Source organism: Crinia signifera, chromosome 9, assembly GCF_055691185.1.
Source record: "Crinia signifera chromosome 9, ASM5569118v1, whole genome shotgun sequence".
Lineage (NCBI taxonomy): Eukaryota > Metazoa > Chordata > Amphibia > Anura > Myobatrachidae > Crinia > Crinia signifera.
In genome coordinates, this window is record NC_139225.1 from 48565246 (window position 1) to 48703971 (window position 138726).

At 44.7% G+C, this 138726-nt stretch overlaps 1 protein-coding gene across 1 annotated transcript; it reads right to left on the reverse strand.

Moving 5' to 3' along the window:
- Positions 1-534: 534 nt before the first annotated feature.
- Positions 535-114175, reverse strand: DRP2 (dystrophin related protein 2). Its single transcript, XM_083159037.1, has 24 exons — positions 114113-114175; positions 84451-84579; positions 79132-79223; positions 59355-59511; positions 56204-56327; positions 54134-54402; positions 48575-48721; positions 42893-42971; positions 36923-36983; positions 36411-36472; positions 35806-35880; positions 33715-33916; positions 32502-32587; positions 28913-29070; positions 27623-27789; positions 22586-22697; positions 22360-22496; positions 19059-19124; positions 16330-16395; positions 13193-13339; positions 9877-10126; positions 4575-4671; positions 4197-4283; positions 535-2567 (listed from the first exon to the last, which is right to left on the reverse strand). The coding sequence occupies exons 2-24, from the start codon at positions 84544-84546 to the stop codon at positions 2524-2526; spliced, it is 2781 nt and encodes a 926-aa protein (XP_083015163.1). The 5' UTR covers positions 84547-84579; positions 114113-114175; the 3' UTR covers positions 535-2523.
- Between the last annotated feature and the right edge of the window lie 24551 nt (positions 114176-138726).

Sequence of the window (138726 nt, forward strand, 5' to 3'; positions counted from 1 at the left end):
CCCTGTACTGACACAGGTGGAAGAAGCAGCGGCATTAATCCTACAGGTGTTAGTGGGAACCCTGGAGACAATACACTGCCAGTGGCCAGACACAGAAGGGTACGATTCCTGTCCACTACTCCTTAATATAAGGACATGCATAAGGATACGCATACCTCTCACTTTCACTCCATGCATAAGTACTGTCTATATTTTAAATTGAGAGGTGGGGGTACTCATCAATGAAAAGCCTAATCAAGGGGTACGGGAGAGAATAAAGGTTGGGAACCACTGGTCTAGAGTAAATGGCTTCCTCAAACTTATAAATAAAAACTTTCTATATAGTGATATTACCAAATAGCTATTGACATTTAATTTAGGTATTTTGTTATATGTCCAGACATTGTATCATACATTTGAAATGTCAGAGTTTTATAAAATTCTCTGTTATACCAACTCTCAAGTGCACAACAAGCCCCATAGTTCTATAAAACCACTTCTAAGAGTAGGAGCTGTAGTAGACAGATGGCCACAAAGCAAACAAACAAAAAAAAAAACATTTTTAAGTTGTATTTAGTATCCAAAATCTCATGTAGAACATTAACACACTCCGTTATACAGCACTTTTTTTAAACAGTGACATTATATAGCAATTACTTATGATTAAATTTTGGGTTCTGTTCTGGGTTAGATTTGGATATATGCAATACAGAAGACCTTTTCTGTTATTTTGGGGTAGAAATCAAGTTGCTAGAACATGCACACCTATCCTAGTAAGCATCATCCACCACCTTTTGTCATTCTTCCATATCTGAACATGTTGCAGCCTTCTTTATCACTTCCTAATACTGCCTTTTACTCCTTTCTTTGTTCCTTTAGGCTGCAATAGGACATACTGTATGCAACAATCTTACAATAACTCTTCTGGCTCCCCCTCATTCTATATAAATCTAGCTTTTATTGTGCGTATTAACAATTTAGGAAAACTGAAATGATCAGCTATTCACCAATGTAATAGATTTCTTTATTTTTAGCTATATTTTATAGATCTATAACAGACTTTTTTTTTATTTATCAATGAACTCCGTTGTCTTTTTTTTTTTTTACTTTGAAGTAAATTTTGCACCTGTTTGTTAAAGATTAATTCAGATGATCTCATTTACATTGACAGTAACAAGCACTTATTCCATCTGTTGTTTGTTAGACTAAATGGGATTTGTTTTATATAATAATGCTTTACAAAGAAAAGGTTTTGTACAGATGTTGGTCATAGATCATTGAAATTGATAGAGGACATAAGTCATATCTCCTTTCCTCCCATCACCATTTAGAATTGCATCTACTAAACTATAGTCTATTTCTATTGTTTATTGCTGGTCCTAACAAACCCTCAAGTAGTTACAGGTGATCTATGTTATTGTGTTGACTTTAGCAGAGCTGATATTGAGGTATAACTCATCCTAAACCAAAATAAAAACACTGCAAACACGGGGTAAAACATACTAATTATCTCATTAATCTTTGTAAAAAAATGAATCACATTTAAAACTGTTAAGAAGGCATGAGTCCAGAAAACATTATTTTGGAGAATTGCAAATTGTTAAGAACAAGAACCAATTGTTTTTTGATCACTAGGATTAGAAAAAAAAAAGAAAATCGGAAATCAATTCCAGAAACACTTGGGCTATACATAACATTATTTTGTTGCTAATGGTTTTATTAGACCTAGTGACCGTTTTAATACTTTGCTTTAAATAACAACATATTTGTGTTACTCTGCTTATAAATTACAGGTTGAGTATCCCGTATCCGAGTATCCATTATCCGAATTATTCCGAAAACCATACATTCCAGAAAGTGGAAAACTCACTGGGGACATTTGTAACAGCACTACTGGTGACATGATATGTAACTGGCACTATATATGTGCAAGACAATGATTGCTTGGCATTCAAATTCAATATCTGAGATAGTGCACACATTTTGTTTCATGTTTTGAAACCTTGTTTTTTGAACAAATAAAATATATTTGTGTGTATTTTATGTCGTAATAAAATATATTTGTGTATATTTTATGTGTTTATACAGCATACATGCAAGATACTTCAAAATACATAATTGAAATATTAAAATATTCCAAAATACGGAATAATCCTTTATCCAAAATTCTTCTGGTCCCGAGCATTTTGGATACGGGATACTCAACCTGTACTTGTAAGAATTAAGTTTTATGCTGCTTATTGGTAGATTATCTGCCCAGTAGCAAATCCAAAGCTTTTTAGCAAAAGGGAAATCTTTTAAAATAAGTGTTTTATAGAATGTTGTTGACACAGAATCATCACAGCAATGATCAGTGTAGAGTACACATTACAAATAAATCCTTCCTTGAAAAGGTATGAAACGAGGGCTGTCCGTTCTCAGTCATTGCAATATTTAGCATCCCCCTCCTGCTTTCATTGGCTGTAAATTGTAAGATGTTGCTTCTGCAAATTGCTCGCTCATTATCTTGCTGAATCTCAAGCTGTGTAGAAGGCATGACCGGTGTCATAAAGGCAGAGCCTGAGACTTCACTCGTGCAATTTCGCCATCTAGAATATAAAACAAATATATGTAAAAAAAAAGTCAACTCGCACAGACTAGCGATATCTGGTAGCAAACTGATCTGAACTACTAAAATATAAATAAATAAGTTTTACCTAAATAAGTTAATATTGCAGCTGCTATCTGGTATGCAGCAGATGTACCAATATATACAACTCACAGATACCAGGAATTCTATTAAAGCTCCTATCGGTGGCTTTGCAGATCCAAGCAACTGTGTACAAATATGTAGTGGTGGGTGTAGATCCTTTTGATAATCTATTCCTCGATTAACCATATGGCTGCAGAAATTGTGTTGGCTCCATGATTTTTGTAATATGGTAATGCAGTTGTAGGCATACCCCAAAAATAGTCACAACACGCCTGCAGTTTTACCTCCACTCCCCGTTACCTACCCCAAACATCCATGACTGTCAACTGCTTAGCAAATAAATCCTCACTGCGAGCAGCATAACCTCGGCACATGCACAGTGTGATCAATATGCATGCACAGTTGGCTGATCGCTCAACTGAGTAAATATCAGCATTGTGTACAATCTGAGGAGGGGGTAACTTTAGTATGCAATTGTAAGTGTTTTTGCTAATGGCGGTTAATTGTGAATTCCCATTTCTTCCCTTCGTCCAGAGTTAGGGACACTGGACTATGGGGGTACAAGATTGGCCAGCTGGAGCTTAAACTACTTTTGTAGCTTTAAAACTTAAGCTCCTCCCTTCTGTAACTCCAACTAGACAAGTACGATTTGAATGCTTGTTGGAGCTAGTCATATTTTGGGGGCTGTGTATTTCCACTGCATTTTTTTCTTTAATTTTGTACCTTTAAAAAAAAAAAAAAAAAAAAAAATAGTATACTAATAGCTTGGCTGTGCACCGCAGAGAACAAGTTCAGCATCTGAGGTGGGTGGCAGGGGGAGCTGATCGGCAAGTCACTTCTGAAGTGCACTAGCTGAGGTGGGTGGCAGGGGGAGCTGATCGGCAAGTCGCTTCTGAAGTGCACTACTCTCGTCAATTCTGAAACCGCCTGGACGCGGAAGCATGTCCGTTTCAGGCAGGCCAAACCAATGTTTTTTACTGGATGAGGGAAAGAGTACTGATCAGTGGAGCAATGAAGGTGCACGGAGCAGGGGCTGTAATACGGTCTGGTTCATGGGACTACAGCAAAAGCAACTAGTGTCAAGGGGAAGCAGAATTGCCTCCTCTCTGCTGCTCTGTTACTGGCCTACCCTGTAAGGCGAAGTACCCGGTGTTTTGTATGTTCAATGGCATTGTTTTTGTCTTCCGCTTTATGGGGATAGCCAATTGCAGGTAATTGGTTAGCTGGGTGTTATCCAATTAGCTATGAACACAGCACCTTGCTTCCTGTGGTCACACTATGGCAGCTTGGTCTTCGTGAGAAGCAAGGTCTGTGGGGCAGCGATCAAGCCACCCACAGTGTACTATGCTCTGACTGCATCGCTCACACACCCCTAGTTACATCCCTGTGTACAGAGAGAAAATAAGCAAGTTGCAGGTGGACTTGCTTTAAACTCTCTCAATCCATTAATGTTTCTATTTTGACTTTTTATCTAATTTACTGAAATGTTTTTTTATGCTGCAACATTATGTGAATTCTGACTTGCCTCTTGTATTTGGAAAGGCATTTCTTAACTTCTCCATAATATCGTCGAGGCACAAACCCACTTCTCTTGTCCGACTGTCAACATCATCTGTAGAGAATTGAAGTTAGAGGTTATTCTGTAGGCACACTAAGAGGAGTTGTAGAAAAAATAAACTGCCATAGTATATATTATTTCAAATAATAAACCTGAAAGACCATCCCCACAGTTCTTTGCATTGACAGTCTGTCTTCTATACGAGCAAATGGATCAACAGGGCTAATACTGTAATAAACAGAATCTAAATCTATAATTGAGTTATTCCCTTAAAAAAAGCAATTTTAAAGACCTATAAACTCCTTACTCCATGTAAATACTTGAGTTGTGAAGTAGGCATTGTACCTGCATCTTCGGTATCTGGGGTTCCATTGCTTTCCCCAGGGCACTTGCTCTCAGAATCGAGACTGGATGGAGAAGTCTTGCCTTCATCGGTGCTGGGCTGAAAACAATATGAATAACCATTACTCAAGAACAGTAAGAGCCTACCTGAACTACAAATATTTATTTATTAAAAATATATATTGTCTGCTTCCGGTTCCAGCTGCATGCAGGGAGCAGCGTGACCGCACAGCTCCGCCCTGTGAACCACTCACTGCCGCAAGCCCAGGGCACATACCCGCTCAAATTCTCCACCAGTGGCTGCCTCCCGCACTGGCCGCGCACATTTCTATCCCCCGGGGGGACCTCAGCAGCCGCAGCAGACCTGACAGGAGAAGCGCCCTGCACTCCAATATGGCGCCGGCTCCGCTCCCCAACCACTGGTGTCCAAGAAATCAGCAGCTGCCCGGGACACATCTCCACACACCCAGGTACCCAGGGATCTCACTGCCCCTATAACTTATGGGGATATTGTGTAAGCCATCACCTCCACCATGACCTCCCATTTAACTGTGTGGCGAGCGGACGCGGAATACATGTGACGTAATACGCGCGCGCTCGCCACGCTTCGGGCTCGATGGCTCACTGCGCTCACTACACTATATAAATTCAACTCCACGCCGACGTGGATATTGGGGGTATGAAAAGGACGGCAGACGTGTACCGCTGCGCACGCCATGCTTCGGGTTGGCATTGAGCGTTGGGTGGCGTTAACAATGGGGGGGCATTTGACATAGTCATTACCCATCAGGGTGGGTGTACAATCAAAAATCGGGTCTGGGGGGGCATTTAACATAGGAATCAGGCATCTTGGTGCCTGTACAATTAAAAATCGGGTCCAATCGCATGCGATGCGACCGATTTTTGGTTGTACAATGACATAAGATTAAAAAATCGGACGCCCAAATAATACACAAGTATCGGCATCTCTTATGCTATCTACCTACCATTATTAATAGGGTCACAGATGCCTGCATTGCTCAGTTTTCATTGTTATTATGTTTTCAAAATGAGTATACCACACTCCTTGGAGTGTTTTCTTTTCAGTTACCGGAATGTCAAATATATATTAGTTCACTATAGTATGTTGATCGTACTACTTGTATTTTCTTATGTTTCCTATGTCCTGTGCTGTTTTGTATACCCTCCCTTTTCTTACTTCTGTTTTCTCCCTTCCAGATCCAGAGTCTTAAAATATATTGCCACTTCTTATGTAAGGATGTCCGCTTCTCTCCACCCCGATACACATGACTGAATTGAAACTGGGATCATTCAACATCGGAGGCCCTCACTCACCGGCTAAACATCGCAAGGTATTATTATAACGGCGCAAACAGTCTTTGGATATTGTATGCCTCCAAGAAACTCACCTCCTTCCCCCTGAGATTCTCAAATTACAAATGCTAAATTGGAAAGTCATAGCATCGGCCCCATTCAATAGTAAAGCTAGAGGCATTGTTGTCCTAGCCTCTAAATCGACCCCTATAGAAATCTCCTCAACTCTCTCTCACCCAGAGGGCAGATATTTAATTGTACATTTTTCTATACATAACAGGCCATATATACTTTGTTCAATATACACCCCGAATACATACTCAAAGCTCTTCAAAGATTCTTAGCTTACTCATGCCTCATCTTATGTGGTGATATTAATCTTACCTCCCACCCCACTTTAGACAGGTCAGGTTCCTCGAAACAGGCCAGACACCTTCCCAGACTAGGTATTCCCTTTCTATTAGACTCTCTACAGCTAGTCGATACATGGCGAGCTCTTCACCCCCACCCTTAAAGAATACACCTGCCCATCTGTGGCACATAACACTCTTTCTCAAATTGATCTCCTATGCGTTTGTTTCCCTCTTTCCATTTGTTAAGGAAGCTAGCATTTCTCCTATTATAGATCATGCACTAATCACGGTAAAGCTGCAAGTTTCGAAAGAAACATTTACATGGCGTTTCCCAGCACACCTTTCGCACTCTTCTTCTTTCCAGACCTATCTAACTGATGTCTGGAATGATTATTACTCCCACAACAGTCACAAATTGGCTGAAAATCCTCCAATGTTCTGGATGGCAGACAAGGCAGTACTGAGAGGGGCAATACTAAAATTTGAATCTTTGCTACGGAAACGTCATTCCAGCTCGTATCTTTCCCATCAACAAGCTCTCACCGCATCATACTCCGCTTTTATGTCTAATCTGTCCACCTCCATGAAAAATACATATCTTCAAGATAAGGCAATCCTAGATGAAACTTTGCAGTCCATGACCGATAAATTACAGTTTACTTCTAACTAGAACTACCATAAATTTGGTAATAAGACTGGAAAACTCCTCACTAATATACTCAACTCCTCTAGACCCTCGATGTTAGTACACCCTCTTTTATTACCAGATGGCTCTCTTACCACGTCAAATTCTCAGATTTCCCAAATAATGGCAGACATCTATACCTCTTTATACTCCACTCCTCCAGCCCAACCTCTTCCTCCCCCACCTTTCCAATTGCTTCGTCCCCAAGCCTTCTCACTGACTTCTGGTCTTCCTTGCACTACCCTAGTGTCCCATCTCATCTACTCACTTCTCTTACATCTCCAATTACCCTAGACAAAGTCACCAAAACTATAAATTGATTAAAGTTAGCAAAAGCTCCTGGTCCTGATGGATTTTCCAATGACTTTCTCCGATAAAGTGGCTCCTATTCTGGTCTCCACTTTTAATCATATTCTCCAAAATACCGATCTTACCCCTCACTTCAACTCTGCTATGATTAAAGTTCTCCCTAAACCAGGCAGAGACCTTTCCAAACCATTTCTTTACTAAACTCTGACTACAAAATATTAACAAAGATTCTAGCGGATCGTGTTAGTACCATTCTCCCACATTCCACCAGGACCAGACAGGGTTTATAACCGGACAATACTCAGTCAAAAATATACGCAAAGTACTTGCAGCAACACAATCTCTGTATAACGCCACCAATCCTCTTTCCCCCAACCTGATACTATCCATAGACACCGAAAAGGCATTTGATTTAGTCCTATGGCCTCATTTATATGACTCAATGTCCAAATTTGGAATTCCCCCTCTTTTCATCTCATTCCTTTCCACATTATACACCTCCTCCTCTTCTCCAGATAGCCTGCTGCAATGGTTTTCTCTTCCCGCCCCCCCCCCCCCCCTTCCTTTCCTATCACTAGAGGTATGAGACAAGGCTGTCCACTTTCTCCTCTCCTCTTTGCCATTGCCCTTGAACCTTTGGCCATTGCTCTGAGAACATCCCCAACATTTACAGGCATTACTATTAATAATACTGAACTCAAATTAACTCTCTTTGCAGATGTCATGTTATTATTTATTTCGAATTCCCTCACCTCAATCCCAAATATGGAAATTATTGAATTATTTGGCCCCTTATCAGGATATAAAATTAATATCCGTAAATCTGAAATCCTCCCCATTACCCCTTTAACTCCTGATTTCACATGACATCCCATTCTAGTCCAGTTTAAACTACAAACATCACACATTAAATATCTAGGAGTCCTAATCACCCGCATATTTTATATAAAACCAATTTTGCCCCGTTATTATCTTTTATTAGCACCCAACTTGAAAGCTGGGACAAACTCCCAATATCTCTGCTAGGTAGAGCAGCGGTTCTAAAAAGCATAGTTTTCCCTAAAATCCTATATAATCTCCAACTACTCCCCTGTATATTAAGTCAGATATCATACAAATTAATAAATGCATGTCTAGATTCCTCTGGAGCGGTAAAATATCCCAAATGACCCTAGCAAAGTTGATGCTTGACAAAACTGAGGGTGGACTTAAAATCCCTAATATCCAGCGGTACAAAACCAGTCTAAAATAAATCTGAAGTGTGCAGCCCGCACACTTTAGATTTATTTTAGACTGGTTTTGTGATACTTCTTTCTATACCAACACCCAACTTGAGTCTGCCATTTTTGCTCCCTACTCACTTAGCGCCTTAACGGGCCGATTGATCGCAATCGCCCAAAATTGAACCAAATCGGCTCAGTGTATGGAGGCTTTCAGTGTTTTTACTTCAGGATGTTCAATTTATACAATTGCTCCAGTAATCTGGAGTTTCTATGAAATAGCATAAATAACCCACAAAGGTTATCCAGTCTCCAGATTATAATAAGATCTATGATTGTGCTGGTTAATTATATTTATAATAAGTCGATTTACACACATTTATCACACGGGATGCAGTGTAAATCCCGGCGTTCAAAATCCAGACGCCGGAATCCCGACACTTTCTCCCTCCGGGGGTGTCCACGACACCCCCGGAGGGAGAATAAATTAGTAAATCACACAGCCACCCCAAATATCATGGGTGCTGTTTGATCTCATTAGTGGCATGTCGTCTGTAGTGTGGGCAGGGACGTAACTAGATATTCATAGGCCCCATAGCAAAAGTTTGTAAAGGCCCCCTATTTAGCAAATGCCTGCCCCCCCCCGCCGTCATGCAAACATCCCTGCCACATTGCAAATAGATGTTTAGCATAACCATCCATTCCCAGGGGAGCATCTGGGGTGAAATCATCATGGTTGCTGAACGCTGAATGATTTTTCCCCTATTCGGAAATATACAGGTATGTCAGCTCCCGCCCCCAGCAGACAACTGCCCGCCTGTGCTCGCATGGGGATGCCCAGCGTTTTCCTGAGAGCACCCACTGTTTTTGTGGGCATGCCCAGGAAATGCGACAGCCACCTGCCTCCATCCCACCCCCCCATGCAAGTTTCCGAAGGCATCCTCACAGTGGCCCTGCACATGTGCATATGAGAGCAAATAAACGCATGCGCAAAGCGAAAAATCAGTCCCGGTGCGAATATGGTGTATTCGCACCGGCGACTGATCAAACCTGAATCAGGCCCTTTATTTCTCTATATTTGCTCATGTATAGTTATTGTAATGGTGCCCACACACAGTGCAATTATCTTGTGTGATGTAATCTTTTTATTTCAAATTGCCTCCCATGGGAAAATGAACATGGAGCAATTTGAACTAGACGCAATGCAATTTGGAATAAAAAGATTTAATCTAGTTCAAATTGTTTATTTCCAATGCAATGCGCGCTTCCACATAGTCAATATCATAAAATAGTGTGTACAGTACAAATCGCATAGCACAAATTTATATAGGCTCAAATCGCACCAAGCACACATCTCACCGTGTGTGGGCACCATAATACCCACTTTTTACAAAAATATAAAATGTCATACTGTCCTTTCATACCTGTAGCAGTAGCTCCCTGAGACGTTGTAGCTGGGACTCGAGCTGCTTATTGTGATCCTCCAATATCTGCATCCGAGTCTCTAGGCGGTTTTTGTGATGCCTGAGGATCCGTGCCTCACTTAACAATTCCTCACTCTGTATGTCACCACTGCCACTGCCCCCTGAATCTGGTGACACTTCTCCGAGCACAGCATTCTCTCCAGCCTCAGCATGCTGCCATTTCAGTCGTTTCAGCTCCCCCTGAAGAATTCTGCAAAATAAATACTGCATAAAGACCACCTACATTCCTTACTGGTAGTCTGTTCATGTACATACACACACAGACTATTTGCAAGCCAATTGACCTTCTAGTATATTTATGGATATAACCCCACCAAATCTAAGTACAGTACAGAATCTCTGCACGTTTCATCCGCCCACCTGCCGTGCAGCATAGTTTTGCCCATTTGTATGCTTTTTTGCTTTGCTAACAGAGCTGAATCAGGCAAAAAAGACTCTATAAAACAATGCATGTGAAACTAAATATCCTATTCACACCCATATTCATTTATCAGAGTTGCCTACCCCTCCCATGGAATGGCCAGGAGGGTCCCGGAAAGGGGGGCATTCTTCCCTCAGAGGAGTCTGTCGGAAATACTGGCATTACATGTCGGGGAGTGTGGCTAAAATTACACAATCGCTTTCACCACGCCCCTGCACCAACCCTTTTTGCTCACGGTAACGTCCCCGCCTCCCGGGGAGGGCAGCCAGAAAGTCAGCAAGTATGACCTGTATGGCTCTGTTAGCAACATATGTGCAGGGTTTATGCTCTAACAGAAAAGGAAAATCTAACAGATGTAAAGTGGGGTTTATTCTGTTTGATTTGCTCGGATGCGAATTCGCATCCTTGCGAGTCAACCTAACCCAGCTTTGTGAATTGTGGTACAGTACGCCTGCCCACCATTCGCAAAGCACATTCCTTCACACTTGCATAAACATCCATTTGCAGCATGCAGGGGAACACCCACATCATTTGATGGTCGGTGACCATCGACTGATTTGGAACGTGCACGCGTATATGTAAGGGTGCTCTGAGACGCCCTTACATATGCGTGCACATTCAAAAGGAAGTGGGCAGGCAGCTGACATCATGGCCTCATTAGCATGAGAACCCCCAGCTGCCCACCGCCCCTCTGGTGCTAAAACAGATGAACAGAATCTTATCAGAATACGGTACATTGTGTCTGATATCCCTGGACAGAGATCCCATATAAAATATAAAAATAAAAGTAATAAAAGGGAATTAAAGACTGAGAAGGGAAGTCAGCATTCTTCTATAAATTTACTGTCAAAGCACAATACACATAAACACATTTCGGGCCTTATACTAGTTCACTCTTACAGGCAAATTCTTCTCAGATGATCAAAACCATGTACACTGCAGGGGGGCAGATGTAACAGGTGCAGATAGAATTAGATTTGGCTGAGTTATTTTGTTTCAGTGCAGGGAAAATACTGACTGCTTTATTTCTACACTGCAATATAGATCTCACTTTGAAGTAAAACCCCACCCAAATCTAACTCTCTCTGCACATGTTATATCTGCCCCACCTGCCGTGCACATGGTTTTGTACATTTGAGAAGGAATTTGCCTCTAAGAGTGAACTGGAATAAGGCCCTTGGTCACATGTTTTAACCACCATGGGTGGTATTCAATGTGGCTGATTCGCCATGTTTTTATTGCGATTTTGTGCTGAAAGGCGAATTTTTGACTAAAACGGTGAATAACCCTATTCAATGACCAGATGGCGAATACATTTCAAGGTTTTTTTTGCCATGATTAACCGAGTAGCAATCGCTATCTTTTTGTGGTGAAGTGGAATGTGAACTTTTAAAATAAAATGTTTTGTTTTTTACATTTGGTGTCAAAAAATCAGGAATTTTATTCTGAGGAGGGGCATGCTATTTTTATTCATGTGCTGTAAGCACATGAATATATATTTAATTTTAAAAAATATATATTTTTTTTTTTTACACAGACCAGCCAGCAGGGGGCCGGAGTCGAGCCGCTCGTTAGATATTCATATATTCACTGCACTCGATCATTACATATGCATGATCAGGTGTAGTGAATATAACCAGTCCCTGCTGGCACCCCCGGGGGGGCAGCCTGTGCTACCTGGTACCCGGGGAGCCCCCCCCCCCCCCCCCCAAAACGTTCTGGGGCAGGCAGGGAGACTTCCATCTCCCTGCCTGCCGCCGTTCTCAGGCTCCCTGCGGCATCGCCGCATGAGTTAAAATTTCGCCAGTCAGGGGCAGCGAGCCCCTGACTCGTTGAATACTGGACTCGGCGAGGCTCCGGAACGCAGCGAGCAGTGGCGAATGTGCAGCGAATCCTAAACAGGATTCGCTGCACATCGCCAAAATGCTCATTGAATACTGCCCTATGTCTTCTCTTTTTTTTCTGCACATCTTTATATTTTAAGAAAGGTTGTTTTAACATATATAATAAAACTTATATTTTAGGCACACACTAACTTTGTTAAATTGGCATACTGTGTCCTCTCCATAGTGCACCCCATAAATCTCTACCTACATCCTTTATCTTTGTCCTTTTATAATATTAAAATAGAGAGGGGTAGCACCATGCCCTACACCATAAGGGTATAAAAAAAAAAATTGGGAGAACACACAGAGCCGATTTAAAAAGCAGCACTCAGTGCAGAATCAAAATAACCCTCCTCTAGAAACGGGTGTGGATCGTATTGTTGACACCACTTAGGTCGACAGTCATTAGGTTGACATAGGTTAAGTCGACATGGACACATTTCTAAGTCAACCACAGCCCCTCGCATCGCTTGCTACGCTCGCAATGCTTCGTGCACACTATTTTATTCTCCCACCACGCGCTAGTAAATGGTAGGGCATGAAATACCGCCTGTCGGCACATGTCGGCTCAAAAAAACAGTAAAAAAAAAAACATGTTGACCTGTCGACCTAATGCTGTGTCGACCTTGTCCCATGTCGACCAAGACACCTGTCGACCTTGCAACCTGTCGAACCAACGGTGTCGACCTAATGACTGTCGACCTAAGTGCTGTCGACAATATTACCGTAGAAACAGTATATTTGATTACATAGCATGCATAAACCCAATCTACAATATGATCAATATCATATAATATGGAATATAAAAGAACACTTTTTGCACATCTCAATGCAAAACGTCAAATTTATGTATAACGTTTTTAAAACATTTAAATGATAATAAATATATTGATAGCTTCATTTGAAGGGGTGCCATAGTAAACATGGTAATATAAACTTGATTTGGTACCTGTTCTCATGTTCCAGCTGGGCAAGGATCTTTTCCAACTCTCCCTGTTCTTCCTCTGGATTAAGGGGTCCTGCAGACTGTGAACTGCTACATGGATCACGGTCTGTAATAGGACTGGAATGGCGAAGCAGATACTGATCCTCATCCCTAGTAGAAGAACCGTAATAACACAGAAGGGTTTAGTCATAATATCACTATTAACCGCTGTATTTCAGGGAAGTTCAAAAATATAGGGGTGTGGCACCATGGGGGATGGACTTGGCCACAGAAGAGTACCAACTCATAGTGGGGCAGATGTATATGGTCAGTTATTCATATAACATTAGTACCCCCTTATACATGTTATGCCAGGTAGAGCCCCTTAAACACATTACACCAGGTAGAGTATCTAAAACACATTAGAGAGAGAGAGACAAAATGTGCCTGTGTGTCACCACACATGCAGGGGGTGGGGAAAAGCATAGAAGAACAGTGCTGCCAGCCAGCGACCACCGCCAGCCTCCAACTTGGAGTAGGAGCAGACCATGCACCCACATTAAAGCTGCGCTATGTGCAAGGCACTGTCTGCCCTACTTTAGTTATGTCTTGACTTACTCGGCGCTGCAAACAGGGGGGGAAACCATTAGATGGTGAGTGATTGTGAATGGTCTTGCACATGTGTAGGATTTTACATGTCAGAGGCAGTATTGGGCGGCGTTTACCTGATCGTGGGCTGCAAAGTTCGCAGCCCAGCATTCAGGTCTGGATCAGGCCCTGTGTCCAACTCACAATCAAACTCTATATATTCGGGGGCAGTACACATGGTGTAATGGTTGGCATTACTGCCTCACAGCATTGAGGTCATGGGTTCGATTTTCACCATGACCCTAACTGCAGTTTGTATATTCTCCCCGTACTTGCGTGGGTTTCCTCTAGGTCCTCCTGTTTCCCCCCACAATCCCCAAAAATATACTGGTTGGGTAATTGGCTTCTAACAAAAAAAATAAAAAATCCTAGAATGTCTGTGCATGAGTGTACATTTGGTAGAGAATATAGATATAAGCTCCACTGGGGCAGGGACTGATGTGAATGTTCAAATATTCTCTGTAAAGCGCTGCGGAATATGTGTGCGCTATATAAGAAACTGTCAATAAATATGTGGACCATACCCAGACTGGACTATCTTTGGCTTAAGTGTCCTTCTGGCCTTCAATCAGTTTTTTGTCAACATACATGCTCTTACCCTAGACCTAGTACTCTAATCTTATGTATTATTTTTATAAATATTATCATTGGTTTGAAAGGCAAATTGCTTAATAGTCAAAACAGAGAAAAGTTAATGGGATCTATACAATGTAGCATATGATAGAGAGCACATAAAGATTTGTAGACTGGGCAGGGTGACCAAGCCTGGCAGGGAATTCCTTGGATCCCGCACTCTCCATATAGATCAATGCAGTAAATGGCTGTCAATTCTCTGATTTGTGGATAGCTCTAGCCAGCCACCACTCAGCATGCTGACAACCACTGACCAGAGCACCCAGTCAGTAGTCTCTGGGGGAGTTTCTCTAAGAATCTCCGCCCCCCTTCGCCGCCCATCGCATACTTAATTATCGCATATGTTGTAACATATGCGATAATTAAGGCAAAGGACAGCTCTTGCGTTAAGAGCTGTCCTTTGCGGTGAGAGTCGCCAGGTCTCAGCAGGTCCCGGCGGCTCTCCCCTCCTTCCCACACCCGGCGCTGCTGCTGCGCCGGGCTCTCCTGCACCCGGAAGAGGATCAGTGCAGGGAGGAGGTCACAGGTCCGGGCTGTGCTGCCCGGACACAGGTGAGGGGAATGGGGGCGATGCGGGGCGGCGCGGGGCGGCGGAGGGTTGCGATAGAAGCCCATTGGCTTCTATGGGGCATCGCCAGATTTTTCTGGCGATGCCCCCGCCGCGGTAACCCGGCGGGGGAAGCTTACAGCATCCCAAAATGCGATAAAAACGCCGATAACGGGGTTTTTACCGCATTTTCAGTTTAGAGAATCCCGCCCTCTACCTGACTCTCTGTACTGTAGAAGCTCACCATAATGAATGCAGTTAAAATTCCATAATTAAAGTAAGCACAATACACCAGTATACTGCGACGTGATAATGCATCTTGTAGTTTATAAATAAGAAATATATCCACCATGCAGTAAATACATGTATAAGTCAATTCATATTATCGTAATGCAAATGTATACAATCCAATATGCATATACCAAAAAAGAGCAAATACAGATGGAGACCCTCTTGTCTTTGCCTGGCGCTCACCCGAACATCCCTGGAGAGGGACTCCATCAGACTGGGATGGGTGTGGTATAAATCACCAACAGTTGGGATTCTGACAGTCATTACTCAGACGTCGGAATCCCGACTGCACAGCGGGGTGAGCGCAATGAAGCCCCTTGCGGGCATGGTGGCGAGCTGAGCTTGCCACCTATTTTATTCTCCCTCTATGGGGGTCGTGGACCCCCACGAGGGAGAAGTCGGGATTCCGACGCCGGAGTATTGACTGTCGGAATCCCGACTGTCGGGGAGCCGTCCGACACCCACTGGGATGCGTGTGCATCGCACGCGTCTCAGTCTCTCGGTGGCTGGGCGGTGGATTCTGCCCGTCTCCGCTTCAGGGAGACGGGCAGGTTTAGGGGGGTATTGGGGTGGCGGTGGGGACCGTCCATGGTGGCGGGGAGCTCCGTCACAACGGCGCGCGTGGCAACGACTGACGATAGAATCGCCAGCCCCTGCAAAGATGAGATTCGCACCATCTGTACAGAGCAAGCCAACAAACTGGATAACCAGAAAGTCAGTAATTCAGAGCCTAATACATTACTTCTCATGGGTACTTGTAAAATATAGTAAGCTCTCACCCATTAAGAAATGCAAATGCTGTACCTTTCAATATGACCATTTTAACCAAAGAATGGCCATTTTCGCATTTATTTTTGGAAAGTCCCTGGCTTAAAGTATTGAAGCTAAAGTCTACCTTATGAAGTACGTCATTGAATGGTATAAAACGGTCAACTTTATACCGTATATTTTTAATAAATTGAATTTTCTTATTCTAATATTATATTCATAGTAATAGAAAGTGAAACCTATGAATGATGTTAGGAAGATGGAGAGAACTTACAGACTGTCATCAGGAGAAAGGCTGTCACTGAAGAAGGAACAGTTCTGACTTTCCATCTCGGCAAGTCTGCACAAAATGTCATGGGAGAAAAGAATGGGTTTCAGAATTTCGGCACATTTTATCAAGTATTAGCAATGTTCATTTATTTCCTTAATACATATTGTAAGAAAAAATAGAACAGAGACTGCTGCTATTCCTGCATGCAACTATATTGATGATACATTTAGATTTTATCTTTCTATATGCATACCTCCCGACTTTGAAGACAGGTGAAGAGGGACTCCTGCACATGTCCAAAATTGGGGGCGTGACCTGTAAATCGTATCATTCCCGCGGGGCCAAGCCCCCTTTTCCACCGCTGAGGGGGCCTGACCAGCAGCTTACATAGCCACCGAGAGTCTCTCTAGTATGGGAATTGATGCTGTGTCTAATCCCAACTGCCCCCCCCCCCCGCCGCAGGACAATGCCAGCGCCAGGCGGGATGCGGGAACGTTGGGACTGTCAGTTAGTTGGTGCTATATACTGTACAGTACCCAGGAATTATTATACTATAAATTCAAATCTATTATATTCCAGTGGTTTAAATGCAATATGAACAATTCATTCCTCCCAAAATGACCCATTCCAGTATAAACAAACTCTCTGTACCTGGACTTCCCCCTTAGAGGCTGATTCAGGATCCCTCATAGTGATCCGAATTTGGCCCAGTTACGCATACGCATTTCTGCACATGTGCGAACGCCAGTACCGAACTGCTTCAGTGAGTTACACACTCGCCGGGTCGTTCGTTGCGGGGGAACAACCTGGCCACATACGGCTTTATTGAGAATCTACGTAAATAATATTCAGCAATGATCAAATATCGGTCATATATTTTATCTAAATTTCTTTCTATTTCCATTAATGCCGGAGCTTAATTGAAGTATACAAAAAGCACAACATATATGTGGCCATACAGTATACAGAACTTTTGCATTTGGGTAAGGCTGATCATTAAATCCCTTTAAGTAACAATATGTACAATTATGTAGGTTCTGTTTTACAATACATGGTTATAATTAAGCTGCATATGAAGACATATCATTAGTATCCCTTTCTATATTTTATTTGCTGCAATACATTAACATAAAATCAGGTATTCTAACACAATGTTTTTTTTAAACTCTACAGCAAAATAAACTTATCTGTTAAAGAAGCCCAGAATGTTGAATAGATCAGTCAAGTCCCAAAGTAGTTCACCTAACTTGTTTTGTTGTGGAATAACACACAACTTCCTCTGATGAAGTAAATCATTGGTGCCGATTCTGTGGGTGCTCAAGGGCCCGAGCACCCACGGAAATTGATGAGTACCCACGGGTCCGAGTCCCACTGCTGGGCTGCCGTATTAACTCGCTAATTTGCGGCTGCAACACCCGCATCGCCGGACCCGCCACCTGGCAAATAGTATGCCAGGATGGCGGGAAGCATAGGTGCCGATTCTGTGGGTGATCAAGGGCCCGAGCACCCACGGGCCCGAGTCCCGCTGCTGGGCCGCCATATTAACTTGCTAATTTGCGGCTGCAGTACCCACATCGCCAGACCCGCCACCTGGGAAACAGTATGCCGGGAAGAGTGTATTCTGTCCGCGGTGTACCTGCACTGTGGGGGCATTTATGTATGTGGAACTCTGTTGCCGTAATTTGATTATTGGAGACAACTGTGTTCCATAATATAAATTGGCATTAATTTGTGGCCACACCCCTTCCCCATGAAGCCACTCTTCTATATTTTTGGCTTGAGCACCCACCGGCAAAAACATAAATCGCCGGCACCTATGGCGGGAAGAGTGTATTCCGTCCGCTGAGTAATATGCGGACGTGAGCCGGCCAGCATGTGCATGCTCTGGGCATGCTGTGCGGTTGAGTAGGGCATGCTGTGCAACTGAGTAGCTTTTATGTACCTGCACTATGGGGGCATTTATGTATTTGGCATTGTGGGGCATTTATGTACTTGGCCGTAATGTGTAAAAAGGGGGACTCTGCTGCTGTAATGTGTAAAAAGGGGAACTCTGCTGCCGTAATTTAAATATTTTGGAGACAATTGTGCTGTGTAATATAAATTGGTATTATTTTGAGGCCACGCCCCTTCCCTATATTTTTGGCTTGTGCACCCACCAGCAAAAACATAAATTACAACATTCTCAGAAAAGTGTTGAGTTTCAAAATACAAATATGATCTCTGTAGACACAATAATGCATATACAATAGTAGGCCCTGATTCTGATCGGCATGGTCCCCTGCGTGTCCACACGGGGGACCAATGTTTATGTTCTGCACATGCACATATTCTCATATGCGCATATTCAGGGCTTATGTGTGGGCGCCTTCGCCGACTTGCAGGCAGGCACCAGCCTGCTGGGGGTGGGTGGCTGACTTCAAAGGATGTCAGCCACCCGCCCAGTTCTCAGACCCGGATGCCACAAGTCCAAGTCAGCCCAGAATGACGGTCACCGACCACCAAATGATTTTGGCCCCGAACGCTACTCTGTGAATGGATGTTTATGCAAAACATCCAATCACAAAGCGGCTATGATATTCGCTGGGCAGAGGGGAGCGGGCATTCGCACACCCGGTGGGCAGTATTAGAAGGCGCGCTAAGCAGCAAAATACCACTCATTAGCATATGCAATAATGATAACAAAACACAACAAACACTCACAGAGATATTCATAATGTCATCCTAGTACAGACCTGCTAGCAAAGTGCTCTATCCTTGAATGTGTATCGGCATGTGGAAGTGTTGGAGAGGACAATGGCCTGAAATATGGGAACAATGTATTATTAAAAGAAAGCATAGTTAGCAAACACCTGGATATGACATTTTTGCTGTCCTTAGATATTAATACTGCACCTTTAAAAATAAGAAATACAGAGAATTCTTAGAAAATCTAGAAAAAAACATGGATATATTTGAGCTTAATATTTATGTCTGATTATCAATCAAAGTGTAAAAGAATTTGTTAAGTAATTAGTTAAGTAATATGTTAAATGATTATGGTGACTTACAACTTCTGCCTGGTATTGATCGTTAGGTCGACAAGTTTTAGGTAGACAGTCATTAGGTTGACCCCTATTGGTCAACAGGTAGTAGTTTCAGAGCAACCTGCACATCATAAAAACAGCTAAAATTACAGATTTTTTGTTGTTGTTGCTGTTCCTACATTATTATTAACTTTACTAACATTAATTTTCAGATTATACCGATGACCCCCCCCCCACCCCAGGCTGCTTCAATATTTTTCCCAGGCTGGATTAAGTTACCAATCCACGCCCCTGCATCTAGGAGTGGCACTGCAGTGGCAATGAAAAGAGGTGCAAGATGGAAGCCTTGGGCCATCCCTCCCACCCTTATGATGTATAAACAGGACATGCAGACTTTAACCAACCAATCATTTCAGCAACAGGGTCTCTTACACATCTTAAGCTGACATTATTGGTATGTTTGGCCCCCACAAAACAAGCTGCAAATGCTCCAAGAGCTGCGCACATAATGCAAAGAAGAGAGGTGCAAGATGGAATTGTTCTTCTGAGAAAAAAAGATGGCGGTGGTAGAGATTGCAGGTGCTAGGCAGGAGATAGATAATAACATAGTAGTTGAGGTTGAAAAAAGACTTGCGTCCATCAAGTTCAACCTTATACAGGCTATAGTAGGGCACACTATTTTATTCTCCCACCACGCCCTAGTGCATGGGTTCCCAACCCTGGTCCTCAAGTACCCCCAACAGTGCATGTTTTGCAGGTCTCCACACAGAATCACAAGTGCTATAATTAGCTCCACCTGTGGATCTTTTCAAATGTGCCTGAATAATGAGTGCACCTGCCGGGTGACCTGGAAAACGTGCACTGTTGGGGGTACTTGAGGACCAGGGTTGGGAACCACTGCCCTAGTAGATGGTAGTGCATGAAATACCACCTGTCGGCACATGTCAACTTAAAAAAACGGTCAAAGACCTTCTTCACTGCTTTTGGTCCTGCCCACATAACCAAGCTTTCTGGAATACCCTACACAACTTTGCCATCTCTTCATTGAAACTGGTCTTTCAGTGTAATGAGGCATGGGCGTTGTTTGGATACGTTGCAGACCAATCCTCTGTCCCCAAGCACGACAAAAAACTCTTGGTGATCCTGTCCGCTGTGGGCAGAAAAGCCATCCTGCAGTAGTGGATACACACCCTGGCCCCCTCCTTAGAGATGGCGACGTCTTCCTATTTACCATGGATTGGCTAGAGACGTCCCTCCACAAGGAATCCATGACCGCAACCCTATTCCAATGCTGGGATAAATATATCCAAATCCTACCACATAGGACTAAATCGGCATTACAATTATGCTTCCAGTCCACCTCATGGTATAACCTTCAACTCCTCCAAAATAAGACCCCTGTCACCATTTAGACGCCATATCTCCTGAGACCCCCTCTCCTTGTGCACTTTTACTCCATATTCTGTTCCCACTCTTCTCTCTCTTTCCCATATATCTCCTGCTGGATGGCTGGATCGGTCCATGGATGGGTGGATGGCCTGGTGCTAAAGGCGGGCTGTTATTTGTTATTTGTTATTTGTTTAGTTAGTTATTTGGATATCTCGAAGTTGATATCTATTAGGTACTATCGAATTAGTATTGTTACTATTATTGTGGCTTGCATTTTTATCTGAATGCTAAGGCTTTACTAATTATTATTGGCAAATCATTGCTCAACTTATTGTTTTACCACTACCGAAGTTGCCATGCCATGTTCCTTGTACCATTTTTTTTCTTTTACCTATATTATATGTTAACTATTTTTGGAAAATTTTGAAAGTTGTGAATTGATCCTCATAAAATACTGTTATATATCTAATTCTGATGTTTGTAACAATGTTGATACATGAGGCTCAATAAAACATATTTAAAAAAAAAAAAAGGTCAAAAACGTCATGTCGACCTTTTGACTGTCTACCTAGACAATGTTGACCTAATACGTATGTCGACCTAAAGCCATGTCGACCTAAACCCGTGTTATATACCCGTGTTATATATATATATATATATATATATATATATATATATATATATATATATATATATATATATATATATTTTTTTTTTAACAGCTCCTGCCTAATTAACATTCCTTGTTAAATACTTGATGTTTCACTTTGAAGCTGTTAATATTGAATAAGTATATGGTGTATCCTCTCTGCCCTGGCTACATTTCAATGTTTGTGTGTGTAAAGCTTCTTTGTAGTTTGCCTGGTGAAGAGGCCATAGAACAGGAAATGCTTTATAATTATGATTTACTTTCATTATCTCATTTTATCCACAGAGTCAGTTCTTTGGATTCGGTATGAAATCCCGACGGTCAAAATACCGACAGCTATTGACCGACGGTCAAAATCCCGACAAGGTCAAAATCCCTACAAGGTCAAAATCCCTACATGGTCAAAATACCGACACTTCGGTCAACAAGTTGCGAAGTCGACATAGGTTTTTTCACTGTTTTTTGACCCGAATGTCAACACAGTCGACAAGGACACAGTTGAAAGTCAACTGCAGCCGCTCGCAATGCTTCGGGCACTATATTATTCTCCCACCACTCCCTAGTGGATGGTAGGGCATGAAATACCATGTTGGGTCAAAAAACTGTGAAAAACCCATGTCGACCTCGCAACCTGTCGACCGAAAGTCATGTTGACTTTTTCACCTGTCTACATTCTATATGTTGGTATTTTTACCTTGTCGGGATTTTAAATGTCAGTATTTTGACCTTGTCGGGATTTTGACCGTCGGTCAATGATTGTCGGTATTTTGACTGTCGGCATTTTGACTGCATCCCAGTTCTTGATCATATGGGTTTCATACACTTTATCATCATTAATATAATAATAATAATATTTTACATTACTAATTATAGAAAAAAATATAAATTTAAAGTATACATTTTGATTAATACTTATATTATAATAGCTTGTTATATTCCTAGGAATGCTAATTAGGAAGATCAAAGTCTTACGTGTCAGTAACTTCTGCTTCAAGTACAGATTGCACAGGTAGATAGCCCCGCTGTGGATGTCGACTAAAATACTGACGGGTCCTAAATTTATTCTTCAGAGTGGTGGCAAAATCCCTCATTTTCTCTCCAGAGGTTGTCTGCATATGAAACACAAATTGTATTACAGTTGTAATCAAAAATATAACATGATCGCCATAAATAAATAAGAATAAAAATAATGATATACCGTTGTGTAATATTCCATGATTGGATAGTGGAGCTTGTTTCCTTTACCAGCTTGTCCAGTTAGGAAACAGGACTGGCAGATATCCACCCCAAATTGTTTTAGACTTCGATACCTGGAAGGAAAGATAAAACCACAGTATGGAGAGGAAAATGATAAAATTAAATTGGGGAACACTTTAGTCATTACCTATTACCTAATAAAGGCATGCAGGGCTGCCATCACAAATCATCAGGCGAATGAACCAGAATAACCCCCTACGCACATTGGTACCCTTAGTATTGTTCTAATCTGCACAATGCTCCTCCTGTCTAAAGGTCCATACACACTGGGAGACTTTGAGCTGAAAGCCGCTCAAAACAACAACTTTGAGCAGCTTTCAGCTCAAAGCCGCCCAGTGTGTATGGCCCGGTGATGAATGGCGAGCACTGCTGTGCGGTCCCACATCATCGCTGGGAAAGCCGCTTATCTGCTGGTATTACCAACAGATGAGTGACTTTGAGGACTGCTTTGCATAGCGCTGCACTATGCAAAGCCGTCCTCCCCCCACATAATCAACCAGTGTGTATGGACCTTTAGATCTTTCCTTTTCTGACAATATTGTGAGATCTCTCTTGAACAGGTTCCTGTACAGGGGAGGATTGATTGGGGAAGAAAGTGGTCCTGAAAAATATGTAAAAGTGGGCTCATATAGGGAGCACTAAATCAAATGTAGGCAAAACCAATCCCAAAACAGGCGGGACTAATACCTGTGTGTAAGCCATAGGTTTCAATATGCTTGGCAGCAGGGCCGGTGCTAGGGTGTTCGGCACCCCCCTGCAAACTAAATTTATGCCCTCCCACAAATTACAAAGAGACAGTGCATGCTACAAAATAAGGGTGTATAATGCCTGTAGTAGTATTGCCTCAAACACATAATATGCCCAGTAGCAGCATGGTCATAACTAAATATGTTTTTGCCCTGTGCCAGAAAAGGAAGTGGTGCCCACACACACAAAAACTTAGGGACAGTGCGCGCCGAAGGAGCGCGGCAAAAATGTACACTATAATGCCCGTTATGCATTATGCCACAAAATGTAATGCTTATTGCACATTGTTCCACTCGCTGCAATGCAAATTACACATTATACCACACGCCATAATGCCAATTACGCATAATACCACTCACCGCAATGCCTATTACATATTATTCCACATAAATGCCACTTAGCCACATGCTCATTGCCAGGAGTTATAATTCAGGAGAAGATTCAGCAGAACAGCAGGAGAGAACCTGTGTAGGGAGGGGAGAGGGTGGGGGGATGTTGTGGATGGGGGAGAGGTTTATGAGGAGTGAGATAGAAAGGGGAACCTGTGTGGTGAGGTGTGAGAAGTGAGCAGGGAAGGTAGCAGGTGCCACAAGGGAGGGGGGTGTGAGGAGAGAGTGAGTAGGGGAAGGCTGTGTGGGGAGGAAGGTGGGGGGACATGAATGAGAGGGGGGGTGGTGTGACCTGGAGAAGGGAACCTGTGTGGGGAGAGGGGTTGCCATGGATGGGGAGGGGGTGCCGCAGATAAGGGAGGAGGGTGTGAGGAGAAAGTGAGCAGGGGAAGGCAGCCTATGGGGGAGGGGACACGGATGGGAGAGGGGGGGGAGTCGTTGGTGCTGCCATCCTGGACCACCCCTTCCGTGGCACCCCCTCTCCCCACACAGGTTCCCTTCTCCTGCTCACATCCCCCCTCTCTCCTCAATGCCGCGGAACTCCCGCCCTCCCTCCTCCACAGGCCACCTGGAGGGGGGGGGGGCGGGGTGCCGCATAGGGAGAGAAGGGGGTACCGCAGATGGGCAAGGGGTGCTTCAGATGGGGGGCAGGGGCGCCGCGGATGGGAGAGGGGCGGCAGGGATGCCATGGATAAGGGAGGAAGTGCCGCAGATGGGGAGAAAATAAGTCCCTGTAAAATAAAAACTGCATACAGTAGAGAGCTTACCCTGCTCTGTAACTGCTGAGGCTCTGCTGCGCTGGACATTCTGTGATGCAATCACCCGAAGTAAGACGTACAGATGGAGCCCCTGCCATCCTTGGCCGGGGTTCGCCAGACCCTCCCCGCTGGCGAGCGCCGGCGGCAGGGGCTACACTGAACTGGGACGCGTGTGCGTCTCACACGCATGCGCTTCCCAGTCTCTCGGCGGGGACGCAGCGTGTCCCTGCCTGTCTCTGCTTCAGGGAGATGGGCAGGGTTAGGGGGGCGCTCGGGGCAGCGTGGGGTACCTGCGGCAATGGAGGGGGAGGCGGCGAGGACCGGAGGCAGGCTCCGTTGCCAGGGGGCGTGCAAGCGTCTTGTGCACTCGCACCCCCTGGCGGGGATGGCGGGGCTGGTGTTAGAAACGCCAGCCCTGCATCTGTAGTAATAAGGTGGAATTCTACCCTTTATACTGTATGCTTCAGAGGATGGAGGAGCAGCAAAAGGCCATTCAAGCCTATACATCCACCAATGGCATAGGCAAAGGAGGGGGAATGCACCTGACACAAGCACAGTGGAGGATGATTTCCACGTTGTGCAAGGTTCTCCAACCCTTCCAATTTTGCACATGTGAAATCAGTTGAGACACTGCCTGCTAGTCAGGTCATTTCAGGCTTTTTCAGAAGCAGCTGTAGAAAGTGAAGGTGAAGCTAAAACAGAGCAATTCTGCTATGTTGGACTTGTGGATGAAGCTATTTATTTGCTTTGTCAGAATTCAATTTGTTGAAATCAGATCACTACATTTCGGCCGCCGTACTTGATCCTAGGTTTAAAGCCTATCTTGTATCTTTGTTTCTGCCGATGTTCAAAGACCTGCTGGTAAGAAAATGGTCAATGGAAAAAAATAAATTTTCCTAGCAGACCCACTGGCGGTGATGCAGGGCAGTCAGGAGCAAGTTTTGACATCTGGTCCAGACTAAAGGAGCTGCCTACAAATTACTGACATGTCTACTGTCACTGCATATGATGCTGTCACCATTGAAAGAATGGTGGAAGAATATATCAGTGACAGCATCCAAGTAGGCATATACTGGCAGGAAAAAGAGGCAATTTGGAGGCCTTGTACCCAACTGGCTTTGTGTTACTTACCCTTCACTTGTACGCTGAAAAGATTTTTAGCGCGCGGCGTATGAGGTTTCTTACATAAAGCATCCGAATTAGACCTGTTTGCACAGGTCTGAATTTGGCCCCGCCTCCAATATTTTTGGTCTGCACATGCGCATTGTCGCCAATGTGCATGTGTAGGCCCCAGCGGCGAGCGCCTTCAGCTGAGTTTCTCTTTGCCGAGGCACTCACAGCTTTAGTGACAGGCAGGGGGCATTCCCTGGGGTCCGCCCAGCGTTTCATGGAGATGCCCGTGATAGGTGGATGATGTCACATGACATCAGCGCCTGGCCCCAATTCATCAGAAAGCGTTCAAATGAAAAGTAAGTCCTGGCTTACTTTTCACAATGAACAGAGGATAAATCATTTCATAGCGAGTAACCATAAAATGATTTTTCCTCTGTGCGGGCTGATGCGAGCGGATGGGTAAGCATAGTGCAGAGATTTGGGTGGTGCGGTGGATGTGCATTTAGCAGGGCGGTGTTTACCTGCTGGCTAGGCAGTTAATATATGCAGTCTGGTGAGCAGGTCTGAATTGGGCCCAAAATGTGGAAAAGATTATATTCATCAAAATGAATTACAAATTCCACCATGAGACCTTTACAAGCAATTGCCTCCACAAAATAAAGAGGCAATTGTGATGGTAAATTCCAGCAGGGACAAATTAATAGTCTTTAAAGAGTAGGGTGTACACACTATTGGGACGAGGAATCAGAGGACAACATCTTGCCTTTTTAGAGCCACTTTGTGCTAGGAGAGATTAACAGTTGTGGCAGACCCTGTCGCTCAAATGATTTGTAGGTACTTATGTAGTATCTGGGCTGCCGATTTCTAAATCGGGTCGGATCGGGAGATCGCATCGCATCGCATGCGACCATGCGATTCGATGCGATGCGATGCGATGCGATGACCCGATTTTTCCATAGGAATCAATGTTAAAATGGACTGAGTCCATTTTAACATGGAATTCAATGGGAAAAATGGGTCCTTTTCATACCCCTACTATCCAAGTGGGCATGGAGTTGGATATAAACCTGTGGCGAGCGTAGCGAGCCACCGAGCCCGAAGCGTGGCGAGCGAAGCGAGCCCCGCGAGGGGACGAATACCGTCCCCTCGCGGGGCTCGCTTCGCTCGCCACGCTTCGGGCTCGGTGGCTCGCTACGCTCGCCACAGGTTTATATCCAACTCCATGCCCACTTGGATAGTAGGGGTATGAAAAGGACCCATTTTTCCATAGGAATCATTTTAACATTGATTCCTATGGAAAAATCGGGTCATCGCATCCGATATCGCATCCGATATCGGATGCGATGCGATGCGATATCGCATCGCATCGCATCTGATTGTATGCCTTAACTTAAGGCATACAATCAAAAAATCGGCAGCCCAGATACTACATAAGTACCGATTTGTATGTTTATATAACATAAGGGTGGGTAGGAGGACCCAAGGACAATTACATCTTGCACCTCTTTTCTTTGTATTATGTGCATTTTGGAATTTTTTTTATCACAGTTTATAAAACTGCAATCCTGTCTGCCATGGCAGTGCCACTCCTATAAGTGCCACTCGTGTTGCTTAGCATAGTCATCCACCTAACTCTGTACAACATTTTGGCCTCAAAACAATATTGTGAGCTGTGAGGTCTTCAGAACAGAAGAGTGGAAATACATGTTATTGAGGTTAATAATACAGTAGGAACTACCCCCTCCTCCCTCCAAATTCTGTGATTTTATGATTTAAAAAAAATAATAATAATACAGATCCAAAACCCACAAGGGTGGTTTTAGCAAAACCAATCAAGATTCAAAACATGGAGATCTAGAGCCAAACTCTGAAGAAAATGGCTGGGTGCACACCCCTATTATAAATACAAAATAATTTGGGAAAAGATTTTTATACAATTAAATTAAACATACACAATAAACATATACACACCTAAATCCCTTTATTGGGAACTGCTTACAGATGGAACATTTTGTCTGATGTTTCACCGTCTCAGCCAACGTCACACGATGTAAAACTGGGAGCCAAACTAAAGACTGAGGCTCCAAACTTCCCCATTCAAGGAACTGGGAAAGCTCCAGTAATGCTGTTCCATTGCCCTATTAAAATATACAGAAATATTGCAGTCACTTGTCATCAAGATATTAAGTAAAATCATAACAGTAAAGGGAAAAATTGGGACAAGAGTCGCCCTTCATTTGTTCTTTCCAAATGTTGTTCTAAATAATTAAGCACTAAAGATGGTGAAACACACTTTCAAGAAATAAATAGTAAATTATGTTACTTGAACTGTAAGATTTATATTAGGAAATTTGAGTTTAAAAAATAAGGGAGCAAGAATTTTGTACAAACTAAAAATATTATTATCTAACATGGAGATGCTCTGTGTATATGTAATACATTTTTAGGTTCTGTCTGTTAATACAAGGTAAGATCAGGGAGGACCGAACCCTCCCTTGGAGCAGAAGGGCAACCTTCTGCTCCACGGCTCAAAGGTCATGAATCATTGTGCCCAGTTCTTAGAGCATTGCAGACATTGGGGTTACACTACCACTCCAAAGTGCCCTCGCCAATTCCGGTGTGATGTATCAAACCTTCTAAATTGGAAAAGCTTCTATTTATAGTTTTTCAAGCAATAATTTCTATAAAATAGCAGGTACAGTTTGATTGCTATGGAAAAGTCTAACATTTTTTCTCTTTAGCTGGTTTGATCTATTTCAACCTTGATGACTCAGGGCAAATGCATAGGACTGTATGCAGCTGTATGAAAATATACAAATGTAGCTGCCGCCTGGATTTGTATTGAGACAAACGGTGACTGCTTTGCAAAGCCCATCGACTGCGTGCAATGATGCAGCATCCACTGCAGAGCAATCATTTATTGTGTAGTCCTATGGTCATGCAGCATGGGTGCAGAAAGTGAAACGGTGGAAGCATTGCTGTTACTTACGGGATCACAGTCACAGCATCAAACAAATTATGACAAGGCCCCTCCAAAATAGTGCTGTGGCCTCACAAATTTCAAGTTATGCCACATCCTCATACTAATACAAAATGTTACATGGTTTAGACACAGCTGTAAAGCCTTATTACACAGACATCAAAGTTTAGTAAGTTGCACATTATTTTTATGATATACTGCAGTTTAATAAATAGTCACAGCCTGTAAATTAAATAGAAAGTGATCAAGTAGTACAAGCAATTACATATGTGTCCACTTACAAACCGAAAGCAGCTCCTAATACTGGGTTCAACATTGCTTCCCCCAAAAGCTGCGACCTCTCCAAGTTGGCGAGGAATCTGAATGGCTTCATGCAGAAGAAGACCAAGTTGCCGCTGATCACATGTTCCTTCAGGACCTGCTACCTGTGAGAATAAATCTGAGGGAGGAGGTACAGTGTTGTAAAGCTATGGTACAATTACAGGATGTAATTTATAACAGCACAGGCCAGGAGTTTGGAATCAGAGGTCTACAGCAGTCTTTACAAGCAGAGATGTCAACATGGCAGCAGAGTACAATAGTACATGGTTTCTTAAGAGGTATATATGTGTGTATATGTGCCCCCAGCCTGGTCTTTATTGGTAGATTACTGGAAACTAACTAAATAATCGGTAGTTAGGAGAAAAAGGAGGAGACACTTGGTGCCGCAGATTAAATAAATTTCTGTCTGTGTGTGTGTGTGTGTGTTGTTACATAGTAGGTAAGGTTGAAAAAAGATTGCGTCCATCTAGTTCAACCTATTTATGCTGAATATTATGTTATTATATTTTAAAGACAGATTATGTTACTTATTTATAGCCCTGCATATTTTTAGTGTTTGTCCAACCTTATTTTGAATGTATTTATTGAGGTGGCCGACACCACCTCTCTGGGAAGAGAGTTCCAGAGTTTGACTGCTCTAACACGTAAAGACATTTTTTCTGCTAGCTGAACCAGATCTTTTTTCTTATAATCTATACTCGTGCCCCCGCGTCCTAGTATCCATTCTAGTAGAAAAAAGGGTGTTTGGCAGTTCCTTGTATTGGCCCTTGATATATTTGTACATGTTGAGCATGTCCCCCCTTAGATGTCTCTTTTCTAATGTAAATAGTCCCAAATTGCTTAATCTCTCATCATAGCTTAAATTATCCATTCCCTTAATTAGCTTTGTTGCTCTTCTTTGTATTTTTTCTAATTCAATGATGTCCTTTTTATAGTGTGGGGCCCAGAATTGTACTCCATATTCGAGGTGAGGTCTAACCAATGCCATTCACAGGGGCATAATTACTTTTGAGTCCCTAGTTTCCATGCCCCTTTTAATACATGCTAGAATTTTGTTGGCCTTTTTTGCTGCTACATTACATTGGGCACTACACCCCAGTTTGCTGTCTAGTAGGACTCCTAGATCCTTTTCAAGTCCTGAAATACCCAGTTACTCCCCGCTAAGATTATAACTAGCACACTGGTTGTGTCTCCCAAGGTGCATCTCATCTTCCTCCCCACTAAGATTATAACTAGCACACTGGTTGTGTCTCCCAAGGTGAACCTCATCTTCCAATTATTAGCCCATTCCTCTAGATTTTCAAGATCCTTTTCGAGCAAGGTGACATCTTCCGATGATTTAATAACTTTGCTTAGTTTTATATCGTCCGCAAAGATGGATACATTGCTGAGCTACCCCATCCCAATATCGTTAATAAAAATGTTAAATAAAATTTGCCCTAAGACCGAACCCTGAGGTACTCCACTTACTCCCCCATTCCTGAATCGTGTCTGATACAGCACCGTTCACAACTACTCTTTGTTCCCTATTACACAGCCAGTTCCCTACCCATCTGCAGATATTTTCACCCAATCCCATGTCCTCCATTTTATTTATCAATCTCTTGTGTGGTACCGTATCAAAGGCTTTAGCAAAATCTAGGAAGATCACATCCACAGTGCTTCCGTTGTCAAGATTTTTGCTAACCTCCTCATAGAAACCTGAATACTGAAAGGTCAACAGGTGTCTAGGTCGACATGGCACAAAGGGGCAGATGTATGAAGGGTCGTTATGGGGGAGAAGGGGTATCAGCGCACGTTATGTGCACTGATACCGCTTCTCCCCCATGTATGAAGCGGCCGGGATGCGGTAATGGACAGGGGCGCTATGCGCCCCTGTCCATATCGGCGCTGCTATCAAAATGATAGCAGGCCGAATGTATGAACGGTCAGCATCGCTGACCGTTCCGCACGAAGCCGGGTTTGGCTTCGCCAGCATCAGGCTGGCGAAGCCCTATCTAAACAGCAGGGACAGCGCTGTCCCTGCTGTTAGGTCTGGGCTGCGCTGGGGATCTCGCGTGAACAGCGAGATCCCGCGCATGCCCAGTGCGGCCGGCCGGGGACAGGAGATAGCGCATCAGTATTAACTGATGCGCTATCTCCAGAAAGGGACATCGCCGAAGGGGGGAGTTAACGCTCCCCCGCTTCGGCAGACAAGATGTTAATACATCTTGTCGATGTCCCTTCCTGCTTCACCTCGCTATTGAGGCGAAGCAGGAAGTATCATAGCGGCGCGATAAGCGCTGCTATGATACATCTGCCCCAAAGTCGGCAGGTGTCTAGGTCGACATGGGACAAGGTCGACAGGTGTCTAGGTTGACACAGGCATTAGGTTGACATGTGTTAGGTTGACAGTCAAAATGTCGACATGGGATTTTTCACTGCTTTTTGAGCCGACATGTACCGACAGGTGGTATTTCATGCCCTACCCTCCACTATGGCGTGGTGGGAAAATAAAATAGTGGGCCCGAAGCATAGCGAGCGCAGGGAGCCATGCGAGTGGACACGGTGCGCTTAAAACTTTGTCCATGTCGAAACAGTGAAAAACCCCATGTCGACCTTTGACTGTTGACCACGACTGTGTCAACCTAGACACCTGTCGACCTTGTGCCATGTCAACCTAGACACCTTTCGACCTTCCAGTATGTCGACCCAACAATGTCGACCAACATTAGGTCGACTCAATGATCCCAACCCACGGGAGCACTAGAAGAACCTATTAATGACCCTGGACATCAATATACAGAACAAAAATTTATTTTTATACACTGGATAATGTATGAAATACTAATATCTAAGCTGTATCAAACTTTTAAATAATATAAATAAGTTGTCAGGATAAGATACCATAATGAATAAATACGCAAACAAAACCAATAATGCACTTTCTAAGCACACATTCTCCCACCTCATGGTAAGGCTCCTGTCCCTTCTTCCTGGCAGGTACTCTCTGGTCCAGTGCACTAATTGTGGACTTAGATCCACACGCGCACAGCAAACATGGAAGAAGCTGCTAGCACTGGGCATGTGCAGTAGCTCTGCTCTGTCCCTTGCACTGCATGATGTGGCGGCAGCTCTAGTAATCGTATTATATTCCATTGCTATTCTCATAATTCAAACCACTTGCCAAGAGGATGGGGGTTTCTGGGCAACCATGGAAGAGCTGTACCATAGGGTGAGAGTAGTATCATTGTGAAAGAGCTGTGTGAGGAGGGACAGCTATGCGAAAGAGATCTGTTTGAAGGGTGAAGATCTATGTGAGGGGTAGAGCTATGTATATGTTTATATATAGAGAGTGATATGGGGCCCTGAACCAGTGTCTTGCCTAGAATGATCACAGCAACATTATAAGCAGACACATATGTACCTTATTAGCCTCAGTATAGTTTCTCATTTCAATTAAAACTTTGCCTTTCATTTTTGTATTCTTGTTCTTTATCACTAAATATATACATACAGTATATAAGTATATAGCTACACTTCATCCACTGTGTTCAATATTATACTTACACTGTAGTTTTCCCTTCACATCACAATCACACAAACACACTATTCCAGCCTTAAAGGACAGAGCTTTTATTCTTCCATTGCGAGCACTGTGGAGAGCAAAAAGGACGGGAGGGGGGGTAATAAAGAAACACTTATTTGTGTGCAACATATTTGTTTACTGTAGTATCAAAGGAGAGATCCGAATAATTAGTAATTCTGACGTCGCCCAATGAACCGCAAAAGCGGAGGTGACACACCGGACATCCTGCATCCTGATTAGATATAATAGTAATAACCGCAAGATTGCACATATGTCACCTGGGCCGGCATCGCACCCGCCTGCTGGTTATTACTATTATATCTAATCCCGGATGTCCGGTTATAAATGTGTCACCTTAATTAATGTGCAGGCGCCGGGGGTCTGCAGGGCTCTTGTAATGCTGCTGTGCTGTGGCCAGGACCTGCAGATGTCTGCGCAGCGGTCCCAGCTCCCCTCCTGCCCTGGCTTCTGCAGTGCTGAAATGAAAATGGACCATCATAAAATGTCCGCCCTACACAGCAGAGAGTTCTCTAAAACGGTCTGCTGTATGGGGGCAGACATTTTGTGATGGTCTATTTTCATACCAGCAGAAGCCAGGGCAGGAGGGGAGCCGGAACTGCAGACAAAATCTGCTGGTCCCAGCCACAGCAGAGCAGCGGAGGGTAAGGCACAGGGCTTCTCCTCAGTCCGTGCAGGGCTTCGCGTTCAGCGTTTTTTTATTTTGCCAAGTCCCCTGGATGCCTACATGGAACGAAGACGCAATCTACATTGTGGCATCACTTAAACACTATGGCACTACCAGTATGTGGTTTCCATCAGGAAATAGTGCCTATGTAAAATCAACAGTCATTTTCTTTTACTGAGAAGATTTGTCATGTGCTCTTAAGATATATATATATATATATATATATATATATATATATATAAAATTAAGTACACAGATGGGGTGAGATATAAATAAATGACATTACAGAATCACATTCTTATATACATAGTTATCTAGTGTCATGTAACGTTCAGAAATATATATATAAAAATTTCAAAAATATCAATATTTATTCCCTTCACATTTACACTATCTATATAATTAATTCATCTATGTGGGCCTGTTGCATTATTTGTATAAATCTTGCATATTTTATACAAATACATCTTGTGGTGTTTTTACCATAGAGGCTGTCAGGAGATGCCTACCCATCAAAGACGTTTAGCAGCCAGTTGAGAGTTAAGTCCACACATAATGGAACATTGACCACGAGTCCACGCTCTTCTTCTAATCGCTCATATAGAGAACTCAGACAGCGAATGACATCAAGTACATCAAGGAAACGATCTGAAGACTGCAGGATATCACAGCTAAATATCTGAGACAGGAGGGGCAGTGTGACTAAGTCCACTGATGTAGGTTAACAGAAGGGCAATGGAAGAAACAGAAGGGCAAAGAAGGAGCATTGAGGCATGAGATGTGCAGAGTTAAAAACAATAAGGGAAGTAGTGGAACGTACAGGTAAGATAATAACAACAACAGCAAAGTGGATGAGAAAAATTGAGAAAGAAATATGAGGCATTGAGATATAAAAGGAAAAGGAGGAAAAGAAGGGTAGGATATATAAAACAGAGAAGAAAAGAGATTTGTAAACAAATTAGCAGCAGTATCCATTTTTATCTTGTACATTACTTTCCCAATGACAGCTAGTCCCTATAATTACACATAAATAACTACTCTGAATTACACATAAATAACTACCATTTTCAGCAAAAGTATTTCATTATGTAAATAGTTTACTACTAATTATGGTTTTAAAACTGATAGCAAAAACTATGAGATCATGGATTTCTATCAATGGGTGAAAAACATCTATGTTCACTGATAATATTTTAATATCTTTGATGGCAAATATAGCTATCCCATTAATGGCTCTTATTAATGTGAAATCTCATTCACATCCTCTATAAATTGAAAGCACATGCCAGCATGGATATCTCTCCTTTGTCCTCTTTATCTACGTATGGTGATTTCACACTTTAACTATGGGCCTTATTCTGATTCACTCTTTCTGGCAAATTCCTTCTGAGGGCAGTATTCAATGAGGCTGAATCGCCATGTTCTACGGCAAATTTGTGCTATTTTCGTGCTCTAAGGTGAATCTTTTTACTGAAAAACGTATTCGCCCTATTCAACATGCACTATTTGCTGACAGCGAACAGTGAATGACGGACAATTCACCGTCTGATAGTCGCCATAATTCGCTGTGGTTTTCAATGGGTTTTTAAATGTGATTCGCCATGAGTGTATTCAATGATCAGATGGCGAATTGCTTTCTAAGTGATTTTCGCCGTGTGTCACCGTGTAGCAATTGCCATCTTTTTATGGTGAACTGAACTGTGATCTTTTAAAATAAAGGTGTTTTTTTTTATTATTTGTGTAAAAAAAATCTGTATTTTTTCTCTGTGAAGGGACATGCTATTTTTTTCATGTACTTACTGCACATGAATATATATTTAATTTTTAATTATTATTTTTTTTACACATAACAGCCAGCAGGGGGCCGAGAGCCGCTCCTTAGATATTTATATGCATTCTACGCAGGGGTTAAAATTAGCTGTCAGGGGCAGCGAGCCCCTGCGGCATTGAATACGGCGATAGGGAGGGCTGGCAGAGAATGCTCCAGCCCTTCGGAACACAGTGACTGTGCAGCGAGTCCTAAACAGGATTCATAATGTTTCACACAATTTTAGGTCATAAAGAACAGACCTTTTTTTATTAAATTTCATAATTTGCTTGATCTGGTATAAATAATTTAATTTTACACTAAGGGGGATATTCAATCGCCGTCGAGCATCTCCCGTGGGGGAGATGCTCGACGGGCCATATTCAATGCTGTCTTCCCCGACAGCCACGCCCCCTTCTCGTCCCGCTGCAGGCGGGACATTGAATCCCCCCTGCATGTTCTCGGTCGAGCTGACCGAGAACGGGACTGGGTCACGGCAGGCGAGCAAGCTCGTCTGCCGTGACCAGAAGATTGAATACCCCCCTAATAATTGTAATTATAATTTGTAGCAGATAGTAATAAATATAATTTCCAAATGGGACTAATTTCTAAGGAAATTCCCAGGTTTTAAAGATTTGTTTATTGTAGTATTTGACATTGGTCTCTGATATTCAGCATAAAAAAACTGAATAAAAATTAGTTATCTAGTTCTCCCAAATTTAGGAATATAAAATTCCACATTTGTACGAATATACCACCCATTTCTCAACTCTTTGAAGAAGATACTACTCACATCTTAGAGCTTTTTGCACTCTGCGCAGTTTCATCGCCGTCCGGTATGCCGAAAATTTGATGTTGTTTAAATCTCCTGAAATAGAGCAAAAGTTAGTTAACACTCAGAATGACATTACAGTTTGAGCAGAAATTGGTTAATGAACATTTTCCTTGAAAATTCATAAATGAGTCTATCTTCCAATATGGGGCCTGGTTATATTGCTCATGAGAAGAACAACATACCCTCCAACATGACCCATTCCATTAGGTACAAAATGCTCTGTTTCTGGACTTCCTTACCAGTGGCAGTTGCAGATGTGAGGCTGCAGCACCATCCAATATTCAAAAAGGGGAGCCACACCTACTACCACTCCAAACATCACTGTCCTGGACTCACTGGCAGTTGATGTGACCCCCCTCTTTGAATTTTGGACTGTGCTGGAGTCCAGCCTTTGCAACTGCCACTGGCAGGGAAGTCCAGGAACAGAGCATTTTGTACCTAATGGAATGGGTCATGTTGGAGGGTATGGAACAATTGAACATATATGTGCAATGCTTTGTCCTCAGGGCTGCCTGGAACATTTTTGCCAGATAATAGTGGGTAAAGGAGAAGACTAATCTCACCAAGTGCCTGGTAAAGCTCTGTCATTTTTGGATGATCCCAGCATGTTGTTTGGGCCTGGTGACTACATGAAGGAAAGCAAACAGTATACATTAGAGACACACAGCCTTCAGAACTCAGGTTTTTAAACATAACCTTCCATGTTTATAAGACATCACTTGAAAAGTGAGTACAATGGGAATGTGCTTCAGTAACAGAAGAAGGTGGGAAGATATAGGAATGATGAATATACCTCAAACAGAAAATTAAAAAAAGGGGGCTTAATAGTAAGAGAAGAGCCAAACTATACATCCTATAGGTTGTAATCTTGTAAGCAGGGCCCTCCTACCTCTGTCGGTTTGTTACTAACCAGTTTATCTTTCACTATCTACAATGGTAAATCGCAACGGAATATGTTGCGCTATATAAGAAACTGTAAATAAATAAAGATTTTATCAGAAATAATGGGAACAAATGGAGATAGGAAGAAGTTGAACCAAGATGAAGAAAATAAATGAAACAATTTGTCACTCACTTGATGTAATAGGGCACCTTGTTGGGGGATATAGCTCTTTCCCATGGCACCTGTACTGATGCTGAAACACATACATATGGTTCTTATTTCTAACTGCTTAAACTTTGTGTCTTCTTTATAACAGTGTCATTGATGCCCTGAATTTAATTGATCTGATTTTACTGATTTTTTTCCTAGCATACCTCTGAATGTATCAGCCTCACCTAGCTTAAGCAACAGACTTTGAAAAACATATATTGCCATGAAATATACAAATAGCAAATTTGGTTGTATACAGTATCTGTCCAAACTTGCTGATAAGGTGAATAACCTGGCATATATTACCATGATAGCTGATGTACAAAAATATGCATACAACTAAGGCTTTCACATTAAACTTGGGTCACCCATTATACACAGGGCAACCCAGGTTTAACCCTTCTTATAACCCAGGTTGAATTGCCAGGTCGGACAACCTGGTTTATTCAGAGTGGTGTCTTAACCCCGCACCGCGACCCGGGTGCCGGATTGCTGGGCAGCACCGGCTCAGGTTTGACAGACAGTACCAGATTGCGGAGCAGTACCAATTCAGATATAACAGACAGTACTGGATTGTGGAGCAGTACTGGTTCAGGTGTGGCAGACAGCACAAACTGACAGCGTACCTCCGTGGAAACAAGGGGTAATCAACCACACGAGGAACAGAAACCGGTGTGGAGACACAATCTATAACCGGCAGGGTAGAGTTGGCTAGGCGGGGATTTAAAGCCCAAAAAATAGCAGGAGGCCCAAAGGAGACAGGTAATTAATTGCTTAGATCAAACAGGCGAAGCACTGCATTTAACAGCACTTCCTGGTTCACTAAGCAACCAGGGACGTTGCTGTCTTCCGGTGTCCTGATTGCCGGACAACTATAACTGACATCCGGTCCTGGTTACTAGGCAAGAATATTGGACACCAGGGAGAGCCGCTGAGTAGCTTGTAATAGTTATTCATATTTATTGTCTAAATTCTCAATGTAGCAGCTGGATTGCTCAAGTAAATTCTCAATGTGAAAATGTATATTTTCTAACAGGAATTTATTAACAAACTCAGGCTAAGAGATGGGCTCTTACTATTTCAACTACAGAACCGTCAGCCAGCATAAACTCCAGTGGGGGCTGATGGAGAGGGTTCCAGAGGATCAATCTTCAAAGGGATCGGTTATACTGTATAGTAGCCTGTAGGCAATCATCAGCTAAAGGGACACACACACATGGAGATTTGTGCTATGAATTTGTGTTAAGCGAAATAGGGCAGACATTATTCCTTGAACTTCCCGATGTCCAGAATACCTATACACACATTGAGATTTGTGCTAAGCAACAACAAAAAAAGGTTTGCTATTTCTGTACTTGCTAAGTGATCTAACTAGATTTTGGAGTCGTTCCTATTAACCCCGAAGGGTGCGAGTTGCCACTTGGGTGCCGTTTTCATGCCAAATTTAACCTAACTCGCACCATTCGCAGGGCCGAATGCACTGAAATTTTCTCACACCGCTATGGAGGTGCCAGCACTTTTCAGTAAATTCGGCCCACCGTAAAATGCGCCCGGTGTCATGATGATTCGCACACTTTGGGGTTGACCCCTTTGACTGCATTCATAGGCGTGCATATGTGTCTGGGGGGGTATGTGTCTGGGGGGATTTTTGCATGTGATGCAATGTGCTTTTCCTATGTATTTTATTCACTGCTCTCTGGCCGCGGGCGGTGCGATGGATCTAAATCTGTACATTAGAAAGATGACACTTGGGGAAAAAATGAACTCGAAACAGGGGCAGTTATGAAAAACTGGGAAAATATAAAAGAACCGAACACCACAGGTTTAAAAAGACCTAGCACATATTATCCAATAGAGTCCAGGGGCCCCAATTTAGAACTTTTTGAAAAACTTGTAAAAAAAGAGTTTGATAAATCGAGGAAGGGATAAGCAATAAAGAAAATAATTTAAATAAATAGGAGACACTGGCTCTGAAAGAGTTAATGGAGGATGACAGAATTGTATTGAACAAGCCGATAAAGGGGGGGGGGGGGGGTCTAGTCATTATGGATAAGGCGAATTATGTAACTGAAATGAATAGATTATTAGGGGATGAGTTGTCATACGAATAGAGATCTTTTATTGGCAAATGGGGAATCTTATTGGATTATGACATTGAATACATTATTCCCTATTGGATTAAATGAAGGGATTGAAATCACTCCATTTTCAACGTGATACCTAAACTCTTATATATCATCCGCATATAATTATATAATTATCTGCTTGTACTGTTTTGTTCTCATGGTTTTATTATATTTTTTTTATAGCACTATTTTTGTATTTTTATCCTTATGCACATTGTCATTTTATTGTATATTTTGTTGTATATGTATATCATTTTTTTATTATGTACTTTATGCACATAGCCACTTTAAATACGCTATGTGGGTACTATATAGCGAGGCCTTTTAGTATTTCTAAAGATGTATGTCAATGAATCTGTCTATAAAATGTATGTGTATTTTCAGTCAATAGAATGCGATATAGGATGACGAAGGTTTAATGCGGCATAGGAGTGAAAGAAAAGCTGCGCCAATTAGTTTACTAAAGATAGTGACGTACAAGTGTAGCCAGGCTATATAGAAATTGCTGACCGACGCCAGGCCAGCCCTCTGACGAAGTCTCCATGACGAAACGAGTCGGACTGGCGTCGGTCTAGTTGCAGATCAAGTTTCTGAGTGTAACCGCTCCTACTATGCTGCTTGGAGCAGCCGGCATTTCACTGATATCACTCGCGGTTGTGCCTAACCACTGATTGCGGTATGTGTATCCATTCTTGTGTGTACCTGACTGGAAGTTTTTATTTTGGAATTTATTAAATGATATAAGAAGTATGGAGTGCTCCTTTTTCTTCCTTTCCCAGAATTGCTGTCTGTGAGTCCAGGTGCCCATACGGGCGAACTGTGGAGCTGCCGGTCTTATTTTGACCTTGAGTGCTAGTGGAGAAAAAAACAACAAACGGGATGTGTGGTTCCAGGCTTATACATTTAAAAGGACTTGCACACTATTTGGACTTTTTTAATATATATATAAACCCGGGAATTTGCCTGCAGTGAGAACGAGGTATTAGTTGAATTATCAGCGCAACTATAGGGGTTCTGTTTGTTTTATATATATAAAGTATATATATTTAATAATAGTGAACACAATTAAAAATAAATATAGTTAATGTTCACTTAATATTCAGGTTTTTACATTTCACAGTGTGTGTGTGTGTGTGTGTGTGTGTGTGTGTGTGTGTGTGTGTGTGTGTGTGTGTGTGTGTGTGTGTGTGTGTGTGAAGAAAGATAGAGGTGCGCTAAAGCTTCTTTCACTAGTCCTCACTTCCTAGAGGCTTTATAAAAATTAAATAAAACATCAATTCTAAAAACAAATATATTTATTCAAGAGTATTCCTTAAGCAAGTGCATTCGTTTATTCAACTATTCATTTCCATTATGGCCTTCTACATTAAACAGTCTGGTTCAAGATGTACCACATATAAAAAAAAAACTCTGTAACCCTATGCATTTCATCCTTCAAGACTTCATCAGGGGCAATATAATCCAGATGTATAATGTAGACAGATCTTCAATAGGTACTTATGTAGTATCTGGGCTGCCGATTTTTTGATTGTATGCCTTAAGTTAAGGCATACAATCAGATGCGATGCGATGCGATATCGCATCGCATCGCATCGCATCCGATATCGGATGCGATGACCCGATTTTTCCATAGGAATCAATGTTAAAATGATTCCTATGGAAAAATGGGTCCTTTTCATACCCCTACTATCCAAGTGGGCATGGAGTTGGATATAAACCTGTGGCGAGCGTAGCGAGCCACCGAGCCCGAAGCGTGGCGAGCGAAGCGAGCCCCGCGAGGGGACGGTATTCGTCCCCTCGCGGGGCTCGCTTCGCTCGCCACGCTTCGGGCTCGGTGGCTCGCTACGCTCGCCACAGGTTTATATCCAACTCCATGCCCACTTGGATAGTAGGGGTATGAAAAGGACCCATTTTTCCCATTGAATTCCATGTTAAAATGGACTCAGTCCATTTTAACATTGATTCCTATGGAAAAATCGGGTCATCGCATCGCATCGCATCGCATCGAATCGCATGGTCGCATGCGATGCGATGCGATCTCCCGATCCGACCCGATTTTGAAATCGGCAGCCCAGATACTACATAAGTACCCTTCAATATTATCAGTGATATATTGCAAAAGGGTGGGTATTAATAACCACGTTAGATTGCCATCGATGGCACTAGTGCAACTGGCCATATATAGTGCTAAACTATGCAATGGATGACCATTGATATTTTTACATATCGATGGTCATCAATTGTGTTTCACTGATTGGCCTCTGGGTGTCAGGGGCGGAGCTATGCAAATCAAAACATTGTTTTGCTGTGCCATCGATGGAAGGAAAACATCTGGTTCTCCCCCATCCATGGCAAAAGTATTCAACATACTGAATGAATCATCGATAGTCATTGGCCATCCCCAGGTACAACTCCTCCCAATCAGTGCTCTGTGTGGCTGTGTGAGAGCTAGCCGTGGGAGGCAGGGATTTGTCCCCAGCAGCTAAACAAGTACACTCCTCTGATGTTTAAGGGTGTATGTGTGTGTCTATGTATGTATGTATGTATGTATGTATGCTGTGTATGCTGTGTGTTTGTATCAGTGACTTTTCTTTAGCAAGTATAGTAGCATCTACATTTGATTATAAGTAATTTTAGAATGATTGATCTCATATGTAGCCGTACACACCCACGCTTCTAGGTGCCACATTCACAATCTCTCCATATATGGAACTAGACACGCCCTGAAACTAGTTTTCAAAAGTAGGCAAGTATGTGCTATGTGTGTTTGTGTGTGAAGTGTGTATGCATGCTATATGTGTGTATGTACAGAAGAATGTGTGAATGTGTTTGTGTGTGTGTGTGTAAATCCCCCCATGAAAATCCTGCATTTTCCCCTGATATTGGGGAGTATTCAATGGTTTTATTCTCCATGTGCAGGGAATCCTGTTTAGGATTCGCTGCACATTCGCGGGGTTCCGGAGGGCTGGAGCATTCGCTGCCAGCCCTCCCTACCTATTCAATGCCGCAGGGGCTCGCTGCCCCTGATGGCAAATTTTAACCCCTGTGGCAAATGCCACCGGGGGACGGAGGCAGGCAGGGAGATGTAAGCCTCCCTGCCTGCCCCAGAATTTGTGGGGGAGGGCTCCCGGGGACCACAGCAGAAGCTGCCCCCCCCCCCCGGGAGAGCTAGCAGGGGACAGAGGTAGCAAGCTGCTTCACTGCTCCTGCTCGTAAGAAGCCGGGACCAGTGTGCAGTGAATAAATGAATATCTAATGAGCGTCTCCCATCCCCCTGCTGGCGAATGTGTAAAAAAAAAAAAATTTTTAGACACTGAAAAAAAACACCTTTATTTTAAAAGATCACTTTCCAGTTCACCTTAAAAAGATGTTGAATGCAAAATGGTGAATCATGGCAAAAATCAGGGAGAAAGCAATTCGCCATCCTAGCATTGAATACACTCTCGGCGAATACCAGTGAAAACCCCATTAAAATACACCAGCGAATTGCAACGAGCATGAAACGGAGAACTGGCCGGCATTCACTATTCACTTTCGGCGAACAGTGAACATTGAATAAGGTGAATCACATTTTCAGTGAAAAAGATTCACTGCAAGGAGTGAAAACAGCCTGATTCGAGAAAAAGGTGAAACGGGAGCATTGAATACTGGCCATTGTATGCAAAAGTACCACATAGCATATATTGCATGCTATACTGCTGCCCAGGAAGGTCTCAAGTGGCTCATGGGCGACTTCTCCAAGGAGAAAGTATATGGCCAGCTTTATAACATCTCAGACCTAATAGCAATAATAGGTAAATGGAAGGTATCAAATAGAGAAACTCACAAGACAGGAAATGCTGAGACTCAGGTCCAAAGTCGCGATGAGCATCCTGCAGCTGCCGCAAACGTTCTCCCACAGAAGTCTACACAGAAAGTAAATGGATACCTTTTATTGGCAAAAACTTTTCAGACACTTATTTGCTAAACCAGTAGAATAAAAATATGAAACAATAGGGTCTGACTACTTAACCTAATTATACACAAATATTTGTAAACCTGAATTGCAAACGAGCAAAAAACTTCCTAAATGTACGTTCGCTTACCAGATGCTCCTCACTTTAAGGGGTTTATGTACTAAGATGGGAGTTCTATTGAAGATGGGATGTTGCTCATAGCAACCATTCAGACTCTATATATTATCTTTTAGAAGGTGCTAAATAAGAAGGAGAATCTGATTGGTTGCTCAACATCCCATCTTCAATAGTCATCTCAGTAAATGTACCCTAAATGTTTAATGAAGTATATGATCTTTGAGGTTTATAGTTTTGTAAGCAGTTTTTGTAATGAAGGGCACACTATCAGTAGTTAATAGCTAGATATGCTGTTTTGGATACACCCTGCTTGTTTTTTTGGACTTTGCACTTTATATTAATGCTGTCAGTTGTCCTGAAGAAGGGTCTCAGGCCCCAAAACTGTTGACTGTTATGACCGCCTCTTGAATACCTTTTTGCCATGATTTAATACACAAGTTTCACAAAGCCCAGTGAGCATAGTTGCCTACCCTCCTGCATTCTGCAGGAGACTCCCTGAAATAACAGCCATCTCCCTCTCTCTCATTAGTCTAGCATCATTCATCTCCCTCATTTCACCTAGTCCACATTACACTGTTACAAAAAAGGAATAAGAGATAGATACATTTACAGTGAATCATCAGTACCACTCCCTAGCAATTATAGTAACTCTTACTAACTGCTTTGGGGCTCATCTACATTTGGATATAAACAGGGCCAGCAACAGAAATCTTGGGGCCCTGTATAGTGGTATTTCTGGGGCCCCCCACCTAATCCAAAAATCCACACAACCCTCTTCTGCATGAGTCTCATTTAACCTTTTGCCGTTTCGGATTCTGCTTTCAGGTGCATACTTCTCTTGTTCTCAGTCCTGCTGGCCTGGCTCTTGGTTGCTGCTGGCCTTTCACTTAAGAACACAGAGCACTACGAGCAGGCAGGGCAGGTCGTGCGCAGAGCGTGAAACAGATAACCCGCACATGTGCAGTAAAAGTACAGGAGCTAGAGACTGAGGCCATAGCGCCAGCAGCAGGTAAGGCTGTGCGCTTGCGGCCCCAGGCCATGCGCACACACAGGACAGCTCTGAGCACCAAGTGGTATGGCGCACACACAGTAGATGGCAGTGACACATAGTAAGTCAGTCAGACTCAGCCACACACAGATGGTGCACAGTAGACCACGAGCGTCACTGGCAGGCCAGCTAGTACAGGCAGTGGCCATGCCGGGGCATGGAAGCTCTGGGGCCCTTCAGATCACTGGAGCCGTCACACTTGTCCCCTTTGACTTCCCCCTGTCACCGGCCCTGGATATACGTCATTTTAAAAGATTCCTCTCAGATGTATCAGGTTCTAGGTGTCACATTCACAATCTCTTTTCACAATCTCTCCATATATAACACTAAACAAGCCCCCTCACTGGGGAGCTGTGCAAAATTCTACTACCAACTATCATCTCCCTGAAAATAGTTTTCCAAAGTAGGCAAGTATGCCAGTGAGTGCCGCCTCATGATTTCATTATATGATTTCTAGAATAGAAGAAAAAACAAGGATAAGGTGGAGCGCTTAAAAAGTAAAAAAACTATAGAGATAAATTGGGTATCACATTAGTCAGAAATTAGGAAATGTATTAATGCTTTATACTGAAGCAAGGTATTATTTTGTAAATAGAAAATTAAAAAGGTCACAATAATGCATGCATGGTAAATCAATTAAAATTGCTGGCAAATGTTGGGCAATAAAAAGAAAATATATACTTATGTACAGTCCCGCTTGTTCCTATAATGCTTCTTTAGGTATTGTAATCCGCTATTTTGGGTAGGTCCAGTTTTGGTGGTGTTGGATAATATGGGTGTCCATAAACCTGACTGGGGTCAATCGGCCTTGATGTTGTTCCACAGAACTTGAAATAGGCTGTCCTTGTTGTAGGATTTCCCAAAGAATGAACAGGTGGTGGTTTTTAAAGATGGTGGTATCCAATTACACCAAGTGTGGACCAAGGAGGAGAGTATCACGGTGGAAGCTGGATCAAGCAGGTCAATAGTATGAGTCCCAATAAAGTCAGCTCGGGAGTGTCCTAACGCGTTTTGTTGTCACCTGACAACTTTTTCAAAGGTATAACACTCCTTAACATTATACCTTTGAAAAAGTTGTCAGGTGACAACGAAACGCGTTAGAACACTCACGAGCTGACTTTATTGGGACTAATACTATTGACCTGCTAGAATCGCCAGCCCTCGCCTGCCGCTAGGCCCTGCTATCCGTCAGAAGGGGGCACGTGTGCACGAGATGCTTGCACGCCTTGTTCCGACGGAGCTCCCCATTGTCGCCCGCTGCCTCCCAATCCACCGTCGCTGGTCCCCGTCACCTCCCTGCACCCACCCCTAACCCTCCCAGCCGCCAAATGACTGGGACACGCATGTGTGTGAGATGCTCGCGTGTCCCAGTGTGATGGAGTCCCTTTCAGCCGGCGCTCACCAGCGGGGACATTCTGGCAAGCGCTGAGACTAAATGAGAGGGGCTCCATCTGTAGTCGTGCTAGATACTGGTTGATTTTGGTACTGAGCTCGCCATTGTTGCTGCCAACGTGGTTCCTCCAGGAGCTGACAAGGTCCTGCCTCCTGTTAGGGTGGGTTGTATCCATGGCGATGTTGAAAAGTGTCCACGGGTGTACTTACCCCTGACCATACAGGGCCAACCATTAAAGGTGGTAGCTGCGGTGACCTCCAGACCACCTTATCCATAAATCTTGGGCTGTGATATAGATAAGGAGGAGGCATTTGACCAGATTAGTTGGCCATTCATTATACAAACATTGTGAACTTTGGTCTCAATGATGAGTTTCTCCAGGGTGTTGAAGCCGTACCCTCCACTACCCTCAGTCAGGGTCTTGATTAATGGGCTTTTATAGTCTCCTTTATGTATAGTAAATAGCACCAGATAGGGCTCTCCTGTTTTGCACCTAATTTTTGCCTATTACTTAGTGCTTTAAAAAAAATATCGCTGTATATGGCACGTTTTCTGGTTTTAGGGAGTTAGTCTGCTTGATTTGCCCGGATGCGAATTCGCATCTTGCGAGTCAACCAGATCCCACCTTGCGAATGGTGTAGAAATGCGCATGCGCAAAGAGAAAACATCTGCCCCGTGCGAAAGCACGTGGCCTGTGCGAATGGACCTGAATAAGGTCCTTAAAGTAAACATCTCCAAGGCTGAATCACTCACATTGCACTTTCCACTGTCCTGGCTCTCCTTCCCCATAGTTACAACTGGTGCACCTCCAAACTCAAATATATATCATGGTGTGCACCAGTGGTGCCTGCAGCTGTTCACCATGGGTGTATCACCGACACATGCCCACAGGCACTATACTGTACCTTTGATAAAGCTGCCAGGACCGGCGAAACACGTCAGTTAGTGCTGCCCACCCTCCACCTACTCAATTGGGATTGTAGTCCGGACCAGCCCTACAGGATTGGAGCTTCCTGACCATTGTCTTTCCATTTGGGAGGCCTTTGAATTCATCCTCTGGTGCACCAATGTGTCTCCCTCTTGCTATACAAGACCCACCCATCCTTCAATTTGCCAGTGGACTTCGGTAATTTGTGCCAACCTTGGGCTGGCCACTTGGACTTCTGGAAGGTGTCTCTACAAATACTTCACCATTTTATCAGGAGTGGTAACTATCCTAATCCGTTTACAAAATTTGGGCGTACTAGGAACGGACTCTACCATCATATTTGCTGTTTTACTGTGGATATGGGCATTGTTTATAATCAATTGTTTTAGCCTGTTATGGTTTTAGACTATATTAATTTTGATGTGTTATTAATAAATATTTGTACAGATCATCCTATTTACTTTTCATTTTCTGGGCTAATATCCCACAGAGCGCTGCTATCCATTTCTTGATACGCCGGAGCTCCCCTGCCGCTGCCCCCGCCGCCATTAGTTGCAGGGAGCAGGCGGCAGGCTCGATGATGTTCGGGGCTTCTCGGTGGGACTCAGGAGCGCTCGAGTCCTCCAGAGTCGCCGCGAACATCCCCAAGCCTGCCACCTGTGGTCACTGGCTGTTGTGAAGGGCGGCTGGGGCAGTGGCAGGGAAGCTCCGGTATACAAACGCCGGAGCGGAGGTGAGGCGGGGGGCGTATGTTCTGTGGTGGGTTTTGCTGGGGCAGGACAAACTTGCCCTGGTTGGTTTGTCCTGCCCCAGCAAAACCCACCACTCAAGGGGTTAATGCCTAAATAACCCTCTTGTAGTGACTTATCTCCGCCTCAAATCGGTTTTGGAAGGGATGCGGTGTTATGGGTTCTTTCTTGCATATGTGGTGGTCTTGTTCAAAGATAACTCAATTTGGTCTATTTTCCTTGACTGTCCTCTGGAAAGATCCGAAAAAAATATGCTGCCCAATTCTGCATTTTCTGAATGCCTGAATGATGGTCATTGGAAATGCCCAGACCCTCCTTACTGCAAATAGCTACTGAAAAAATCTGACACTTAGCATCCATAGATAAAATGTATTATTTGCATAATGTCTCTCATAAATTAATCCTGGTTTGGTGTGATTAATTTATCTCTAATTGCTATATGCCCAAATGAGCCCTTTGTTCAGGCTTTTCGGATCTGTTGCTATAGTTAATAGAGGACTTCTCTGTACTTTTACTTTCTTTGACAAAGCTCTTTCATTCTTTTTCACAATGCATACAGGGGAGTCAGATGAGGCCACCTTCATTCTACTAACCTCCGCTGCCTTCTACTAACCTCCACTCCTTCTATTTGCCTCTCCTTTTGTACACATGGATTTCTTATCCATCTCATCTAGTTTGTTCTCGCATTATAATTGCTCATTCATATATATGTGTAGCTATTTTTTTCTTCATTTTTAGGGGGTTATTCAATCCTGGGTCATGACTGTCAGTACGTACCGACAGCCGCGACCCTGGCCTGTTTTTTTTTTGCTTGACCGCAAATCTTTAGACGGGATTAAAGGTCCCACCTGTTGATCAGCGAAAAGGGGGCGTGTCTGCGTAAAAGGATTGTCAAGATCCGCCCATGATCGTGACAATTCATGGCTATTCTCGGCAAAACGGGCCCGATAGCTATTAATGTCGGACCCGTTCTGTCGCTCTCTGCCTCTTCAATGCTGTCGGGAAAGACAGCATTGAATAGGCGCCCCACACTATTTCCCCTGTTGGAAATAGTGGCGGGGATTGAATAACCCCATACTCTTATATTGATGTGTACTCTATGCCTTTCCACATGTAAATAAAAAGGTTTTTTTATTTTTTTTTATTAATATATAGGAGATATATACATTTTTATTTTCTATAAAATATTCTTATATACAGTGTTATTTGATATTTCTTCTACAACATTTATTTAAATAGAGGCATTCCTTTGGTTTAGTGTTGTTGTGTTCCATTATATTTGTATTATTACAATTTGTTATTTATATTAGTATATACCTGCAGCTGTTTCCAACGGTTATTAATTTGCTCGAGCTCACGTGCATTCTCCATAGAGAGATGAACATCACAAAGGGCCAACTGATGAGCAAGGTCATTTGTCATCTTGAGTGTGTCCATTATAGGAGACATCTCCTCCTTGAAAAGCTGTAGAATAAATCATTAATACATTTATCATAAAAAATAAGACATTTCATCACATTGAAAAAGTTGGATATCATCTTACTTCTTCTTTTCTTCTTCTACTTATTATCATGTATTTATATAGGGAAACAATGGATCAACAGTTTACAGATTACAGAGTTAGGGCGGGATTCTCTAAGCTAAAAATGCGGTAAAAACCCCGTTATCGGGTTTTTACCGCATTTTGGGATGCTGTAAGCATCCCCCACCGGGTTACCGCGGCGGGGGGCATCACCAGAAAAATCTGGCGATGCCCCATAGAAGCCAATGGGCTTCTATCGCAACCCTCCGCCGCCCCGCGCCGACCCCCCGACGCCCCGCATCACCCCCACCCCCCTCACCTGTGTCCGGGCAGCACAGCGCAGTGCTGCCCGGACCTGTGACCTCCTCCCTGCACTGATCCTCTTCCGGGTGCAGGGAGGAGGAGAGCCCGGCGCAGCAGCGCCAGGTGTGGGAGGGAGGGGAGAGCCGCCGGGACCTGCTGGGACCCGGCGACTCTCACCGCAAAGGACAGCTCTTAACGCAAGAGCTGTCCTTTGCCTTAATTATCGCATATGTTACAGCATATGCGATAATTAAATATGCGATGCGCGGCGAAGGGGGGCGGAGATTCTTAGAGAATCTCCCCCTTAATGAACAAGTTCATAAACAAGTAAACTGTGCATGTTCTGGGTGGGTGCACCCATGGTGAACAAATTGTTTGCTGGGTGCATGCACCCATCATTGCGGGGGCGGCGGGCTGACCCCTTAGCATATGGGAATATCCAGAGTTTCATGGGCGTTCCCATGCTAACCCTGGGCGGTACGAATGGTATAATGGTTAGCATTACTGCCTCACAGTGCTGAGGTCATGGGTTCAATTCCCACCATGGCTCTAACTGTGCGGAGTTTGTGTATTCTCCCCGTACTTGCATGGGTTTCCTCTGGGTGCTCCGGTTTCCTCCCACAATCCAAAAATATACTGGTAGGCTAATTGGCTCCAAATAAAATTAACCCTAGAATATCTGTGTGTGCGTGTATATGTGGTAGGGAATGTAGATTGTAAGCTCCACTGGGGCAGGGACTGATGTGAATGTTCAAATATTCTCTGTAAAGCGCTGCGGAATATGTATGCGCTATATAAGAAACTGTAAATAAATAAAAAATAAATAATGAGGCCATAACGGATATGCAGGGGGAGGGCAGCTGACATCACCGGATGTCAGCTGCCCGTCCACTTCCCCTCGAGCATATACACATATGTAAGGTTGCTCAAAGCAACCTTAGATACAGTATGCGTGCACCTTCCACATCTTTAGATGGTCGGCGACCATCAAAAGATGTGGAACGGTCCCAGTGGCATGCGACTGGATGTTTATGTAATGTTTCCCCAGCGTGTGATGTGATGCGTGTGATGTGATGACGTTGCACACATAAGGGAGAAGCTGAAGCAGGAGAGAGGAAGAAAGACAAGCATACACTGCTGCTTCACTTGGCTCCGACGCATCCCAGGCCACCCTAGCACACCAATCCACCCGCCCATCCTGTACACAGTAGCCAATAGCCGGCTCTGTGTACTGTCAATTGAATCAGTGGGGAAATTTGACATCTCTGCCATGGACCCTCCCGCGCTGCGGCTGACTCGCCTACAGTGCTCAGTCAGTGGGCAGCGGCAGGCAGCAGCATGTCAGTGCATCGAGCGGGTGCCGGCGCCCACAAAGACCCTGCTGCTGCTTGCTCCCCCAAGCGGCTGCTGGGGCTGCCTTACAGTAGTTACGCCACTGAATGCAATCTATTTTTAAGAAATGTAGACTCTTTTAATTGTGATTTGTCATATTTATTTCTTTATTTATTTACAGTTTTAATTGATTTAATTGATTAAAAAAAATTGGGTAGATACAAACCGACATGGAGGTAGGAGGGCCCCGCTCGAAAGCTTACAATCTATAGGGATAATAGGAGGGATACATAAGGATAGAATTCCATGGCAAGGCAGTCCCGTCAGATTACTAGACGGTCCTTGTGGGGTGCAATTAGATATGAATGCTACTGGAGGTTGTGTGGGGGTTCCTGAATATGATAAGCTTGCCTGAAGAGGTGAGTTTTCAGGGAACACTTGAAATTTTGGAGGCTAGAGGAGAGTCTTAGTGTGCGTGGAAGGGCATTCCATAAGGTGGGTGCTGCCTGACAAAAATCCTGCAAGTGTAAGTGGGAGTGAGTAATGAGTGTGGATGAGAAACCCAGATCTTGTGGAGAGCAGAGTCATATACTAATTAGCACACAAAAATGCATTTACAATTAAGCAGCATAAACAAGCCCTTGTTGTACATCTAATACCCCTTTCACACCAGAAAATGCAGGGACCCACCCAGGAATTCAGCCCAGGGATCATACCTGGGTGTTCCTGGGTTGGCCCCTTTCACACCAGAAAAGTCCCTGCATTTTATGGTGTGGGAAGGAGGTGGGGAGGAGGCAGGAAGGAGGTAGAATGGCGGCGGCGAGGAGGTGGAATAGCAGTGGAGGCAGTACAGTAGACAGTACTCACCCTGGGTTGCTGGTCCTAGGTGCAGGCCAAGGGTCCACACAGGTGGCACGCACAGGTGACAGGTCAGACGGCGGGCGCAGATGACATGTCAGACAGCGGACGTAGATGATGCAGCTCTCTGGCTGCAGTGATGGCGCCGGAGAGCTGCGTCATCTGCGCCCGTCTCCTGTGTGGATCCCCAGCCTGACCACCCGCACAATGGACCGGCAACCCGGGTTAGTACCCTCTACCCCTTTCACACCGACCAGGACCCCGGGTTGAACCCGGGAACAACTCTGTTCCATAATAGAAGGCAAAGTAGCTGAAACATGTTTGAGGAAACAGCACACTGCAGCCCAGCAAGGAACAGTAAAATGGACGATCAGGTGCCGGGAGCTCCCGAGTACATACAGACATGAGTACACACTGGACGGAAGCCAGAGAAGATCAACGTCGCCCCTGGGACTTCGGGATCCATGGAGGTGAGGACGAGAGGAGGAAAGTGAGATGCGTGCCAGGGGTCTTGTCAGGGAGGTGAGCAGCCACCGCAATGGGCCCGTGGAGAGCATGGAGCAACGGCCTACAGAAACCCCTGCAGACAGAAAGCGATGCATCTAGGCACCACAGCATGGAGAAAGGTGTCAATCACACAGTTCCCTGTACAAGCGGACCGGAGACACAGCTCATCAGTCCAGGGCCATTAAGCAGAGTTTTTACTAGTACTCTTATCGGAAAACTTATCCACTGACCACCAATGGATTAAAGAGGCACCTGAAGAACACAACTTAAAGTAGTAAAGAAAAAACATTCCTAGATAAATTGTAACAGAGGGACGACGCACAATCAGTTTTTGGACGAACAGTACCATACTTAAGGACAATCACAAATCATGTGAAGTGGAAATTTTTTCTCACACAAGACATTGGAGTTGACTTTTAATTATATTCCCCCTTCTATTCATTGATTTTTTAATATATAATTCTTGTACTTTTCCTATTTTTTTGTATTTTCTCCAACTGTATTGCACACAGAACCCCGTTATCAGTTGCAGAGCCTAATTGCACAAGACATTATTGTGCCACTGTATACAGCAAATTACCAGTAAATGTTATAATCATTTAAGGAATCGTGTCTATGTATATGAGACTTTAAACCCACATAATAAGGCAGAGCGCAGCACTACAAAATAATAGTGTTTATTCTAGCACCCGCCATCTTTGAAAACCCATACAGTTCCTCTTCCCTGTCTGGGGTGTCGCTGTCTACTATGGAGTTTATAGCATAGGTCTGGTTTGCATATCAGTGCTGATATACAGACCACACTGTGCTAGATGCACAACAGCAGACAGCGAACCCCCAGGCAGGGAAGAGGAACTGCATGGGTTTTCAAAGATGGCGGGTGCTAGAATGAACACTAAAATAATATACTGCTCCATAGCAGGGTTAAAATCCCAGCAAATTTTCCTGGTATTTTGGCCCGGGAACCTTCCAAACCAGCGCTAGTCGAGGGTTGTTCCCAACCCGGGAAATTAAGATGGTGTGAAAGGGGCTGGCTGGCAAAGTGTAACCAGGAAGGCAAGTAAACAGTTCTGGCCCATGACCAGCAACCAATTACATTATGCATGGGCATTAGGGTTTCAATGCTATGGGGCCCAGAAGCTTAGGGGGCACTGAGTCCAGCTCATATAGTTGTCTACAATGTAAAAAACTGGGTCCAGCCCATTGCTTAGGTCTGAAATGAGGAACTCGTGATTGGCGATATTGCTCTCTTCCTTTCAAAAAAGCTCCACACTGGTCTGGTCCATCTCCCACAAACTTGATCATGCACACATATAACAGCCCTCTTTACATGATTTCTGAAGCTGGGGGCGGGAATTGAGTTCCAGAAGAACACCATTCAATATGGAATGTCCTGCTTTAGGTAATATCCAACTCAGGTAGGAGCTGGTCCTCCCTGTGTGACAGTGTGCTCTGCACAAGATCTGCATCTGTCTTCTGCATGGATTACTAGCTTCCACTCACTATTACAGGACTTTAAATCGGGCTGTCCCCACAATATGGAATGCCCTTCCATGCATAATAAGACTCTCCCCTAGCATCCAAACTTTCAAGCGTTCCCTGAAAATTCACCTCTTCATATTTAAGTACCACACACATAACCCTCTGAGGCACTTGTATTATATAGCTTTCTTTCTGGACTTGCAATGTGGTGGGACTGATATGCTATTACTGGTGCCTGTCCTTGAGTTTCCCTCCTATGTCCCTATAGATTGTAAGCTTGCAGCAGGGCCCTCTTACCTCCAAGTCTGTCAATTGTAAAGAGCTACGGAATCTGCTGCGCTACACAAGAAACTGTAAATAAATAAAAAATTAATAAACTGGTTTTCCGGTTTGCTCTTCCTGTTTATGCCTCCTGATTTATTTTTGCTAATGAATGCCTCCTGCTAAATTGTACAATGGACAACCCACCAGCCAACCCGTATAATGATGGTCACTGCCGCACACAAACTAGAGAAGCTCTGTAGCATCAATATCACACCAAGTAGTTGCTGCCTTTATGCCGCCTCAACAAAGTTGAAACCCAGGGGCCACCTGCTGCTCTGCCCCAAACATTCCTGGGCCATAGTTTCTTATTCTCATGGAATATTTGGTTGACCTGAATTTACGACACCCTCTCAGCTTGCTCTCACATACCGATCTCCAAAAAAGCGACTGCATACCTGCAAGATTTAGGTGTTGTGCAATGATGATGCCAAACACATAATGACACAATTAGCAGCCTCACTCACACGATGAAGTGAATTGTATCATCAAGTTACATCCACATCATATATAAGAAGTAGACAACTATGATACACAGTTACGTCTATTACCTTTGTGGCCTGAATGTGTTCTGGCAGGGAGTCTATGAATAAGTCTCCAATTGGTTCCCAAGTTGTTTGCACACTTTCAGCCTGTTCCAGTGCATCTGCAGCCTCCTTCATTACAACTCCCAGATCCCGAAGTTGTTCCAGTGTCCTTTCCAGATGGCGGTGTTGGTCTAAACTACGAGCAGTCAGTCTGTCCCATAGTTCACTGGTCACGCTTGCTTGCTTCCAAAGTAAGCGACTAAGAGTCTGAGAGCGACTCCTGGGAGAAGCATCTAGAGGCAGTTTGAAAGAGAAAGGTAGAATTATTTATGTACCAAGGCCAAGAGAATTGTTTGCAATGAAATACTATCAAGTAACTGGGTTAAATGGATAAAGAGTGAAGTGTTTGCAGTTTACATACTAGCACATTAAAAATTCAATAGAATCAATGATTGGGAGGGGACAAATGATTTTTTTGTTCTCAATATAGCCAAATGCACTACAGCCAATTAATTGCACAAGAGGCCTGCTTGAGCAGGCCACGCTACTGTGTGAAAATTGCAGATTAGCGATATTCACACAAAAGTGAATCCTACTCAAATAGGCCCATATGTGCAAGTTCTTAAACTGCGGTTGCCATAGATATCTGAAATGCTTTACATTTCTGCAATGTCGCTGCAATTATTTTGCAATGGCATCACAGGGAGGGTCTCAGCTTGCTGGGCGGCCTTGCCCTGGTCTGGACGGCCACCAGCATGCGACAGAATGCAGTTGCAGTGCTGTGGCAGTGCCCAAAGTATGTAATAATATATGGACGAATTAGCAGCGGCCAGCAATAAGGCTGCCCTATTATAGTAAAATCCCACCTTGGGGATTGATGTGCCTGCTGTGCGAATGTGTATGGCTAGAGAAGAATTTACAAAAATGTCTAAATTCCGTCGGAAGCCGCTCATCATCGTATGATTCTTCCACTGCACCAGTACTCACAAGCTAGGAATTGCCAGGGACTTACTCGTGGCTATGATGAATACAGGCATATCTGGCTTGGAGCTGACAACACGCACCCTCCCTTAAAATGCTTGGGCATGCCTGTGTTTTCCTAGACACGCCTAGCATTTGTTCTGGAACACCTGTGTTTTCTTAGCACTCCCACTAAACGGACACTTACTACCCCCAGACAAATACTTCCTGTCAATCATCTTGCGCTAAGGCTAATGAGGGAAAACGTAGCAGAATTCCTTTGCTGGCAGGCGTCACGCAAGTGCATTGCGGCACATACACATGAGCAGTATATCGATGATCGGCAGCTGTGCAAATTCTCTCAGAAGTAATCAGGTCTGAATTGGGTCCATAGATTTCATAGAAGGTTGTCTTTTAAGGACAACAAGAATATGAATTGTCTTCTGTAACGGCTGCTAGCAAAATGTTCTTTACAACCAAATGGTCCGTGGTGCTCACAGCACCTGGTACTGCGGGGGGAGTTTGAGTATCTGTTGGATGTAGCCACTACGAGTTAGTGGTATCTACCCACTGTAGCTAGAAGAGGGGCACAGCTGTGGGTTCAGAACCATGGCAGCAAAGGGATGGTCAACAGTGCCCATTGGGGAAACTGTGACAGATGGCTCTCTTGGCCAATCAGCGACTGTCCATTGAATGGGATTTTTTAAATCTCCTGCCCGCCATTGCCTGTTCCCAGCTGACTCTGCTCTGCTGCTCCTTGATGCCGGCTTCTCTCCCCACAGCAGTCGGGCAGCAGGAGGCAGAGCGGGGAGAAAGCCTATACTGCCCGTTGTCTCCTCACTCTGCAGACTAGGTGGGTGCCAGTGGTACGCAGAATCACTGTGGGCAAGGTACCATTGGCACACGCCTAGGTATGGCCCTGCTTAAATGTGCTCTTACCAATGACATCACATCTACCACTATTAGGTTAATTATTATTATTATCCTTTATTTATATGGCGCCACAAGGGATTCGCAGTGCCCACTTACAGAGTTCATAAACGAATAAACAAAACAGTGGTTTATAAATGTAGGATGGTCCTTGGTGGATTAAATGCGGTGGAACTTCTAGTCTTAAATTAACCATGTACTAACCTTTGGCTATTGTAGATGTGTCCTCTTGTACATCTTGGAATGGATGCTGGGTAAGGAAGGCTTGAGCAGACTCAAGTACTGAGTATATGTATGGGCCTCGTGATTTCACCTCTTCCATAAACAGCTGTGTTTAGGAAAAGATAATTAAACAATGTTGAAAGGTATATAAAAAGGTTAGCTAAGATGGCCAACATGGACTATACAGAAGGTTCAGTGCCTGCCATCATCAATGCTTTATGCATGATTCAGTGGCATAACAATAGCCCCAAAGATCTCGAGGTGGCATGGAGGTGCTGGATAATTGTGGGCACTGCGGGTCTGTGGGGGCTATTGCTGCAAAACTTTTGGAACCAGCAAATCTACCTGTGTGGTCGGGGCTCCTGCTCTTATTAAAAATGTTCCGCACAAATGCTCAATGCCTCACTGCAGACAGTTATTGTGGATCCTAGGGGGGGGGGGGGGATGCAACGAGCAGGTAAAATGGACTGCCTGAACTATTCTGTGCCGAGTTTTTAGTTACGCTAGTGGTGGAACTGCGGGAGACAACTGGAGTCAGCTGCTGCCAGGTTTTTCATCTTTAGGGGGCACTTCTCCAAAATCTCCCGCTGCCTACCCATTCATCCTGCAGTTTTAAATGTTTTTATTAGTGGACAGAGTCTGCAAACCCCCATAGTGAGCGCCTTCAGCAAATTTTTCATTATTGTTGTTTGATTGACAGGGGGATGGCGGATGACATCAGCGCCCTCCCCCCATCAGAGGAAAAATCATTTGGTGGTGAGTAACCTTACCAACGAATGATTTTTCCTCTGTGCAGGCGCATCTGTACGCCTATGTATCCGCTCGCAGGGGGGTTTCAATCAGTGGGGTGGGCGTGCGTTCGACAGGGAGCCATTTACCTGCTCACTAGGCAGCAAATATAGCAGGTCTGAATTGGGCTCTATGTTGCAATTCAGGGGGAACTGTCATCATTGCTAATTTTGCACTGTTGGTGCTACACAATTCAATTATCTGAACGATCCCCAAACATTAATTGTGTAATTTAAATGTTTCCTCTATGTTTTCCCACGCCATTTGTATAGAGTTTAAAAAAAAGAAAAAATTAAGTTCCTAAAATACACTGTACTATAGCTATATTGTGCCATTTAATGGGATTACAGTTAAAACAGTGCTCTTGGGATAGATCCAATGTATACTTAATGAATATTCATTTAATCAAACAATGAATCAAATAATTTCCCTGTAAATACCAGTCAGTATTAAAAACCGGATACACACGATATAACCCAGCTGTGACTTGAAAGAGACATTCCTTTGAATTATCCAGGCTTAGTACAACTTACTTTATTATAACGGGTATGGATCATTAAGTGACCAGCATTATGTTCGACAAGCATTAGGTTGACACCATTCGGGCATCACAGACGGTGTAATGGTTAGTATTAGTGCCTCACAGCACTGAGGTCATGGGTTTGATACCCACCATGGCCCTAACTGTGCAGAGTTTGTATATTCTCCCCGTGCTTGCGTGGGTTTCTTCCGGGTACTCCGGTTTCCTCCCACAATCCGAAACTATACAGGTAGGTTAATTGGCTCCCAACAATTTAACCCTAGAATAAACGCGTGTGTGTACATGTGGTAGGGAATGATTGTAAGCTCCACTGGGGCAGGGACTGATGGGAATGTTCAACTATACTCTGTAAAGTGCTGCAGAATATGTGTGCGCTATATAAGAAACGGTTAATAATATAAATATTTAGGTTGACATGAGTTAAGGTCGACATGTAGGAAGGTCGACACGGGTAATGTCGACAGTCGGCATGGGTAAGGTCAACATTGAAAAAGTCGATTTTTTTTTTTTTACTGGAATGTCAACTCGCTGCTCTCGCCATGCTTCTAGCACGGTGCCTTGCTACGTTCGGCCCACTATTTTGTTCTCCCACCACGCACTAGTGGATGGTAGAGCATGAAATACTGCCTGTCTAGTGGCGTAACTACTGTAAGGCAGCCCCAGCAGCCGCTTGGGGGAGCAAGCAGCAGCAGGGTCTGTGTGGGCGCCGGCACCCGCTCGACGCACTGACATGCTGCTGCCTGCCGCTGCCCACTGACTGAGCACTGGAGGCGAGTCAGCCGCAGCGCGGGTGCGGCCATGGCAGAGATGTCAAATTCCCCCACTGATTCAATTGACTGTACACAGAGCTGTCTATTGGCTACTGTGTACAGGATGGGCGGGCGGATGGGCGTGCTAGGGCGGCTTGGGATATATCAGAGCCAAGGGAAGCAGCAGTGTCTGCTGGTCTCTCTTACTCTATCCTGCTTCAGCTTCTCCGTTATGAGTGTGACACACTGGGGAAACATGCCGGAGAGGAGCCTGGAGGGGGGCACAAACTTTTTGGCAGGGGGGAGCAAGATTTATAGTTACGCCACTGTGCCTGTCGGCACATTTTGGCTCAAGAAACAGTAAAAAAAAAAACATGTCGACCTAATGACCCTGTCAACCTTACCCATGTCAACCTAATGACCCTGTCGACCTAACCCGTGTCGACCTTAAGTCATGTTGACCTAATGCTGTCGACCATCATGCTGGTGACCCAATGACTGTATCCCATTATAACAGTTCTTCTCACAATTGATATTAACGGTAAAAAAATAATATCAGTTGTGAGAAGTTATAATAAATTGTACTAAGCCTGGATAATACTCTTTCAAGCCACAGCTGGGTTATATAATTACTGATGAATGAAATCTATATCTAACATTTGTGCAAACTATCCTCAGAGTCAGTTCTACATCACCTGTGGGACATTTAAATATTATATTTGCGTTTTGTATTCTGTTTTTAACACCAGCCGGCATATAATGTGAATATTAATTAAATATACATTGTATCTATCTCAAGAGCACTGGTTTAATGGTATTGTCTGTTTGCTTAGTATTCTAAGGGTTGAGTATCTCTTATAAGACAGCGGCATATTGGGACTGACAAGCAGATCTGCGCTCAGTCACTTTTTTCTGGATTAAATGGCATTGTCTACATTTTATCTTGAATGACACAAAGAATGAGGTGTTGATTTTTGTAATTTTCTTAATTTTTCAATTAGCACATATAGGTATGTAATCTTTATTAGGACTAAAGTTGCCTGTAAAGACTCACTAGATGTTTATCCTTGGCTTGTTGAACCATGGAGAGATCACCTCGTAGGGGAAGTTGAGCTGACAACTCTTCATCCTTTTGTCCTAGCCAATCAATGATTTCTTGAAGTGGTGGCTGCAGCTTCAGAGTAGGATCGGAGAATGCTTCCAAGCGAGCCCTGAGGTGATATTAGGGAAAATCATAGCATAGAGAATGAGTATGGTAGGACAATAAGAAGTAAAGAGCAAAAGAGAGCAAGTATAAATAGAGCCAAAAACAAAACAAATCCTAATGACATGTTGATAAGTATACTATACCAGATGATTAACAGTAGTCAACAGTGCCACTATTGCCAAGCAAGTTTGATCCAAAAGCATATAATGTAGGGCCTACAAAATATTTTATGACGTTTTCATTAAAGATGAATTAAGCAATTTGGTAAAGTTTGTAACCCAATAAACCTAACGATTTGTTCCTGATGAAACCGTTCACAAACTGATTTTGAATATTTGTTTAGAAAGAGAAGACTTAGAGAATCTATTATACAGCCTCCAATATCATGAACTTCTTCCTTTCCTCCTGCTACTGCCAATTCCATTATATAATTATAGGGATAAGTGCTGTAAAAGGTTTAGAATGTGTATATTGAATTCAACATTTGTTCAAATAAAACAAAGGAAGGCAAAACCACAAAGCTCTGTCCAATGTGCCATAAAAGGTGAAATGAGTTACAATTAATTGCCCTGGCATTGATGGCCTCCCACTGGACATGTATGCAATGCTGTGGGATCTCATTGGCCTGGACCTTCAAAAGCTGTATAAGGAGAAATTATATTGTGTTCCCTCTTGCTACCCGAGATACTAATAAAAAATACTGTATACCATGACCATCAAAAAATTGGGTACTTGTTTCCTAGCTCGGCGCCCACGATATTCAGTCGTATGGCATTGTATTCAATTTAAAATTGTATACCATTGTATATGGCATACAATGGCATACAATGCAATGCGATGTGATTTTAAATTGTATAAGCACCCTAATAGTTTTTTTCAATGTTAAATGGCCCCCCTATATGATTTTTAATTGTATAAGCACCTTAATAGGTGCTTACAATGTTAAATGCACCCCCATGCCACCGCCACTATCAACGCCAACCCGAAGCGTGGCGAGCTCCGCGAGGGGACTCGCATTACTTCACATGTATTCCGCGTGCGCTCGCCACGCTTTGGGTTGGCATTGATAGTATGTTGATAGTACGGGTGGCGTGGGGGTGCTTTTAACATTGTAAGCACCTATTACGGTGCTTATACAATTATTTATCTTATAGGGGGCACATTTAACATTGAAAACACCCATTAGGGTGCTTATACAATTTAAAATCGTATACCATTGTATATGCCATACAATGGCATACAATTTCGATGGTATACAATTTAAAATTGTATAACATCGGCTAAAATCCAATGGAGTCCATACATGAGACCAACTTTTTTCCATCCAACTAGTTGGTCAGATGGAATAAAAATCTGATAATTTTGTTTCCAAAATCTGGAAATGGAAAAAAATGTTACAAGGTAATGTAGTTGTGCTGTTGCTCAGACAAGGTACTGTAGTTGTGCTGTTGCTCATACAAGGTAGTGTAGTTGTACTATCGCTCACACAAGGTACTGTAGTTGTACTGTCGCTCAGACAAGGTACTGTAGTTGTACTGTCGCTCACACAAGGTACTGTAGATGTACTGTCGCTCACACAAGGTACTGTAGTTGTACTGTCGCTCACACAAGGTACTGTAGATGTACTGTCGCTCACACAAGGTAATGTAGTTGTACTGTCGCTCATACAAGGTAGTGTAGTTGTACTATCGCTCAGACAAGGTACTGTAGATGTACTGTCGCTCACACAAGGTAATGTAGTTGTACTGTCGCTCATACAAGGTAGTGTAGTTGTACTGTCGCTCAGACAAGGTACTGTCATAGGCGTGCGCACAGGGGGTGCCGGGGGTGCCCAGGCACCTCCTAATGACCCAGGCACCAGCCCGCCCCCCCCCTTCTCCCCGCACGATTGTAGCACCCACTTTTGAGCAGCAGTGACAGTGCTGAGTGCTGACCAGTTCTGTGACCGCGTATTGTAGTCCCTAGACCACAGGGCTGACTGCTGGAGTGCGCCTGCACTATTTTTGTTATTTAACATGTAAATGCAGCAGCACCGCGGATCCCATTAGCGGCCGCCACCTTTGAAAAGAAAACCTGTTACCGCGATTTCCGGCATATAGGAGGAGAAGGGGAAGGTAATTAAGCAGAGGCTGCTGCAGCAGAGCACTAGCGCTTCAATTAGGCACCAGCCGCCCGTCCACATGTCCCTCAGCCCTCCCCAGTCGTCGTCCCCCTGCCGAGCCAGCAGTGCCTCCGAGTCCCTGTGAGCAGCAGTAGCATCCCAGCCAGCATGAGCAATAAGTAACCCCCCCACCAATGGTAAGATGCGCTTTAATGTGGGCAGTGGGGGTGTCATACTCGTAGTAGTGGCTGTCTGGGGGAGGGGGTTATATGTATGTATGACAAAGGCTACATATATATATATATATATATGTGTGTGTGTGTATATATACTGTGTATATATATATGTGTGTATATATACTGGGTGCCATATATATATATATATATATATATATATATATATATATAGCCAGGCACACCCTGACCGCACTGTTTGTATGCCATTTCTTAGCGGTACATCCTTGTTGAACTCAATGCAGTCAGGCTGCTAGAAGCATATGAGATGCCATGTATGCACTCTCACCTGAATGACCAGGAAAGGGTTAATTGATGGTGGTGGGTGGGTGATGGGCATTATGGTGTGTGGCATTTTTTTTAATGTTCATTACTGTGCTTGACATTAGTGTAATGGGCATTACAGTGTGTGGCATTATGTGTAATGAGCGTTATAGTGTACATTTTTGCAGTGCGCCTATGGTGTGCACTGTCCCTATTTCTGGTGTGTGTGTGTGTGTGTCTGTGTGGGGGGGATGATTCATTCTGAAGTGCACATACAAAAATAAGTTACCGTCTATTTAATTTGCATTGGTGCCCAATAGGCATTGATAGAGACGCCCAGTAGGCTGTGATGGACACGCCCAGTAGGTGGTTATAGACACGCCCAGTAGGTGTGATAGACACGCCCATCCAGTGGTGCACCCCCTAAAAAAATGGGCTGCGCACGCCTATGGGTACTGTAGTTGTACTGTCGCTCACACAAGGTACTGTAGATGTACTGTCGCTCACACAAGGTAATGTAGTTGTACTGTCGCTCATACAATTTAGTGTAGTTGTACTATCGCTCAGACAAGGTACTGTAGTTGTACTATCGCTCACACAAGGTACTGTAGATGTACTGTCGGTCAAACAAGGTACTGTAATTTTACTGTCACTCAGACAACATACTGTAGTTGAATCTGTTGTATTTAAACAATTTTACTTAATGTTTTTGTCCCTTTTCCTTGGTTTGTGATCAAAGTGCCAATTGTTCTTTACTCCAATACAGTACCAGATTTTCAGGCCAACTAACTAGTTGGATGGCTAGATAAAAGGTGGTCTAGCGTATGGCCAGCATTAGACATGGATGTTAAGTAGTAGCAACCACAAAATATAAAAGGTTACATACACACTGATACATACACTCCCAACACCACAATAGCAACCTACTGTAATTCCTAAGAACAAAATCCAGCTCTTATTATTCGCCATTATGACTCTTTTCTCCTGCTATGTATGTTTTAAATGCCAGACAAAAAGGCCAGTCTGCCCTTTACAAACAAGAAGCCATTTGTGCCAGCGCATTTATCTTCACCCCACATTATTTTATGTACTAAGCAAGCAGACAAGAAGGTCATCAAGTTGGAAGATAACATAGGTCCCCAGAGTGCTGTAAGCAAATATCTCAACTTAACAATGACAGAAACAAGGGCAAAGTAATTAACTACTGTATATACAAATGACAGTCTTGTTTTACTTTTAAAACATATTGCATATGTAAGGTGGAAGATGATGTATTCCCAAAGGTGGTAGAGCAGGAATGTGCTTATTTTCCTAGCACTGTAACCCAATGGTAATCTAGTACTGACTCTTGTGTTCTTAGCCCAGAAGATGTCCTTCTATGGCGATATCCAGGGTTTTGGAACAATAGTATATGATAATGTAGAATCTGGAGTTAAAAATATAATACCATTTACCGTATATACTCGAGTATAAGTCGACCCGAATATAAGCCGAGGCACCTAATTTTACAACAAAAAACAGGAAAAACTTATTGACTCAAGTGGGACCCTCACTCGAGTATAAGCCGAGGGGGGCTTTTTCAGCATAAAAAATGTTTTGAAAAAGTAGGCTTATACTCGAGTATATATGGTACTTGTTTGCAGTATTAGACACTGCAACCAATAGTTATGTGATGACTGTTCAAAAGAAATGTGCACTGTATGTTGTGGGTGTACATGAATTTTCCAGATTTACCTTGGGAACCAGTACTGACAAACTTTTTGATTCTCAAACTTTTGACTGTCATCATAATGCTTGTGTTGCCTTAATGACCCTGTCTATCTCGACCATGTCGACCTTTTGAGGGTGTCGACCTAAGGCCAATGTATATCGACCTTCCTGTTGTCGATCTAGTGACCGTATCCTGATGATTTGCTGCATTAGATATTGCTACATTTAGGCTATATAAGAAATCAATTGGCGATATATAAGGCATATATAAGGCAAACTAATTGCTCGTGGAATCAGAATTTAGGTATACACATTATACATACAGATTACCATGATTACTTTACCATACAGTAGTAATACCCCAAGGGTTAATATCTACGGTATAAAGAAAATGCCAATTAATTAGGAACTGTCAAAATATAATGTTATTTAAATATTAATAGTATTAATAAATGTGTGCTATTTACACAGTTATCATGTAAAAACTACTATATCTGTTCCTATAAATTCCGAATAAAGAATTGTAGTATACTAGACACTTATCTGAAAGCTAGATCATCATCTAGAAAAAAACTTTAGCTGACAGTAAACGATTGCAGCAAGTCAGTTGAAGTTCTCCAAGTGATGGGCCTGTAACAGATAGCAGACTGCCTGTCACATACACATATATATATAAACTAGGTGATTCATCGCGCCCTACGGGCGCTCTTCACACCGTCGTCAGGGGCTGCGCCCCCTTAATTTGTGAATGTTTGTATATGAGAAAGATGGTTAGAATTGTATGAAAGATGGCCTGTATTGCAACTTGAGTTATAGGTGAAATGTGTTAAATAGAGAGCATATGATTTGGAAGGGGGTTTGTATTGTTTTGTTTAATTAAAAAGCGGTTACAGAGTAAGATGTACATTGATAGTGTGGATGGTACAGTGACATTTGTGGGTGTGGGGGGGGGCTGTGTGTGCATGTTGTTTAGGTGTGTGTGTGTGTGTGTGTGTGTGTGTGCAATAGTATAGTAGGGTGTTTTTGAGTCAGCGGCTCCCCACTGGCGGAGGTCTTGACACAGGAAAACAGGAGGCTGGGTGGTGATAGGGGTGTGTGGACATAAGGGGGACTAAAGAGGAGGGTGGGAGATACTGTGCAGCTTCTGCCAGTGGGTGAGGGTCCAGTGTGGCAGTACAGGAGTACAGGATGGTGGCCCTGAGTCAGTGTCTCCTCCTACTGGGTGGGAGTTAGGGTACATGAGAGCAGGAGGCTGGGCTATGAGGCATGATAGGGGCATGTGGGCAAAACAGCGTCAGCGACTCCCCAGTGGTGGAAGTTACGGTTCAGGAGAGCAGGAAGCTGGGTAGTGATAGGGGTGTGTGAGTATACGGGGGACTAAAGAGGGGCTTAGGGGTGCCGTGAATTGTGGGAGGGGTGCGCGGGGGGTGCCGTGAATCAAGGGAGGGAGGGGGCGCAGGTGTCCGCGGATCGCGGGAGAGGGCGGGGGTCCGCAAAGCGTGGGAGGGGGCGTGAATTGCGGGAGGGGGGGTTGCGAATTGCGGGAGGGGGGTGTGTGCGGGGGGTGACGTGAATCGTGGGAGGGGGCGTGAATCGTGGGGGGAGGGTGCGCGGGGGGTCCGTGAATTGCGGGAGGGGGGGGGGCATGGGGCGCGATAAATCACCTAGTTGGTTATATATTCTTGTAGAAGGATGGTAGGATGTTGCTGTCATTCAGAATGCATTTACATAAACAGTAATAGTAGCAGTAAAAGATCTGACTTAAAACACCTACAGTAAAACAGAACAGGTGTTATATATTATAAAAAGAATTGGTTGATGATGTGTAGGTTGACGTGCACATAATTGTCACTGTAAAAAAATTGCTACAAGAAAAAATCAACACAGAAAGGTCAACACATGTAAATGTTGACATAAGTGTGGCACTTCATTGGTGTCCATGTCGACACATGAGAATGAATATGAAAACATTCAAAAAAGAAAAATAGATCTTCAAAAACTCATGTCAACCTTTTTCATTGTCGACCATAGCCGTGTCAGTGTTTTGCATGTGCTATTTAATCCTGGGGTTGCCGTGAATCGCGAGCGGGGGTGGGGGGGAGGAGGTGAGGTGTGTCCGCGAATCACGGGAGGAGGGGTCGTGGGTGGATGCCGTGAATTGCGGGAGGGGGGGTCGCGGGGGGGTGTTGGTGCCGCGAATCGTGGGGGGGGGGACGCGGGGGGTTGCAGTGAATCGTGGGAGGGTGGGTCGCAGGGGCGGGGGGGTTGCCGCAATGACAGGGGGGGGGAATCGCGGTAGGGGGGGGTCGCGGGGGTGGGGGGTACCGCAAGGAAGGGGGGGCCTAGGGGGTTGGCACAAATCGTGGGAGGGGGGGTCGCGGGGTGCCACGAATCGCAGGAGGGGATGTGTCACGGGGTGGGGCCGCAAATCGCGGGAGTCGCCGCGAATTGGGGGGGTGTGCTGTGAATCGCGGGAGGGGGGTTGCCGGGGGGTGCCGCGAATCGCCACAAGATAAAATCAACACAGAAAGGACAACACATGTAAAAGTTGACATAAGTGTGGCACTTCATTGGTGTCCATGTCGACACATGAGAATGAATATGAAAACATTCAAAAAAGAAAAATAGATCTTCAAAAACTCATGTCAACCTTTTTCATTGTCGACCATAGCCGTGTCAGTGTTTTGCATGTGCTATTTAATCCTGGGGTTGCCGTGAATCGCGAGCGGGGGTGGGGGGGAGGAGGTGAGGTGTGTCCGCGAATCACGGGAGGAGGGGTCGTGGGTGGATGCCGTGAATTGCGGGAGGGGGGGTCGCGGGGGGGTGTTGGTGCCGCGAATCGTGGGGGGGGGACGCGGGGGGTTGCAGTGAATCGTGGGAGGGTGGGTCGCAGGGGCGGGGGGGTTGCCGCAATGACAGGGGGGGGGAATCGCGGTAGGGGGGGGTCGCGGGGGTGGGGGGTACCGCAAGGAAGGGGGGGCCTAGGGGGTTGGCACAAATCGTGGGAGGGGGGGTCGCGGGGTGCCACGAATCGCAGGAGGGGATGTGTCACGGGGTGGGGCCGCAAATCGCGGGAGTCGCCGCGAATTGGGGGGGTGTGCTGTGAATCGCGGGAGGGGGGTTGCCGGGGGGTGCCGCGAATCGCCACAAGAAAAAATCAACACAGAAAGGTCAACACATGTAAATGTTGACATAAGTGTGGCACTTCATTGGTGTCCATGTCGACACATGAGAATGAATATGAAAACATTGAAAAAGTGAAAAATAAATCTTCAAAAACTCATGTCAACCTTTTTCATTGTCGACCATAGCCATGTCAGTGTTTTGCATGTGCCATTTAATCCTGGGGTTGCCGTGAATGGGGGGGGGGGGGGGGGAGGGACACATTGCTCTGTTTCTGGACTTTCTTAATTTATGGATTACCATCACCTGTGCTTAAACACCTTTCTTATCAATTACCCTGTTTAAAACAGGTGATGACAATCATAAATTAAGATGGAAGTCCACAAACAGAGCATTCTGTCCCTCCTGGAGAGGGTCATGTTGGGAGGTATGGAGGTGTGGGGCGCTCACCTGTTGTGTCTGGTGAGTAGCTGTGTCTTTGCTGTGTAACATGGAGAGGCAGACCCTGGCAGTCTGGCACTGTGGGCTCACTGGGCTGGTTCTCTGTCGTGTGAGTCAGTCATGTGAGTCAGAGGCTCCACCCAGCGTTACAGCTTCAGGCACACTTTGAGTGACAGATGTAGCCAAATATATAAGAGATGCTTTGACTGCCCCCTTTTTGTAGGAAATGGTCCCCAATGCTCCTAGATTTGACATGATATCAACATTGCCAGAATAGTAACTTTGTGAATGTTGACAGTATACGTTTTCAGTTTATTGTAGCCCTAATCCTACCCACGGCATAATCCAATCAACAAAGAAATACATGCAGTGCTGATACACACTCCATAATATAAAGCTCTGCGATCTCATATAGAGCAATAAATTGAGGTTCTTGAAATATATTTCCCTGATCTTATAAAGATGAAGCTCATCCCATCTTTGCAGGGGCTGGCGTTTCTAATGCCAACCCCCGCCATCCCGCCAGGGGGCGTGCGCGCACGAGTCACTCGCACGCCCCCTGGCAATGGAGCCTGCCTCCGGTCCCCGTCGCCTCCCCCACCATCGCTGCAGGTACCCCTCGCCGCCTTGAGTGCCCCCCTAACCCTGCCCATCTCCCTGAAGCGGAGACGGGCAGGTATACGCAGCGTCCACGCCAAGAGACTGGGACGCACGTGCGTGTGAGACGTAGGTGCTTCCCAGTTCAGTGTAGCCTCTGTCCACCGGTGCTCGCCAGCGGGAAGGGTCTGGCGAGACCCGGCCAAGGATGGCAGGGGCTACATCTGTACATGAGCATATTCACAGGTTATTGCTGTTTAATCAAAGCCTAATGTTGTGAATAGAGAATGGTATGGTTATTGCAAAGCCATCAAGCCCTGGACTAAGGTACAATAAACTGCAAGAATGTATCACGGGATAATTGTAATGAACTTACAGAAATCGTTAGTTTAGATAATGACAAAGTAAAAAAAACCTTGAAGGAGTAAATTTACTTAAGCTAGTAAAATTGAAAAGCGGTAGAGTGGCCCATAGCAACTAATTAAAATCTAGCTATCATTTTTCTATTTAATACTAGAAAATAATAGCCTACCTTAATTGTTTTCTTCCTGGGAGAAGCCCAGAGAGTAGATGCAGGTAGGCGGTGCCAGGGGCAGGACTAAGCTATATGCATCAGTCTCGCTTAACAGTAAAATGTAATGATTGGAACATATTGGCATAGAGAGTAGGAAAAGATGCTAGAATCTCATTAGTTGCTATGAGCAATACCACAATTTTACATTTTAGAGGCTTTAGTAAATCTGCCTCTAAAACTCAAATAACTAGACTAGTTTAGGGGAAAATGCATATACAAAATATTTATTTCCTTAATAATCCTAATAGAGTGAGTGGAATGAAGTAGCAGGGGTGAGTTATTTGCTGGTGTATAGATTATTGATGCAAGTGCGGTTTAAACAACTATTCAACAATTCAAAACTATTCAACTGTACTATACTTCACCTTCTGATCAATACAAAGATATGCAACATATGAATGATGTTTGTTATCTATGTATTATTCAGTAAAGCCAAGCGATGGCAGCAGTGGTGTAACTAGATACATGTGGGCCCCGTAGCAAAAGTTTGGAAGGGCCCCTATTTATCACCTAATGCTGAAAAATCTATATAGCACATGTAACTTTAACAGGCAAAACGGGACCCTCTCAGCTCTGGGCCCCATAGCAGCTGCACCCTCTGCACCTATGGTAGTTACGCCCTTGGATGGCAGATATATGGTTAAAGAGCATACAGCGATGTGTTTTCTTTTTCTCTCCCTTGGCACAGGGAAACAGAGCTTAGCTCCACCCTGAGCTGTACTGCTAAGTCCAACCCCCGGCAGTGACTTGCCTGCCACCTGCTATTCATCAAAGCGTGGATGGCCATGAGTTGGTGCCAAACATTGACGGTTCCCCACCTATGACTTCATGGCATCAATGTTAATCATCAATGTTAATCACTGCACATATGTTTTCACTGCTCATGCTTCAAATTCCATTACCCTAGTCCAGGGGTGGCCAACCGGTCAGAGGTAAAGAGCCGAAAAATATCGGTAGTCAAGCTAAAGAGCCGACATCAAAAAGGGGCATAGTCTATTTTGACCCCTTGGGTGGGTGTGATACAAATATGCCCCCAATAGTGCCAGATACACATATGCCCCCCACGGTGCCAGGTATGCCCCCACAGTGCCAAAAAGCTGGTATGCCCCCACAGTGCCACAAACTGCTATGCCTCCACAGTGCCACAAACTGCTATGCCCCCACAGTGCCACAAACTGCTATGCCCCCACAGTGCCACAAACTGCTATGCCCCCACAGTGCCACAAACTGCTATGCCCCTACAGTGCCACAAACTGCTATGCCCCCACAGTGCCACAAACTGCTATGCCCCCACAGTGCCACAAACTGCTATGCCCCCACAGTGCAAATTTCCCAGCAGCAGCACTCACCGTTGTTGCTGCTGCTGCCAGGCGGGGAGAGGACGGCCCAGTCACAAGGATGCACAGTAAGGGGTAGGAGAGATGCGCGATGCGTGCTCTCCTCCCCTCAGAAGGAGAAGGGATTCAGGGAACCGGCAGCAGGGGGTCTGGGACAGACGGTGGGCGGCGGGCAGCAGTGGGAGCAGGAGCCGCACTTTACAAGGGGGAGAGCCGCATGAGGCTCAAGAGCCACAGGTTGGCCACCACTGCCCTAGTCACTAACAGGAAGGATGCATTTGGTGACAAACAGGAAGGAAGTGACCATTTGGTCATAGTGGAGAAAATGAAGAAATGTCCTTGCCATTTCGGGCATGTATGGCGTCACAGTACATGCAGCCATTATGTGTGATCATAAGGTTACTTAGATGGCCCATTATTAAATCATCTGCAATCATGCTGTATCTTGCTTGTGTAAACCTGCAAATTGCTGTGCATGGCTTGTCAATGACTATCGAAAATGATGCTGATTTGCAGCAAATCCATATGCAAACTGCTCACCATCGAAGGATCGGGGTTATTTTGTTTGATTTGCTGTGGGTGAACATGCACATGCGCATAAATGTGCATGCGCATTAAAACAACATTGGTGCCAGTGCGAATGCAGCCCTGCTTAATGGACATTATGTTGTGTTGCTTAACATGTAATGGGCATTATGGTGTAAACAATCCGCATCTCTGATAGGATGTGCTACATTTGCCCAAATCTACAATGCTCTATTTGAAGGGGTATTATTTCAAATAGCCGGGACCTGCAGTGCTCTGAATACAGCCGGGCAGCCTCCCGCTCTCTGCCCAGGTGTCAATGGCTGTCACTTCTGCCTGGCGGCGGCTGTCCCCCAGTTACCAGGAGCATGTATTCCCCCTTGGCAATGAGCATGTAATCCCACATGGCAACGAGCATGGAACCCCTGGCAATGAGCATGGAACCTTTGGCAATGAGCATGTAGGTAAGTAGCACTTATGTAGCATACTTTTTAATAGACATTATGGTGTTTGGCATAATACTTAATGGACATTATGCTGTGTGGCTTAACATGTAATGGGCATTATGGTGTAAACTTTTAATGTACACCTTTGGCGCACAATGTCCCTGTTTATGAAACATATTGCGAATTTTGATTAGTCTCTGTGGCATTATGTGAATTTTGGCTCTATCTGTGTGGCATTATGTTAATTTTGGCTCAATCTATGTGGCATTATGTGAATTTTGGCTCAATCCATGTAACATTATATGAATTTTGGCTCCATCCATGTGGCATTATGTGAATTTTGTCTCAATCCATGTGGCATTATGTGAATTTTGGCTCAATCAATGTAACATTATATGAATTTTGTCTCAATCCATGTGACATTATGTGAATTTTGTCTCAATCCATGTGGCATTATGTGAATTTTGGCTCATTCCATTTGGCATCATGTGTAAGGCAAGTATAATAGGGTCTAGTATTTTGTTGCATAATGTGTAGAAGTTATATAAGGTGTGGTACACTACACTCAAGGACACGTCCCCTTTTGAGTGGCCACACACCCTTTTTTTGGAGCGTGCCTTCGGCGCATGCAGAACTACATCCTTTACTTTTGTCGCCAAGGTGGACCTGTGTACTTTAAATGCCAGGGGCTATTTTTAATCCCATTCCGTCCTCTCTCTGCTCTCCTCTCTCTCTCGCCGCTCTCTTAGCATGTACACTGGAACCACTAAAACCCTCCCCTTCCCAAACCCTCTCCTATCATGGTGCCCCCCCTATCATTTTCTCCTGGATCCGCCCCTGTGCATGCGCAGATGTTCAAATATTGCCCAGCCTGCAAATTCACAGCCGTGTGATCAGATCTGAATATGTATGCAGTTGCTTTTGTATGCAGTTGCTGAGATTAGCAAAGCAACTGGTCAGTGTCTCAATACAAATCTAGGATGCTGGGATGCTCGGCTATGCACAATATCTGCGGATCGGATCACTGCTGCAAATGCATTAGCGTCCAGGTCCATTGAATTAGAGTTAACCTTTCCAGTCGATTTTACAGTGAATATTTATTTTACCTGGAGGGAGTAAGCAGCTCTGCAGTTGTCACACACTGACAAAGTATACCTGTAAGCTTAAACGTACATTCATGGAATATTAAATATTTCCCTTTAGACAAAAATCTGAAATAATTGATATAGACAATATTTTTTTTTTCAAGTAGTACAGCGTTCCCTAGATGATATGGGTTACGTTGCATATATATATATATATATATATATATATATATATATAGATGGATAATTAGAGCCAAGCACACCAATTTGAAAAAAGTTGTTTGTATTATAAGAAGAAAAAGTGAACAAAATCCATTGGCAGTACAATTAGTCCAATACAGCAGATCAAGTCATCCAGATACTTATCAGCATGCAAGCCGGTGAATGGGAGACAGGATACAAAACATCATGGTACGCATAGCTCAGCCAATCAGGACTGAGCTATGCGTCTCCATGGAGACGCATACTGTAGCTCAGCCAATCACGCTCTCAGCCTCTGTAGCACTCGGACAGCGCTGCAGAAGCTGTTAGAAGCAACGGAGAAAGCCGGTTCTCCCCGCTGCCTGTCAGTGCGGGGGGAGCCGGCTGTAAAGCAGCCAGACCAGCGCTGGATCCAGGAATGGTAAGTATGTGGGTGTAAAAGTGAGGTGTGTGTGTGTAATAAACTTTTACTTCTCTGTGTGTGTGTTTTTTATAAACATTCTTTTTACAGGTGGACTACAAGTCCCAGCGGGCCCATTAATGCCCCGCATGCTGGGACTTGTGGTTCTCCAAGTCCCAGCATGCGGGGGAGGTCTGCTGGCACTTGTAGTTCGCCGGTAAAAAGCAATGTAATGATATGTATGATGGATTTAACCCTATCAGGCCGGCGTCCACTGGCCACGGACGCCGGTGACAGCCCCGGGCTTCAGCCCTGGACGGGTGAAGCCTGGGGGGGGGGACCCCTTTATTGGGGGGGTCCCCACTCCTCCAGGTACCCCGTCCAAGGCTGACCAGCCACGGTGCTCATGGTACGGCCGGGGGACCTTGTGTAAAAAGTGTCCCCCGGCTGTGGCATGACACTGCGGGCTGTTGGAGCCCGGTGCTGGTTTCAAAATACGGGGGACCCCCAGATTTTTTGTCCCCCGTATTTTTGGAACCAGGACCGGTCCAAGAGTCCGGGGCTGGTTTCAGAAATACGGGGGACCCCTATGCTTTTTGTCCCCCCGTATTTTTGGAACCAGGTCCGGCTCAATGAGCCCGGGGCTGGTTATGCTTAGGAGGGGGGACCCCACGCCGTTTTTTTTTTAACTTTTTTTTTTTGGCACAAAATCGCATTTATGAAAATGCGCACATTTTCATGACTGAAAATGCGCACATTTTCATGACTAAAAATCGCCCGAAATCGCGGCAAATCGCATTTTTTGCCGCTAATTCGCATCTCATTACATATGCGAATTCGCGGCAAAAAATGCGATTTTTAAAGGTGCGATTTGGTGCGATTTTTTTTTAGTCTAAAAATCGCACCCTATTACATTTCGCCCCAAAAGTTCACTCCCCTGCACCTTTCCTAACCAGTTGGATTACTTTGCCCCAATCACAGAGGACCTGACATACGATCTCTGACCAATAGGAATGGCCTTTGACCTCCCCCTTCTGACCCTATAAGATAGGTGACCCAGGGCGGCCTCGGTCACTTCGGCACATTTTCCTTTCCTTTCCCTGACCTTTGACCGGACTATGTTCAAACCTGAACATAGTGAGCTCCGACCGGACTGCGCTGCGCTATTTCCCCTGAAGGTAACATTCGTATTCCCCTTTTATGTGATGTGGCTGATTATGATTGTGTCCTGTATCTGTATTTTCTTCCCCTAGTAGAGCCTGTTTATTGTATTCATTGTTAGTCTATTGTATCACTTGTTATACCTGTATTTTCTATTCCTGTAACCCCCTTTAGTCCATTAGGGACTTAAATACATCTCTTTACGGAGTTCTTATCTCCTTACTTTAATACTGTGGTTGTGTCTGTTTATTCGCATTCAGCGATAAGGTATATAACGGACACTGTCCTTAAAGGTATATTCGCAGATTAGAGTCAGAGTCCTGCGAAAGGATCTCTTAATAAGGTATTGGTTCTGTTGTGTATAATACACAATAAAGGTAAGCTACGCTGCACTACGTTTTGTTCGCACGTAGCTAGGTATAAAGGGTACGCAGGTTACGGACATATTACGTAAACTGCGCTTTTCACTTATTGTTTCTTTGGTCATATTTAATCGCCATTAACAGTATCAAAAAGCCATTTATTGAGCAAATGCAAACTCCGACGTTTTCGGGGATCAAGCCCCCGTTTTCAAGGTGTAGGTGAGACAACAAGAGGAAAGTGCTTAACTTCAGTGCAGTGACTGGTAACTATTAGAATTTGGTTTATGGTTACAAGTTTGCTAAAGCACAGCATTAAGAGGCATAGTTATCACAATCTGCATTTACAATCCGCATCTCTGATAGGATGTGCTACATTTGCTCAAATCCACAATGATCTATTTGAATACATTGCAAGGATTTATCATTAACTGTATTCAGGGACAGAGCATCCAAGAAAACACTGTCCCTGTGAATCCTCTTACTGCAATTGTCAGGGCATACGGTCCTATCGACAGTCATTGGGTCGACACCGTTGGGTCGACAGGGTGCTAAGTCGACATGGGTCAATGTCGACAGGTGTTTAGGTCGACATTGGACAAGGTCGACATGGGACAAGGTCGACAGGTCGTTAGGTCGACATGGGTTTTTTTTCACTGTTTTTTGAGCCGACATGTGCCGACAGGTGGTATTTCATGCCCTACCATCCACTAAGGCGTGGTGGGAGAATAAAATAGTGTGCACGAAGCATTGCGAGCGATGCAAGGTGCTGCGGTTCACTTCCAACTGTGTCCATGTCGACTGTGGGTTTTTTTGGCCTAGAGATGCCGTAAAAAAATTCTGATACTATAGGGTGCCTCGATTTAAAAAGATTGGGAACCCCTGCCCTAAGCATTTGACCATTGCCAGTGATCATTGAACTGGTAGGGCAGCTAGTCATCTGACCCTGTGCTCTGCTGTTACCGTCCAGTGCTGTAATGTAAAGTAAGATGCTGGCTTTACTGCACTGGGCGTCACATCAGGAACACAGCAATCAGATGAATGGATGTCACCAAGATCGCTGATCCTCAGCTTGGGTGCTATATAATTTTTTTTTTTGGACACAGTGATCATCCTGCGTGTCTATCAGCTAAACATGGCTAAGCTCAGCCTTAATTGCCAGCAGAAAGAGAACACTGTGCAGGAGTAGAACCAGAGGAAAGTCCTATGAACTTAATCTGGTGATAGTATTATTATATAAGGGGCTCCCTGCAGGGCAGTGACAAAACTTGTGGATTTTGGACCCAGGTGCCAAAATATAGTTTGTGACCCCCTCCTACACCAAAACCCAAGTTTACAATATGCAACATGGCAGTTGGTGACAGAGAGAGGAAGAGGGTGACAGGTAGAGGCAGGAGGGGGCAGAGTGTGACAGAGAAAAACAGTGGGTGACAGGAATATGGTGACAGGGGCAGCAGTGGGCCCCTTAGTCCTCAGGGGCCTGGTGCACTGAACCTGCTGCACCAATGATAGTTCTGCCTCTGCTGCAGGGATTTGATATCATTTAATTTTTGTAAATTCGGGAGGCTCGCATATCCACTTTCAAGTATGAAATAAGTGAACTGATAACTAAAGAAATTTGCACATTTGATATATTCAGATGAAACTAAAATAATGTGAAAACATTCTAAAATAAAGAAAATGCTTGTTAATGTGAACACTGCACCCCTCATAGCAACATAGTAACACAGTAATTAAGACTGAAAAAGGTGTTAGTACATCGAGTTCAACCTATCACCTGTCATCTTAAACTGTTACCCTCACTCCCAACTTCAGGGCCGGCAACAGAAATCTTGGGGCCCGGTACACTGATCTATATACGGGCCCCCCCCAACCCACTGCACCTTGCGACACACGGGATGCGTTTAGCATGCAACAAATCGGATACCTCCAGCAGCAATACTGATGCCGACTACCAACAGAAGACTGGTGCCGTAATGCTAACATCCATTATCCCAGCTGCGGGTATCCCTAGCATAGGTATATGAGCAATGCTAGCGTGGGGGGTTATGGGAGTTAAGATGGCCATACACTACTGTGATTTTGCACGATTCCGACGCATTGGGCCGATAAATTGTGTAAATCGCATGGGTTTGATCCGCAGTCCCATACGCATCAGATCAAAGCCCCTAGCTCATAAGCAAGTAGGATCTGTGGGATTGGACAGGCTCTGGCAGCACTTGCTGGGATTGCTTGCAAAATATCGCATGTGATCCTGCCGCCCAGGAAAATCTTTGGCAGATCAGGGGGATCATGCGTGACTTTAGGGTTAGGCTGGGGGAAAGGGGGTTAGAGAGGGACAGGGGGTAGTATGCAAGGTTAGTATGTTTACCTGGACCCTGTCAAAATTCCGTCCTATGGGAAGCCAGAGTCAGTATTCTGACTGCCGGCATTCAGACCACCGGTATTCGTATGTATCCCCACCCAACACGCACTGCGTATTATTTATATTATACCAGGCAGTAAAGCCCACAATATATATTTATGTAAGCAATAATGGCCACTGTTAACATAACAACAATTGTAATAAATACACCAAGCTCATGCAGAGAGACCTCCCGTTTATACTGTAGGATGGATACGCTCTGCCATTGTGTCTGAGGCATCCGAACATTGCTCTACCCTGATGTTTTATATAGAAACAGTGCAATGCAACTTATTTGGCATGTAATAGTGCTGGGTGAAAGGGGGATTTTGCCAGGTGACTGCCTGAGAAATAAAGTGTAGGGTTAGTGCAAGCACGGTGCCCCTGCAGATAACTGGGGTTTGCAAGGGACCCAAGCCCACATACAGTACTGTACAAGATGACAGATGCCCCTCTCCCCCTTATATCCTCCACACTGGTCATTACACCCATAATAATAACTTGCCATGCTGGACGCTGCAGCTGGAAAACGGACGCTGCAGCTGGAAAACACTCTGCATTCCCTCTGTCTGCAGGGTCACAGGAGTCACACTAGGAGTAAGGGACCATCTGCAAACTGTTGCCACTATACAAGTGTAATCATTATCAGCAGTGTTAGATTACTCTTAGAAAGTGGCAACAAGTTTTTTGACTGTCCCTTCCTCCCTGGTGCTGAACTCAACAGAAATGACAGGGGATCACAGGCTTCTGCCTGGGCCCCTTTGACCCTTGGGGCCCTCTCATGTGACCCCTTAACCCCCATGTCCCCGGGCCTGCCCAACTTAATAGAGGGTGACACCCCTCTACATATAATTATGCAGTCTGAGTACTACAATTATGTGCATGCTGTATGTAAAATTAATTTATTGCATATCCAGCAGAACTTAGCTAATGATAAGTGACCTCTCACCCTACCAATATCTACTTAGCACGGCCAAAGGTGCTTATTGCATGCTCAATATTGTAACCTAGAACTAGAAGGCTGATGACAGACAAAAACATTTAATGCATATCAAGAAGCAATATGTACAGGGATTTTCTCTGCCTTTTTTTAATTTGACCCCATTATCTCCCATTAGTACATGGACTCCTATGTCAACAGCCATAGAAAAGTCTATTATTTTCATAGCCGCTCCACCTAACTAATGCCTAATTGCTAACCAAAGAACACTTCGATGTAGGAAGGTATACCAACAACATGTATTACCATCTTTTCCGCCAGAGTGGGGGAGTGAAAACTGCCCCATTGGTGTTTCCCCCATTGAGAACAATGCGGATCAGATTAATGCTGAGACCCTGCGTCTGCCTACCTGGCTGGCTGTGCTGGGCATGTGTGAAATCTCTCTACTATCATGAGATCTGCTTGTCCCAGAGCCAGCACCCGCCACAGCCAGGGACAGCTCTGACCCTGCTATGGAGGTAGGGCAACGCCACCTGTAGCTGTCGAAACCGGTAGCTGCAGGAATCGGATCTGTCAACAATGCTTACTGTTCATATATTGCCCAGGATATCAGTATGCTATAGAACATAACGTGCGCCAGTACCACTTTCCTCCCATAACGACGCTTTATACATCACCCATCACTGTGTCTTTGCCAACTATAATAATATAAAACAAGGGTACTTGTGTACTAGCACGGCGCCCATCGCATCGCAGACCATAAGGCATGCGATGGTATGCGATGCGATGGCAGCCGAAGTTATACAATTTAAAATGGCATACAATTCTATGGTATACAATTGTATCGCATATACAATGGTATGCAATTTAAAATTGTATAAGCACCCTAATGGGGGATTACAATGTTAAATGCACCCCCACTATGAACGTGAACCCGAAGCATGGCGAGCACAGCGAGCCCGCGAGGGGCGGCGGTACGCGTCCTACGACCTTTTCATACCCATACTATCCACGTCGGCTTGGAGTTGATTTTATATAGTGTGGCGAGCGCAGCGAGCCACCGAGGCCGAAGCATGGCGAGCGCAGCGAGCCCTGCTAGGGGACACGGAATACATGTAAAGTAATACGCGTCTGCTCGTCACGCTTCAGGCTCGGTGGCTCGCTGCGCTCGCCACACTATATAGAATCAACTCCACGCCGACGTGGATAGTGGGGGTATTAAAAGGTTGTAGGACGCGTACCGTCGCCCCTCACGGGCTCGCTGCACTCGCCACGCTTCGGGTTCACGTTCATAGTGGGCATGGCGTGGGGGTGCATATAACATTGTAAGCCCCCATTAGGGTGCTTATACAATTAAACATCTTATAGGGGGCTTATATAATTTTAAATCGCATCGCAGTGCATCGGGTGTATGGCATGCGATGCGATTATATGTCGTGCGACCAAATATCGTGGGCGCCATGCTAGTACACAAGTACCAAAACAAGTTTGTAATGTTAACCCAAAAGGAAAGTTTGTATGATAATAAATACATTTAAACCATGCGCTCATCAAAGAGTTAAATAAATAAAAAATAACTTATGATGCAAACAAAAATGTACAAGTTTCACTATTTCTTTATATATAACTCATTTGCTACTTTATAATACTAATAAATCCTGGTACTCAAGAGCTAAGAATCTATGATCACTGGTATACTGTATATACAGAATAATCTTTATACCTCAAACTGTGAGATTTCTTCTTTATCTCATTCCAGCACAAGTTCATGTCGATTACAAGCTGAGATTCTTCTGCCTCCTCAGAACTTACAACCTGCAGGAGAAAAGGGAGATCATGTTGATATATCTAAACTCAGGAAACAGGTAGGTGAGAATAATGCAGTGAAAGAGGCTGAACACTGTATATGACTGAAAGGCCACTGAAGAATGCGCTCAAAGTAAATCTCACCTGTACATGCTTCTGCTTTAGTGCTGTATTTTATAAGAATAAGGCATGGCAATGAGGACAAGGTGGGTAAGGTAAATATGGGAAACAGTAAGGATGAATGCAACTAGAAGAGGTCTGAGATAGAGATAGTAAGTTGTATTATTAGGAAAGGTTTATGGAAAGATGACATGTGATGATAAAACACAGGGACCATATTCAGGAATAGAACATGTAAGAGATGACAGGAAAATACTCTGTGAAGAGTGACAGAAGAGAAACTGTCTCAAGATAGACCAGATACCCCGTGATTCTTCCTCCAGCCATAGGAATGTCACTCAGAGGACTGTAACTCTTGTGCCCTTTCCTGAAGAATCTAGGCTTTGTGCGGGATACATTCCAGTCACCCCCCAATGTCACCTCCCTTCTAAACAGTGACCATTTATAGGGAAGGAAAGAAGGCATTCTTCATGATGTCTTGTTTTGTGTGGAAATCCCCCCCCCCCCCCCCCCCCCCCCCCCCCCCCTCCGACTCTGAATGATAACAAGTTTCAGAAAACATTACTATAGAGTCCTGTCACTTTCAGGCTACCATTGGAAGTGCTATATAAAATTAAATGGAGGGATTTTTTTTTTATCCACTCCTACCTTTATTAAAAACCTAAATTACTGTAACTATTTAACTATTCCACCACTTGCAGGATGCCTGACATCTCTGTTCTGTCTGTAGGCATGCCAGAAAGAAACTATAGATTTTATTCTTCTTGTGTAATAATATTCACACCTGCTGCAAAAACTGGCATGGCATCACTGATCTTGGAAATGTATATTAATATGTAATACATAACTAAAGGCAAAAGCTAATCAATAATTGATAAAGGGTATTAATCAGGGAGGCAGCACAGAGACCAAAGGTAACGCTGAAGTAGATGCAGAGTTCCACTGCAGAGACTAGTGTAGCTGCACAATAAGCCATACACTTCATAGAGCTGGGCTTTATGGAAGAGTGGCCAGAAAAAAGGCAATCACCTAGTGTTAAAAATAAGAAGGCACGTTTTGAGCAGGCCAAAAGCATGCCGGTCATATGAGACTAAAATTTAACTTTTTGGCCACCAAGGAAAATGCTATGTCTGGCGCAATCCCAACACATCCCATCACCACAAGAACACCACAGTGAAACATGATGGTGGCAACATCATGCTGTGGGGTTGTTTTTCAGCAGCAGGGACTGGAAAACTGATTTGATTTGAGAGAAAGATGGATAATGCTGGATAATGGATAAGATGGATAATGCTAAATACAGGGATATTCTTGAGCAAAACCTGTTTTAGTCTGCCTGTTTCAAGCAACACTCAACAAGTGGTATAAGGGGAAATATTTAAATGTGTTGGAATGGCCTAGTCCAGTGGTTCCCAAACTGTGCCCCTAAGCTCCCTGGGTGCACGGGAGCCTCAGGTTGGTGGTCCAGTACCAATTCAAATTATTTATGTTCCATGAAACAGGCAAAATCAGTGCATGTGGCTTCCTGTTATAAAATATGTGGGGAAACAGAAGTGAATCGTGTTCCTCACCACATAACTGGACCTAAGGATGACATTTGAGCACAACTTATTTCATTTAAAAATATATATATATTCTTGGTAACAAACTTTTGCCTAGGGGTGCCCTGAAAAATATTCTGATACTCTAGGGTGCCGTGATTCAAAAAAGTTTGGGAACCTCTGGCCTAGTCAAAGCCCAGATCACAATCCAATTGAGAATCTGTGGTCAGACTTAAAGATTGCCATCAGGGCCGCCACTAGTAATGTTTGGGCCTGGGACTGACCTTCAGCCCGGGCCCCCAGCGGCACCCCCCCCCCTTCTCACGCGCATATCGGATGCGATATCAGCCGATATATCGGATGCGTTCCGAAGCGATTTTTGACCTGTTCATAACCCCACTATCCACTTTGCATGGAGTTGATTTTATATAGTGTGGTGAGTGCAGTGAGCCACCGATCCTGAAGCATGGCTCGCTATAAGCCCGGCAAGGGGACGCGGATTACTGCTTTCGCCACACTATATAAAATCATTATGAACAGGTCAAAAGTCGATTCGGATAGCATCGATATATCGGCCGATATCACATCCGATATATCGGGCCCCGTGAAAATACACAAGTAACAAAAAAAATAACATCTTCAAAGTCGTAGACATGTTCTGTGAATGATGCAAACCTTCAAACAATCATTTTAATTCCAGATTATGAGGCAACAAAAAACGCCAAGGGGGTGAATACTTTTGCAAGGGACTGTATATTTATGTGTGTTTAAAACAGAAAAATCTAAGTCCTTAGGCTTCCTAGGCAAAACTTTAACCTCCATTCTTGCATATTTGTAGCACATTTGAACACAGAAGAGTTATGAAGGATCCCTCTCTCTCTCTCTCTCTCTTAGGCTGCAGGGGCAAGGTAATACACTAGCGGTGAAGAGTTAGGGTCAGACAGACTGTAGGGGCAGGAGGTTTAGTCTGCTGAAAGGGCGGGTTAGGATGAGGGGTGTACGGAAGCACACGAAGGTCTGCAGGTAAGCAGCTGGGTAAAAGCTGTCTGTGGGAGAGGAGAACAAACTAGTATAACATTTAAACTAGTCCAAACTAGAACAGGATTTACAATACACTCACCACACAAAATTGAAGCAGTGCACAATCAAAAGACAAAACTTTATTTAAAGAAAAACCCTAACTCCAGCCTGGGGCTGTCAAAGAGAAAAAGCCAGCTTAACGTTGGTCAAGGCAATAATACATTGCCTAAAACGCTAAAGCATATAACTTTCACCAGGAGGACAACTTTTATCCACATCTTGCCCCTCAATCACCTTATACTTTAATCACAACTGCCGCTTTGCTTTCCTTCCGCATTTTTCAGCCACTCAGCCTTTCCTCTGCCACCGCTCAGTCACTCCGCTCCCACCTGTGCACAGACGCCACTCAGTCCTTGAGCTGTGCAGTGATGTCACATGCACAATGCATCCCTGGGACCGCTGATGCCAGCAGAGGCTTCAGCAGTACCAGGGCTGCTACCGTAGCAGCAGCATCCATTTCATGCGAGGGGCAGAGCTGGAAGTTTAGCACAGAGACTGGGCAAAAGGGAGATATAGCTATGGCTTATTTTCGGGGTGGGGCTTATTTTGGACTGTTGTTATTATCGGGCTTATTATCGGGGTAGGTCTTATTATCAGGGAAACAGGGTAGGATGGAAATTTTCTTAAGGATTTAGTCACCATCCAATCAAAACTACTGAACAACAGTAATGTCAGCACTCGCAGGCGTAACAGGGCAACACTTTGCTCCATCAGGCTCCGTCTGATGGTTGCCGACACGACAAAATCTTAAATTCCCACCATAGAGGGGGGTAATGTGTTAGCCTTTTATTATATTGGATCTTAGCACATTCTAAGTTTTAAGGCCTGCTCAGTGCTGCAAAAGATCATTTTGGATATCTTTCTGGGGCCCATTGGGACCTGCTGGGCCCTAGGCAGGTGCATAGGTTGCATTGTGAAAAATCCACCTCTACTGTGTGAATGCACACAGCGACTATTCATGGAGACATAGGGAATGGGGGCAAGGCCAGCAGCTCACAGAGAGCTAGCCATGCCCAAATAGTGACAGCAGCATCATTCACCAAAGACACGCCCCCTTTTGACACCACACCGGAGACCCGGGTTCAGCAGCCCGAATGTTGGGAGGTATGCTTTTGTAACTTTGTATCTTTGTTGTTTCTTGAGGTCAGTTTCCCTGTGTAGGAAATACTCAGAGTATGTGTGGGAAGTACTATGCATTGTATTTTGGATGCTATAAACCCACCAGTTATTGGGTGCATAGTGACACTAATGGAAGCGGTCATCTATTAGAATGAACTTAGGTCTACATTCATTAGGTCGACCCCACTAGGTCGACTGGCAGGAAGGTCGACCTGACTTAAGGTCGACATGGGCCAAGGTCGACATGACTTAAGGTCGAATTTGCATAAAGGTCGACATGAGGAAGGTCGACTAGTCATAAGGTCGACATGGGGTTTTTCAATGTTTTTTGAACCGACATGTGCCGACAGGCGGTATTTCATGCCCTACCATCCACTAGGGCGTGGAGGAGGTTATTAAAGCTGTGGCGAGCGAAGCGAGCCACCGTGCCCGAAGCATCGCGAGCGAAGCGAGCGATGCGAGGGTCCGATTCTCATTGGCAACTGTGTCAATGTCAACTGTGTCGACATTCGGATCGAAAATCAGTGAAAACCCATGTCGACCTTATGACCAGTCGACCTTCCTCATGTCGACCTTTATGCAAATTTGACCTTAAGTCATGTCGACCTTGGCCCATGTCCACCTTAAATCAGGTCGACCTTCCTGCCAGTCGACCTAGTGGGGTCGACCTAATGACTGTAGACCTAAGTTCATTCTGACAGATGTACCGATTCCTTACTGAATGGCTGCGCATTCACAAGGGTGAGTAGCTACTGAAAATTGTAAAATGCAGCCCCTTTGCAATTTGACTGACAGGAAGCTGGCATTTGGGGGTGGAAACCTGCTATTTTCTGGGTGTGTCAGAAAAAAAACCCAGGCATTCCCAGACGGTTTCAGAGTGGGTTTCTGACATCGGTGCTGGCCTCATTCAGCCCATCTCAGTCACAGATTCGTGGAAGCCTCAGAGCTACTCTCATATGCACAGACTGAAAAACCTTTAGATGGTTCAGGAATCGCCTATGGATCTGCGTGTGGATAGTGATCTGGGAAGGTTTCGCAGGTTTTATACGTAAATTTGCATGGGGTATTTTTTCTTTCTATATAGGTCTAGGCAGTAGCTATCTCCTCACAGTGAACTGCAACTTTGCAGATTAACAATCCGTTCTGAACTAGGCCCAAAGCCCCAAAGAACAGCGCTAATGAAATGAGCTGTCCTTTGCAATCGTACAACTTCTGGTTTTATGCACCTGGGGAAACCCGGCAGAAAAGAAACTGCAGTTACTGTATATGAGTTTTGGTCACATTGTGCTTTAAGTACATCTTCCCTTTATATTCTTTGAATTCTTGCTTAATTCTGAACAATACATTGTGCTGTAGTCGAATCACAGTCAGCTTACCTGTGACGGTTGACTGGAGGAGCTGCTACTGTTGCTATGACGCCATTGATCAACCAAGAATGAGCAGTCACCTCCTTTCATTACCACGGGTTGCATCTGTGTAGAGGTTCATATAAACACCTTGGCATTCTAGATTAAGTGAAATAAATAAAATACATATTAATCAAATACATATTAATTTCCACTACACCCAAATTCCACTATTTACCACTCTGGGTGCCAGTCACCAGCTGCAGGTCATTGGATGGTGCCCCTAGGCACGACTAGTGGTGCTGAGAGAAGGGAGTAGAAGGCAGTGCCAGATTAAGGGATGCATGGGCTGGAGCTAAAATTTATGAAGGACCTATTGTATGCCTCGGCAGGAGGTGCACTGTGGTGTGACTAGTGATGTGGGGGTGTTATAGTGTGGTGTGGCTCTAAATGGAGGTGTGGTCTTTGTCATGTGTGTGTGTTTATCTCTCACAACAGACTTAAGGGCCCTACAAGCATTGTGAGTGAAGCTACTTCGCTCAGAACGCTCGGTCTCTCTCAGCACACAGCTCACAGTTATAAACAGAACGGGATATCTCACACAACTACATGCAGTTATAAAAAGAACAGGATATGTAACACCAGCGGTGTAGCTAGGCACCACGGTGCCCGGAGCAAGGGCATTTTTTGCGCCCCCCGCATGGCCGCCACCCCCCCTAGTGTGAGGGGTCTGCTACATCAGGCATGTCCAAACTGTGGCCCTCCAGCTGTTGTGAAACTACACATCCCAGCATGCCTTGCCATAGTTTTAGCATTCCCTAATAACAAAACTGTGACAAGGTATGATGGGATTTGGAGTTTACAACAGCTGGAGGGCCATAGTTTGGATATGCCTGCGCTACATCCTCCCACACTACGGCACACATATACTGGGGGCACACTAGCACATACAAATGTTGTACAGGGGGGCACACTTATACACACATGTTACATGTTGTACAGGCACACTGATATACACAAACACATATATACATAGTCATACATATCATACCCTCCAACATGACCCATTCCATTAGGTACAAAATGCTCTGTTTCTGGAGTTCCTTACCAGTGGCAGTTGCAGATGTGAGCCTGCAGCACAGTCCAAGATTCAAAAAGGGGGTCACATCAACTGCCACCTCAAACATCACTGTCCTGGACTCAATGGTAGTTGATGTGACCTCCCTCTTTGAATTTTGGACTGTGCTGGAGTCCAACCTCTGTAACTGCCACTGGCAGGGAAGTCCAGGAACAGAGCATTTTGTACCTGATGGAATGGGTCATGTTGGAGGGTATGACATATATACATTGTACAAGGACTAGGGGTATATATACATATATATACATACACACACCCAAACAGTAATCTGGCACTGCACTGGTTAAAGGAAGGTAATGGCCCACGGCGGCTTCCAAATTTACTAGCGATGATACAAAATAGCCATAGAAAGTGGCACTCACTGAACTTGGTAAATAAGGGGTAAACCACTAAGCTTTCAGATTTTATTCTTCATCGGAACAGCATATAGTACAAAACATCTTACCTTGACACAGTCATACATGCAAGTGCTCCCTGCACACCGCACGTGTCGGCCGCACATCCTCACTCCGCCCAGTCCCTGCGTGTTGCCATAGTGATGAAACATATTTTGTTAGTTTCATCACTATGGTGATACCCGGGGGCTGGATGACATGAGGATGTGGTGATGCCATGACATTGTGTGGCCGACATGTGCGGTGTGCAGGGAGCACTTGCATGTATGATATTAGATCTATATACAGTGATCTATATACAGTATATAGTTTTATATATATATATATATATATATATATATATATATATATATATATATATATATATATATAGCTATTTATATAGATATGTATATATTATATATTATACTACAGGTTGAGTATCCCGTATCCAAAATGCTCGGGACCAGGAGAATTTTGGATAACGGATTATTCTGTATTTCGGAATATTTTAATATTTCAATGATGTATTTTGAAGTATCTTGCATTTATGCTGTATAAACACATAATATACACACAAATATATTTTATTACCACATAAAATACACACAAATATATTTTAATTGTTCAAAAAACAAGGTTTCAAAACGTGAAACAAAATGTGTGTACTATCTCAGCACTGAATTTGAATGCCAAGCAATCATTGTCTTGCACATATATAGTGCCAGTTACATATCATGTCCCCAGTGATGCTTTTACAAATGTCCCCAGTGAGTTTTTAGCAAAAAAAAAAATTTTTTTCACTTTCTGGAATGTCCGTATTTCGGAATAATTCGGATAACGGATACTCGGATACGGGATACTCGACCTGTATTGGCACAGACGCCTGTTCAAAACACTGTATATGTTATAAAAAACCTGCTTACTTTTTGCTGCTTTTTGTTGGGGCAGCAGGGAAGGGAGGTGACTGACAGACTTCACGGAATCAGACTCTCCTCAATGGCCCATGGGAGGAGGAGCTGCTGCTTCTGGACATGCTCAGCAATCCTCAGGGACGAGCGGCCATCTTTAACAGTGGCAGTCAGCTTGGGCAGTCTCTCCCCTCCCACTCACACACTGCAATGGCTGGGTATGTTTATATAGCACCGCGTGTATCTTCCCCAGCAGCGACGCTCTCAGCTGCAAGCGGCCACACAATCAGAGCAGCACCTTTATTATGTGCCGCTCTAAGCTGCCAGGTATCCCTCTGCATTTGCGAAGCTATGGGCAGAAGCGCTCTCCTCTCTCTCTCTCTCTCTCCCTGCTGCCGCCAGCACAGAGCAGCAGCAGGTCCACTTCTGCCGCTGCTCTCCCCTCAGAGCGGATAGTTACAGGCTTACGGCACACAGGGAGGGCAGGAATGCCATTGTGGTGCACGGCTCCAGTGCCCTATGACCTTTCGGCGCCCGGCGCTTGTGTTCCACCAGCTCCGCCCTCCCTACGCCTTTGTGTGACACAACTACATTTAGGGCCTTATTCTGCTTGGAGCGTCCGGGCCGTACGCGTACGTCCCGGGGGTTTTTACGATCTGCGCATGTGCAGATACGCTAATGCGCCGGCGCGAACACTCCACAACGCTTACGGCCGGTGTCTCAACGTGCGAAAAAACCTGTACGCGAGCGTACGGGTAATGGGGCGGCATAGGGGCGTGTTGATGGGAGCGGCCGAAATAATGAGGGAAAATGGGCGTAAATATGGGCGTACACGGGGGTGTGCACCAGAAATGAGCGGTGCTACTACCGCACGATCGACTAAGGCACCGTTCGTTTCGGACACCAAACAGGCGGCCGCCAACCGCCAGCTAAAACCACCCCTACAGATACCGCATGCCAGCGTGCGCCTGAGTTGGCTAATTAACGCTGATTACTACTCAAACACATACACCTGAATGTAATAAGCAATGCTGCAGTCTATTAACTACAAACCATGATTTCACTGCCTGCAAGCCACACATGCAGCACGCAAACACATTGGAAGCTTATGTTTCTACACTTCTCCACATTTAAAGGTTTGTTTAATTTAAGGTAAGAATCTTTTTATACGCTAAGGTAGGTATTTGCTAAACAGACACATTCACTACCTGCTTTCATAGACTTTACGCAGTAGCACACTCAATCTACACAAGTCGACATGTGTCAACGTGTTCACTCTAATACTAACATAGGTTTTGTATTTAGGATACAATAACATAAACCACATCTAACACCTACAAAGGATGTTTCAGCAATGTTTGAAGCCCATGACCACTATTTGCCACACAATCTTTGTATAGTACCCAAAATAATGACCTGTACCGCTATCTCATCTGCTATGATTTGGATTTGACTACACTCTGGATGTAAGATGCCACCAATCACATTATTGCACTCTCATCTCTCTAACAAAGGATTCCTACATCTGATTATGACACTGTCAAATCATATATATTTTTAAAGTTATGCATGTTTGTTCACAAGCTAATTTATCATGTTTGGCCCATTCACACATCTTTTTTTAGGGAGGACACATATGCATTCCTACAGAAATTTACCTTTTCACCCTTGTTTGTCTGCCTCACCCACTCCATGAGGAAAGCATTGTTCTGGACCTGCTTTTACCTACTACTGTAGGAGCTACCTCACCTGCACACAAACTGCTTTCTCACCTATTAAGTTGCTCTGCACATGTGCTGACACAAACTAATTAGCAGGGAAAAGTTGGATAGGAACATGGGAATGGCCATGGAGAGGGTTACACATGGGAAACTTCCACCACACTTCAACAAATGTTCAAAAATACCCTGGTCAGTAAGTACACATAAATCTAGTATTTGTTTCACACAAGAAATTACACATACCACAATTTTGTTTTAATTTGTAAAATAAATTTATTTGCTGTTCAGCATCACAGCTTGACACTTTAATGTGAGAAAACAAATAAAATAGACACACAAATAATAAAACAGCCAGAACAAGAGGTTGCATATCTCCAAACATGTGTTACCCTGCAAATGCAATGGTGAAAGAAATGGGGACACCAGAATACGTACTGCAACAACCAGGGTGAATACTAAGCAAGATACACACCACCAAAAAAAAATATCCTGCATTTGTAGAGGTCAAAATACGAACTTTCATGCCCATGGCACGCAAATGGATCGATGGGCAACTCAGGAAGCGGATGTCCAGTGCAATTTAAACCTTTGGCCTCCAACCACAGAGGAAGTGAACCAGGTCTCATTTGGGCCCTTTTTTGCCCCTTTTAGATGGGGCCTTGGGGACAGGGGCCTTTGGGTCAGCTGGCTTTCGGCGTCTTCCCCTAGTCGACACAGGAGGGTCAGCCGAGGTGGAAGGTTGGGGAGCAGCTTGGGGTGGGGCAGCAGATGGGGGATTGTCCCTTAGGGACCTGGCGGTGGACAGCTGCTCCGCAATAAGTTCATTCTGGCGGCTGAGGTGTTGGCCAATGCTTAGCAAGCCAGCCGCCAGAGTTTCATTAATGCGGTTCAACGCCTCAACCTGCAGCTGGTTTGTGGCCTTCCACTCCGCCAGAAAATCCGCCACCTGCTGCTGACGGATCGCAGCATCCACCCCTTGCTGCTCGATCCTGTCCAGCGTCACCAACAGGCTCTCACTCAATGTCTCCTGTGGCTGGGGCTGGGGGCGACGTCTTGCTGGAGGCTGGACCACCTGCTCCACCTGTGGCTCTGCAGAGGAAGATGCTGCCGGTACATCCTGACTTTCTGCTTCTGCTAGGATAAGAATTGAAAACAATGTCACCATCACATACGCAATAAAAAATATCTTTCTAAATACAATGCATTACTGTGACTTACCATCAAAAGCAGCAGCAAAGACCTCCGCCGGGAGCTCACTGTCCATATTGGAGATCCCCCTGATCTCCCCCACATCGATGACGTCACAGGAGTCCAGCTCCAGGGGGGTATACTCCAAATGGTCAGGCATAGGACCGCTCCCGGTGGACATGCTGTGGTTGTACCGGTCAGTCATCTTCCTCTTCAGGGCACTTTTGAAGTCAGTCCACCTACAAGTTTAAAAATACAAATATCACCATGAGATATGTGCACCACTGTGCTACGTGTAGGGTTACCACCTAGTCCCTTTAATTCCGGACACATGTTACTTACACAGGTTCTGTGGCAGTTTAAAATTAGGTGAAGTGGAGTCTTGAAGTCAGCCAGCCACAGAACCTGTGTAATTAATATGTGTCCGGAATTAAAGGGACTAGGTGGTACCCCTAGCTACGTGACATTTCCTAGTGTGGGTGATCTTATGTTTTTTTGCCATGTGTGGCCAAATATTTCTTTGATGGACAAAACCATGTGCACTGCAGGTGAGGCAGGTGTAAAACCCCACCCAAATCTGATTATCTCTGCACAAGTAACACCTGCCTCACCTGCAGTGCACATGGTTTTGTCCATCTAAGAAATATTTGGGCAGAAAGAGTGAACTAGAATAAGGGCCTCAGTTCCTGCTGGAGACTGCTGAAAAATTGACCTGACAAACACACTAACCTTTTCTTCACCGCGTCCCAAGTTCTGACCACTGGTGCCACCTGGTTCACTTCCTCTGTGATCTTGTCCCAAAGGTTTCTCCTTGCACTGGCACCCGGCTTCCTGGTTGCCAATTCAATCCATTCGCGTGCCCTGGGCACTAGAATTCGCATTTCGGCCTCTACAAATGCAGGGTTTCTCCTTCTGGTGGTGGTATCCTGCTCAGTCATCACCCTAGATGTTGCAGCACGTTTTCTGGTGGCCCCAGTTCTCTCACCATGCACCTGCTGGGTCACACCTGTTTGGAGAGATGCAACCTCTTGTTCTGGCTGGTTGCTTGGCCCTTGTGGAGCTGGTGGAGGTTCACCAGGGCCTGTTACTGAGGGGCCCGCTTGATCTTGCAGGCGACTCCTCTCTTGGGCCCTCCTTCTCCGCTCCTCTTCCCTCTTCTGTAATGCTTCAAGCAGGGATTCTGCTTGTGCTCTCTGCAGAGCGTCCTCTGCTGCTGAATCGTCAGAGTCAGACATGTTTGCAGCAATTGTGGGCTGCATCTGACTGAATATTTATATGTTAATCTCCCGCCATGAACAAGGGGGCGTATATTTTTTCCCGCAATGTAGATGCAAATTTACGCCGATATTTCCCGCCGATAATTGCCGCTTAAATTACGCAGGTCTCAATGCACCTGATCAATCACCCGTATATGTATATACACAGGTTGTGGAGCAATGTGGGCTACATCGTGAAATGTGTGCACCTGTCATTCCAATAATGAGTGTTGTCAGCTGGTATCTGTTGGAGTTTGTGTATGCTTTGTGAGTCACATTTCAAAACATCACGTTATAATGCTTGCCTTGCATATGTAATGTCTATGCAATTGTCATACAGCAACATGTTGCATTGTGGCCCTTTAAGCAGCGTAGTTATGAGTAGACGGGGTGCGTGTATTATTTTCCGCATACTGTATATACAGTACTTTTCTCTTCATGGCAATCGGTGTATTGAGCCCCCTTTAAGCAGTGTAGTTATGAGTAGACGGGGTGCGTGTATTATTTTCCGCACACTGTATATACAGTACTTCTCTGTTCATTGAATGCATGCTGTTGGTTGTGGTGTGTGTATATCGGAACGGTCCGCGTAAGTTTCTATTCGCATCCAGTTTGTTAATGTAAGAGGGATTAATAAAGTTAATACCAAACAAACAATTTTTTCGACCAATCAGCAAGCACCAAAAGTGATATATGTACCTGCAATTAATAACTGCGCCATTGCCAATATGACTTGTCCAAGAGCTAGGCCCTTTTCCACGTCAGAGCTTTTGGCCCTGGTGGAAGTGATGGACCGTCACCTGGGGCCCAGGGGCCCTTATGTCAGTAATGCCGACAAGCGGCGGGCGTATACTGCTGCCCGCCGCCTCATCTTCTCTACGACCGGCGTCCGCAGAAGCCTGGGGCAGGTTGAGCGGCGCTGGTCAGACCTGCGCCGGCGGCAGCCGGTTTTACTCAGCAGCCTTCGCCGCCATATTGCCCGATGTAAGTTTTGATTACTAGTATGTCAGCGTTTTTTAGCAATGTTTTGTGTACTTTTTATAAATATGTTCCTGAGTATGGGGGTGTATATGGGGGGTATATGGGTGTATATGGGTGTATATGGGTGTATATGGGGGGTATATGGGTGTATATGGGTGTATATGGGGTGTATATGGGTGTATATGGGTGTATATGGGTGTATATGGGTGTATATGGGTGTATATGGGGGGTATATGGGTGTATATGGGGGTATATGGGTGTATATGGGGGGTATATGGGTGTATATGGGGGTATATGGGGGTATATGGGTGTATATGGGTGTATATGGGGGTATATGGGTGTATATGGGTGTATAGGGGGTGTATAGGGGGGGGTTTAAGTAGTTGATCAGTTTTTGGGTGTAGGATATCAAATAGTTTGCATGATAAATGTCTGAAATTTCACAGCAATGATAATTTTGAAGGTTATGAGCATGACTAATGTGAATTTTTCTTTCCCCCTTTTTTATGAAACCCAATCTTCGATTTCTATGCCATCAACATGAACATTTCAGCACGGGCAAGGGCACGCATTGAAGCCCGGGAGCAGGCAGCCCGGGACCAGGCAGCCCAGGAGGAGGAGGAAGAGGAGGAGGAAGAAGAGGAAGAGGAAGAGGAGGAGGAGGAAGAGGAGGAGGAGGAGAAGAAAGAGGAGGAGGAAGAGGAGGAGGAGGAAGAGGAGGAGGAAGAAGAAGAGGAGGAGGAAGAAGAGGAGGAGGAAGAAGAGGAGACCCAGGGTGCAGTTTGGACCCACACAATTTCCCCATCCCCTTCCCCCTCCACAACCCCCACCCTCTCCACAACCCCCACCCCCTCCACAACCCCCCCCCCTCCACAACCCCCACCCCCCCCCCTCCCCACCCCATTTCCAACCCCCCTACACCTCTCCACCACCCACCCCCAAACCTCTCCACTCCCCACTCACACCCACTACCTCGGGCCAAACTACAGGACCATCCACCTTGCTCCTGACCCCCACAACCACTGCACAGCCAACCAACGGCAACCAGGATGGCTCAAGTAGCCATAAGTAAATAATGTGTCTAATGTTGACATACACATTTCTACACATAAACAATCACAACAACCACATATGTGTATCCAACATCAACATTAGTTGCAACATATCACTGCAGGCCGACCATGAGGTGTGTCCTGTCCTTCTCCAGGAACAAGGCTCCCCTTGGTGGTTTTTTTGAGTGTGGCCATGCCTCACCCCTTGAATAATTGACATAACAGTACATCCAATGAGATATCCGACATTAGTGGTGTGGTAGTTATGTGGCTCCAGGTGTTGGGTAACTCCAGTTCCCAGCATGATGTGCAACACAGGGCCGGATTATAATGGAGGCGCAAGGGGTCAGTGCCCCTGGGCCCCCCTCTAGCTAGGGGCCCCCTGTGGTTGTCATGTATTTTTTACAAATAACATGTTTAAGTTATGTTTTGTTTTTTTTAGCTAAATGTTTTGTGCATGGGTGGGGTAGTGCTGCAGCTTCACCTATCTGCCAATGTGACAATGATTTATGGTGCTGAGCATCGGGAGCCAAGGCACACTGATTGCACAAGTGTGCAGTGCATTTCTGGGAGTTGACTAAGTCCCATGACACTTTGCACCAGAGGACAGAGGCTGAGAAGTTTGTGCTGAGCTCTGATTGGTGGAGCTCATTACATGCTTCTCAGGTCCATGGAGAACAGCAGCAGCAGCTTAGTCATAGGAGGGTTTTTAATCAGAGGCAGCACTAGGACTGTGAGGTCTCCTCCAGAGTAAGGGGCAGAGGGACAAACACAGGCTTTTCATGTGGTGTGTGTGTATATATATATATATATATATATATGGGGTATATTATTATTCCGAGTGCCGCCAACCCCCTGTCTATATATATATATATATATATCCCCTGCAGGTAACCATTGACCAAGTTTATTCTGCCTTTACTCTATGTTTTGACAGTATAATATTCGCCCATGCAGTGTGCGGCCAGTAATGACAAGTGCAAGGGGGCCCCCCGCTCTAAAGTACCCCGGGCCCCCCAAAGGCTTAATCTGCCACTGGTGCAACTTAAATGTAGAGATTGTTTTGGTAATAGTGTGTGAGGCCATGCGGATGCATGCTTTACAAACATAGCTGTAGGCCTATAATTTGTACAGCAATGTACTAAATTTAAAATAGTAAGGAGTGCTTAAGCCACAACAATGTCATAACCCTTAAATAGCACAGGCTAATTGTGAGGTTAGAGGAGAGTCCCCCAAAACCAAAGTACCAATTGGGATACAGCATACATTCATTGATGAAGGAGTAATTGAATTAATGTTATTTACTATGTACAGTATGTGTGTGTTAACATATTTTTTTTTAGTACTGTGTTTACAGCAGACCCATCTTCAATGTAGTTTCTAAATGTATGTGGCCTTCACACATAACTCTGAACTTTTTATTATGTACAAATACAACAAACATTTGTGTATATTAATTTTTTGTTTTATCCCTTCATTACAGACACTGAACAGCAGCAGGAGGAGGTGGCCGCAATAATGCGGGAAATAATGCTCACCCTCGTCTACCTCCAGCTCCTTTTTGGGCTTCTGGAGGCCCGCCTTTAATTTTTTATTTATCCCCCCCCCCTTTTTTTTTTGGTATACAATAAAAGTTGGATTACTGTTCGAAATTGCCTGTGTTTTTAATAATAAATATGTTAGAGGGCGTGTAAGGGTAGGTACATACAGATGTGTACTGTAAGTTATACTTGTAATTTGAGGTGAGGGGTAATGATTGATGTGTGAATGTGTGTGTTTTTGAGTAAAATAACACATAGTGAAAATGCATGAATGTTTAATGTTGTTAGATTAAAACATCACACATAACATCAGGGTAGGTATACATGTTACACATTTTGGACAAAGTAATTACGTACATAATTTAGTACATATACAGAAACACCAACATAACTTGATTTAAAAGTAACAGCAATATGGGGACACATAGATAGTGATTAAAATGCCACATTAGAACATCACAAATATACATGTAATGTGGGTTCAAATGTAGATTTATTAGGTCTTTATTAAGGTAGACAATTGAGTTAATAGAAAACAATAATTGAATAACAAATAGATTAATTAATCAATTGTCAGATTAGTAGTTGAGAGGCAAGATTTGCAGGTCCATATATGTGAAGGGTATGCCAGCGTGCACGGACGTACGCTCACTCTCACGAGCGGTGACATAAGCTGAGTTTTCCATTGAAAACAATAGGGACCCGTCCGTGCAAACTGGCGTACGCTCAGATCTCCGCAAGAAGTCGGTGGGGAGACGGAGGAGAGACGGCCGTAGACGGCGCCGTACGCTCAGTTGTACGCCAGTTGTCGGAGTGTAAGGGCTGGGCCGGCCGCGTACGTTGCCGTACGCTCATTTGTACACCACTCCCCTTCTACGGTATTTCTGCCCATACGTAAGCGGCTGATTTGTGGGTGGACTTAACCCCAACGGCCGCGTACGGCTAGCGTGCGGTAATGGCGAACGTACGCACGTTTGGCCGCTCCGATCAGAATAAGGCCCATAGTTATAATACACAGGATGGTTATCTGATGGATATAGATACAAGGTCAAACTGGGAACTTAAATGGTAAACTAAATTTTATTAATAAATTAGAAGTTCCAAATAGCAGGTGATACTGTATGTTTTATGATAGTGAAATATGGATTCATCTACTAGTGCCAGGAAGGACAATTACACCTCCTAAAGATACATTTGTAAGGATTGCAATGGAAGTTTTGTTTTACCTTCCTTTCGATCAATAGAACTGATAAATGGTTACTTGCCATAAGTGTTTGTGGTGGATTGTGAAAACAGCTATGAGCACTGCGCGACAGCCATGTCATAAAATGTACTTACTATCCAAATTCGTGTTTGTACGCAAATGCAATTGCAATTTTCTAGGCTACGGAACTGCTAATGTTAGCAAGTGAAACTATACTATTGAATGGCAATGGGAAACCTTATTTCAAAATGCATGTAGCCATAGATATCATAGTGCCTTATAATCCTACTTCTAGGGAGTTGGCAAGCAAGTACTACATGATAGTCCTGTGCATATATTTTCAAACTGTAACTCTGCACTGAGTGTGTATTTGTATGTATTTGTGTGTAGTAACCCTTCTCATGAGAATACTTGCGAAGAGACACTCTCCTATGAACTCTGGTGTGGGATGGACTGTGTGGGAGGATTTGTTATGATCTTGGAATGTGTTACAATAGATGTTGGCTGTGAGTAAAATGTGTGACACTTGTATTCTTTTTTTGCTCCTCCTCTCCTGTTTTCATCCAGCTGCCGTGTGGTGTCTCTGATTTCTGCAGTCTTGAGCTTTTATACATGCAGTATGGTAGTAGAACTCCTATCTGACTTCTAATATGCCTATATCTTCCAGAAGGTATTGCAATATCCCTTACATTTTTTCAAATCCATATTTTCATATGCACTAGGCTAGCGACTGAGGGGCATTGATGGGCTGGATTAAAATAACTTCCAGCTGGCTAAGAAGCCAACATATCAATTGTTGCATATTTCTCCCTAGCTACAGTTTATCTGTGATCATTGATGCTTATCATGGCATGAAATTATTTGTTTGCCCCATTGGAACACTGAAGCTGAAAGAGCCCGTCCTGGTGAGGAATAAACAGTTACTAGGTGGCCCATGTGAAAATTTAGCATGCAAATAAAATATGATTAATTTTATAGCGAGGTTGGTGGTTTGTAGTAGGGGAAAGAAGAACTGGTTCATTTGTAGCCATTTCAAGTAGCAGAGCAAAACTGATCATCGTAAGGGGCCTACACACGGGGAGATGCTGAAGCTTAATATTTAAATGGTACCTCATTTATCGATTTTGGTTAAGTATGAAGGGAGAAAAAGGGATTGTCATTTCGCATGAGCCACCTAGTAGGTTTTACTTTCAATTTTAGACATAACTCAGGAGGAGCCCTTCCCCTCTTATTATACAAGAGGGGTCCAGGTCTCTGGGTGACCTGTCTACAGAGACAGGGAAGGGCCTAACAGGGTCTGTGTATAGAGGACTTTGCTGCGATCCCTACTACTGGCTGCACCTGAGGTCTGGAATGTAAGTGGCCTATCTTCCCGCTGCCTTTCTATGCACCAACTCTGTCCCCAATTGCGGCTTTGCAAGCCGCAATGTGGCACGGGCAGCCGGTTGTCCGGCTTGTAGTGAGGTCTGCGTGTGCTCGTCCTGCTGCAGCTGCACGGCACTCCGGAGCAATGCTGCCGGAAGGGCCTCATGCACGCGTCCTGTAGTGAGGCTAAGCTGCAGGAGCACTAAGTAGCTGAGCAAGCTCTGTTTTATCTGCCAGGTAGAGGGGGACAGAGACTGCACAGAGGTCTGGTAGCAGTAGTGGCGATAATGTACTGTACAATGCATAGGAGAATACAATTTGTTGTTTTTAAGAACTGCTCCTTTAAATTGACATATATGCAGCCAATATGCAAATAAACAAAAACACCAGATCTCTTAGGAATAATCTGAAAGAAAAGCAATTTGCATATATCCGGCGCAAAATATGTCAAACGTTGTTTTTTGTTAAATCACACACAATTTATCTATATGCATGCATAAGACATAATAAAACACTCTTTCTGACAAATTCCTTCTTAGATGGACAAAACCATGTGCACTACAGGTGGGGCAGATGTTACTTGTGCAGAGAGAATTCAATTTGGGTGGGGTTTTTCTTCAAAGTGAGATCTATATTGCAGTGTAAAAATGAAGCAGCCAGTATTTACACTGCATAGAAACTAAATCAGTGGCGGAACTCCCGGAGGCAATGGAGTCATCTGCCGCCGGGCGCCAGCCTTAAAGGGGGCACTGGCTCCATTGCCCCCGGTGCCCCGCTCATTTGAGGTACTGCCCGGCAGTACCCTTAATGCATGCAGCGGCGCTCTCAACCCCCCCCCCCCCTCCCCCAGTGCTCCCTGTCACTTGGTTGGCTGCTGTTGTACTCACTGAGTGACAGCGGTCTGAGCAGCCAGCCAACACAGTGACGAGGAGCCGGTGTCAGCAGCCAATGCGGCGGGTGCCACTCAGGGACGGATACAGAGGAAATATAGATCCGTCCCTGAGTTCCTGAAGTGATGTCCTGGAGCGAGTCACAGCGGCCGGGTGTCAGTCCAGACTCCCACCCCTAGAGAAGCATCCCCACCGCACCTTCCCGACAGGTGTCCAAGCTGCGCGATCTTCCCAGCCGCCGGCCCCCTCCGCTCTCCCCTGCAGCTCGTCACAGCGGCCGGGTGTCAGTCCAGACTCCCACCCCTAGAGAAGCATCCCCACCGCACCTTCCCGACAGGTGTCCAAGCTGCGCGATCTTCCCAGCCGCCGGCCCCCTCCGCTCTCCCCTGCAGCTCGTCACAGCGGCCGGGTGTCAGTCCAGACTCCCACCCCTAGAGAAGCATCCCCACCGCGCCTTCCCGACAGGCGTCCAAGCTGCGCGATCTTCCCAGCCGCCGGCCCCCTCCGCTCTCGTCTGCAGCTCGTCTGCGGCAGCCCGCAAGAAAGGGCCAGGCTGTAGCCTCTGAGCAGGCCCTGCAGTGGAGTGGAGGGTGAACCCAGAAACAAGAACCCCCATCAGGAGACGCTCCAGCAGCAGCTCAGCCAGCCCAAGGAAATGTAGCTGGAAGGTACCTATCAACACCCTCATCCCCTCTCTCTCTCTGCCTTACCTTCCCTCTTACCCCCTCTCTTTGTACAGTACATTACCCCTCTCTCTCTCTCTCTCTATGTAGGGGGGGGGGGGGGGCACCAACTTGTATCTTGCCTCCGGGCGTCATGGACGAACTTACGCCACTGAACTAAATAACTCACCCAAATCTAATTCTCTCTGCACATTTTACATCTGCCCCCCTGCAGTGCACATGGTTTTGTCCATCTAAGAACAATTTTGTCAGAAAGAGTGAACTAGAATAAGGCCCAATGTGCACATACAAAGAACTGGAAATCCCAATCAATGGGAATACCTCACCCTAGCTAGATGCTGCGGTGGTAATGTATAATGCAATACAATGTGCAATTGTAAATTAACAATTCATCAGAAGCAGAGAACTTAATCTTTAAAATGGTAACTCATTTATCAATTTTGGTTAAATATGAAGGGAGAAAAAGTGATAGTCACCAAAAATCCCTACTAGAAATAATATATAATGATGTGATATTGTTTACTTCACTACTACTGTGCATATTTAGCAATTAGGTCACACATGTTCAATCATTGGGAACTGGAGAGGGAAATTCATTGGGGAGTAAATAATTCATGGATTCACCTATCTTGGTTACAATATTCATATTGTCAACATTCAGAATGTCAACCCAGTAATTGCCTAACTTGGATAACACACCTTAAGGCCCATACACACTGGGCGACTTTCATGTGAAAGCCACTCAGTTTTCTCGTCTGAGCGGCTTTCAGCATGGAAGCCGCCCAGTGTGTACAGGGCAGCGATGAGTGGTGAGCACTGCTGCGAGCTCCCGCATCATCGTTACCGGCTGCAGCTCATCTGGTGTTACCAGCAGATGAGCAGCTTTGTGGACGGCTTTTCAGAGTGCTGCGCTTTGGAAAGCCGTCTGGCCCCCACTTGGCAGGGGGAAAGCCGCTCGGTGTATATGGACCTTAAGGTTAAATGACATGAAAGTCGCCCAGTGTGTATGGGCCTTAAGGTGTGTTATCCAAGTTAGGCAATTACTGTGTTGACATTCTGAATGTTGACAATATGAATATTGTAACCAAGATAGGTGAATCTATGAATACTTGAGAAATGCTAAGAATTAGGGATTAGGGTGCGCCAGACCATTTCTTCTGGATTTGGATTCGTCATCCAGATTTGGATTTGAATTTGCCAAACAAATGTGGCTGGCTTTGGATTTGGACTTTTTCAAAACAGCTATAATCACATAATTTGGGTGTTTTTTTGTCTCTAGAGTATTATTTACCTAAATAACATTCATTTCCAGTCATTTAAAAACTATTTTAACCATATTACCATCACTGTTGACAACTCCACAATCTACCCTACCCCACAAGCTCGTTGCCTAGGGGTCATCTTTGACTCTGAACTGTCCTCTGTTCCCCACATTCAATCAGTCACCAAATCATTTACATGCATCCAAAAAAACATATCCAAAATACGACCCTATCTCACACAAGACACTACTAAATCTCTTACCCATGTACTCATTGTATCCCGCATTGATTATTGCAATAGTCTCCTAATTGGTCTTCCCAAGAACAGACTCTCGCCACTGCAATCCATTCAAAATGCTGCTGCTAGGCTGATCTTCCTAGCAAGACGCTCATCGTCTGCTGAACCGCTCTGCCAGTCCCTCCATTGGTTACGTGTTTTACTGTATTCAATATAAAACCCTTCTGCTAGCATATAAAGCTATTAACCATACTGCACCAGCATATATCGCTTTACTCATCTCAAAATATATCCCATCTCAACCACCCCGCTCTGCACAAGATCTGCGTCTCTCTTCTGCACGGATCACTAGCTTCCATTCACTATTACAGGACTTTAAATAATAATAATAAACAGTGGGGTACAGAGTTGACAGCAGTCCCAGTACCGTATTAGTAGGGATGCCAATCCCGGGATCGGGATCGGCGGGATCCCGGGATTTAGGGCATATTTGGCTGGGATTTGAATCCCAGGATTGGCTGCTCCAATCCCGGGATTGCGGGATCCAAATGCGCATTCGCATTTGATCCCCTTCTTATGCGTACCGCTGAGCGGGGCGGGAGGAGGCTGTTAACTTGAACTCCGGGCAGACACGGCGGTGTCTGAACACTAAGGTTGCGCAGCGTGACCTCTAACATCACGCTGCGCTGCCTGGCAACAAGGCTGTGTGGCTGCGCAGCGTGATGTGAGAGATCACATCACGCTGCGCAGCCACACACTGATTCACAAGCCACCGCATTCGCCCGGACACCAAGTTACCCGCCTCCTCCCCGGCTCGCCAGTCACCTCGCCTCCTCCACCGCGTCTGCCCGGAGACATTGTCACCCGCCTCCTCTCCGGCCCGCCTCAAATGCCGCATGCCGCCGGCCCGCCGCGCATCTCCTCTATGCTTAGAGGTAATTTATCAACTATTGGGCATATCATGAGGCCAATCCCGGGATCCCGGGAAACCCGGGATTGACAGTTTTCTCAATCCCGAATCCCGGGATTGAAAAAATGGCCCGGGATTGGCCTCCCTACGTATTAGCAAATTGGGTACGGACAGCAGATTTGGGTGAGTTATTTTGTTTCTGTGCAGGGTAAATATGGGCTGATTTATATTTACCCCTCACACCCCACCCAAATCTAACTCCCTGTACAAGTTATATCTGCCCCACTTGCATTGCACATGGTTTTACCCATTAGAGAAAGATTTTGGGTACTTGTGTATTATCTTTGCGCCCAATACGCCATTTGCGTAGAGGGCTATTCACGGTAGTGAAATCGAATCGCATGCCATATTGTATGGCATGCGATGCGATTTTCCTATATAATGTATTCACTGCTCTGTGTCAGTGAATCCATTAAAAAGATAGGGTGCGATAAAAAATTGCATCGCATCGCATGCCATTATTGTATGGCATGCGACGCGATGGTGTGCGATAAAAAAACGCATCCCATCGCATCGCATGCCATTATGGTATGGCATGCGATGCGATATCGGTTCTGATTGAACCTAGAATAATGCCATTTAATGTCCTATACCATTAAATGACATTTCATGTCATTTATTTTGGCACCCCCCCTGCCCCCCCCACACTATCCATGTCATCCCGAAGCGTGGCGACTCGCGAGCACGGCGGTACGCGTCCGACCAACCATTTCATACCCCCACTATCCACGTCGGCGTGGAGTTGACTTTATATAGTGTGGTGAGCGCAGCGAGCCACCGGGCTCAAAACGCAGCGCAGCGAGCCCTGCGAGGGGACATGTAATACATGTAACATAATACGTGTGCGCTCGCCACGCTTCGGGCTTGGCGACTCACTGCGCTCGCCACACAATATAAAATCAACTCCACGCCGATGTGGATAGTGGTGGTATGAAAAGGTTGGTCGGACGCTTACCGCCGCCGCTCGCCACGATTCGGGATCACGTCGATACTGGAGGGGGGGCATTAAAAAATTACATTATATGTCGTTTAATGCTATAGTACAGTGGTTCGCTGTGCACCTAGGTTCCATGGGATGCCTCGGGACACTTGCAGGGGTGCCTCGGGTTGGTCGTCCAGGACCAATTCAAATTATTTATGATCAATTATTTCTGGACAAAACCAGTGCTGGTGGCTGCCAATCATAAAATGTGTACAATCAGAACCAAATCCTGCCCTTTACCACATAACTGAACCTAAGAAGCACATATAAACACAATCTACTTAATTTGATGGTACTTGTTTCCTATCTGGGCGCCCGCTAAGTTAATTGCGCACCATGCTATTCTCCGTAGAGAAATCTGATCGCATCGCATCGTACACATACACGATATTGAACGATGCGATGCGATCCGATTCGATTTCCCATAGGAAACAATGTTAAATGGATCAATTTACCCAAATAAGCATAGGGAAGAATGGTAAATGGGCCAGAAACCCCCAAAAAACCCACAGAGCAGTGGAATGTCCCCCCAAAAGTAGTTGACGCCACCCCGCCATCAACGTGAACCCGAAGCGTGGCGAGCGCAGCGAGCCCGCGAGGGGCGGCGGTACGCGTCCTCCGACCTTTTCATGCCCTACTATCCACTAGGGCGTGGAGTGAGAATAGAATAGTGTGGCGAGCGCAGCGAGCCACCGAGCCCGAAGCGTGGCGAGCCCCGCGAGGGGCCGCGGATACCTTCACAGGTAAACGCGTCCCTTCGCGGGCTTCCCAGGTGTCCGCATCGCCATGGACACCTGGGAAGCCCGCGAGGGGACGCGTATAACTGTGAAGGTATCCGCGTGCGCTCGCCGCGCTTCGGGCTCGGTGGCTCGCTGCGCTCGCCACACTATTCTATTCTCACTCCACGCCCTAGTGGATAGTAGGGCATGAAAAGGTCAGAGGACGCGTACCGCCGCACCTCGCGGGCTCGCTGCGCTCGCCACGCTTCGGGTTCACGTTGATGGCGGGGTGGCGTCAACTACTTTTGGGGGGACATTTCAATGTTCAGGGGTGTTTTTGGCCCATTTACTATTGTTCCTATGATAATTTGGCTAAATTGAGCCATTTAACATTGTTTCCTATGGGAAATCGAATCGGATCGCATCGCATCACATCGCATCGTTCAATATCGTGTATGTGTACGATGCGATGCGATCCGATTTCATTACGGTGCCGTACGTAGAAAACCTGGGCGCCCAGATAGGAAACAAGTACCAATTTGATATATATCTTTGGGGGTCTAGGGGTGCCTTGGAAAAATTCTGATACTCTAGGGTGCCGTGATTAGAAAAAGATTGGGAACCCCTGCTATAGTACATTAAATGCCATTATAAGCCTCAAAATCGCATCGCATCACATGCCATACCATAACGGCATGCAATGCGATTTCACTACGTTTGCGTACGCAGTAAAATCGGGCGCCGTGCTAATACACAAGTACCAGATTTTGCTTTTCAGACCATGCAGAATCTAGGCCCAAGGTCTAAAAAAATTGCTTTTTTCATTGCCTTAAATTTCATTTATATACAAGTATGTAAATGATGCGATCCGATTCGATTTCCCATAGGAAACAATGTTAAATGGATCAATTTACCCAAATAAGCATAGGGAAGAATGGTAAATGGGCCAGAAACCCCCAAAAAACCCACAGAGCAGTGGAATGTCCCCCCAAAAGTAGTTGACGCCACCCCGCCATCAACGTGAACCCGAAGCGTGGCGAGCGCAGCGAGCCCGCTAGGGGCGGCGGTACGCGTCCTCCGACCTTTTCATGCCCTACTATCCACTAGGGCGTGGAGTGAGAATAGAATAGTGTGGCGAGCGCAGCGAGCCACCGAGCCCGAAGCGTGGCGAGCGCAGCGAGCCCCGCGAGGGTCCGCGGATACCTTCACAGGTAAACGCGTCCCTTCGCGGGCTTCCCAGGTGTCCGCGTCGCCATGGACACCTGGGAAGCCCGCGAGGGGACGCGTATAACTGTGAAGGTATCCGCGTGCGCTCGCCGCGCTTCGGGCTCGGTGGCTCGCTGCGCTCGCCACACTATTCTATTCTCACTCCACGCCCTAGTGGATAGTAGGGCATGAAAAGGTCAGAGGACGCGTACCGCCGCACCTCGCGGGCTCGCTGCGCTCGCCACGCTTCGGGTTCACGTTGATGGCGGGGTGGCGTCAACTACTTTTGGGGGGACATTTCAATGTTCAGGGGTGTTTTTGGCCCATTTACTATTGTTCCTATGATAATTTGGCTAAATTGAGCCATTTAACATTGTTTCCTATGGGAAATCGAATCGGATCGCATCGCATCACATCGCATCGTTCAATATCGTGTATGTGTACGATGCGATGCGATCCGATTTCATTACGGTGCCGTACGTAGAAAACCTGGGCGCCCAGATAGGAAACAAGTACCAATTTGATATATATCTTTGGGGGTCTAGGGGTGCCTTGGAAAAATTCTGATACTCTAGGGTGCCGTGATTAGAAAAAGATTGGGAACCCCTGCTGTCATGATTAAGCGCCATTCTGATGCTGGAATGGGCCTAACTGTACCTACAATGTTATTGATAAGTGACCTGCATGTATCTTGTATTTTTATGAAGAAATTGTGGGTAAAAAGGTTATTTTAACAACCCCTGCCCATCTGTTTGAAACCTCAACAGGAAAGAAGAGGTTATCTCCTTCCCCCCTGCATCTATAAATCTTGTATTGAAGTCCAGGGTCTCTGGCAAATGTCTTCCCAGACCAGAGAGATATCAGGAAAGCAATTCCCTTATAACTCTAGAAGGACACCTTATTTGAGATAAGAATTAGGAGGCCCAGGGGGGTGATTGAATGGCTACATTGCTCATCTTCAAAAGGGAAGTCAATTAGCCAGCCCCTGGTTATATCCTAGGGAAACCCCTGGACAGGGAAATTCCTGAGGTGGGGGCTGTGATTGTGTGTGTTTTGAAAATCTTAAAAGTGTGTGTCTCACAAGACATTTTGTTCATTTTCTTGGGAATGGGATAGGTCCGATACCTGTCTCTGAAATGATCCAGTATCCGGAGAGGTTTCCACTCCAAACCCCGCTTCATGCTGTGTGTCCTTGAAGTGGTTTGTTTCTTTATTCCCATTTTGTTTTATTTTGAAATTGTTTTAACGTTTGACTTACCTATTAATCATATATCTTGTAACTTATGTTTTCTGTAATATACTGTAAGCCTTGTAGTGTTTTCACTTAATTAAAAAGTCATAATTAGTTCTGGTATCTGCTGTTTTCCAGCCCAAGCCTCTGACGAATTTGCCAGGGCGCTACCCTGTAACTCATAATTTGGTGTGTCGGCAGAATCAAAGCTGTCGCGGACTAAGTCCAAAAAGCTTACTTTGATTGGTGGCAAGCAGAATCGTGGTGAAATACGCACACGCTTGGGGTACTCAGTAGAAGTGTCACGTGGCCGGGATACTCAGATTGTCGTATCTGGGGAATCGCCGACTAGGGTCGTGACAAACTGGTGGCCAGCGGTGGGGATATTTCAAAAAGCAATTTTTGTTTTTTATTTGGATAACTTAAGTGAATACATTTCACCAGATACCAAAACTCAAGGCTTATGTAGTAGTGTAAGTCACCGTAAAAGCATTTTCTGTTCCCCATCCCTGTTTTATTGTTTTGGAGAAGTAACTGCAGCGAAATGGCAGCTACTTATAAGAAGCTCGAGAAGAAAGAGCTTGTGGTGCAATGCCAGGAGAAGGGTCTGTCCAGCAAGGGGCAGACCAAGGAGCAGATGATCCAAGCCCTGATCGATGCAGACCAGAAAGTAGCTGGAGGGAGTCAAGAGGCTTCTAGGTCTGTGGTGGTGGATCAATCAGGTTCCGGAACAGAGGAAGAGGAGCAGCCGACACAGAGGATTGTGGAGACCGCCCGACGCGGATCGGACACGTCCGATGCTTCTGGTGCCAGCTCTGCCTTGGATCTGTATATGCAAGCCGCCCTGAAATATTTGAACGAGCCCGATGCAGCCACGGTTCTGCGGCTTATGGAGCAATTTAACAACAAAGAGGCTGCCGAACGCAAGGAAAGGACAGACCACCAGCTCCAGTTGGCACTCGCTGAACTGGCTCGCCAGCCTGTGGCGGCAGACGCACATCCCCATCGACCGCGTCGGGATCAATTCCCTGTGATGGAAAAGGATGGTGAGCTGGACACCTTTTTCAGGACTTTTGAAAAGACCTGCAGACAATTTCAATTGGATGCCAGTCTGTGGGCGAGTTATTTAACCCCTTCTCTCCGGGGAAAAGCATTGGATGCATTCGCTGACCTCCCCAGGGAAGTGGATGGGGATTACGCTGAAATTAAGAAGGCGTTGCTGGCCCGTTTTAACATCACTCCAGAAGCTTACAGGCAGAAATTCCGAGGGTTAACCCGCACTGCCTCTGATACCTATGCTGGACTGTCTGCACAGTTAAACACCTTCCTGCAACAATGGCTGGATGGACTGCAGGTGAAGGACTTTGCTGCGTTAAAAGACCTCATACTGCAGGAGCAATTCATCTCCCTGTGCCCAGCAGATGTCAAGGAATGGGTCCTGGATCGAGACCCAGAGTCAACAGAGGAGGCCGCTAGCCTTGCGGACAAGTATGCTGCTACCCGGACCGCCACTACCAGGAAGAGTTGGGGACCACCGGGGCAGCCGGCCTGGAAAGAAAAGCGACCTGGAGGAGCAGTTTCATCACCCGCTCCTGCAGCAGTAAACCCCGTCCCAACGCAAGTGAAGAGGGTGGGGGGAAAGCCGGTTTGGGCCACGAGCCGCCGGTGTTATGTGTGTGATGACCCAGGGCACCTCAGTGTTAATTGCCCAGTGAAGAAGAAGCTGGCGCCCTCCCCTGCAGGGAGCCAGACAGCGAAGCTGGGGCCTGCCGTGTTGTTTGCACGAGGACCCCAGGCCGGAACCAGTGAGAATCTGCAATCGGTGGTCGTAGGAGAGCAGGTAACTGTTGGGCTGCGAGATACGGGGGCAGATTTGACTTTGGTCCATCCCACCTTAGTGAACCCAGAGAACCTTATTCCTGGAAAAACTATTGCCGTACGTGGTGTTGGGGGAACCCACTCCGAAGTAGCACTGGCCCGAGTATACTTGGACTGGGGGGTGGGCCGAGGTTTCAGGGAGGTGGGTGTGCTGCCCCATTTGCCCGCAAATGTGTTACTTGGGACTGACTTGGGCCGAATGCGTGCTACCTATGTGACTGAACCTGATGTTAACGATGCAATGTTGCCCATCTGCCCAGCTAACCCTATTCTTCCCCAGGGACCTGAGGATATAGAGGTTTTACCACTGGCCAATTGTAAGCCAGCAGGATTGGTCCCATGTGTTGTGGAAGATGCACAGGCTAATTTGCAGGTAGTGCAGGATGCCTTCCCAGGTTATGATATTGATGTTAATGATGACAATGTGATGTCTTGCACTACTGTGGGAAATGTGGTACCAAGTATAATAAGTGACCCGGTGGGTCCTGTGTGCACTGCAGACCTGTCAGATAGGGGAGGGTCGGTGTGGGCAGCTGTAGTCACTACTCGCTCCCAAAATAGGGAGAGAGTGTCCCTTGCTGCAGCTTCCCCCACAGACCCCCCTTCTTCTTCTCAGGACACAGACACCCAGCAGGAGGCCCCTGCACACCCTGAGGGCTCAATAGAAAGTGAATCTTTCAAAGCCGAATTGATAACGGATCCCTCTCTGGCGAGTCTCAGGGCTGCAGCAGCAGCTCAGGAGTCAGATGGCTCCCAGGGTACTCCCAGGCTGTACTGGGAGAATGGTTGTTTGTATAGAGAGTATGGAGTCCACAACACCCCACCAGGGCAAGTTACAGAACGTCAGCTGGTCATACCCCAAAGGTATAGGGAGGGTCTGCTTAAGGTAGCTCATGAAATTCCCCTCTCTGGACACCTTGGGGTTAAAAAGACCGGGGCTCGCCTGCATAAGTTCCACTGGCCAGGTATGATGAAAGAGGTGGACCGGTATTGTCGGACCTGCCATACCTGTCAGATAGTGGGGAAGCCTGGGGATGTGGGCAAGGCCCCCCTCATTTCTTTCCCTGTGGTATCAGAACCCTTTGAGCGGGTGGCTGTAGATATTGTAGGGCCCCTTGCAGTGCCCAGTAGCTCTGGAAAGGAGTACATTTTGACAGTGGTAGATTATGCCACCCGTTACCCCGAAGCGGTGGCCCTTTCCTCAATTAGGGCTGACAAAGTTGCGGATGCCCTTATCACCATATTCTCCCGGGTAGGGTTTCCCAAGGAGATGCTGACAGACCAGGGGCCACAGTTCATGTCCAGCCTCATGGAGAGCCTCTGCAAGAGGATGCACGTGGATCATTTGATCACATCCCCTTATCATCCCTCGGGGAACGGCCTGGTTGAAAAATTTAATGGCACCCTGAAACAAATGCTCCGCACGTTTGTAGAGTCCCAGGGAAGAGACTGGGAGCGATTCTTGCCGCACCTCCTGTTTGCATACCGAGAGGTCCCTCAAGAATCCTCTGGTTTCTCCCCCTTTGAACTCCTGTACGGGCGCCGTGTGCGCGGTCCCTTGGACTTGATCCGAGAGAACTGGGAGGGGAAGGCAGCCACCCCTGAGACCTCTGTGGTGCACTATGTCATGCAGTTCCGAGACAGGCTGCAGACCCTGACCGAGTTGGCACAGGGCAACCTCAAGGCTGCCCAAGCTAGACAAAAGCGCTGGTACGACCGGAATGCCCGGGAGCGCAAATTTGCAGTGGGGCAGAAGGTTCTGGTTCTGATCCCAATGAGACAGAACAAACTGCAAGCCGCTTGGGAAGGCCCGTACACGGTACTCCAGTGCTTGAATGATGTGAACTATGTGGTTGCCAGGGACGAGGGCAGGAAAAGACATAGGGTATATCACATCAATATGCTCAAGGCCTACCAAAGCAGGGACCCCAGCGTGCTGGCAGTTTGTAGTCTCCCAGAGGAGGAACAAGAGCCCGACCCACTATTAGATCTGACAGCGGCAGCGGCAACAGGGGGTACCCTGAACGAAGCCCAGTATGGGAAGGAGCTGACAGAGGTGCAGCGACGTCAGCTGACCGACACCCTGCACCCATACCAGGCCTGCTTCACAGGGAGGCCAGGGAAAACTCACCTAGTTACACACCAGGTAGACACGGGTAACCAAACCCCTCTGAGGCAGCCAGCATACCGAGGCACATTAGAGGTGTTACAAGCAATGAGGCGGGAGGTAGATGAAATGCTGAGCTTAGGGGTGATTCAGAAATCCTGCAGTTCTTGGGCTGCGCCCGTGGTACTGGTCCCAAAGAAATGTGGGGGCACCAGATTCTGTGTGGATTATAGAAGGTTAAACGAAGCCACAGTGTTCGATGCCTATCCCATGCCCAGAATGGACGACCTGCTGAGTCAGCTGGCTGCTGCGCGCTATGTCACCATTATGGATCTCAGCCGTGGGTACTGGCAGATCCCATTGTCACCTGAGGCCCGCGAGAGGTCCGCCTTTATCACCCCTTTCGGCTTGTATGAATTCCTCGTCATGCCCTTTGGGATGAAAAACGCTCCGGCGTCCTTCCAGCGCTTGGTTAATGGCCTGCTGGAGGGCCGGGAGGACCACGCCGTGGCGTACCTGGATGACATTGCAGTGTTCAGCCATACCTGGGAGGAGCATTTGGTCCATTTGAGTGATGTGCTACAGCAGATCGCTAGGGCTGGCCTAACTATCAAGCCAGAGAAGTGCCAGCTGGGCATGCGTGAGGTACAGTACCTGGGGCACCGGGTAGGCGGGGGCATTCTCCGTCCAGAACCAGGGAAAGTGGAAGCTATCACTGCCTGGCCCAATCCCAAAACCAAGAAGCAGGTTATGTCCTTTTTGGGGACAGCTGGGTACTATCGCAAGTTCGTGCCACAGTACAGCACAATTGCGAAGCCTCTGACCGACCTCACAAAAAAGAAGCTGCCCCACTTGGTAAACTGGACGGCGGCTTGTGAGCAAGCCTTTTGCTCATTGAAAACAGCCCTGTGTGAGGCACCTGTGCTGCAAGCCCCTGATTTCAAGCGCAGGTTCATAGTGCAAACAGATGCCTCTAACTTTGGACTGGGGGCTGTGCTCAGTCAGGTGGATGACAAAGGAGGGGAACACCCCATTATGTTCCTAAGCCGAAAGCTACTTCCTCGGGAGGTGGCCTATGCCACCATCGAAAAGGAGTGCCTTGCCATAGTCTGGGCCCTCCAGAAACTGCAGTCGTATCTATATGGTCGCGACTTTGTTATCGTGACAGATCACCACCCCTTGCGCTGGTTGTCTAGAGTCTCCGGTGACAATGGCAAGCTACTACGGTGGAGCTTAATTTTGCAACAATATAACTTCACCATTCAGCACCGACAGGGTGTACACCATGGTAACTGTGATGGACTGTCACGTCAGGGAGATGACAGCTTCCCATCCCAGCCAGGTACGGACAAGTGTCCGGGCACAGCATGAGAGGCTGTGGCCACTGCTCCCATGCTGATCTTTAAAGGGGGAGGTGTCATGATTAAGCGCCATTCTGATGCTGGAATGGGCCTAACTGTACCTACAATGTTATTGATAAGTGACCTGCATGTATCTTGTATTTTTATGAAGAAATTGTGGGTAAAAAGGTTATTTTAACAACCCCTGCCCATCTGTTTGAAACCTCAACAGGAAAGAAGAGGTTATCTCCTTCCCCCCTGCATCTATAAATCTTGTATTGAAGTCCAGGGTCTCTGGCAAATGTCTTCCCAGACCAGAGAGATGTCAGGAAAGCAATTCCCTTATAACTCTAGAAGGACACCTTATTTGAGATAAGAATTAGGAGGCCCAGGGGGGTGATTGAATGGCTACATTGCTCATCTTCAAAAGGGAAGTCAATTAGCCAGCCCCTGGTTATATCCTAGGGAAACCCCTGGACAGGGAAATTCCTGAGGTGGGGGCTGTGATTGTGTGTGTTTTGAAAATCTTAAAAGTGTGTGTCTCACAAGACATTTTGTTCATTTTCTTGGGAATGGGATAGGTCCGATACCTGTCTCTGAAATGATCCAGTATCCGGAGAGGTTTCCACTCCAAACCCCGCTTCATGCTGTGTGTCCTTGAAGTGGTTTGTTTCTTTATTCCCATTTTGTTTTATTTTGAAATTGTTTTTACGTTTGACTTACCTATTAATCATATATCTTGTAACTTATGTTTTCTGTAATATACTGTAAGCCTTGTAGTGTTTTCACTTAATTAAAAAGTCATAATTAGTTCTGGTATCTGCTGTTTTCCAGCCCAAGCCTCTGACGAATTTGCCAGGGCGCTACCCTGTAACTCATAATTTGGTGTGTCGGCAGAATCAAAGCTGTCGCGGACTAAGTCCAAAAAGCTTACTTTGATTGGTGGCAAGCAGAATCGTGGTGAAATACGCACACGCTTGGGGTACTCAGTAGAAGTGTCACGTGGCCGGGATACTCAGATTGTCGTATCTGGGGAATCGCCGACTAGGGTCGTGACACCTGCTATAGTACATTAAATGCCATTATAAGCCTCAAAATCGCATCGCATCACATGCCATACCATAACGGCATGCAATGCGATTTCACTACGTTTGCGTACGCAGTAAAATCGGGCGCCGTGCTAATACACAAGTACCAGATTTTGCTTTTCAGACCATGCAGAATCTAGGCCCAAGGTCTAAAAAAATTGCTTTTTTCATTGCCTTAAATTTCATTTATATACAAGTATGTAAAGCAGGGTACACACAATGATCTCGTTACACAACAAATAAACTATATCATTAACCATATTGTTGGAACTACCAGGCAAACAATATAGGTCATACTCACATTATTTAGCTATTTTATATTTTTTTTTTTGGGGGGGGGGGGGAATTGTTGATACACTACAGTATATACAATCAAACAGGATCATCAATGCCATATGCCTGCATTGGTTCTTATGACACTTGCATTTTAAAAAATAGGTTTTACTTGGCCACAATCCTGGGATTTTTCATATGCGCGCATCATCCTGGTAATAGCGTTTGTCTGAAAAGCTATTCCTGGGATTTTAGTCGACCTAAAATCCCGGTTCCTGCTCACCTGCCATTGACCCAGGATTTTAAAAAACCCGTGAATGTACAGGGGTTAAAATCCCAGGTGGTATGTCTGTGAAAGGGGTATTATAGATAACCACTTGCTATGCTGTGTACACACGGTGAGATTTTACATTAGATTTTGACTATATAGTAAAAATTGCATGCAGATCGTATGCAGATCGCACAGGTTTTTTACCTTGCGATCCCGATGCGCGCTCCCGTGACAGCACAAATCGAAACCCAGATAGACAGGGCAGCAATGACTATATAGGGCAAATCTAATGCAGATAGCATTAAATGTATGTAAATAGTACAGAGTTAGCAAAGATTACATAGCACTCAAATCTTAACTCAAATAGCAAGGGAATCTCACCATGGGGGTTATTCTAGTCCATTCTTTCTGACAAAATCCTTCTTAGATGGACAAAACCATGTGCACTGCGGGTGGGGCAGATGTAACTTGTGCAGAGAGAATTAGATTTGGGTGGGGTTTTACTTCAAAGTGAGATCTATATTGCAGTGTAAAAATAAAGCAGCCAGTATTTTCCCTGCACAGAAGCAAAATAACTCACTCAAATTTAATTCTCTCTGCACATGTTACATCTGCCCCCCTGCAGTGCACATGGTTTTGTCCATCTAAGAAGGATTTTGTCAGAAAGAATGAACTAGAATAAACCCCCATGTGTGCACACCATTAGTAGAACACAATACATAAACAAGATAGATCTAGATCTTACTATAGGAGACAATGCTCAGACACACTTACCTACTAGAAAAGCATACCTCCCAACTTTTGAAGTTGGGAGGTCGGGACGTTCGCGCGGCCTCGAGAAAAGGGGGCGTGGCCTCACGGGGTGACGCGAACTCCGGCCACGTCCCGTTTTCGCCGCTCGTCGGCGCTGAATAGATGCTGTGCGCATGCGCACAGCGTCTATTCTCGGCAAGCTGGGGGGGCTCCCAACTGTCCCCCCCACCACGGGACAATGGCGGCCCCGGGCGGGACGCGGGAACGTCCCCGAATATCGTGACAGTTGGGAGGTATGGAAAAGTATATGCTCAGGTTTAGCAGTGCACATTCACTTTAGCCCCAAGCACATAGGTGTTGCTATGTATATGTTAGACTAATTTGCTGCTGTGATGTCAGCTAGTGCATTTACAAATAGAATATTTTTTTTCAGTTTACACACAGTCGGCCAAATGTAATATGCCAGCCGAAAACTGAGGTTTTTTTTAAAAGGGACATACAGTATTATGTTGTGTTTAATATACATCTTCTGTTATTGAAATACTGTATATGCATACATAAACACTTTAAAGCATATGTGCATTTATGTGGTAAAACAGGTGCTCTATCACAGGACACAGAAACACACACAAAAATGTTTCTACAGTACAGTATGTGTATTTGCTTGGTGAATGTAAAACAGGTGCATTATCACAGGACACAGAAACACACAAACACTAAAATGTTTCTACAGTATGTGTATTTACTTGGTGAATGTATAACAGATGCTCTATCATAGGACACAGAAACAAACACACACACACACACACACACACACACTAAAATGCTTTCTACTTTCACACACACAAGTCCAAAGTTCCTATAAATAAACATATTCCATGCCCCTGTGGCTAGGCCTGGAATGAGGTATTATCTGGGAGAAGATGAGAATCATCAGCACATCATTATCACAGTTATGGTAGAGGGAAGGGGTGCTAGCTGTATGAAGCGAAAGGACAAATGTCTTTGGAGGGTGAAGCAGTACCCAATGGGGGGAAGGGAACATGGTCTTGTGGAGGAAAAGGGCCTACCTTGTGTTGAGCAGGGAGATGTGAGGGGATGGACAGATCAAATGCTCTCACTGCGCCTGTCTGATCTCCCCCTCCTCTATTTTCTCTCACTACACACTCCCTCCCATCTCTTCTCATCCCTGCTCATATGCCCATATGCAACCCACAGCAAAGAAGATGATTGTATTCCTCCTGATACATAACACATGCTATTGACAGTGTCAGTGTTATGCAAGATAAATAAAACATGCTATGGACAACAATTTCAGAATTATGGAAGCTGTATAATAAATGCAATGACAGAGGTATGAATGATGTGTAACATTCTATAAACAGTTATGTTTATTGACAGTATTATAATAATGGAAGATGCATAATGTAACAGACAGTGTCAGAATTATGAAAGACGTACTGTGTATGGACAGTGTTAGGATATGTATAATAAATGTTGTGGACAGGGGGCCTAATTTTGCTAATTTAAAGGAGCATAAACATGGGGCAATTTCAGCCCTGTTTCAAAGTGGTCTGACTAGATCACTTAGAAATGGAGCACGGATCGCTCCGTGTGTATGCCCCCCCAGCGATGGCGATGTGCGGTCCCACACATCGCCATCGCCCACAGGGAAAGACAGTGCATGCACTTTTTGTCTTTCCTGCTAAGATAGCAGGGTTTTGTCTATAAGCATAGACAAAAACCCGCTCAGTACAATTGCGCAGCACACATGCTTCTGCAATGTGTGCTGAGCCATCTTGCTTAAGCACCTCACTCAGCACTCCGCCTCCCGTCACCCTGGGGGGGTCTTAAAACAAAGAGCAGGTGACTGCAAGTAGAAAGCCACCGCCCAGACAGAAAGTCCTTTCACCTTGCAAATACAGCACAAAATCTGATACATTTGCAATTCCTATTACATAGAAGGGTACTTTCTACCTGAGCAAATGTGAGTAGGTCTGAGATTTCTATTAATCTGTGACTAAGATGGACTGGAAGTGGTCACCACTGACATCAGAGACTCAAAAAAAAGCCTGGGCACACCTTATTTATTTATTTACAGTTTCTTATATAGCGCAGCAAATTCCATTGCGCTTTACAATAGGAAACAGTGATAACACAAAGTGAATAGTAACAATCCAACATAGAGGTAGTTAGTCAAATCAAATATATCTTTATTATCATCAAATGCCCACATGCAGTGAACACTTAATGAAATTCAAGTATGGACAGTACAGCGTAGGAGAACAATAAAAGAAAACAACACCAGAGTACAAGATCGATGCACAAATCCAACTATTCCCGCAGTTTACAATCTGTAGGGATAATAGGAGGGCTACATAGGTATAGGATTCCATAGCATGGCAGTCCCACCAGATTGCAAGACACTCCTGATGGGATGCAATTAGACTGCTAATGGAGGTTATGTGGGGGTTCTGGAATATGATAAGCTTGCCTGAAGAGGTTAGTTTTCAGGGAATGCTTGAAAGTTTGGAGGCTGGAGGTCTGCCATTTTTTACTTCAGTTGGTTCCTGTTGAGCCCTGGGAAATTATCTTTTCACCTACTGTTTTGTGCATTATTACAAGAATATCTGCTTTAAATAAACCCTCATCTGGATTCTTCACACATGCCTCTTCAGTTAAGTTGACACTGTCTGACAAATTCTCCTGGTGTAAAGTACTGGTTCAATACAGACATACACAGATGAACTGTCTTAGAAGCCTTACACATACAGCCTGGTTTTTGAGTCAGAATACTTAATGTGCATGGAAGGGCATTCCATAAGGTGGGTGCTTCCTGAAGAAAGTCCTGCAATTGTGAATGAGAACTATAGTAGTAATTGATGTTGAACGTCTAGCTAGGAAGATCAGCCTCGCAGCTGAATTCAAAATGTATTGTAGCTATTGCAATAATCAATGTGTGAGATAATGAGTGCATGGATTTTGCAGTGTCTTGTGCAAGATTTGGACACATTTTGGATATGTTTTTTAGATGCATGTAACATGATTTAGAGATTAAATTAGGAATAAAGGACAGTCCAGAGTCAATGATGACCCCTAAGCAGCAAGCTTGTGGAGTAGGATTGATTGTTGTGTTCTCAACAGTGATAGGGATATCAGGTTGGTATCTAATCCTAGCTGTTGGGAATATAATTAATTCTGTTTTGGAAATGTTGAGTTTGAGGCAGCGCGATGAGACCCAAGATGAAATGGCATAAAGTCATTCAGAGACACGGAGCAATACTGATGGTGACAATTCCGGGGAGGATAGATAGATTTAAGTATCATCAGCGTACATATAATACTGAAAACCAAAAGAGCTGATAGTTTGCCAAGTGAGGAGGTATAGATTGAAAAACGCAGAGACCCTAAGACTGAGTCTTGTAGTACTCCAACTGACAGAGGTAGTGAAGAGGAAATAGAATCAAAGAAGCTAACACTGAAAGAGTGATTAGATAGGCAAGATGAAAGGGCTGTATTCTGAAGACCTAGAGTCTGTAGTGTTTGTATGAGAAGAGAGTGGTCAACCGTGTCAAAGACAGCTGAGAGATCTAGAAGAATAAGAAGTGAGAAGTGGCCTTTAGATTTAGCAATGGTAAGCTCCTTTACTACTTTAGTCAGTGCTGTCTATGTGGATTGCTGAGAGCGAAAGCTGAATTGAGTCCAATAAGTTGTAATCATTAAGAAAGTGTGTGAGACGAGTGTAGGCAAGTCTCTCAAGTAGCTTGGAGAGGCAAGGGAGCTGAGAGATGGGATGGTTGTTAGACAGTATAATTTTGGATTGTGGGAGGAAACCAGAGCACCCGGAGGAAACCCACGCAAGCACGGGGAGAATATACAAACTCCGCACAGTTACACCATCCGTACTGCCACATGCGTATGTGTGGAAGTATATGGGTATATGTGGAAGTACCTCGGTAAGTGCGTAAGTGAATCTAAGTATGGGGGTTTATTCTAGTTCATTCTTTCTGACAAAATCCTTCTTAGATGGACAAAACCATGTGCACTGCAGGGGGGCAGATGTAACATGTGCAGAGAGAATTAGATTTGGGTGAGTTATTTTGTTTCTGTGCAGGGAAAATACTGACTGCATGATTTTACACTTCAATATAGATCTCACTTTGAAGAAAAACCCCACCCAAATCTAATTCTCTCTGCACAAGTTACATCTGCCCCACCCGCAGTGCACATGGTTTTGTCCATCTAAGAAGGATTTTGTCAGAAAGAATGGACTAGAATAACCCCCTATATGAGGAAGCAGGGCCAGACTGGGACTAGAAATCGGCCCTGGCATTTTGAGCACACAGGCCCACCTGCAGGAGGCGGGACCCTTGCGCGGCAAAGCTACATGCCGAAAATGGGGCGTGGACTCATGGAAAGGAGATGTGGCATCACAAAAGGAGGCGTTACCCATTACACATTATGGAACAAACCGTACTGCCAGTGGCGTAACTAGATACATGTGGGCCCCATAGCAAACGTTTGTAAGGGCCCCAATTCATCACCTAATACTAAAAAATGTATATAGCGCAAGATACGTTGACAGGCAAAGTAGGCCCCTCTCAGCTCTGGGCCCCATAGCAGCTGCACCCCCTGCACCTATGGTAGTTAAGCCCTTGCGTACTGCCCATTACAGAATATGACACAATCCATTATGCTCATTACACATTATGGAACACACTGTACTGCCCATTACACATTATGGAACACACCGTACTGCCCATTACAGAATATGACACAATCCATTATGCCCATTACACATTATGGAACACACTGTACTGCCCATTACACATTATGGAACACACTGTACTGCCCATTACACATTATGGAACACACTGTACTGCCCATTACACATTATGGAACACACTATACTGCTTATTACAAAATATTGCACAATCCAGATTATGCCCATGACACATTATGGAACACACCTTTTAATAATAGCCATGAAAGTGAGTGCTTAGTATTAATGGGAACACACACATTATATTTATATATTATATTTTTTTACTTCAGTGAAACAAACAACGTTTCGGGGTAACAAACACCCCATCTTCAAGGTGTACAAAACAAAAATCAAGTGCAAGTGTCATACTTTTATATGCGGGTGTAGGTGCTGTGAAGGAAGACTGTCCTCCAGTGCTGCCCGGCGGTGTCTGACGCGGCTTCCGGTTGCGTCACTGGTGGGCATCTGGATCCATGTGGCATCTGTTGCCCAGCAACAGTGCCAGCGTCCGGGCTGTCATGACGGCCCGGGGCGGGTATCTGGGGGGCAGAGGGTGACAAATGTCAAAGTGTAAATAAATACAAATAAAAGGGTTTGTGCCTTTCCTGTACAACAAATATATTAATGGGTGAATACAAAACGAAATATGTGTGATGTGGAAAACACTGCTGCATCCCACATATTCCAGTGTAACAGCGGAATCTACATTTCTGATGACACAAACTACAGAAAGAATATTATTAGTTCATGCAAGTCGAAAAAATCTGTACACTTAAGTATTGGTCACACAGCAGTCCAGATACTGGGGTTTGCTATGAACATGCCTTTTTACTGCATTCAATTTCAAATGAAAATGTTGAAAGGCATTCTTTCATTAAGTCCTAGGGGACTAGTGGTGTTAAGGATGAAGCTCCACTTCGCTTCCTTATGAAGCAGCGCGCCTGCTCTGTCTCATCCTCTCAGACTGTCAGGAACTTGCTCTATTACCACATGTTTGAATTTGTGTAATTTATGTCCTTTTTCGGCAAACTGCCTGGCTACAGGCTGACCTGAATGTTTACCTTCCAAGGCTGTCTTGATCGCTGATCTGTGTAGGGCCATCCTCTCACGTACTGTCCTTACATTTTTGCAGACATACATGAGACGACAGGGGCAGAGAACAATGTATACGGCATGTGTTGATAAACAATTCAGTACATGGCAGATCTTCAATTTTTTATCTCCTGCGGAGTTCGAGAACTCCTTAGTTACAATCATGTGAGTACAAGTGGTGCACTTGGGGCACCTGTAACAACCTGGAGCCCTGGAAAGAAATGACGCTGTGGTTACTGCTGCAATTCTGGAGGAGATATCGCGGCATCTGATACACGCATTCAAGGACTGTCGGGCTGACACAGATCCTATATATAAGTTCCGCTGGAAGGTGGACACCTTCAAGTTCCACAGAAAACTGAAACTCAAGGAATACTTCCCCACACAGGCTGCACCAGTAATGGAAGATACCTTACCTCCAGCCATCAAAAATGTGGGCCCAAGATCAAAATTTTATCCATCATCGACGAATGCCTCGATCAAAACTTTCTACCGCTTGTTAGATTCAGCACTCCCACACCCCCTCCTCCACAGGTATTTCCAAACTTACCCAGAACTGAGAGATTAGCCCTTAAAGTCAACGCACAGATATCATTATACGCAGTGCGGACAAAGGGGGTGCAATAGTAGTCATGGATACTAGTTACTACATGAGTGACTGTTATCGGCTTTTGCAAGATAGTAACACCTATGAGAAATTAAGAGGGGATCCCACCCCTAAATTTAAGCAGACCTTGGACAACTTGTTGTCCACAGCCATGCGTGACAGCATCATCTCGGATATGGTGTGTAAGAAACTTACTACGGCCTTCCCGGTCACACCGATCTTCTACTCCATTCCTAAAATACAATTGAATTGAAACCTCCCGCAAAGCCAAACAATGGTGGGAGATAGTGAAAACAGACCCTGATCTACCCATTTTCAAAAATTCTGAAAAACTGAAATCACAAACTTTGACACGCAACCCCATAACATCAGGCCCAGCAAAACAGGATGCTATAGGTGCACCACTTGCAGCTATCTTATAACCTGCACGGAGATAGCACACCCCTTTTCAGGGAAGAAATTTAAAATCAAAGGGCCTGTGACGTGCACTACCAAATTTGTTGTATACGTGATTCAATGCCCTTGTGGGCTTAACTGCGTCAGTAAGAGCGACTGTGCCTTTAAGGTACGAATGGCACAACATCGTAGTGCCATTAGGGCTGCCTTACAGTCAGGCAAGAGTGAACAGCCGGTAGCTCGGCATTTTGTGCTTGCAAGACACAACATGGCAATGCTATGCTACAGAATTGTAGACCATGTCCCTGCTTCAATCCGCAGTGGTGATCGGTCCAAAAAATTACTCCAGTTGGAATCCCAATAGTTTCACAAACTAGACACGCTGGCCAAAAGGCCTCAACGATAATTTGGGGCTACATAATTTTTTATAACCGTCCTACAATGATGCCACATTAGCTTTTTTCCCTGTGACCCTTCCTAGGTTGATCCCGTTGCTTGCCCACTACACAGTGGGATTAGATGTGTGCTACTAACATACCATCAGTACTCGAAAAGGATCTAGGAGTCCAAATAGACAACAAACTGGGGTGTAGTGCTCAATGTAATATAGCAACAAAAAAGGCCAACAAAATTCTCGCATGTATTGAAAGGGGCATGGAAACTAGGGACTCAAAAGTAATTATGCCTCTGTACAAATCATTAGTTACACCGCACCTCGAATACGCAGTGCAGTTCCGGGCCCCACTCTATAAAAAGGACATCATAGAATTAGAAAAAATCCAAAGAAGAGCAACAAAGCTTATTAGGGGAATGGAGAATTTAAACTATGATGAAAGATTAAACAATTTGGGACTATTTACACTAGAGAAAAGACGTTTAAGGGGGGATATGCTCAACATGTATATAAATATATTAGGGGCCAATATAAGGAACTGTCAAACACCCTTTTTTCTACTAGAAAGGAATCTAGGGTGCGAGGGCACGAGTTAGATTAGAAGAAAAAAGATTTTGTTCATCTATAAGTAAAAATTTCTTTACAGTCAGACCAGTCACACTTTGGAACTCTCTTCCTGGAGAAGTGGACACCATAAATATGTTTAAAATAAGGTTGGATAAACATTTATTGGTTAAAAACATCCATGGGATCCTAAAAGACACTACCTTTTAACCTTATTGCTTGAATTTAAGCACAGACTTGTATTGTTTTATTTCACTTTAACCTCTACCTTATCTACACAGTGAAAACTGCCGATTCTATATGCTTGATCTACTGGGTCTCTCAACACAGCTCCAGATAAGTTACATCTAGCTCCAGCCTGCAAGACCCTATCCTCACTGTGTAGTGTATACTTCTGGGGTGTATATACAGACAGTGGAACAGCTCGTTGGACTAGACTGCTACGCTAAGTATACAAGTCAATTTTCGTTAAACTGTTAAGCCTAACTATCCTAATGTAAAAACCAGTATGTAAGTTGTGGGTAAGAGTGTGCACACACCATCCTGACACTAAAATACACCTTTTTCTCTGGTCCAGGTAATGTCTGGTATGGACAGATTCCTGGGAAAAAATAATACTCCAAATATGCCCAAACGCCAAACAGCTCAAAAAGCGGGTCCATCCCACCAACCCCCATCCCCCGCCAACTCTCAGAGACGAGAGGATAGCTCTAGCCCGAGTAACTTGGGTATACCTTCTCCAGCGGATAATGCCAGGGAGGTTATTAACCCCTTCCCGACATTTGACGTATATATACGTCATGGCCGGGATGTACTTCCCGACACATGACGTATATATACGTCATGACTTTAAACTGTCCCCGTGTCTATAGACGCGGGGACAGAGGGACGATGTCTGCTGTCCCTGACAGCAGACATGTCCCTGCATGCCCAGAAGGGGCTGCGATGCCGCCCCCCCATCGGCGATCGCTGTGATTGGCTGTTTAGTGTGAACAGCCATTCACAGCGTTTTCCTGTGTTACCGGCGAATCAGACGCTCGGTAACACAGGTGTCAATCACCGCTGGGCGTCAGGGGGCATGAGGGGGTCATCGGTGACGACGACACCTCACCCCACCTGCCCCCAAGGCTGTGATTGGTCCGTGGGACCCACGGACCAATCACAGCCAAGGCGCGTGATTTAAACTAACGGTGACTGCGCTGCAGACGCCATTCCGGTCTGGAATTGCGTGCAGAGCGGTCACCGTGCCAATCTGTCGTGATACATACCTGATCCTTGCCTGAAACTTACCTGATCACCGCTGATCACCGCTGGTAGCGTGCTGCCAGCAGCTGGATACTTCCTGGATCTTGTGACTTCTGTGTGTGCTGCTGCTGCAGTGTCATAGAGTCACAGATCGTGAGAGATAGGGACAGATAGTGACAGAGAGTGATAGAGAGTGATAGAGAGTGCTATATTTTGTGTCTGCTGCACCCCCTTTTGTGCTGATCACTATATCTGAGGTGATCAGCAACTTTTTGGGGGTGCAGAGGTTTTTTTTTATATATATATACCTGTCAGTTGCAGCAAAGGTTGTGCTGCCTGTGCAACTGACTGCTGCCCCCCCCCCCTGCTGCCCCCCCTTTTCTGCTGATTGTGCTGATTAATTAACTGATCAGCAACTTTTTGGGGGTCCAGGGTTTTTTTTGTTTTATATATATATACCTGTCAGTTGCACCAAAGGTTGTGCTGCGTGTGCAACTGACTGCTGCCCCCCCTGCTGCCCCCCCTTTTGTGCTGGTCAGTTTAAATTAATTAATCAGCAACTTTTTGGGGGTCCAGGTTTTTTTTTTTATATATATACCCTGTCAGGTTGTGTGTCTGCTGCCCCTCACTGCTAATCAGTGTTGCATCACTGCATCACTGATCTGCAGTTTTTTTTTTTTTTTGGAGAGTGCAGTGGGGTTTTGTTTTTACACCCACGTTGCTTGTGTGGGTGTCCTGTGGCGCTGAGCGCTGATCAGTGACGTACAATCACTGAACAGCATTTTTGGCACAGGGTTGATATCATTTTTTTTTCTGCAGTTTTTTTAAATTGTTTTTTTTTTGGAGAGTGCTGTGGAATTTTTTTTTAAATTGTTTTTACACCCACGTTGCTTTTGTGGGTGTCCTGTGGCCGCTGATCAGTGACGTACAATCACTGAACAGCATTTTTGGCACAGGGTGATATCATTTTTTTCTGCAGTTTTTTTTAAATTGTTTTTTTTTGTTTTTACACCCACGTTGTTTTTGTGGGTGTCCTGTTGCCTTTGAGCGCTGTTCAGTGACGGACGTTACTGACCAACATCTGTGCTCAATTTTTGGCGCAGGACCTTTTTTTTTTTTTTTTATTGGGATCAAATTCCTGTATAAAGTATTTATTTTTTCTGCACTACATACACACTACACACTACATACCCCCCGTGTTGAAATAAAGTTTGTACCCCCCCTACACTATACACGTGTTGAAACATTACACTTACAGAAACACAAAAATAAAAATGGCATCCCAAATGTCATCCCAGTCATCCAGAAGAATGTATTCAGTGGAGGAGGCATATGCCATGCTTGCCTCTGACTCTGACTCTGACACAGCCAGTGATGCAAGCGGGGAATTTGAAGGATTCGCCTTAAGCTCCTCTTCCTACACTGCTGATGAGGGACCCCCTCAAAGACGCCCCCGTAGAGCAGCTGAGACCCCCCCCAAATGATTGATCCCGTATGGACCCCACCACCAGACAATTTTGAGCCCCAGGTTCCTGAGTTTTTGGCCATCCCAGGAATCCAATTTGATTCAGCAGGTCTCAGAGAAATTGACTTTTTCAAATTATTTTTCTCTGATGATTTTATAAATTTAATGGTGGACCAAAGTAATTTATATGCCCAGCAGTTTATTGCTCAAAACCCCACGTCATCATTTGCTAGGTGGACCCCTGTAGATGCAGTAGAGATGATGATGTTTTGGGGTCTGGTGTTACATATGGGCATAGTAAAAAAGCCAGAAATTAGGCAATATTGGAGTACAGATGTTCTGTACAGCACCCCATTTTACCATATGGCCATGACTCGGGCTCGTTTTGAGATAATCCTTAAATTTTTACATTACACCGATAATACACTGTGCCCACCCAGAGATGATCCCACCTTTGACCGGCTATTCAAAGTCAGGCCGGTCATTGATCATTTCAGTGCCAAATTTGCAGAGATGTACATCCCTGAAAAATGTATTTGTATTGACGAGTCCCTTATACATTTTAAAGGAAGGGTTAAATTCCGCCAGTACCTTCCCAGTAAGAGGGCAAGGTATGGCATAAAAATGTATAAGCTGTGTGAAAGCACCTCAGGGTGCACCCACAGGTTTAGGGTATATGAAGGGAAGGATTCAAGAATTGAACCGCCAGAATGCCCCCCCTCCCTCGTAGGTGTTAGTGGAAAAATTGTCTGGGATTTAGTGCACCCCTTCCTGGATAAAGGTTATCACCTCTATGTGGATAACTTTTACACTAGCATCCCCCTGTTTAAGGCCCTTGGTTCAAGAGGTACAGCAGCTTGCGGTACTGTGCGTAAGAACCAAAGAGGCCTCCCAAAAACGCACATTGCCCAAGTAATGAGAAGGGGTGAAAGCAGGGGAATATGCACCGAAAATATGTTGTTGGTCAAATATAAGGACAAGAGGGATGTCCTTATACTGACAACAATTCATGGAGACAGTACCACCTCCATCCCTGTACGAGGTACCAGTACCCACACCTCAAAACCTAATTGTATCCTAGATTACAATAGGTACATGGGCGGAGTGGATCTTTCAGATCAGGTACTGAAGCCGTACAGTGCCCTGCGGAAAACAAAAATCTGGTACAAGAAGCTGGCCGTGTATATCATCCAGATGGCACTGTATAACGCTTACGTGCTATTCCGTTCTACCAGCCAGAGGGGGACATTTATGCACTTTCAAGAGGAAGTCATAAAGGGCCTAATATTTGGGAACCAGCAGGCAGAGGGCCCCAGTACTTCTAGTACTGGCCCCCGAATTGTACCAGGGCAGCATTTTCCTAACGAAATCCCCTCCACTGCAAGAAAGGGCAGGACACAAAAAAGGTGCAAAGTTTGCTATAAAAAGGGAATAAGAGAGGATACTATTTTCCACTGTGAAACTTGCCCCGACAAACCCGGCCTATGTATAAAGGAGTGTTTTAAAATATACCACACATCTATGGATTATTAGGTTCATCATTTCACCGTGCTTCGGGGGTCTTGCTAATGCCACATAGCACCCACCATTCATTCCACCAGAATCTGAGCTGCAAAATCCAAAAATCACTCCTTCCCTTCTGAGTCCTGCCATGCACCCAACTGGTATTTTTTGGTCACATATGAGGCATTTCCATACTCGGGAGAAATTGGGGCACAGATTTTGGGGTGCTTTTTCTCCTTCATACCTTCTGAAAATGAAAAACTTTGAGCCAGAACTGCATTTTTGTGTAAAAAAATGTAATTTTTCATTTTCACTGCCCAGTTGTATCAAAATTGGTGAAACCCCTGGGGGTTTGAAATGTACACTATACCCCTAGATGAATTCCCTGAGGGGTGTAGTTTGCAAAATGGGGTCACTTGTGGGGGGGTTCCACTGTATTGGTGCTTTGGGGGTCTTGCTAATGCGACATAGCACCCACCAACATTCCACCAGAATCTGTGCTGCAAAATCCAAATATCACTCCTTCCCTTCTGAGTCCTGCCACTTTTTGGTCACACATGAGGCATTGCCGTACTCGGGAGAAATTGGGGCACAGATTTTGGGGTACTTTTTCTCCTTCATACCTTCTGAAAATGAAAAATTTTGAGCCAGAACTGCATTTTTGTGTAAAAAAATTTAATTTTTCATTTTCACTGCCCAGTTGTATCAAAATTGGTGAAACCCCTGGGGGTTTGAAATGTACACTATACCCCTAGATGAATTCCCTGAGGGGTGTAGTTTGCAAAATGGGGTCACTTGTGGGGGGTTCCACTGTATTGGTGCTTGGGGGGTCTTGCTAATGCGACATAGCACCCACCAACATTCCACCAGAATCTGTGCTGCAAAATCCAAAAATCACTCCTTCCCTTCTGAGTCCTGCAATGCACCCAAATGGTATTTTTTGGTCACATATGAGGCATTGCCGTACTCGGGAGAAATTGGGGCACAGATTTTGGGGTGCTTTTTCTCCTTCATACCTTCTGAAAATGAAAAAATTTGAGCCAGAACTGCATTTTTGTGTAAAAAAATGTAATTTTTCATTTTCACTGCCCAGTTGTATCAAAATTGGTGAAACCCCTGGGGGTTTGAAATGTACACTATACCCCTAGATGAATTCCCTGAGGGGTGTAGTTTGCAAAATGGGGTCACTTGTGGGGGGGGTTCCACTGTATTGGTGCTTTGGGGGTCTTGCTAATGCGACATAGCACCCACCAACATTCCACCAGAATCTGTGCTGCAAAATCCAAATATCACTCCTTCCCTTCTGAGTCCTGCCACTTTTTGTTCACACATGAGGCATTGCCGTACTCGGGAGAAGTTGGGGCACAGATTTTTGGGTGCTTTTTCTCCTTCATACCTTCTGAAAATGAAAAATTTTGAGCCAGAACTGCATTTTTGTGTAAAAAAATTTAATTTTTCATTTTCACTGCCCAGTTGTATCAAAATTGGTGAAACCCCTGGGGGTTTGAAATGTACACTATACCCCTAGATGAATTCCCTGAGGGGTGTAGTTTGCAAAATGGGGTCACTTGTGGGGGGCTTCCACTGTATTGGTGCTTGGGGGGTCTTGCTAATGCGACATAGCACCCACCAACATTCCACCAGAATCTGTGCTGCAAAATCCAAATATCACTCCTTCCCTTCTGAGTCCTGACACTTTTTGGTCACACATGAGGCATTGCCGTACTCGGGAGAAATTGGGGCACAGATTTTGGGGTTCTTTTTCTCCTTCATACCTTCTGAAAATGACAAATTTTGAGCCAGAACTGCATTTTTGTGTAAAAAAATTTAATTTTTCATTTTCACTGCCCAGTTGTATCAAAATTGGTGAAACCCCTGGGGGTTTGAAATGTACACTATACCCCTAGATGAATTCCCTGAGGGGGGTAGTTTGCAAAATGGGGTCACTTGTGGGGGGGTTCCACTGTATTGGTTCTTGGGGGTTCTTGCTAATGCGACATAGCACCCACCAACATTCCACCAGAATCTGAGCTGCAAAATCCAAAAATCACTCCTTCCCTTCTGAGTCCTGCCATGCACCCAAATGGTATTTTTTGGTCACATGTGAGGCATTGCCGTACTTGGGAGAAATTGGGGCACAGATTTTGGGGTGCTTTCTCTCCTTCATACCTTCTGAAAATGAAAAATTTTGAGCCAGAACTGCATTTTTGTGTAAAAAATGTAATTTTTCATTTTCACTGCCCAGTTGTATCAAAATTGGTGAAACCCCTGGGGGTTTGAAATGTACACTATACCCCTAGATGAATTCCCTGAGGGGTGTAGTTTGCAAAATGGGGTCACTTGTGGGGGGGTTCCACTGTATTGGTGCTTGGGGGGTCTTGCTAATGCGACATAGCACCCACCAACATTCCACCAGAATCTGAGCTGCAAAATCCAAAAATCACTCCTTCCCTTCTGAGTCCTGCCATGCACCCAAATGGTATTTTTTGGTCACATGTGAGGCATTGCCGTACTCGGGAGAAATTGGGGCACAGATTTTGGGGTGCTTTGTCTCCTTCATTCCTTGTGAAAATTAAAAATTTTGAGCCAGAACTGCATTTTTGTGTAAAAAATTTAATTTTTCATTTTCACTGCCCAGTTGTACCACAATTGGTGAAACCCCTGGGGGTTTGAAATGTACACTATACCCCTAGATGAATTCCCTGAGGGGTGTAGTTTGCAAAATGGGGTCACTTGTGGGGGGGTTCCTAAATTTTAGCATCTTATGGTGCCTAGAAACCTACATGGTGCCTAAAAAATAATCTCATAAAAAGGAGGCTCCAAAATCAAGTAGGTGCTCCTTCTATTATGAAGCCTGTGGTTTGGTCAACGTGCACACTAGGGCCACATATAGTATATTTATGAAAACAAAAGAATTGGGGGAATCAATTTTTAGTCACATTTCTCTAGTAAAATCTACTGTGTTCCTTAGAAAAATGTATTAAAATTGCAAATCTGCAAAAAAAAATGAAATTTTGAAATTTCACCTACACTTTGTTTTAATTCCTGTGAAACACCTAAAGTGTTAACAAACTTCCAAAATGCTGTTTTGAATACTGTGAGGGGTGCAGTTTTTGAAATGGCATCATTTATGGGGGTGTCTCACATACAAGTCCCTCAAAGTCACATCAGAACTGAACTGGTCCCTAAAAAAATCAGTGTTTGAAATTTTCTTGAAAATTTGAGAATTTGCTATTCATATTGTAAGCCTCCTAGTGTCCAAAAAAATTAAAAGGAAGTTGAAATAATGATGGAAACATAAAGTAGACATATGGTCTATGTTAGTTATTAACTATTTTGAGTGGTATGATTATTTGTCTCACAAGCAGAAAATTTAACATTTTGCAAATTGCTAAATTTTCCATTTTTTTACGACATTTTGGTATTTTTCACAAAAAAACACAGACTGTATCGACCCAAATTTACCACTAATTTGAAGTACAATGTGTCACGAGAAAACAATCTCAAAATCACTGGGATAAGTAAAAGCAAAAAAAAGTTATCCCCACTTAAGTGATACATGTCAGATTTGAAAAAAAGGGCTCTGTCAGGAAGGCAAAAACTGGCTGTGTCAGGAAGGGGTTAATATGTTGATGCCCCTGATTGACAAAAGATTTGAAGATCTTCATGCACGGCTTGATGCCTCACTAGCTATAATAATACAGCTAGAATTGTGAATCTTGAACAACGCACAAGCGACAACGAAGATTCAATGCATGAGTTAAGACAGGAGTTAGACGCCAAATCGGCTTTAATCCAAAACATGTCAGAAAAACTTGACGATCTCGAAAATCGCAATAGAAGATGCAATTTGCGATTCATAGGGGTACCAGAGTCTATACCAGACTCCCAACTCTCTGACTATATTAGCATATTGATCCCGAGAAACCTGGGTCTTAACATAGAGGACTCACCGATACAAATAGAAAGAGCTCACAGAATAGGGATGGGGCGTAGGGGTAGAGACGAACGGCCCAGACCTGTCAAAGCAAAATTCTTAGATTACAGAGAAAAAGAAAAAGTACTACAGGCATACCGTGCTAAACCAGACCTCAAAATTGAAGGGCAGAGGGTTTTTTTCTTCCAGGACTTCTCAGTCCTGGTATCACAAAAACGTAGAGCTTTCTCAGAGGTTTGCAAAATGCTGGTATTTAAAAATATCAGATTCTCCCTCCTATATCCAGCAAAGCTCAGGGTGATGGAGAATGGCCGCCCAATCATATTCTCAGACCCCGCTCAAGCCAAATTGCATTTTGCAACAGCCAGACCACCCTCTCCTGCCCAGACTAATGAGGATTCTAATGATAATGGATGAATATATGCCGACTTTTGAACACAAAAAGGCCCAAGATCTAAATCAGTTATATCTTCGAGTAATAACACCAAAATGTATGTAATGACCCACGTATTATTCTGGTAAATCACCTTAAAAGGGAAAATGGGTATAGAAAAATACTTAAGTCTACTGATACCTCTCCCTGATATTTTAAGGATTTAACTTCTAAAGGGTCACCCAATATTTATCACATTCCAAGTTTAATAATTTAATTCACTTGATATCTATTGTTTACTTGTGTTACATGATAGATCCTATGGGCCAAGACCATTGTGTCAGAAATATATGTTTTGTTTTAAAGTTCAGTTTGAGGCACACTATGCCTATAACGATTTGAACAGTATAATTTATATAATACTGTGATGTTTATACTCTGGAGCATCCCCCAAATTACACTGGGGAATCCTCCGAAACTTCGAGGGGAACAAAGTTTGGTCCCTCACCTAAAGTTCACACAAAAAATGTTGTGCATTGTAATGTTCATAAAGTTCTGTTTCTCTGTACGCCTCTCCGAGAGTATTGCGGGCTGGAGTGGGATCCAAGTTAGGGTCCTCTCGGCCTTACGTTTAGAGGGGAAGGGATACTGGAGGGATGGACCTCCGGTGGACCCCTGCTCCCGATCACGCAAATTCAACTTTAAACCACCATGACATCCCCCACATTAACAGCGGAGATGAATCCGCCGCCTAAAAGGCCTAATCTCTAGTCTCTTGGAATGTGGGAGGTCTCAACACACCTATAAAGAGGAAAAAAGTAGTAACCCATCTACGCAAGAGCCACCCAGCGGTTACCTTTCTTCAGGAAACACACTGGGTGGAGGCGGAAACCTCCACACTGCGTGCCCCCTGGATAGCCGAGTGTTTATCGGCCCCATTTAAATCCAAATCGAGAGGGGTGGCAATCTTGTTTCATAAAAACCTAAAATACACCATTTTACACACTATTCTAGACCCCAATGGGAGATATATTTTAGTGGACGTAACTATAGAAGGCACAAACTACACCCTAGTGAATGTATATGCACCCAATGTGGGGACGGGTGCATTTATACGTAAAATTATTCATATACTAGCATCTAGAACCTGTTACCCTCTTATAGTTGGGGGAGACTTTAATACGGTTTCAGACCCAGTGATGGACAGATCCCCGCCGGTAGCGAGACATGCCTCCCCGGGCTGGAAGGAAATGCAGGAACTTAGAGAAACACTGCAACTCAGCGATCCCTGGCGCCTATTGAATCAAACAGATCATTCGTACACCCACCTCTCCAGGGCCCACGGCTCTTTGTCTAGAATAGACTGTATACTAATGTCTAACTAAAAGACATAGTAATTTCAGACCATGCCCCGGTCACCCTTGAGTGGTGGTGTGATTCGATGGAGGCGGGTAGCCCCAGTTGGCGTTTCCCAGAGTATTTAACTAAGTCAGATGACTTCAAAAAACTTTATGAAAACCACATGGTCCAATTTCCTAGATGATAATATCGAACACTGGGACAACCCGGTCTTGCTCTGGGAGACGTCAAAGGCGGTGATGAGGGGATACATAATGAGTTATGTATCAAAGCTACGTAAAGATAACAGGAGAAACTATTGCTCCTTGCAATCTGCAACCAGTGAAAGCTTCGAAAGATACAAAAACTCACCCACAAACGAAAACATGGAAACCTATTTGAGAGATAGAAAACTGCTAGAAACCTTTCTAACAGCTCAGGCCCAACAAAGATTAGACTACACAAAGAATACATACTACCGATGGGGTAATAAGGGGGGGAAATTATTAGCGGCAATGTCCAGACCCTGGAAAAAAAGAACTTATATTAATGCTATAAAAGACTATTCCTCAAACAAGACTGTAACCCAAACTAAAGATATCTTGGGAAGCTTTCATAGTTTTTACAAGGAACTGTATAGTCCCATCCCCCACCAGCCCCTATTGAGCCAGTCCATGCTTAAGAGCGCAAATCTTCCCAAACTTACTCAAGAACAGAACAAGGGCCTGATGGGAGTAATAACAGAAGAAGAACTTACAAGGGTTATTAAGACACTCAAACCAAATAAAGCTCCTGGCCCTGACGGGTACACAGGTTCCTATTATAAAATACTTCAAACCGAAATAACACCTTCCCTTCTGGAACTATATAATAATATATATCAGAACAAACCAGATTACCCCTCCTTCACTTATGCTTACACTACATTGATACCAAAACCAAATAGAGACCCGCTCCGAGTAGACTCATACCGCCCAATAACGCTACTTAATGTAGATTTCAAGATACTCTCAAAAATAATGGCAAATAGGCTGCAAGATATATTACCAGATTTATTGACCCCCCACCAATTGGGCTTTGTGCGGGGACGCCACTCGGTCAAGGCCATTCGAACGGCCATAGCTGCAACAATAGCAGCGGTACAATCAAAAAACTCTGAACGTATGCTACTAAGCCTAGATACGCAGAGGGCATTCGACACGGTGGCCTGGCCGCACTTATTCCAAGTTTTAGAAACCCGGGACTTTAATGCAGATTTCATAAATTTGATACAATATTTCTATAAAAGCCCAATAACGGCCCTATTAGTTAATGGAATGAAGAGTGCACCGGTCCAGATGCTTAGGGGTACACGACAGGGATCTCCTCTATCCCCCCTACTCTTCAATTTATCCATCGACCCCCTCTTGAGAATGCTGCAATCAACTGCTACATTTAAGGGCATTGAGATAGGTAATCAAGAGGTTAGGGTCTCTGCCTTTGCAGATGACTTGATGTTATACATCGATAAACCTAGCGAATCCCTTCAGAATATATTAAAGTTGCTAAAAGACTTTGGTATTGTGTCAGGCTTCGAAATAAATTTAACTAAATCAATAGGATTATACCTAACCCCGGGAATCTCTCACCCTAGATGGAGCGCTCATTTACCCCTAAAATGGGCAACTTCCTATATAGTATATCTAGGGGTAAAACTCCCCAAAAATCCGGCTGACCTGTACAGAATCAACGTCACAGAGGCCATTAAAGTAATTGCCGAAGAACTAGACAAATGGAAGACACTACCTCTATCATACTTAGGTAGAGCTAATCTAATTAAAATGACAACATTCCCACGACTCCTGTATATATTGCAATCTCTCCCCATTCTGTTGAATACTCCAGATATTAATAAAATAAACAGCCTGTTCAGGAGTTTTATATGGAGGGGGAAAAAACCCCGTATAGCACTAATAAAACTACAACAACCAAAGATAAATGGGGGGATTAATTTCCCTAATGTTCAGGCATATAATTATGCGACCCTACTACGCTTTCTACGTGATTGGTTACATAATGGGGAAACCTATGCTAATACGTTAATTGAAAAACAATTCCTACCAGAAGGTAATTTAATAAGTTTCCTTCACAGATTTGAGGCTGAAATCCCACAATCTATCAAAGATAATCCACTAATGTGGACAACTTATAAATTATGGCACAAGCTGAGACATGCAAAACACTTAAATTCACATCACTCACTATTCCTTACATTCGTGGGCAATGGTGAATTCCAACATGGAGAGGCGGCGTTCCCCTTTACCCTGTTCTACAGAGAAGGAATCTCTAGTTTGAAAGATATATGTGACCCATCCACAAATAAAGTATTAACTTTTCAGCAGGCTGGCCAGAAATTCCCTATATTGATCAATTATCCCCTCGCCTACCTCCAAATGAACCACTATGCCAAAACAACAGTAAAACACCTCTCTGACAAAGATTGGTACAATGACTTAGATGGGGTTTTGAGTGCTAAGCCCATAATTGAAAAAGCCATATCTGTACACTATAACTATCTTAGACCACTTATAGTACACGAAGACACTAGGTCAGGTATGAAGCTATGGATAAGAGACTTCCCCGACCTATCATGCGAAATATTGCTTAAAAATTTGGTGAACTCTTGCCGCATGCTACCTGCCGCTCAATACCAGGAGCAATTTTTAAATATCTTTCATAGAGCTTATTTTTCACCACATAGACAGCTCCTGGCGGGTATGCCATCAAATGGGTCCTGCCCTCGTTGTGGAGAGGCAGAAGCGGGGTTATTACACTGTCTCTGGACATGCCCAATTACAAGAGGCTTTTGGCTACAAGTGAGGAGGTTCACATTAGATAATTTGATTAATTATATACCCTTTAATGCAGAATGGGCCATATTTGGAATCATTCCTACAGAGCAAAGGATAACTAGAGGATGCAGAAAACTTGTACTGGCCGTACAAGCAGCGGCATGTAAAACCATCTTGCACGAATGGATATCCACGCGGCCTCCTTCCTTTGCGCTCTTTAAAACAAAACTCCACCACATCTTTCAGATGGATTGGTTGGAAACAACCTTAGATAAAGAAAAACGAACCAAATTTTTTTTTTGAAACTTGGGAAAGTTACATTGTGACTTTACCAGCAGATTTTCAAAAGAGAATTCAAAACACCTTGCAGTACACAGAGTGGTATGAGACGAGGAGGCTGCTGGGAGATCCACCAATAGTAGTGGTGTAGAGGAGGGAATCTCGGGAATAAACCTTTTACAAAGGGGGCTCGCATGTTGCGACTCGTTGAGGAGGGATTTGTTAAGATGGGACCTTCACACACATAAACATTCAAAGAAATAACTACCAAAAAAAAAAAATCTTAAGAGACGTTTAATGGTTACTTATATATTGCCTTTTATTGGAGAGATGTGCAGAGAACATTTTTGAATTTTCAAATTCTGTATATTGTTAAACAACAAAGAAATGTAATTGTCTGAAGTCTAATTACAATACTGTATGAACAACTTGCAAATACTGTAATGTATAGACATGTTGATGTTGCAATGTATCACGCAATAAAAAGAATTTAAAAAAATAAAAAAACATCCATGGGTACGAATAAGTAACAAAATCTGTCTTTAAAATATCAGAACATACTATACAACAAGGGATAAGCTACTATAAACATAGGTTGAACTAGATGGACGCAAGTCTTTATTCAGCCTCACCTACTATGTAACTATGTAACCATCATTTTGCCTTTGAGCCAACACTAAACAGCACCACAATAGGTGCCACTCCTCTGCAGCCCAGATGTTCATGTTTGACATCGTCAGCTGATGCCAGCACTTCCCAAGTATCATTGTGTTTAGGCATACCATTGCTTAGTGATGCATACAGATGTAGCGGGATTCATCTTTGCAGGTGATAGCGATGGCGTCGCCATCCCCTGCCCCGCCGCCATCTGTATGCCAGAAGGGGACGCGCGCGCACGAGGTGCGCGCGCGTCCCCTTCCGACGGTGCTTCCCTCGGTCGCCCGGTGCCCACACCGGGCGACCGCACCCCCCCCCCCCACAGTGCCTCGGGTCCCCCCCCTGCCCCTCGAGCGGGAGGTGGACAGTAATGCGTCCGCCTCGCCGCCGCCCGGATACTAAGACGCACGTGCGTGGGGGACGCACACGCGTCTCAGTCAGGTAGAGGCGCCGTGTTGCTGGCGGATCGCCAGCAAGGATAAGACCTGATACATCTGTATATCCAATATTTGTATTAAATTAAATTCTTCTTTGCAAGGGCTTTACCCACTGAGTAAAGCGATGTTTTTAACCCTCCATTTCATTATTCACCACTAGATGTCAGCATGTCATCATATTTTCACTGTATTGTTCATTTTGTGCATGTTTTTTTTGCATCCTCATAAGGGTATGCTGTTTCCTGGATGCCTTTTCTTGTTTATTGACATGCACATTATGTTATGTAACATGCATTATGTTGGTTGTATACGCATGTACTAATCACTTGTTTGCCCCCCCCCCACAGCCCGCCCCACGTGACCGCTGTTCGGCCTCGCTCTGATGAGCCTGACGTGTGACACTGCCCGGCGCGGTGACGTCATCACAGTGCGATCAATCTCGGAAGTCAGCCCGGCGGTCCCCGTGTGTTTGTGTGTGTCGACTGCAGGAGGTGGTAAGTACCTGAGCCTTTATATTGTACACTGTTGTTCTGCACTGTATTCACTGTATATGTCCTGACAACAGGGGTGAGACCCCGAAATGTTGACAGACTTGGAATAAACCTTGTCCTTACTTCACCCATCATTGAGAGTCCCTGAGTGCCCGTTCTTCACCTCATATATGAGCATAGATCAGTCTGGCACTCGCCGTAAAGGTAAACAGCTGCCCAGGTGCCTTCTCGAATGGTAGATAGACAGTACAAAACACGCAGAGGCACTCTCGAGGTCTTGTAAAATAAAGCAAAGTTTAGTGGTAATCCAACGTTTCGGGGTCAACAAACCCCTTTTTTCAAGGTGGTTACAGTAAATAGCTAATTGGTTAAAATATCAAGGCCCTGATTATGGACTATTCAGCCTGAAACATGTTGGAATAAAGCTATATAGCAGATTTTTTTCAATGCTGACACTGCCTCATGAGTGTCTCCCTTATGTTGCTGTATGGGGGCTAGTATATTATATATTGCATACTGCACCTCTCAGTTACTCCTTCCCTGCACATCTCCATCCCCCCCCCCCCACACACCTCTCCATCACCCTGTCCCCCTCTGTCCCCCCTGCAACTATCTACCCCCCTGTATCTTTCTGTCCCCCTCTCCATCCACCTGTACCCCCTCCCTGCACCTCTGTCCTCTATATACCTCTACATCCCCCTTTCACCTCTCCATTAACCCTCCCTATAATCTCCCCTGTACCCCTTTCACCTTTCTATCCCCGTATCTCCCCTGAACATCTTTGTTCACATGTATTCTGTACTAGCCAACATTTCTGCCACTTTACTAACCTCAGGCAGACAGGTGGGTGATGGGTTGGGCAGCAGGTAGCAGGCGGCCTGGGGATGGGGCGGGTGAAAGGGATAGCAGTCGGGCAGACGGCGGCAAGCATCATACGGTTAGATGAGGTAAAGTAGATGAAGTCCTGCACTAGAATATGCGGCTGGGTCACTGTCTCATTCATTGCAGCCTGCGCACCAGCCACTCCCGCGCAGGCTGCAGCGTCATTACTCAGCCGTCACAGCTCAGTGGCTGCCACTGGAAAAGCAGTGCCCCTTCGTCAGGACAGGTTAGTGGTGTAGCTACACCACTAAATGTCCTGACGAAGGGGGAGACCCCAAAACGTAGACGGACGTTCTCATGACTGAATAAACAGTCCCTTTTTTTCACCTTGCAAAAGACCATGAGTGCCCTTTCTTTCCATCAGTATCTACAAGGGGCTGAAAGGTCCCTACTGTTGGCACCGGGGCACATTACCACACTTTGGCTACTTTTAAGTCCTGTTGTGCCGGATCCATCGTGTGTGTGTGTGTGTATATAATATATATATATATATATATATATATATATATATATATATATATATATATATATATATACAGTCGGGCAAAAAAGTATTTAGTCAGCCACCAATTGTGCAAGTTCTCCCACTTAAAAAGATGAGAGAGGCCTGTAATTTTCATCATAGGTATACCTCAACTATGAGAGACAAAATGAGGAAAAAAAATCCAGAAAATGACATTGTCTGATTTTTAAAGAATTTATTTGCAAATTATGGTGGAAAATAAGTATTTGGTCAATAACAAAAGTTCATCTCAGTACTTTGTTATATACCCTTTGTTGGCAATGACAGAGGTCAAACGTTTTCTGTAAGTCTTCACAAGGTTTTCACAAACTGTTGCTGGTATTTTGGCCCATTCCTCCATGCAGATCTCCTCTAGAGCAGTGATGTCTTGGGGCTGTCGCTGGGCAACACGGACTTTCAACTCCCTCCAAAGATTTTCTATGGGGTTGAGATCTGGAGACTGGCTCGGCCACTCCAGGACCTTGAAATGCTTCTTACGAAGCCACTCCTTTGTTACCCGGGCAGTGTGTTTGGGATCGTTGTCATGCTGAAAGACCCAGCCACGTTTCATCTTCAATGCCCTTGCTGATGGAAGGAGGTTTTCACTCAAAATCTGACGATACATGGCCCCATTCATTCTTTCCTTTACACGGAGCAGTCGTCCTGTTCCCTTTGCAGAAAAACAGCCCCAAAGCATGATGTTTCCACCCCCATGCTTTACAGTAGGTATGGTGTTCTTTGGATGCAACTCAGCATTCTTTCTCCTCCAAACACGACGAGTAGAGTTGTTACCAAAAAGTTCTATTTTGGTTTCATCTGACCATATGACATTCTCCCAATCCTCTTCTGGATCATCCAAATGCTCTCTAGCAAACTTCAGATGGGCCTGCACATGTACTGCCTTTAGCAGGGGGACACGTCTGGCACTGCAGGATTTGAGTCCCTGGCGGCGTAGTGTGTTACTGATGGTAGCCTTTGTTACTTTGGTCCCAGCTCTCAGCAGGTCATTCACTAGGTCCCCCCGTGTGGTTCTGGGATTTTTGATCACCGTTCTTGTGATCATTTTGACCCCACGGGGTGAGATCTTGCGGGGAGCCCCAGATCGAGGGAGACTATCAGTGGTCTTGTATGCCTTCCATTTCCTAATAATTGCTCCCACAGTTGATTTCTTCACACCAAGCTGCTTACCTATTGCAGATTCAGTCTTCCCAGCCTGGTGCAGGTCTACAATTTTGTTTCTGGTGTCCTTTGACAGCTCTTTGCTCTTGGCCATAGTGGAGTTTGGAGTGTGACTGTTTGAAGTGTTGGACAGGTGTCTTTTATATAGATAAAGAGTTCAAACAGGTGTCATTAATACAGGTAACGAGTGGAGGACAGAGGAGCCTCTTACAGAAGAAGTTACAGGTCTGTGAGAGCAAGAAATCTTGCTTGTTTGTTTTTGACCAAATACTTATTTTCCACCATAATTTGCAAATAAATTCTTTAAAAATCAGACAATGTCATTTTCTGGATTTTTTTTCCTAATTTTGTCTCTCATAGTTGAGGTATACCTATGATGAAAATTACAGGCCTCTCTCATCTTTTTAAGTGGGAGAACTTGCACAATTGGTGGGTGACTAAATACTTTTTTGCCCGACTGTATATATATATATATATATATATATATATATATATATATATATATATCAGGGTAGGATCAATTGAATCCAATAAGGGCACTCACCAGCGTCTCATCATGTAAAATTTATTGGTACATTACCAGTCACAGAAAAGGGTGTAGGTCTACGTTTCGGCCACCAGGTGGCCTTTCTCAAGACACACAGCAATTGACGTCTTCACAGCATGAGGGTCAGGATACACTGACACTGTTTCCCCTTGTTCCTTATAAAGCACAGGTTTCTAATTGTATCTAGCTCAGCTGTGTTC

Coding starts and splice junctions, on each gene's coding strand:
- DRP2 (XM_083159037.1), bottom strand. CDS start 84,546: ATGCAACCCGTGGTAATGAAAGGAGGTGACTGCTCATTCTTGGTTGAT. Junction 22,497..22,585: donor TCATGGAATATTACACAACG/GTATATCATTAT, acceptor TTTCATATGCAG/ACAACCTCTGGAGAGAAAAT. Junction 13,340..16,329: donor CTTTCTCCTGATGACAGTCT/GTAAGTTCTCTC, acceptor TTCTTCTACTAG/GGATGAGGATCAGTATCTGC.